Below are 135,054 nucleotides of genomic sequence, written 5' to 3'. Positions count from 1 at the left end.
GAACAGAGTAAGGACTCGTGCAAAAGCTACACAAGATTATCCTCAGAGTGTATTCGCTTGCTTACCAAGGAGATGCGTCCCCTATCTTATAATGATTAACTTACCTTATACGTATTTGGTAAGTTAGCCCGACAAGGGCTATTGTTTCTCCTAGGATCATGCTTCCTTGTCGTTGGTCCCATTCAATCAGCTGCTGAGTTGACCTTCTATATCAAGGATGATTGCTATATATGTGGCGTATATTACGCTTTTGGTCATGGATGATCGGCATCTTTCCCGATTAACTAGCATGTGGAGCCCCATCCGGGTCAGACCCGGTCGGGTAGAAATCTTCCGTATCATAAGCCCCCTATCCCGGACGTTGTTTACATCATGCGGGATAGCAAGGAAGATTAAAAAATGTGCAAGTCCTTATGGAAGGTGCAAGATGAATGGGATTGACCCAATTCAAATTATTACCTTAAAAAAGGTGTTACCTTAAAAAAGGTGCAAATCCTTATGGAAGGCGCAAGATGAATGGGATTGACCCAATTCAAATTATTACCTTAAAAAAGGTGTAAGTCCTTATGGAAGGCGCAAGATGAATGGGATTGACCTGATTCAAATTATTACCTTAAAAAAGGTGTTACCTTAAAGAAGGTGCAAGTCCTTATGGAAGGCGCAAGATGAATGGGATTGACCCGATTCAAATTATTACCTTAAAAAAGGTGTAAGTCCTTATGGAAGGCGCAAGATGAATGGGATTGACCCGATTCAAATAATTACCTTAAAAAAGGTGCAAGTCCTTATGGAAGGCGCAAGATGAATGGGATTGCCCCAATTCAAATAATTACCTTAAAAAAGGTGTTACCTTAAAAAATGTGCAAGTCCTTATGGAAGGCGCAAGATGAATGGGATTGGCCCGATTCAAATAATTACCTTAAAAAAGGTGCAAGTCCTTATGGAAGGCGCAAGATGAATGGGATTGCCCCAATTCAAATAATTACCTTAAAAAAGGTGTTACCTTAAAAAAGGTATAAGTCCTTATGGAAGGCGCAAGATGAATGGGATTGACCCAATTCAAATTATTACCTTAAAAAAGGTGTAAGTCCTTATGGAAGGCGCAAGATGAATGGGATTGACCCGATTCAAATAATTACCTTAAAAAAGGTGTAAGTCCTTATGGAAGGCGCAAGATGAATGGGATTGCCCCAATTCAAATAATTACCTTAAAAAAGGTGTTACCTTAAAAAATGTGCAAGTCCTTATGAAAGGCGCAAGATGAATGGGATTGCCCCAATTCAAATAATTACCTTAAAAAAGGTGTAAGTCCTTATGGAAGGCGCAAGATGAATGGGATTGACCGGAGTCAAATAATTACCTTAAAAAAGGTGCAAGTCCTTATGGAAGCCGCAAGATGAATGGGATTGCCCCAATTCAAATAATTACCTTAAAAAAGGTGTAAGTCCTTATGGAAGGCGCAAGATGAATGGGATTGACCCGATTCAAATTATACCTTAAAAAAGGTGTTACCTTAAAAAAGGTGTAAGTCCTTATTGAAGGCGCAAGATGAATGGGATTGACCCGATTCAAATTAGTACCTTAAAAAAGGTGTAAGTCCTTATGGAAGGCGCAAGTTGAATGGGATTGACCCGATTCAAATTAGTACCTTAAAAAAGGTGAAAGTCCTTATGGAAGGCGCAAGTTGACCGGGGTGGACCCGATTCAAATTATTACCTTAAAAAAGGTGTAAGATGACCGGGATTGTAGAAGGATCCACACGGGTTTCAAACCGATGTCTTTGATCATTGTAAATTCTCGATCCTCTCGATCATTGTAAATTCTAGATCATCTCGATCATTGTAAATTCTCGATCATCTCGATCATTGTAAATTCTTGATCATCTCGATCATTGTAAATTCTCGATCATCTCGATCATTATCACGAGCAACACGATCGTTATCACGAGCAACACGATCATTATCACGAGCAACACGATCATTATCACGATCTTAGTCTTTTTTCCGCTCCCGATGATGATCTTGATCACGAACATCGCGATCTCTGTTGTATTCTTTCTTAATTTTTTAAGTTGTACAAATTCGCCACGGGGGATGCATCACCATCATTGTAGAATATCTTCTGAAGCTTTGAGGTCTCTTAACCTCACTTGCTACTAGTTTGCTCGCGTTCGAACTTTCAAACTTGGCTTTGATTGCTCTGATTTTTCTTGTCCTCTTCTTATGTTTGAGAGAACATGATATAGACGGGCTCATCAGAGGCCATTAGATTCAATTCCAGCAAACTAGTTGCAGAAATATTGAATGCATTGTAATTGTAGAGAAGCTCTTGCACCAGAAACTTCTTGTTTGAGGTGTTGAACATCCTCCAGAATTATCTCCTCAATCTGGGCAAGATTTTGCCGTTTGTGCTATGCACGCCCACCTGGTATCAGCGTGGCTCCCAGCAGTGGTGGAAGATGCATTGATCAATTTCGATCTTACCTATGATGCTGCTACCCACCTTGAATGTAATTAGTTGGTCGAGATGAACATGGACCAAACACTGGTTTAAGGCCAAGTGTTTAGATGCCATCTTGACCCTAGATCCTGTTCAACTCGGGTTGAGTGGACTCCATCGTCTTGATGTGTTTGATCTTCGGGAATCTGATTCCCGCCAACATTTTCTATTCGGGAACGTCCATTATTTCCTCCTCGTCTTGGCATGACTTGAAGATTTTGTCGTTCCCACAGACGGCGCCAAACTAATGCGGATCAATTATGCTTCTGGATCCGATTGAGCCTCCTCTCGTATCCGGGACGATGAGTCCTGCAAGAAAGGTTAGATGCGGGCCGGCTTGTGTACCGGGCAGCCGCCTCCGATGGCAAAGTCAGATAATGAACAGAGTAAGGACTCGTGCAAAAGCTACACAAGATTATCCTCAGAGTGTATTCGCTTGCTTGCCAAGGAGATGCGTCCCCTATCTTATAATGATTAACTTACCTTATACGTATTTGGTAAGTTAGCCCGACAAGGGCTATTGTTTCTCCTAGGATCATGCTTCCTTGTCGTTGGTCCCATTCAATCAGCTGCTGAGTTGACCTTCTATATCAAGGATGATTGCTATATATGTGGCGTATGTTACGCTTTTGGTTATGGATGATCGGCATCTTTCCCGATTAACTAGCATGTGGAGCCCCATCCGAGTCAGACCCGGTCGAGTAGAAATCTTCCGTATCAGAGCAACATCATAAACAATAGCTTTACCTCCCTTTCGTGCAAAGTCACACACAAGCATAGTATGATAAAATAGAAATTACAACAATTTATATTTAACAAAAGAAATTAAAATATCAACAATTAATTAAATATAACATGGTTAGTTATTCCTCACCTTTTACATTGATCCTTTCTCCAAAGTCCTAAAATTCACTCCCACAGTTTGATGACTAAAGATACATAAACTTATTCATGCAAGATAATTAATAATCACAAATTAGAGTCAATTTGGGTTTCAAAGGATATCTCAAAATCTTCCCACGAAAACAGAATCCTGACCACTAGTTTAAAAAGGGTAGTTCTCAACTTCACTAGTGAATGGTCTCCATTTCACCACTGATTTGAAGTTTAATTGAAATGAAACTTTGGAAAAGTCTAATTGGCAGCAAAAGGATCCTATGGGTTCTTTCAATTTTATCTAATTTAATTTAGATAAAAAAAAGCCCCAAATTTGGCTCTCCTAAATCACCCGTGGGCGACTTAAATAATCAAAAAGTAAAATCTTTCGCAAGGGGATGCACCATTACTCTTATATTAGAAAGGAAAATTAAAACAAGGAATCAAGGGTAACAATAACCCTAACATGCTCCCACAACCACGATTCCACGAATAAAGAGAAGAGAAGATCCTACAAAACTATCTAAAGAGAACGGTTTAAGAATTCTAACATTTCCTAATGTTCCCGCAATGATCTAAGTCGTAGAGCACCTTTGATTGGATGGGATCTCCTCTTCTCCTTGGTTTCTTCTCTTCCCAAAGCCTCTGACTCGTTCTAGCATAAAAAAATGTGTTTTCGGCTGAGTTATAACCTAAAATAGGGTTTAAAAACCCGAAATCACTGTCACAGGTTGCTTGGCTTCAATACCCCTGCCGAAAAGGTGATGGCATGACATAGGTTTCTAGCCATGCATCTAGACACATAGATAGTATGCACAATAGATGATCTAATGGAGTGCAAGGTATCAAGAGCAATTGGCAAACACACAACTCCGAGTTTAATATACATACATGCATATTTCTCTGATAAGTTAATTTTAGTAATTTATACTTGAGATAGCTTGATTCAAGAGTATCTTCTCTTTGTTTTAGTATTAATTCTCATTAAATTTTGTTTTAGTGAGTCTTAGTGTTTTAAATCTTGTAAAGTTTTTTATGACATTCATGCATGAATTTCTCTTGAATTAATGGATGGAATTGATTAGCCAGCCCTCTTTTTTCTTGGCATTGTAGAAAAAGAACCATAAATGATGAAGATATGACATGAAACATAGAAGAGGAATAAAGAACAAGTCTTCTCAGTTTGCTGTAAAGATGCTCAGCATTGCAGTAGTATGATTTTCCTAGATTGAACACATGTGGCGTCACCTAGTGAAATTATTGAAAAGGGATAACTAATTAGACATTTATCTTGTCATTATGTGAATGATCGCAGCCCTTGATATCAGAAGGAAGGTTCTAATCTTACAATCCATTTCTCCCATTCTTATCATATCATGATCATCATAATTGTAATTGAAAGTAAATAACAAGAAATAAGTAGAATATAAACTCATGTTGCTACCTATGCATGTATGTTGTTCGTGAAATAAAAGTAACCACAAGCACACGGTATCGTGTAGCTAATGGGTCAATCTCAGGGAGATATACCACTTTAGAATTTAACCTCTTAATGGTAACGCGAGATGGCAATGATTCAAAAACTTTAATTAATTAATTTAATTTAATTAGCAGATCTAAATGAGCGGTCCTAACACATACATCTAATGTGATCGAATTGAGAATAAAAATAAAATGGACATAATCTATCCACTCATCATCTAATAAATAAATAAAATGCATAATAAAAAGCAGAAATAAAAGATGCGAATAATAAATAAATAAACAATTAAAGGGGAAGTGATCCGCTTGTCAGCTCTGGATCAAGGGAAGGGGAGTATAACTAAGATGACTTTGGCCACGGACCCTTTACTGTAGCTTACAGTTCCACGATCAGGGGAACGGATATTAAAGAAAAAGAAAATGTAGAAAATAAATAACAGACCAATAACAAAGCAATAAATAAAAAGAGAAACATTAACCAAAGAGATGAACGACTGTAGACATCTTTGATCAATGACCCAAGGGAAAAGGAAAACAATAAATAAATACTAAAAAGTAAATCATAAGTTAAGAATAAGGAGGGGTAGACAGAAGCAGGAATGGAGGGGGGGGGGAAGAAGATTGTTGACGAAGGCTACTTACTTGCATCCTTGAATCTTGAATATTAAAAACACCCTTGAACGATTTGTTCGAATCTCAACCAACCCTAACAATCAGATCTGGAATGATCCAAATCTGCAATTCCTAGACCTAGAGAAAAACAAATACTCTTCGAAATTGAAACTTGAAACTTGAAGCTCGAACTCAAAATTAAAATTGAAATTGCATTGATCGAAAAAAAAAAGAAATTACACTTGCATAAATGAAACTAAAAACTTGAATAATCATTGCATTACATAGGAAAAATTAAACATAAACACTGAAATTAAAAAAACTGGAACCCCATAAAGCAATCAAGAACTATAGAAAACCTAAACAAACTAAAGAGAAAAAATTGTAACCTAAGTCTAAGAGGAAATGATGAATGGGGGTAGAAATAAGAAAAGAAATAATAATAAATAAGAATAATAATGATAATTGAATAAGTAGATAAATAGGAGTTAAAAGAATGAAGGAAAGAAAAACAAACAAATAAAGAAAGAAAAATATTCGTTTGAGAAAAGAATAAATAATAAAATAAATAAATATGGTAATGTAGAAACGTGGATAAGGAATAAGGGGGAAGGAGAGAGAAAAAAATATTTAAAGTTTAACAAAAAAAAAAAAAAAAAGTGGGTTTATTAAGGAAATAATAAAGTAAAAGAAATAGAAAGTGGAGAGCAAGAAAAAAATAATTAGAGAAATAAATAAAATCTAATAAAATAAAATCTTCTTGAAAATCTATGGAAGAAAAAAAAAAGTCCTAATTTTTGACTACTTTTAGGCCCCATACATTTTTCAATTATAATAAAGTAAAATAAATAAAAAAAAATTCAAACTAATCTCAGCCATATATCAAAATGGACTTCTTTATTTCTAAGATATTCTTGGAGTTGACCATGATCGCATCTCTAGCCCATCATGCTCTAAATCAGGCCCTTTTTGCACTTGAGAATTTGAATGGACCTCTTGACATGTAAAAATTGCATGTTTCATATCCAAAACTCAAAATATTTGTTCAAATCCTGAAAAATCCTAAAATTTACAAAAACAACACAAAACCCATGGTAGCTCCACTCTAAGTGTGTAAAATGAATGCTTTATGACTTAAGATTTCACACATAAATGTGATCATCATATGCCCTATAACAAAGTCGCACAATCATACACGAGCATAATAAAACATGAATTTAAACACATGATTATATAAGATTGTCTCCTTCATCTGACTTGATGTTAGTAATCTCCAAGAGAACCAAGAATATGCAATTTAGAAAGCCAAACCATCAACCAAAACCTAGAAAAATTATGAAGAATAACTTGATTACAAATTTGAACAAAATCGGACTGAAATCAAACTCCAAACAAGGTCACATAGGGCCAGGTGGTCAAAGTCGGTTTGCCACCAGTCGACCACCCACTGGCTCTAAACCGAAAATGACCTCTTTTACTCTATCTAAAAAATCCAATCCTTTGGGGACTTTTGTGGCTTCAATAGAACATCTATATCCCAAAAACACCTTCTAAACATTTCAATTAGTCTCCAACACAAAAACCCCAATTTGGTTCTTAAAGAGTCTCCTGCAGGTATCTTAAAGAGGGTCAACTAATCTCAAATGGGTGAAATAAAACCAACCAACACTCAATAGGACAAGGGAACATGCAATGAAGCTTCAACAAACATTCAATAGCATTCAACAACTTATAAACCAACAATCTCCACCATAAATGCAAACCGCCAACTTAAATAATCCATAGAAAATCAAGAAAGAGAGTTTTCTTACCTCCACAAGTTATAATCATCGCAATGCGCACTTCGGCACACCTCAAATCCCAATGATTTGACCCAATAATTCACCTTTCTCTTCTCCCAAGCTCCCAGCCTCCAAAATAACATAAATAATTCGTTTGTGAGCCATATGAGCAATAAAATAGGGCCTCTAAAGCTAAAATCTCGAAATTACCCTTTTCTGGGTAGGGGGTAGGCAGTCAAATTGAATAACTGCCCCTATAACTTCTTCATACGATCGCAATTTCTGGCGAGCTTCGAAGGGTAGAAACCTCTAAACATGCTTGACTCAATGGTATAATTTATTTTGGCATTGGAGGATTCTTGCATTGGTTTATGTGTGTGCCAAAATGAGTTTTTTTAAGCCTTTTAGAGTGACTTTTTGTCTCTTCTTGAAATTTAGAATGGTAGTCCAATCATCTCTTTCATTATTTATGTCTATGGGTTCAATTTTTGAACCCACAACCTTAACTTGGATGGCCGACAACTATCTTCTACTAGTGCTCCGGGTTCGTGGACCTAAAATGAAGGTATATAAGGTTTATCGGGTTAGGATTCTAGGGGATTTCATTGTTTCAATTGACTAAACATTAAAAACTATTTTACAAGCACCATCCATTGTACATGATTCCCATTGTTTGATCAAATCGCTTGTATTATTAATATTTGTTGCTAGTGCTCTTGTGTGGGATTTGTTGTCTTATAGGGAATCTTGGATCACCAGATCCAAGAATTAAAATAAGCTTATTATGAAAATTGTTGATTTATTATTTTGTTCATTATTTAACCATGTTATTTGCTTTTTGTCTTTTCTATTTGTTAAGTGTGTTGATATTTCTTCATTTTATTTCAATAATTCAGGTTGCTCTTTTATCAGTTCAATTTATTGTTTGTTTTTGCATTTTTCCTTGGTAGTTTTGTCAAATATTTCCTTTATTTCACTACCATTTGCTGTTAGTTTTGATATCTTCTTTCTAGTTTTAGTTTTGATATCTTCTTTCTAGTTTCAACATTTTATTAGCCTTTTTCTCATGTGAATCTATGTATTCCATTTTAGGCTTGGTATCTTAATTGTTGTTCATCAATTCATCTTCCTCCCTCCCCCCTTACCCAATTGGAGGTTCATATGGAAACCAAGCAACCCCTCACCTACATGAATAAAGTTAAAGGGCAATTTAGATTTCTCAAACCTCTTTCAGTTGAATCAAGTGGTATTGCTATTTGATAGAATTCTATTATCGATTTGCAAATACATTCTTTCTCCCCAAATCTTATTGATATGTATACATAACCTACCCTCTGACTTCTAATTTGAGGTGCACATTTGTTTTTGGTGAACCTTGTGTGGAAAGAAGACCCCAACTTTGGAAGGACCACTTAAGAATGAGAGTGTTTAATTTAGGCCCGTGGCCTATTCTAGGCGATTTTGTTGAGATACCGGAAGTAAATGAGAAGTTAGGAGGTGCCCCAAAAGACCTAAAGTAAATGAGGAATTTTAAGGAAGCAATTGACATATGCAATTTGAAGGAGCTTAAATTCACATGAGTAGGGTATTTTTGATCATACAAAAGGAAGGGTTAAGAGCTGATTTTGTAGAAAGTATTGATAAAGTTTTTGGTAATACTGAGTTCTTATGTGATTTTAGTGAATCTATTATACACCGAAAAGTCTTGATTGCTTCTGACCACAGTCCTTTAGCTATCTTTTTTAAGAAGCTTAGGTCTTTCTGACTTAAGGAAAACTAAGGGGCTAGGAATTATTTGGTTCACCATCTTCTTTATCTCTAGTGAAACCCTAGCCCTTGTTTTTGTGAAAGGGCTCCTTGTCTTCATAATATTTTGTTTGTTATTTATTTTTTATTCTTCAACCTTAATGTCTGCTGAAACTATTTATGTTTCCATAAGCACATTTTATCAAATGCCTGTAAAAAAATTTCTACTTCCAAAAACATTCAGAATTAGTTTTGATGTTTTTTCACAATAGAAACACTTAGTGGGTTATCAAACAGGTCATAATCTATCACAAACTTGAAAGATGTTGAGCCTTTCTATGGGGGAAAAAAAAAGAAAAAGGAAAGAAAGAAAAATATGTTTGACATCTCCCTTCCCTAGTTTGGATCCAAGGGTGATATTACATGTGGCTAAATCCTATAATTCATTGGGAGCTCATTGAGAGATTCTCTCAAAGAAGAGGAGCTAAATACTCTTTTACCCTACATGATGTGTACACACTATTATTCTCCTCCTCCTTCACACTCCCCTTGGCCGCCCTTACTTGAATTAGAACCTCAACTAGAGAGAGGGGGTATCTTGAGCCATGGAGGAAAGAAAGAAATTCAAGGATATATGGGTCTAGAAACATGGATAAATTAGATTACAAAATTATCCGAAACAAACGGTTGAATTCATTCTTATTGTGGTCATGCTTCTAGTACAGTGGGGACAATGTTTTATGTAGAGAGTAAGAGTAAGACTAAAGAGGTCGTAAGCTTAGACCTCCATTCCTACACATCTTTCCACACCCCCTCCTCTCCCCTAGCCCGTGGGCCTTTAGTCCTTATGCTTGGGCTGATAATGACTAAAAAAAGAAAAGTTCTTGAGTTTTTTTACCGGTGACCCACTAAAGTGAGGGTGAAACTCCAAGAACCCCCCTCCCCTTAAGTGAAAAAAATTATTGGTAACCCAATTTGAACCAATTCCAAAATTGTTGTTACCCACTGTTAGAGAATAGCCTTCTTTTTGTTAATTACTTCAATAGTTGAAATTGGAATGACCATTTTGCCCTTACGTGTAGTATTATGACCATAATGCCCCCATCATTCTGTCATTTCATGCCCAACCATTAGATGGGTCCATCTTCTTTTTAGACCTTACTAGACACTGACCCCACCTTCCCTTGCGGGCCACTGCCGCCCCTAGCAATAGAACAAAAATTGATGTCTATTCATCTACTACCAATCCACCCTAAACTATATTGACCATGCTCCTTGGTCTGAAAAGCTTACCTTAAAGGCAATAGGTAATTTAATAACCAAAAACAAGACTTCTCATCTCAATCGATGGCTAGTAGATCACTTGTAAGAGAAGAAGGAGACAAATTCAAAAAAAGCACATGACCTATTACAACAACCACCTCTTTATTAGTATTCCCTTAATTTCAAAAGGAAATTTGGTTTATCTCACATTAGACTGTCAAATCATCAAAAAATGCAAGAGATGAAAAAACAAGCTGCATCTAAAGCCATAACCACCTTAGGACCACAAGCATAAAAAAGGGGTTGCGCAAAAATCATTTTCCCTTGAGCAAGTATATCATCACAAACAATATAAAAGAGAGTAAACCCTAAAAAAAGGGAGCTTACAAACAGAGCAAAATGCGGGAGCACCGTAAAGGTTCGTCTTCCCTTTATTTGTTTCCTCTCTTTGTGTGGTCACCTCCTCTTTTGTCTTAAGAGTATGTTCGTCATCTGAAGCTTCCACACAAGAAGTTGAAGATGAAAGAGTTCTCCCTCGATTGGTGATTTTGAAATTTTGGGAGTTCATTAGTGGGTTTGGTCCGATCGATTAGGTTGGGTTGGGTTCGAGGCAATTGAACCACTTAGATAGCAATCTCATCTGGTTCTTCTTCACTTAAATGGTTTTAAATCCCACATGTTGAAAGTGAGCAATTAGGATTTAAGCAAAAGACATGGCACACATTTCTTCATCCGTTGCACGGTGTTGTACATTAATTACACAACATCAAAGCAACTCAAATTTGGTGTAACCAAACCAGTATTCAAACTCAATCTCATGACAACCAAATGCCCTCTACCTATACCGTATCTACCTTATACAAACCCATTTGATATTGAACCCTCATCCTATACCAAAGCAAGCAAGGATCCCACGCAAAAAAAAAAAAAAAAAAAGACCCCAAGTTTGGAAGGGCCACTCAAGGATTAAAATATTTTATTTAGGCCCCATGGCTTGTTCTAGGTGATTTTAATGAGATACTAGAAGCAAATGAGAAGTTGGGAGGTGCCCCCAAAGGACTTAAATCAAATGAGGTATTTTAAGGAAGCAATTGACATATACTATTTGATAGAGCTTAAATTCACGTGAAGTATTCTTGGTCCAACAAAAGGAAGGGTAAGGAGCTAATTTAGAAGGTATTGATAAAGTCTTAGGTGATCCTCTTATGCTTGAAGCTTAGTAATACGAGAGGCACTCTCACAGGCCAAAGAGCGGGGGGTGAGCCAATTGAGGATCCACATTGATTCCTTGAAGCTAGCTAACCTTGTCACACCCCACCCACCGGTATTGGTCCCGCCCGACAACTTGTGGGTGCGATCCACACTCACAAGATCCATAGTTTAGCCATCAATGATAATAAATACACATAATAATAAATCAAGAGCAACAATATTCAATAATTAAATAAAAAGGAAATACATATGTCTAACGTCCAAAAAGGAATGAATAAAGTAATCATGTCCAAAAAGGAATCTCAGCGGAAGCAGATGAAAATCAAAGTTTAAGTGTTCTTTTGTTCTTTCTCAAGGGCGACACATTTTTCCTCAAATTTCTTGATGAATGGTGTCACACCCCACCCAGCCGGATCCGGCCATACCCGAATACCTGTGGGGGTGATACACCGCAGGACCTAGGTTCAGTGACAATTACATACAACACAGGATATAGCAAAATTAAAAGGACAAGAATAAATCAAGTTCTAATAATAAATTATTAAATATGGATTATCAAAAGGTTACAATCATCCATTATCTAAAGTTAATCAAAATGGACATCAGAGTTTGAAGGAAGCATAGATTGTCATATCGGAATTTAAACTAAACTGACCTCATAAGAATAGTCTTTGCACGGGCATGAAGCTCCATGCAAGTCTACATCTTCTTCAGTCACTCCTTCAAGAACGCCTGCCGGCGACAAATCCTCCACTTGGAAGGAGTCCTCATAACCTGCAGAATATTCTAATAGAAACATACATATAAAAAGGAATGAGTTCAACAGAACTCAGTGAGGTCAACTCAACATCTTACCATACATTCGTTGTAACATCCAACCCAAACCTAGCTCGGACACCCTATTTATTTTGGGATAAAGAAAGATTTGTTCAATGTTAGAACTTAAAAGTTGGACCTTAATTTCAATATTATTATCTTTGAAAACCTTAGGAAGCCATGTCAGACTTTTCCCTTAGGGTAGATCTGTAATGTCTGGCCTTATCCTAACCTTGACCCGGCCCGGGACCTGTTATCTTTGTAGGTCCGAAAACCCGAAGTGGGGGAAAAGATACTTGTGGACCCTTTTGGTTGATGATTTGGTGTCGTAACCCAAGCCCTTGGACATTGACGATGATGCCCCTCACTTGAGAGCATTGTCAGTGTTAGTTTTGAATCTGCGCACCAAAGAGGGGTGAATTAGTTGAAATACCAAATGAACTCCTGTGATAAATCCGAATATAATTCCTGAAACTAGACTTCTTGATGGACTTGTAGGAGAAAACCCCACTGCATTTGACCCCATATAGCCCTCCAAATCCCTATCCGAAGTTGCTGAACTATGTCTGGCAAATCCTGCTTGCGCATAGAAGAAGGTGAGCTTATTTGGTAGACCTAATGACCTCACATGCTTGATCCAAAGGTATTTCTGGAAACTAGACTTCTTGATTGACTTTTAGGAGAAAACCTCACTCAATTTGACCTTGTATAGCCCTCCGAATCTCTGTTCGAAGTTGCTGAACTATTTCTGGATTTTCTGCTGAAACCTGGTTACTGTTTTGGTCGATCCTTTTGGTCGATCCTTTTGGTCGATGCCATCAACCAAGGACCATCGACCAAAGTTGCCCAGAATCGAGAAAAATATGCTTTTTGGATATTCCTTCCTCTATTTAAGTGAAACCTCGAACCTAGAATGATATTTTACTCATTTCAACACCTGAGAACGTGGGAAGGCTCCTCTTATGCTCCTCTTTGGCTTGGGTGATGATCTTCTACAAAAACCATTGTCTCTTTTCTCCAACTATCATCTTCCAAGGTATGATTCCTTCTCTTGCTCTCTATCCTACCCACTTCTCTTCTTCTTTTTACTGATGAGACCATGGCCAAGGTGATGCAACCTTGCAAACACCTTGCCATGAACGTCTCTTCCCATTTATACTTGCTTTTCCTTCATTTTTGCTATGCCTCACTTGCATCTTGATCCTTACATATACATTACCATGATTCCTTGCTTAACAACTTGATTTCTTATACTAAACTGAGATGTGGAGTATGATTAGTCTAATCTCTGGCTTGCAAATGATTGTAATCATGTTCCTAACCTATTCCCCAACTAATTCTCTAGCTTCCCTTTCAATTACATCAATTTCTCATGAATGCTAGGATTCTTGTCTTTAGAATATAGGACCTCAATTTGGGGGTTTTCATTTGGACCATTGGATTGTGATAATACTTGCTAGGTAGTGTTCTTACATTGTTATTAATCATCCCTCCAAGTTTCGGATCGATCCGAACCCCGGAAGACCCATTTTGGACCAAAATCCACTATTCTGTCACGAAGACAATTTTTGTCGATCCTTTTGGTCGATACCATCGACCAAGACCATCGACCAAAGTTGTTGCTGACAGCAACCTTGGCCAATTTTGATCCAATTAGCATCCGATCTTCCCGACTTCTTCTCTAACTTATTATTGATGTTTGTTTAGGGTCTTAACAATTCTTTTGGACTAATTCTTGGTATTCTCAATTCGTCATCAACTCAACCTAAGGTAAGGATGGTTATCTCCATAAACATATAAGTCATCAAATATTGAATTGTGTTTTATTTAAAGAATGAAATCTCTTGATTTTCTTTCAATCATTATGAGACTGTTACATATGTGTTAGAACAGTAGCATTTAAAATCTTTATACTCTTGTTGTGTTACTTTATCATTTTGATTTGCTTATGTTTATAATGATTCGTTTCAATATCGTGATTTGATTACTATTATGGATATGCATTGGATGCATGAGAAATGATGAGATTGGATATGTGATTGCTTACGTATGACTTGGGATTGGGGGGTGTCCTCTCGACACTTCGTCCTTGGGCACCGGAGGGAATAGTATGGGATGTTCTCCGAAGGTGCCTATCGACTCTTTCCCGGGTTATTGGATGACATACATAGGGCTGTCTAGTTGGGTGGCTAGGTTTATCCTTGTCGTGTCAGACCCGAATCGGAAGGGCATTGAGATCGAACAACCCGTGGTAGTGTATGGTTGGATGGGCGCTCTAGGCCGGTAACCAATCCGATAGGGGACATAAACCATGCTACGGATACCTGAAAGGGGCCATTTATTGGTAGAGTTGCATATGGATAGACTTGGGCTCACGAGCGCTCAAGACCGGTAACCAATCCGTGAGAGGACGTGAGAGCTTCCCGTTTACTATATGTGGATGACCAATAGGGTTGATGAGTCCGAAATCCAGGATTTCGCTAACTCTAGTGTGAAGGATATCGGAAAGGATCGCCGGGGGCGAGGAATGGACGTATCTGAATCTGACTTGACCAACTGAGTAGATGACTTGCATCGGGCTAGGCTTTACTGTGACATGCACAAGTACTTGACCAAATGGTGATGTGAGAGAGTGGTGACCGATCCCCTTACCACGGCTTTTTTTTTTATGACTTTACCGATCTTCCCCGGGCATTCCCAAGATATGGAAATGGGAGAGTGACTGACGACCCAGAGAAGTACGGTGCTATGACTTAAAGCATGTCTACCTTAGAGACCAACATTCATAGAGTTAGAACCATACTTGCATCATGTGTTCCATATCATATTGCATCATATTATGGCTTGTATCATATGGTTTATATTTTTATGGAATGACTACCTTGCTGAGTTCTTTTGAACTCACTCCTTTTTGCAACAATTTTTGTTAGACTTTTCTCCAGTACTACTACCACCGTTGATTGTGGCGATCAACCCTCCGGAGGCCGAGTTGAAGACTTGTATCATACTGGTGGCGATGAACCAGTTGATAAAGACGAGTAGACCGAGATCGGGACTTGTTTGTAGCAGTTCAGTTTTATATTTGTGTGTTAGGGATGGGATGTCGCCTCATTCCCTTTTTAACCTTTTATTTGAATTGTCGGGACTATAGCTTAGTTGTTTCACTTGTTATTTGGTGAATCGGTTGTAACCTTTACTTTTAGTCGTTTCATCTTCCACTAATATTATAGGACGGGTTTTCCCCTCCTTTTCACACTTTGAATATTTGTCCTATTTGTATCATTTCCACACTCTGATGTTATTTGTGAATCCTTCCAAGGTACTTTCTCGACTTTTATTATTAAATTATTTGGATACAAGGAATTGTTCTTGCTTTTGATTATATTATTGTGCTAAGTGACTATGATCGTTCCTAAACTTGATCGGTGGGACTGTAATTCACTCCCGGGTAATTCAGATAGGGTATCCCCTTGGTGGATTTAGGGTGGGATGTGACATTCGTCCACAAGATTCCACATTATATCATGCATTCGTATACAAGATTCCATATCATATCATGCATTCGTACACAAAATCCCACACCACACACATAGCTTGAGTATCGATAATGTAATTAATGATAGTGATATGATGTATGAATGATTATGATATTATGCTCCTAACTCTATCATGAGGTCTCTATGGTAGACATGCATTAAGTTTGTACACCAATCTCCTTTGGGCGGTCTTAGTCACTCTCCCTCAACAAGAGACGTCTATTGGGTTCTCCGCGGTTGTTGGGTAAAGTCCTATCAAGCCATGGTTGGGGTATAGGTCACCACTCTCTCACATCACCATTTGGTATGAGATTGGCGCATGTCAAGGATAATCTTAGCCTAGTGCAAAGTAATACGGTCTCGTACTACATATGGTTCGGATATCTCCCCTCATGCCTAGTGCCCTTTTGGTTCAATACATTTCCACCAATGAATGGAATCCTCAACGGGAAGCATCTATTGGATCCCATTCCTTAACCCAGTGGTCATCCACATATAATGGACAGGATGCTCTCCATGTCCTCTCACGGATCATTTCACCGGTCTTGAGCGCCCAAGAGCCCTTATCTATTATATGCAACCCTACCTCTCTATGATAGTGGGCCTGTTTGATGCTCAGGACCCAGCCACTAACATCACGAGTTAACCGGCTTCAATACCCATGCCGGAAGGGTAGTAGTACTCATGAGGTTACCTAGCCAAACACTTCTAGACACTTAGCATTCATGTACTTAAGTCTAGATGCATACTCATGTAAGTTCACTAGAGTAATGGGCAAACCCACAACCCTAGTTTGAAACATAAAATAAAAAGAGCAATTTAATTCAACATCATCCATATATCTTCATATCAATAATTTAGAATTTGAAAATAAAAGAAAACACTCAATCCATTCAATCTCATCCATCTCATATTGTTTTCAAAGAATATTGAAAATAGAAGCAAAGATACTTGCTTACCTTTCATTTGTGCAAAGTCCCACACATAATCACAAAATAATAAATATTAAAGCAAGACAATATATCAATAATGATATTTAATTACATAATTAAACATGCAAGATAAGGTTGAGTATATTCCTCACCTTTTTAGTTAGCATAAGCTCTCCAAAGTTCCACAAAGTCACACTTACGAGTTGGTGATTATAATCAAAATAAATCTAACCATGTAAGAGGATCATTAGACATAAATTAGAAGTCAATTGGGTTTTAATAAAGTTCCCAAAATCACCCAACAAAAGCCTAATCTGCCAACTAGTTTCGAACCAACCTTTCTCAACCTAGTTTCAGCGAAAATCAAATTTCACCATCGATTCAAAGTCGAATCGAAACGAAACTTTGGGAATGTCTAATTGGCAGCAATAGGGTCCTAAGTATACTTTCAATTTGATCTAATTCCATCTCAATCAAAAAGCCCCAATTTTGGGCTCTCGCAAGTGCTCTCACTGGGTTTGAGAGCCAAAATGCAAAATCGTTTTGCAACGACTCACACAAATCACTTACAAACCAAAGGGAAACATAAATGAAACTATTTGCAAGCATTCAAAACACCTATCATGTTACAACTACTCAAATCCAACATTTATTGCGAAGAACTACTCCTAAAACTAAGCCCAAAGAAGAGGGTTTGATGATTCTTACCTTTCCTAACGTTTCCGCAATGATCGGGGTGTTGGCACTTGTCCAAATGGTTAGGAACCTTCCTCTCCCTTGGTTTCACCTCCTCCTTGAGCCTCAGCCTCGTACTAGCAACATAAAATGCGAGTATGAGGGAAAGAGAGCTTCAAAATAGGGTTTTAAAGGGTAAAACCCGATTCTGCCCCGAACTGGGCTGGGGGCGGTCGACTGGCCCTGGTTGAGGGGCCAAATGAAGTCCAAATTGGGAGATCTTTGGCTTGTTGGAAAGGTCTTTCGACGCTCTTCATTTTGATACCTTATTTGTGTCAATCGGATTCTCCATCACCGATCTATGGCCGTTCCAAGATCACCATTTTTACACCATCATGATTAATCTTCTCTCTTCAATTAAACTTTAGGAGAGTTGATGAGTCATCACAAGGGTCATCCACCAACATTGGTTCCATTTCCAACCCTTCGGGCTCCACTTGAATGTCCCACATTTTCCGTCAACTCGAGGCCCGATTTTCTCGGTTTTGAAGCCACGGGCTAAAGGGGTAGAATCCGGGGGATTTCACAAATGGAGTCATCCAACATTCCTTCATCAATTTATCGAAAGGGCGGGTCACTTGGATTCTTTTACCATAAATGGGAGCTATAAGCACAATCCATGCAGCCTTAGGTGGCCTCGTGTTGTGCAACACAATCTCCCACTGATGCCTCTAGAGTTTCTTTGCGAGGAGTCCTCCCAATCATACGGAATTCTCCCGATCCAATCTCGCCATTTGAATAATTTAATAATAATCCACAAAAAGGATGACTTATGATGAACTCAATAAGGCAACATATCTCATATACATATCAACATTATATCATGGTAAGTAACATATGTGAAAGATGATATGCATAAGTATGAATGCATCTAGTAGCTAACTATGCAAGTCTCTAGAATGACAAACATGCTTTAAAGTATAACACCAGCCCTCCTCTGGGTAGGTCTAATCATTCTAATCCCTCACAGACTGGTTACCTTTGTTGGGATCTTAGGCAAGGGGTATAGTCCTCGTCAAACAACCATGGCTAGGGTTTAAGTCCACACTCTCTTACCACAACTATTGGCATGAGTATTAGCGCAAGTCAAGGATTCTAACCTAACGCAAGGTCATACAGTAACATACTACATGTGGTCCAAATACTTCCCCTATGCACCAACCAACTCGGTTTAGTATCCTTCTCCACCTAGGAATGAGAATCCTCATGGACTGGCTACTTCTGTTAGACTCCATTCCCTAACCCTATGGTCATTTTTATATTGCTGGGGTGGATGCTCTCATGTCCTCTCACGACTTCCAAGCTGCTTATTAGATGCCCATGATCCCAACCTTAACATATGAACTCTACCATTGCATGATCAACAGTGGACTACTAAGTCCACACAAATTGAAACAAAGTCACATCACCGTTATTATGGGTCATTTGGCTTTAATACCCCAGCTGAAAGGGTAGTAACATCTAACCATGCAATCTAGACCTCCTAGGTATGTAATCCATCAACCATAATAGTGATGAGGGCATCAGAGAATAGTTTCACATACCACAGTTCCTGATATCCCAAGCTAAGGATACATATAAAGGGACCCTCAATCATAGCTACACCAACTCATCATGCAATATCACATAACAAGTCATTCAACATCACATAGTAAGTTGTGTACAACTAATCATCATTCACAACATATTATAATCAATGAATTATTTAAACTTATGTAACAAGAAGTTATAAAATCACTTATGCATTTGAAGTTATACACAAAGCTACTGCAAGTGCAATCAAACTTGACAAATAGCAAGTCCAGCAAACCTCAATGATTACCTAGATTAGGGTTAAAAGGATTTATTGAGAACAAAAGTCAAAATAGAGCAAAACTCAGACTAACAGGCCACTTTGACTTAGCCGGTTGCTTATGGCAGTTGGTTGGGCCAATCAACCGCCCCTCTTTCAAGCAGACTCTCGAGTCCCAAATTCCCACTTTTGATCATCCATCTTCGATAATTTTGGGATGATCCAAATCTGAATTTCATCCTTAATATGCTAGAGAGTCTAATTCAATCCAAAAACCACAAAGAAGAATGGTTTAGAATTCACTTCATCTCCTTCGACTAAATCAACCCTTGATCCGGATATGAGAATCCATCTTCAGGTATGATCAAACTCATTGTCTATAGAATCATGGAGAAAAGTAAGAACACATTAATAGTCAAGAGAGACAAGTATGAAGAGCACGTGATCAACTAACCTCCAATCGATTCGCATGACGAATCAAGAAATCGAAGCCTCACTGTGAATCGAGCGTTCTTCACCACCGAACATGTGTACACTGCCTCCTAACCGTCCACAGTAACCTCTACGAATAAAATAATACAAAATTAAGTCGTGGATGGTTATTTATAGAGGGTCGGAGCAAATTAGGGTTTAACCCCGCATTTTACCTGGCCGATTGTTTGGGGCGATTTGTAGGATCAATCAACTACCTTAAGCAACTACCTCTAGTACTTTTCAGTACTTGGGTGCTTTACTCAACCGATTGATCTCCAACACTAACTTATCTTAAACCAATAGTGAGGGGATTCTTACCTTGATCATAGACATCTTCAAACTCAACTTGACTCAAGCTAGAGATCCACCTTCCTAGTCCATCAGGGTTTCTACTGGATCTCCTTTGGGATCTCAGTATGGTAGGTTCTTCATTGGTAGAATCCAGATCCATGGGCTTAGAGTATGGATCATGGGCTTTAATCCGAATAGTCCACAACTTTTTTCGACTGGAACTTCGGGTACTCAAACCTACAATATGGATCCTGGGTTAGAATTACGGGGGTTGTTACAAACCTGATCAACACCAATTCTTAGTTAGGTCCATTTGAGGTGGAACTTGCCACTTTTGATATTCAGGTGTTGTCCTCCCTTTTTGTGGATTGTGGGTTAGTGTTCTATCATAGAGAAGAGAATTGTCGTGCTTATTCTCTAGCTTGTAAGGTCTTGTTTGTTACTGATAGGACAACTTGACTGTTATCTTAGGGTGTCGGGTGTTTGTAATCCCACTTTTGGGTGTTCTCTTTTTGAAGAATGAAAACCAATTTACTAGAAATAAAATAAAAGAAAAGAAAAGAAAAAAAACGAGAGATAAAGTCTTAGGTAATGCTTGGCTCTTATGTGATTTTAGTGAATCTACTATACACCAAAAAGCCATGATTGCTTACAACCACACTCCTTTAACTCTATTCTTTAAGAAGCCCAACAGAAAGCTAAGGGTTTATCAATTTGAGGGAAAATGAGGGGCTAGGAACATTTGGTTCTTCATCTTTTCTATCTCCAGTGACCAAAGTTTTTCTTCATCTTGTCTATCTCTGGTGAAACCCTAGCTCGTGTCTTTATGAGAGGGACCCCTATCTTCATATTGTTTTGTTTGTTGTTTGCTTTTGATTCTTCAACCCTAATATCTATTGTTACTGATTCTATCTCCGGAAGTAAGTTTTATCAAATGCTTATAAAAAAACATGTCTTGGTTGTTGTTCAAAGTAGAAACACTTAGTGGGTTATCAAAAAGGTCCTAGTCGAAAATTTATCCAGTCCATTTCCTTATAGATATATGATATGTGTCCCAACATTACATCAAATGATTGAAATCTATTTATAAGTCATATTAAAAGTTGTGATAAAATTTAAAAACAAAAATGATGTGACTTGTAAATGGACCTCAACCTTTTGATGTGATGTTGTGACCTGTGACACATGTCACACATCTACAAGAAAATGGATGATAGTCTGGTCTTAGTCTACCACAAACTTGAAGAGGATGTACATGAACAAGTTGGATTAATTTGCTGTATTTAATTGTTTTCTACTAAATTATCAAACAAGATTTACTGCATAACATTAATTGTTGGATACCAAATACGGAGAAGCGCCTCTTGGCATGGTGTTGTTTGTACTAAAGCATTGGCCTAAGTTTAAACATAGGTCAGATATTTGATTTTCCTCCTCGGATTTGGATCCAAGGGTCATCTTTCACGTGGTTGAATCATATTACTCATTGGGTATCATTGGGAGATTCCCTCCAAGAAGAGTCAAATATCCCCATCCCCCACACGATATGTACATGCTATTCTTTTCCTGTTCCTCCTCACTCCCCTTGGCCACCCTTCCTTGAATTAGAACCTCAATTGAAGATAGGGGGTACCTCAAGCCTTGGAGGGAAGGAAGAATTTCATGGGTATATGGGTTTAGAAACATAGATAAATAAGATTACAAAATTATCAAAAATAAAAGTGTTGAATTCCTTCTTATTGTAATGGTGCTTCTAGTATGGTGATGTCAACGTTTGATGTAGAGATAATAAAAGGAGACCTTAGGTTTGGGCCTCTATTTTGTCCTATCTTTACATGCCCCCATCCTCTCCCCTAAACCTTTTTTTTTTTGGGTAGAAAACTAGATTAAGTAGAAGGAGACACAAGCTCTAGTTGAGGAACATTCTCCTTCAGCCAGACAGTGGAATTATGTCAAACCAAGTCTGTCTCAAGCACTAGGGCTTCCTGAGCCAAGGAATGAGCCACAGAGTTGGCTTCTCTTGGAGTAAAAGAAAAAACACAAGACAAGGTAGCCCTTGCCAGATGTTTGATATCAGAGAATACATTTTGTAGCTAAATTGGGACCGAAAGAGCTGGATTGGGCCTCTAATCCTCTCCCCTAAAACCTATGGGCCTCTAATCCTGATGATTGGGCTGGAAAAAAGGAATTTCTTTCTTATCCATCAATATTTTTAGACGCTTTTTTTTTTTTTTTTTTTTTTTTTTTTTTTTCTGGGTTTGTTTTTGGACCCTTGTACTATGGTTCTAGTAGATCTACCATGAAACCGGTTTAACCATACGAGAAAGTGTCCCTTCGTTTCATAGGTTGATATGGTATCATCATCTTCTAACCGTCGATTCGACATGCCGTCTCATGTGAGTCCAAAAGCATGTAATCACAGCTCTTGTTATCACTAATTCACTAGGGTTTCTTCGCAACCTCGCTATATGAAAGGCAGCGAGCCAACTTTAACATTTTAGTCGGTTCAGGTCACTTCAGAGAGATTCCCAGTGCGGCGAAGCCTCTCTTTGCAGAAGTTGCAGGAATGGCTACTTTTAGGGTTAGCATCTCACCGATTTGTGAAACTTTGTAGTTTTTATCCTCTTATTGTTATGATTCATCTTCTTGAAGAATTTTTTTGGTATCTGTAAATGCATGAAATCGAGTTAGCATGTGATTCAGTTCTCTGCAGACTCAAACTTCTGATCGTGTATGAGTCTTCTGAAATGGTGTTAATTACGTTGGGTTTTTTCTTTTTCTTCAGTTTCACCAGTATCAGGTGGTGGGAAGGGGTCTCCCTTCTGAGACAGACGAGCATCCTAAGATCTATAGGATGAAACTATGGGCAACGAACGAGGTTCGTGCCAAGTCGAAGTTCTGGTAAGCTAAAATTTAAAGTCCTAGATATTTTAATGAAATTATAAATGGGTGAAAAATTGTTAGTTTGATGTTATTGTTATAGTTTATGAATCTCTTTGGTTATTGAATTGTTCGTTCTTCTTAATGTGTAGGTATTTCTTGAGGAAGCTGAAAAAGGTCAAGAAGAGCAATGGACAAGTGCTGGCCATCAACGAGGTAAATGCCTTCGCTGACCTTTTCATTTACCCAACCACTGCTGGGAGCTGTTACTTCATTTAGATGTTGCTTTTGGTTTGTTACGAAGAGACGTGGGCTTCCTAGTGATGTGATTTTTTCCTAATTGAATGGTATGAACTAGTTGTAACTTATCAATGCGCAGAGGTTTTTTTCAGTGGTGATTTCCATGGCATGAAATTTACACCCTGGTCCTAAACCTCTGAAATTTTATTAACATGGGTCTTAAGGGCACTTGAAGGAATGCGCAACTACTAAAATCCGTGATTTTATGTATTCTTTTATTAGATTTTAGGTTTGATCACTAAAGTGGCAAGTTCGAAGCCTGCCATTTGCTCCTGTAGAGGTTTTGCTTTGACTGATCCAATGGGTCTTGCAAGCAAATTGTGTGTGAATACTCAATTTCACCCAGCCTAGACTTCATGTGGCAGCCTCAAGGTTTGACGTGTTTTATTATGTTTTAATTCAGGGATCTGTCCTAAATTCTTGACATAGACACCCCCCCCCCCCAAAAAAAAAAAAAAAAAAGAAAAGAAAAGGTCGAATGTTACTGAAGATGGATGTTCTTCCTTGTTTTTTATTTTTTTGGTCAGCAGAGTCTTATAAATCGCTGGAATAGCTATTCCAGTGCTGAGTTTTTATGATGTTTTAGCTTCTCGATGGATTCTCTTGCATTGCTGGGAATGAGTGGTTTTGTTGTGGAATTAATAGTGCTTTTTGAAATACTTGCCAGAAATATCTTTTAATGGCAAATATACTAATTACTTTAGTAATGACAATGGAAATGATATTAAATTCTATTTATTTGTTATCTATGTCACACCAGTTCTATGGATACAAACAATTTAGATATATATTCTGGACCATGAGAACTCTTTGTTGTGATCTCTATCTTTCTTCTTGTAATAGGTATTGGTATTTATCCAGATTCTGTTCTCTCAGTATTAGTTGATAAGGTCGATGCTATTTTATCTAATTTCTTTTATAACTTAGTAGTTTTAAAGATAGTTTCCATCAATTAGATGGAAATAAGAATAAAAAAATACTGGCATTTTAAACGTTGTAAAATTAAAAAAAGTTTCATAAACAGTGAATACTCTATATAGCTACTTGTTGTCACTGAAGTCTGCGCCTCCCCCCCCTCCTTTTCTGTTTTAACCATACGTTGTGCTGGTAATATTCCAGACTTCCTGAGTCTTTTTTACTTTATTGTAAAAATTATATTTGTAGTTATCTTATGTTACTTTCATTCTCTTATTGCTTTGGGTTTGTTGCAATTTGCAAAGAGACTTGGAGTTCTTAGTGATGCGGTTTTTCTTTAAAATTTAATGGTATGAAGGAAACCTGAACTTAGTGGTTATGTGTTATCAATGCACCCAGGTACCTTTCCAGTGATGCTTTTCTTGACATGAAGCATCCACCCTAGTCTTAAACCTCTGAAAGTTTATTGACATGTGTCTTAAGGGCAGTTGAAGGAACCTGAAGTACAAAATTCTGATTTATGTAGTCTTTGATTACTAAAGGCACAAGTTCTAAGCCTGCCATTTGCTCCTGTAGAGGTGTTGCTGTGGCTGATCCAATGGGTCTTGCAAGCATTTGTGTGCAAGCACTCAATTTCACCCAGCCTAGACTTGATGTGGCAGCCTCAAGGTTTTGACATGTTTTATCATGTTTTAATTCAGGGAACTGCCTTAAATATTTGGCATAGGCAAAATAATTAACCAAATGGTACAAAAGATAAATGTTCTTTCTCATTTTGTGTTTTTTGACTCCTGTAAATCTGCATTTTGCTTTTGAGGATACTCTATATAGCTATTAGTTATCGTTGACTCTTGTTTAGTTTATCAAAAAATTATTTTTGTATTTATTATTTGTTAAATTTTCATAATCTCTTTATCCATCTAGATTGAAAATGTCCTTGGATCCCTGGAACACAAAATCACAGCATTATTTTGCAATCATGCTAATTTCAATAAATTTTGGTAAACTATTTTCAATTGCTATATACATGTATTGATTTATTTTTTTGGGCTTTCATGATATTCAATTTTAGATCTTTGTTGAAAAATTAGAAATTTGGAAGTGATCAGTGCAATGATCCGGGGAGGACGGTGTTTTGTATGCTTGCAAATTTTTGTAATTTATATCCATTTGATATTGTTTTATTCCTCTAGAATTAGTGTCTTAGTGATAAGATTAACTCTTCCAGTACTGGAGTGCTTCAATTTAGAGCTTGGCATGGACATCTGGCTTTGGAAGATTTACTAGATTACAGTGGTTGATAAGTTACCTTAACTGATTCAGTACAAATAGAAAAGTGAACAGCTAATTATGGTTCCCACCCGCCGCGGGGGAGAGGTGGGGGGGGGGAGAGTTTTGTTTGTTTTGGGTCTGAGGTGTCCAACTTTGGCCTGTGATGTTGTGTGTTACAATTAGAAGTTTCTCATCCTTCATGGATTTGTGTGGTGGATTGAGTGTGTGTGTGTGTGTAAGTACTTCTCTGGATGCGACTTGCCATTTTTGCCTTCCTGTAAGCATATGCTTCACTTTTCTGTTGCCTTTGAACTCAGTCTCATTTACGGGGATTTTTTTGGAGTTGGGTTGTTTGATTTGATTTCTCTCACAAATTTTTTTTCATGCGCGTCTGCTCACAGCAGGTTTTAAATCATGTGGTTGCCACTTCTGGTTCAATTTGGAACTTAATCTGCTTGAATTTGTTCAAGAAACTCTCGAACTGGCAGATCTGAGGAATATTCTAACTATTCTGGTGTTTTAACTATGGGTCAGAAGTCGGGATTGATGACCCCCTGTTCTATCCTGAATTGTGCATTTCCTTATTGATTTTTGAAACCCGTGATCAAAGTGTCTATGGCATTGTAATGGTTGTTTTGCATCGTTTCCAACTGCAGATCTTTGAGAAGAACCCAACCAAGATCAAGAATTATGGAATTTGGTTGCGGTACCAAAGCAGAACTGGGTATCACAATATGTACAAGGAATACCGTGACACCACACTTAATGGTGCTGTTGAGGCTATGTACACTGAGATGGCTTCCAGGCACAGGGTGAGGTTTCCATGCATCCAAATTATCAAAACTGCTACCGTCCCAGCGAGTCTTTGCAAGAGAGACAGCACAAAACAGTTTCACAACGCCAAAATCAAGTTCCCGTTGGTCTTCAGGAAGGTTAGGCCACCAACCAGGAAGCTCAAGACCACATACAAGGCTACCAAGCCCAACTTGTTTATGTAATTGAATGAGTCCTTGCACTCCTAAATTTTGGTATTGGTATTTGCATTTGAAATTTTATTATTTAGCAGTTTTTAACTGTTAACTTGTGTTGGACAAAAGTGTTTTTGAGTTTACAAGACTCCATAATTTTCCATTATGTATCTTTTCGTGGGTGCAACAGCTAGTGGCCACTTGTGTTTTACTTTTCCTCTTTGAGATCTTCACGGTGGTAAAGCATATAGATTTATGATGAAGATGCCAACGTTATTTTGAATTTGGTCCATGTGGTTTAGACTTGCTTTTGGTGCAGTGGAAACAGCTTCCTCTACTGAGGTAGTAGGGATTAATATTATTTCTTTGTAGATCTTTGACATGTGTCCCAACATCACATTAAAATGTTGAGATTCATTTATAAGTTATATTATTTTTTTAAAAATTTTATCACAAGTTTTTTATGTGACTTATAAATGGATTTTAACCATTTGATGTGATGTTGGGACATATGTCATATATCTACAAGAAAATGGATGGTCCATTTTCAAGATAGTAATGCATCGTTCATTTTCTTTTCATTTTCATCCCTTTAATAGTCGGGGTTTTATTCTTTGTGATGGGTTTGATGATGACTTCAAAAATAATTTTTGGTTGTAGTGATGATCAAAGGTTTCAATGCATGACCCACCTCCAGGCCTCAACAGATTTAAAAAAATATATAAAGAAGTATCGGAAACAAAGTTGATTACAAGGGTCACAGTATTCAATGTGAGCTGAAAATTGTATTCTTGTTATAATCACAAGGTTAACCGTATTCATTTCATCTATCACAAATACTGGATTCATGGTTATTTCTTTTATCAACAACTGACAAATTTAGGGCTAAGTTAGCTGGAAAGTATTGTCAAAATTAAGAATGACTAATACTTCAATCTAGATGGTGGAAATTACCAATTTGCCCAAGGTTTATTTTTTTTTTCTAGCGACTTTTGAATGCAGCACTGCCGACCAAAGCTATAGTCTCTAAATGGGCAGGAGCAGATCCAACTTGTAAATTCTGCAATAACAATGAGGAATCTCTATGGCGCATTTTTCTATCCTATAGCTGGAAGAAGAGAATTCGGGCAGTAGGAGCATTGACTGCGAATTGATAAATAATAATTCTCTCATTAACTTGTGCAATTTCTTTCTAATTCGACATGACATTGACAAAGAGACTAAAACATGGTTTTTCCACCCTATATCTATAATAACATGCTATTATATCTAGATAGAAAGAAACTCTAAGGTCTATAATAACAAAAGCCCAAATCCACTAAAGTTACTTGCTAATATCAATCAAGGTGCGATTTTTCTTTCCAGTTCCCCGGTTCGCTACCTAGAGAATCGGGCGAACTAGTGAAATCTAACCGAAATTTCAGCGAGATTTTGACCCCATTTCAGGGGCTATTTTTGGTCATTTTGGGCCAAATTTAGAGTCTACCCTAATTTGATATCAATATTTAGTAAATTTGAATTATTTCTTATGAATTCTTCCATTTACATTCTCCTTCTTAGCCACATTTAACATGTTACATTCTGAGGCCTAAATCATTCGAACATAATTGGAAAGCTTACTCGTTAACCTTATAGAATCCCCTCATAATTTAAATTGTTTCCATAAATTCCTCCATGTATATATTCTTTCTTAACCACATTTGGCACGTTAACTTTTAAGGCCTAAATCACTTTAATATAATTGGTAAGATTGCTCATTAATCTTGAAGATTTTGCTATAAAATGTCTTCCTAATTTGAATTATTTCCAAGAATTATTCTATGTAGATTCTCCTTCCTAACCAGATTAGGCACATTGCCTTTTGAGGCTTGAATCATTGGGACAGAATTGGTAAGATTCTCCATTGACCTCGAATATTATGCTAAAGAATCGCAAGAGAACTTGCGAGAAATCTCTAAAATATAAAAAATTGGAAGATATATTGCGAAATTCGGAGATATACCGTTTATTTCGCTGAAATTCATCAAAATATCGTCGAAATTTTGGCGAATTTTGGACCATCTCTGTTTCGCCCCCAATATCATTTCGCACATCATCGAGATGGTCGAAATTCGCCAAAATGTTGCACCATGATATTAAAGGTGGATTGAATAATTACAGCTTTAGCCTCAAAATAGAATGAGAATCAACAACATGGAAGGAACACAATCATCACCCCCCCCCCCTTTAAATGCTTAAACACATCAAATAATTTTGGGTACTTACCAATTCTTATGTGTGCAGGCTTATATGATGAACTAGACGGAGACAAATGGAGTGTGGCAATGTTGTGGGAAGAGAAGATTCAAGACATTTAAAAAGGAATAGCTCTCAAAGGACAACTTTTGGAAAACCAAAAACACAAGCCATTTGGAAAGCAATACAGTCAACACAACTGAAGCAAATACAACTCCAACAAATCTGGTGTGATGAAAGCATGACATCATATCTGATCCAGGGAAACTGAGTCAAAATATATCCCCTTCTCTATTTCCTATTTTGGCAAAAATTCTACCTATAGCTACCAAACTTAAAGCCTGTAATCAAAGCAAGGAGCTGACAAAACTATAGCTACTTAATTTAACAAATCATCACATAGGACTCCCTTATTCAAAGACTATGATTCATGATGGATGTAACAACAAAACTTTTACCTAATTGAAGTTATCTTTTTTATTTAAATTAAAAAAAAAATTGTGACTAGACTGACTGACTTGGAATTTATCATCGTAGATCATATGCCACTTTTGAGCCTTGAATTTCATGCACTGCTTGAGTTAAGAAAGGCTGTTGAAACGTGAGTGCAACCTACTATCATAGATAGGTTTTGGATAAGACTTAGGGTCCTCGGTACCTTGTTGACTCTGATCCAAATCAACTGCGAATAGATCCCAAAAATCATTAAGAACTAACAAGCGTGTTGAATGAACTAGAATTAGACCTGGCAATACGAAATTTGAGTGGGTTTAATTGATGGGTTATGCTATTGTTCCCAATGAAGTCTGAGATTTTGCCATGTAAAGTATACTCGTTCAAGGGTTAAGATAAAATTTTCCTTTTTACCTAAATGAAATCACAAAAATCAAGTAGAAGCCAAACTCGACTTGGGTTTCCATTTCCCCTCTCTGTCTAACATGTTGGAGCCTACAAGAGTGAAGCCAACCCTCAAAAGAGGAAAAGTGGACTTTCATAATTGTGTATCATCAAGAAAGAAACATGAAGGTCTATTTAATCTCCTCTGCATTCGTTCCTTATTCGTTTCCAATGGCATGCCCAAAAAAAGAAAAAGAAGAAAAACAGATTTTTGAGTCATTTCTGATTAGTATCAGTGGTCAACCTGGGATGAGGAGGGATGGAGGTTTAGACTCAAGAATTTTTTGGACTTACTCCCCTTCCACAGAAGGCTGCCACTACTATGCTAGAAGCACACTCACTATTAAACATGTTCTAAGTGTATCGCTCCCTCCTTCTTCTTCTTTTTTTTTGGGGGGGGGGGGTTTGTTGAGAAAAAAAGAAAATTTGCGAGGCTTGAGACCCACAATTTCTTTTTTTTTTGGTAAACCACAATTCATTCAATAGAAGCAACAAGAGAAATATCCGAGTTACAAAGCCTAGTAATCCAAGTAGTGGAAATAGGCCAGTCAAACCTCCTTGGTAAGGAGACAACCTTCCATGCCAGAGAGTTAGCTACGATGTTAGTCTGTCTTGGAGAAAAAAGAAATTTGCAACCTACAAATTTCCCAGCCAAGTACTTAATATCCCAAATCACACTATCCACTCAAAAAGGAGTTTGAATCTTGTCTTCATTAGCATTGTATAGCTGCAAACAATCGATCTCAGCTTCAATCACCTCAAAACCCTTAGCCAAACAATGAAGTAATCCCTCTCTTAGTGCTAGCGCTTCTCCTTCAAGCACCTTCATGAAGCTAGTTAAAATAGACGCTGCCACTAGAGGCATTCCTCTAGAATCTCGAACAATCAACCCTAGCCCGCCTTTTGATCCCACCTTAGCTACATCAGAATTCAGTTTAACCGCAATACCTGAAGGCTTAGTCCACTTCACTTCCTTCTTCTTTCCTCTCCCATCACCCAATATTGAAGGCTTAACTGAGAGAAGCTGGTAGCTACAAAGATCTTCAAATTGACCAAGAGCCTTCTTGAACACCTGGGATGGTGTCGAATCCACTCCTTTGAAGATTAGGTCATTATGAGAAAGCCAAAAATTCTAGCAGATTAGTGCCGCTAAATGTGCTTGATGCCCCTTCTTTTGACATATGCTATCCAATTTCAACCAATTTGACACAAATTTAGTAAACTCAAGATTCGAGGATGGAGGGATATAGGAGAAATTCGACCCAAACCAAACAACTCTTGCAAATGCACAATCCATGTTTCTTCAGATAAGCCGCATCTTGGACATGTTATATCCTTCACCGTTTGTCTCTTCCCTAAGTTAACTCTCGTGCTCAATGCCTTAATACAGGTCCTCAAAATAAATTATGCACCACTGGGGGAGCATTACAACTCCAAACATTTTTCCATATCCGGTCTGACAACTGAGAGGTTTGATTACCTTGATTCAAATGGTGTTTGATATTAACGGTGATAAACACTCTAGGTAGTGAAGATCCCACTTCTAGCAGAACCCCAAATAAGTCCATCTTCCAAAAATGACCGAACTATATTTTCAAGATTTCTTTTGCATCATCAACATGGAGGGTTTGAAGAACTTACTGAGACTTCAATTTTTTTAGTCATCTTGATCAATCAATTCCCCAACCTTAGTTAGATTTGAGCTTGCTTGAAATTCCTGATGTTGAACCTTGAAATTCCATGTAGAACTCAACAAAGAGTCTTTCCAAATGTGAATATGCTCACCTAAACCAACCTTCCACATTAGCCATTTTCTTAAACTTCTCTCCCAACCAAAATGCTTCTCCAAACCCAAGATGGTTTTGAACCTAAAGAAGCTTCTAAGAAGTCACAGTGAGGGAAATAAAGAACTTTAAAAAGTTATGACCAATAGCCCTCTGGATTGGACCAAATCCTCCAAGCTAACCTTCCCAACATAGCGGTATTATGGAGAGATGGGTCTTTGAACCCCAATCCCCTTTTATCCTTTGCCCTACACATTTGATCCCATGAAACCCAACACCTTGCTGCCTTATCTACCCTTTTTTTTTTATACTAATATATGTGCCGCCAGATGGGTGCGAACTCGAGACCTCCCCATGAGAGGTTGGGTTGTTAACCGCTTGACTATCCTACCTTTTCCCCAAATAGAATTGAGAGATTGCCTTATTTAATTTCTTATGGTGAGCTTTTGGCAACTTGAAATGCGTTGTGGCATAATTTTGCATAGATAGAGCCACTAATTTAATTATCACGTTCTTTCCTGCCTTAGATAATAATAATCTCTTCCTCCACCTTTGAAGTTTATTATCCACCCTTCCATTGATTTCTTAAATAATTCCACCTTTGAAATCCCAAATTCTATGGGTAGACCTACATTCTTTTTAGGACCAGCGGAGAGGGGAATCCTCAGAATTTTCACAAATCATCTTCTGAACTTTTTTAGAGTGTTAGTAGAAAAAGTGATTCCAGACTTCTGAAAGTTAACACTTTGATCACTTACCTTGCAATACAACTCTAAACATGATTTAAGATTATGCACCTCTTTTAGCTTTATCTCCGTGAAATTAATACTATCATCTGCTTCAAATAGATGAGAAATAGGATTAGTTCTCTTTCTTATCTTCATGCCACAGATAATTCCTAAATCTCTAGTCTCCATCAACATGGTATTCAAGACTTGGAAGCATAAGACAAACAAAGCAAGAGAGAGAGGATCTCCTTGTCTTATGCCCCTAGTGGGAGTAATTGGTTCCTGAGGGGTTCCATTCACCAAAATCTAATATGAGACAGAAGTGAGACATGACATAATCATACCAATCCACTTTTTTGAAAACCTAAAAACCCCTACTGCTTTCTCAATGAACTTTCATTCCATCTGATCATAAGTTTTTTGCATGTCTGATTTAATAGCCATAAATAATCTCTCCCCCTTCTTCTTGTGAGAGATATAACGAAGTGCTTCATGAACGTTATCAAAAGATAAGTCTACTTGCGATGAATGTAATGTTTAAGCCTATTTGCCATAATCTTACAAATCACTTTGCTAGAGATATTACAAAGGCTAATTGGTCTATAATGATCAACTTTTTCAGGTTGATTCACTTTAGGCAGTAGACAAATGTATGTGATATTAGCATGACATGGCATGTGACCAGTTTGAAAAAATTCTTGAACAAAACTGCATAGATCCTTACCCACAAGAGACCACATTCTTTGATAAAATGCCGGTGGCAAGCCATTTGGACCACGAGCCTTCATAGGAACCATAACCCACAAAGCTTCTTTGTTCTCCTTCTCAACAAGTTTAGCACATAAGTTGTTGATAGGTTCATCAAAAGCCGAGGTTGGTATGGCTAATAATGAAGTATTTAATGCCTCTTCACCCACTCCTATTGCAAATATTGTGGAATACCTTTCTTGAATCTCCTTTGTCACCTCCCCAAAATTTTCAATCCATTTCCCATCATCTCTTCTTAGCTTGATAATACGGTTGTGTCTTCTTCTCTAAATTATAGAATGGTGAAAATAACTTGTGTTGTGGTGTCCTTCAATTGCACAATGTTGTTTAGCTCTTTGCATCCAATATACTTCCTCCTTTTTAAACAAATCTCCCAACTTCAATTGAATCTCATCTTCCCTTATTTGATTCAAGGCCGAAGGAAGACAGTCCTGCAACTCCTCAAGCTCTTCTAATAAACCTTTTATAGTATTTTGAATATTTCCGAATGTTACTTGGTTCCATTTACTGAACACTTTTGACAGTTTAAAGACTTCCACTACAAGACCTCTGCTGCATTACCACTTGTCTGAATTTACCATGCTGTTGTTGCCACATTCCCAAACCCAAGATGATCCAACCACATCAATTCAAATTTAAATGGACGTCTCCCCCTTGCTGTAAATAGTGGCAGAGCCACATTGAGGCCAAGGGGCCATGGCCCCCCGGATTTTTTTAAAATTTGATTAATCATGTGGTTTTTCCTTATTTTTCTCAATACACATGTGAAATACCACTATTTCGCCCCGTCCCCCGAAAAAAATAATAATAATAAATAGAAGTTTAAGATAAAGATGATGGGTATAGATGTCATTCTTAATCATTATTTGATGGTTACCATTAAACCCTATTTTTAAGGAATAAAAAGTCAAATCCTAATTAAAAACTAAATCACGATCCATGAATTTCTCCCTATTTATTCTCCCATATTTTCATTCCTATTTTTTGTCTCCTGAATCTCCTCTTTTATTCCCTATTTTTTCTCTATTTATTGTATCACACCTCTCACAAAACATTAGAGTAGTTAGTAGACATTGGAGTTTTCCTAAATTTTCTCCACAATTACCATGTGTTCACTTTCTCTTTCTCAAATTATTTTTCTCTCCCACTCATGATTTTTCTAGTATTCTTTTCAAAAAACATAATTGAATTTTAATTTTATTTTATTCCGTTGTTCTCTTTCCCTTAAAGCAATTTAAATTTCATTGTAATTCAGCCATTGATTTTATCAGATCTAATCATAATCATTGATTTTTTTTAATTCCTCTTTCTCCCAAAATTTCAATTCCTATTAATAAAATTTTAAATTGCGTTTAGAATTTCAGCCATTAATTTTAACAGATCTAATCATAATCATTTTATTTTATTTTTGAATACCTAAACTTCCTATTCCTACTAATAGCTATTTAAATTTAAATTTCATCATTTCAATTTTTAGAATTTTAGCCATTAATATTATTAGATCTAATCATAATCATTGAATTTTTTTACTTAATTCATGGAAGTTGACTATTTTTCCCATATTTAATAAATTGACTTCAAATTTATTTTTTTCCTCTACAATTTCTCCCACAATTTCTTTCCCACCTATTTCTTTCGTGATTTTTTAAAGTGTTTTTCCACAATTTTAGCCCCTATGCTTTATTTCAATATATTTTTTCTAATTTACTTATAATTGTGTTATCTATATTTTAGTACTCTTATTAATTTACCTAAAATTTTAATGTAGACCCCACATCCAAATATAATAAAATAATTCAAAGGTGGGTAGGTCACACATTGATCCACATAATATGTATGGTGAAAAGACATTAGTGCTTGTCCGACGAAGAGGTGATCCAAATTCATTATTCAGCCCCCCAATATTCAATCCTGGCTCAACCCCTGGGTGTAAATCCTTTTATATCCAACCATATGGGTAACTGGTTTGAACCCAGACTAACATTTACCTTCATAATTGAATCAGGAAAGGTGGACTCCCATTTTAGATTGAAAAAGACTCTATCAAGTCAAACTTTGATGTTGTCCCTATCCTTTCTTTGACTAGACCAAGTGAAACCAAGACCATGGGAAGCCGCCTCCAACAATTCACAATCATCTAACATGTTTCTGAAATCCTCCATATCCCCTTCTAACCTTATCATTACCACCACTTTTTTCTCTTCATGACAAATGAGAGTTAAAATCTCCGAGGTAAGCCCATTCTCCATTTCGATCTCTCCCAATTGCATTTAGTTGCTCCCACACACCTCTTCTCTCATGTTTCACCGGATCCCTATAAAGTAAGAAATACAACTTTCTCATTCAAAATGCTCACTTTAGAATCAATGATATGCTTGTTAGCCAAAAGAATCTCCACATTCAATGTATCAGTCCAAAAGATTGCCAACCCCCCCGCTTTCCCTTCAGGCTCCACAGAAAAACAATTGAAAATTTTCAATCTTCTACCAATTTTCTCTTACTCTTCTATTAGAACTCTTAGTCTCCATTAAAAGCAAGATGTCAGGCTTGTCCTTGTTGGGCAGGAATTTTAGAGATTGGAATGTCAGGCTCCTTCCTAGGCCTTGAACATTCCAACTGAGGCACCTTATAATTCCCCTTGGGACTGATATCCCCCAACTGCCAAGAGGTCCAAAGATAAAATATGATCCTTGATTTGGTGTGAGTCGTGCTCCATCATACTGTTCTCATGCTCATCTTATGTAACTTCGCTTCTCAATCTTTTACTTCTTTCTTTAACTCCCTTCATTGGAATGTGTTGGTGAAGGGCTACGGTGCTCCCTATTGACAATGGGCTTAGGATTAATGAAAGTACTTGGGTTATTAGGTGGAGAAGCCTCAATGGTAAGTGGGGATGATGGGTTCCTTGGGATTAGTGGGTTGATGGTAAGGGATTGGGTTAATAGCTATTGGATTTGGGCTTGGATTTAAAATCATTTGTTGGTTATTTTGGGTTAAAGGGGTAAACAAGGGGTTGATATTTGGGTCTGGTTCAATCAGGTCGGTTCTGATCTGATTTGGGAGAAGCTAGTTTAGAGAGAACATAGATAAAAGTGGGAGAGCGGTCACCGCATTGGGAAGGTGCCTGTAGTTGGTTCTGCAAAGTCATTTTGCCCAAGTAAGGAGAGAAGTGGATTGATGGGCGGCTAATTTTCTTGGGCTCGATGTGGTGCTGGTTGAAATTGCGTTTTGAGTAACGACACCTGTAGCGCCAAAAGCTGGTGGAAAATCCTACATAATCGGTGACAAAACCCGGTTTTCTTGCGTACGTGGCGGGGTAGCCAACACCCTAGTTTTGCCACATGTTGCCTGCAACTATGGTTAGCCAAAATCTTGTTCCCTACCTCTTTCTCTTCCCACTTCAGTATGCTTCATTCTCCTCCGACGAATCTCTGCCACTGCATTTGACGAAGGAATAACTACCTCTGTGGATCCTGCCACCATATAACTAGCTTCATCAATAAATCTTTGGAAAAGAACCAATCCTCTTAATATTGACTGGAAAATTGAATGGGGTCGTGCTGGATAGGTTTCTATGATGCAGTTACCATGTGTTTCTAGATGGTTTTCTTGCACCTCAAAGAACCTTCGACACTTACGAACTTCATGTCCAATACAAGCACAGAAAGAGCAGAAAATAGGCAATCTCTCGTACTGAACTCTCACCCTTCACGTCTTTGGATTGTAACTTCGTGTTTTAGTGGCATCCTAATGTCCATCTTAATTCGACATCTAAGATAAGCACGTTTATTTGCTCTGACATCTCCTTCAATTAGCATCGCCTTACTGGGTGTCCCTATCATGTTTGATATCTGTAACCCCAATTCCACCTTCAAGATCTTGGATGGTTTATCGTGAAACTGAGCCCAAAAATCCGTGAAAATAAACTGTCAATCCTCCTCTGGACTTTAGCACTCCAACACGATAAGATAGCCTCCCGCCGTCCAAGGGATCCCCTCAAGAATAGTTATCAAGTCAAGTTTGTGTGTGAACTAAAAAGTAAAACAATGATCGATATTCTCCTTAGGTGCCACAATGACATCCTCCAGCAAATGCCACGCCAAGACCAGACCTTCGGAAACCGCTTGTTTTCAAAAAGGACAGCTATCCATCACTTTACCAACAAGAATAAGTTCCTCCCTCTATTCCAAACAGTCCTCCTCCTCATCATCTAGGAAAAACGTACTCCCCTGGGTGTCCAGTGGAAGATCTAGAACCGCTCTGCTTCGACTACCATATGACTCTCCTTCCCCTTGTCTCCTTTGCATTCTCATCAAAACAAATCATATGAGAAACCAACGCACCAAACAAATCCACAACACTCCAACCATGCTTCAAACAATGGACCTAAACACGCTCACAAGCATACCTATTTCTACCCACAAATTTCTATAAGCCAGTGAATAAAGTTTGGCCAAATCATCTTTTCTGTAATGGACGAGGCCTTGTGAACCGGATGGTCAATTACTCTATCACCACTTCTGAAAATGTATGAAAATTCACAATCTATAAAGTGAGATTATAACTCTCAAATATGAAACAACACTTCACTAATGATTGAAGGAGTCTTCTTGAACGAAAGAATACGAGTGTATCTTTCTCTTATAATAAAACAAGATATCTAATTTGAGCCAATTTGAGCCAACTCATGGCACATATAAGTCACTTGAAAATATCGACGTCGAAAACGTCTTTTTCTTTTTTCTTTTTTTCTTTTTCCAGTAACAACTGCCAAATGCTTTATAGCAACATCCGAAACGATTAATAACCATTAAGAAGTAGAAGGTGAACCAACCATTTGGCATAGAGAAAGATTGTGTTGGCGTTGCCTTTTGAAGTTTTATGGACTCTAAGGACTTTAAGAGCTTTAATTTCTTTTCTTTCTTTGGGTACAAAGGCACTTTTTATATATAGGGATAGGGATATTACATATGCCGCCAGTAGGAGTTGAACCCATGACCTCTCCACTGAGAAGTCAGGTTCCTAACCATCCTACTACTCCTCCATTGACTAGTTTTGCTTCCTCAATGGATCCGCTGTAATAGTATAGTTCTTTCATAGCTCATCAATGCTCTTGTTCTAGATATTGCTCATAGTGTCATTTATGCCTCTACTGCTCATGAGGTTTGGGACGACCTTGAGGCTCGTTATTCTCAATAAAATGCACCCTGCATCTTTGAAATTCGTTGTGCCATTTCCACCCATCAACAAGGCACATCTTCATTGGCTTCTTATTATACAGTTCTCAAAGGGCTCTAGGATGAGCTTTCTTCGTATAATGATCTACCACCTTGCACATGTGGTATTCTAAAGAAGCATTCTGATCTTGTTCATAGAGATCAGCTTATTGAATTTTATATGAGAATTAATAATTCCTAAGGCTCACTTCGTAGCCAATTACTTTTGATGGACCCTTTGCCAATGGTGAATCGTGCTTATTCTCTCTTACTTCAAGAGGAGCGTCATCGTACAATTCATGAGGCCATTACTCTCGCTCTCACGCACTTTGCCTTTGTTGCCACATCTCCTTATTATAGTTCCAAAAATGGTACCAAGAAACACTATCATTGTGACTTTTCTGGCTTGGATGGTCATTCAGAATCCCGTTGTTTTAAGAAACATAAGTATCCTCTCAAATGTGCTACAAAGTCCATTGCACCGCCATCTCCAACAGTTCACTCTCTTATTGCAATTGTGGTGCCTTTTGCTGTTGCACCATCTTTCACCACAAACCATTACCATACACTCCTATATTTGTTGGAATCTGGTAACATTACACCCTTGGCAAATGTTGAAGGTAAAGTATCTTCTTTTTGGGTTACTGATTCTGGCACCAGTCTTCATATGGTTTCAGATTTGTCTTTATTTCATTCGGATAGTCTTGTTCCCCACACCCAACCCATTCATCTTTCAATTGGTGGTTTTGCTCCTGTTACACATATTGGGAATTGTAGCCCCATACCCACTTTACCTCTCATGGACGTCTTACATGTTCCTTCATTTAGTTTTAATTTGTTATCTGTTATCCAACTTACCCAATAACTTCATTGTTTCCTAACTTTCTATCATGATCATTGTGTGATACAGGACCTATGCACGAAGTAGAGGATTGGGACTGGGTAAGGCGTACAATGGACTTTATTATTTGGAGTTGGATCATCCTGTTGTTGTGAACCCAGTCTTTCACGAGCGCACCAAGCACATCGAGATTAATTGTCATGTGGTTCGCAATCAGGTTCGCCATGGTCGCATTCAACCCACCTCCACCACTAGTGCTGCCCAAGTTGCTGACATTTTCACCAATGCCCTTGAAAAATAATTGTTTCTCAATCATAGAGGCAAGTTGGGAGTTCTTTACATTCACTCTTTAACTTGAGGGGGAGAATTAGGTGTGATAAGGATGATTTCTCATCATTTCCCTAATTGTCTTTAATTTGAATTATTTCCATATTATTTGTTTTTCTCATTTGAATTATTTTCATACCATCTCATCCTTCCATTTCAATAGTATCCTAATTTGGCTTGATTGGTTTCTTTATTAAATCATTTTCATACATTGTATTTCCATACAAACATTTCCATGTATTGTATTTCCATGTTTCATATCTTTCTTTTATTGTTCATATTTTATTGTTCATAGTTACCTAACAGCATGGATGTATACTACCTATATATTTGAAGTTCTCTCATATGAAATCATTCCACCATTTTTCTTATTGAGGTTGTGTCTTAATATATAGCACATGCTAGCTATTAGCTCCAAATCCATCAAACGTCTTTTAATAATGTCTTGCCACTTATTTCTATACTAGGTTTTGGGCCGGTTGAAACCTTTTAGAACTTCCATTCATAACAATGCTCGCTTTGCAGGGATGGAGTGGGCAACATGTGGTATTCCCGTTTATGTGGATGGGGTATCACTAAACACGTTATGCACACTCAGGACTCAGGCTGATGTTTCAACGGTAGAAGAAGAGTTAAATCCTTCAATGATAGAACTTGTGTACAGATGGGGAAACGAAGTTGAGTCATGAGTGGGTGACGAATATAATACTTCTACAAAGAATGATGATGTCAAGGAATCTTTATGCTCTCCCATGCACAGCATCCAAACCCCCCACGAAAACAGGAAACTTTGGTAGGTTCCTCTAGATGTCTCAAAATCAAATACAACTTAACGTACACTCATGTGTGAAGACTCAAGACTCAAAAAGTTCTATTTGATGTCTCCTCTTATAAGATGAACCTCTGCTGCAAAACATGCATAGTTGGGACTTGGGACACTTAGAATATCTTGATCATTTGAAAGCTCGGTCTCTCCACCATCAACCTGGAAGCTGTTTACGTATCGACATCCAATTCCGAGCTCGGACTTCTTTTCCAGCGAGGGAACAGCATGTGGCATCAGCTATCAAATCTTGGTCTGATCTCCATTGTTCCTGGGATCATTCATAGTTTGATTCCTGAGATGCCCGCCGTTTTGCCGTTTGCTGCCCCTCTGAAAGCAAATGAGTCTTCATTACACTTGGGATTATACAGGAGGAAAACTCAGAACTCAGGTATGTGTATGGCACTGTCAAATAGGATGAGGACATTAGTGTCCAGAAAATGGTGGTTAATGATGAACTGATGAAGTATGGTATACATGGAAAATGCCCTTTTACATTTAATATTTTCAAACATAGCTATTCTAAAATGCTACATGTAAATGACCTAGTCTTTTATTACATTTTCTAAATAAAATAGCATTCGAACCCATACCTCACCAGCAATTAATTTCTATTGCTGGAAGCTTTTGGGAAGTAACATAGGTTAGACAAACCTTTACCTTTCTTTACTAAATGTTACCTAAAACTGCACATTTTCTCTTGGTTAACGATCAGCACGAACAGTTGAACACTGAGTTGCTGAAACAGTTCGTTTTGTGGGCTACTTTCCTGACGCCCAAGTTATAGGATGCCCTTGCAATGTGGGGAGGTATGTGGGTTCTGTCCATCATGTTGATTTTGGGGGCCTCAAGAATTGCCCTTGGCACAGATAATGCCCACTGCATGCCCCAAATAGCTAGAGGCCTCATATATATCAAGGAACGATAGTGTCCACCAGTCGTCCAGCCTTCTGGAGTTTGGAACCAGTATCTGTACAACCAATAACACATAAGAACATCCCCCCCAAGAAAAGGAAAAACTTCTAATAAGTACAGGCAAGTAATAGTAACAAGCATAAGTATTCATCCCAAAAAAAGAAATAGTAACAAGCATAAGTAATTTTATCACACTAAAGATACTAATATATTTTGCAGTGGAAAAATAACTAGATTGGGAGGTGTAAGTAAATTGACTTAAAGATCCATTTTACGTGGGTTCAGATCACAAAGTGACTACCCGTTTTGTTCTAATCTTAAGCTTGAGATCAAAGAGGAGCTCGATGCTAGACAGCCATCCATGAATATTCCAATTGAGCAGGCCTACTGATTGGAATTGGATTAGAACAATAGGATTTCCATCCACAAGGAAATACAATTCTCAATCAGCAGAGTTATCCTCAAAAGAACCTTGGATGCTGAATGGTATCGAGATCCATCTCTGCTGCACCTAAAGGAAGCAGCCTTCCCAGTTCACACCTACGTCTCGAAAAGGCAAAGGATCTTCTAGTAGATCATTCTGAGGGCACCAACAAAGTTATATGTCAGCTTATCATGCCTTACCCATAACCTTGACACCAGCACTGAGGAAGATTAGTGAGATCATGCTGAAGAAATGCCTAAAGAAGGGGCCAGCAATGGAAAAGCTCAAGAACCAGAAGAAGTGGCATCTGATGAGAGGTGAATATTCATGAACCATTAGTCTACGGATAACAGGTGAAGAACCAATATAACTCCATGGTCAACCCAAATCAGGAGATAAGAATTTTAAGGTTATTCTAGACAGCAGCAACTGTATGAACGTGGTTGCTCAGGTCACCATTCCATGGATCTTACCAGAGCCTAGTCAATATCCAAATAAGTCCAGCACAGATGTTCATCACAGGTATCAGGAACTTAATAAAGGAGGCATGGTACAGTGAGAATCCGGCCTGAGCAGCTTCAAAAGGGTACATGGAGAGTTTCTAACAGAACTCAGCACCAATCCCCACCATTTGGAGTTATCAAACTCACTTCTATTGTTGATTATCTTCTGCCTTATAAAGGATCAACCACCATCCACCCAGACCACAACGGCACATCATTCTCTAGCAGTCCAATTCCTAATTTAGGCCAGACCTAATAATTCTTCTTTTTTACATATTTTAGTACATAACTACATTTACCATTACCACATTTACCAGCTTTGCCAAGAAGGAAAAAGAGCAATAAGACACGACTAGTGTGTACACACACAGGGGCATATCATAAATTTCTTGTAAAGTGGACTGACAGAACTAGTATCAAATGCACATGGATCCCTGAGGATGACCTACAGTACCTTCATCTAGGTTTGCTGGCGAAATAGTAGATCAACAGAGGTGAGTTCTTTCCCTTCAGTTGAACTGATAAGGACATCACTCAGGGATTCAGGAGATAATCAAAGAAACACAGACATATACAGCCACAGATCACTTCAAGGTGTGGTTAGATGTCCTTTATTAACTTGCGTGGAGACATATCTTACTTATTGTGTTGATTGTTTTATTTTGTTCCATTTATTCATTTCCATCCAACGAATAGGAAATAATGTTGGACTGCAAAATTATATATGTAGTAGTAGTACTTTGAAAGTAGTTATTGCTACAACTTATTCTTTGTTAATCTACGGACTTAGATTTTGGACTTCAAGAGAATTATGTACTTCAGAATGGAAGGTTAATGGACATACAGTGGAAGTTGTGAAAATTTCCCTCTGTCCTCTGCAGCATAAGTCACTCCCCACAAACTTGTAAATCCAAGTCGGTATAAAGCCAAGACCCTACCTGTTCCCTAATTATACTCTAATTTGCTATTGCTCTCCCCCCCCCCCCCCTCTTTTCTCCTTTTTCCCCCTCTTGCTCTTCTAATTCTTTTTCTCTTGGATCCTATTGTTGTTTGATGTGGATTTCCAGACCTGTGTCACCAATTTTTTTAACTAAAAAAAGTTCAACAATGTCACAAGCCTAAACTTGATTTTCATCAATCATACCAGTCCCAAATTTTCCCTCCTTTGTCTTGAATTACTACTTGAGCACATGGACATTTGTATTCATCAATTAACAACCAGGAGACACTGAGGACATATTCTCGGAGTCCAATAGTGACCTAGCACTTGATCACACCACTCCCAACTCACAGGTGAAAAAGGGAAAGCACTGATCTATATTTTATCCTTTATTAAATTTCCACTAATCCTCAGAAGAAATTTTTAGCACTTGTATTTGAAATTAGACCTTATTTTTGCACGTTATATTGGGAATTTGTGTAAATAATTTAATATACCACTAGATTTTGGAGCCGAAACTTCCAATGGGGATATTTCCATTTGAATTTTCCAATGGTAATGTCTGAACCAGACTAGCTTGTTCTAAACTTCTATGCCAACCAACTAGTAACACTGGTGGTAACAGCTTAATCCAAAGCTAATACCAGTTCAGCCTGTTTTAAGAAAACTCCTACCACCCCAATCACCACAGTTGTCATGGCACAATAGCTGATCCAAGCCTTCTGAGAGCACTCAATACAAAAGCGACACCACCAAGGCTACCAAGGAGTATAATGTAACCAAAGCACCTGAGCCTCACCTTGGCTGATGTCCTGACAACTCTGACCTTCACACCACTTGATGTTCTTAATCTACATAATTCTCAATTTCTTGCAGTTCTTAATGAAAAGACTTAAAGACGACTACACTAGGCCAAAATTTTCCTCTAAACATAGGTGATATCCTTTAGATGACTGTCATCATCCCTGATTCTCTTGGTAGCCAAGGAAGCATGCAATTTTGGCGAAAACATACAAAATGTCATGGATCATTAATTAATTTTGTCATGCAAAATCGCTGTTTAGCATGACTCGTTTGAATGCACACGGCTTCCATAATGGCCAAGAACATAATATATAAGCAAATTAGTCAAGCATTCAGGAAAACATAGCTAGTCATCTAGAGGAAGCAATTTCAGTGAATAGGAGATACAAAAACATGCAGCATGGCACGTGTTGTATATATTAACTTAAATGAATAATTTAGATGATTAAGAAATCTATCCTTTGTGCTATTTTTATTTTAGCGATAATGACTGTTGCCCCCTTGTACTAAAACGGAATTAATACCTTATCCTCACTTCCCCAGCACTATTTTAAATTACTAATAAAATCTTTACTTTGCCTACTATGATTATTGCCCCCTTGCTGTTAACAGGTGTCTGTTAACTGCTAACGTGGCATATGAGTTTTTCTTATAATGTCCAAACTAGCCTTTACTCATACAAATTCTGTATATCATTACTAGTCTACCCTTGAAGCTAAATTACTTTTTCGCCTTCCCCATCCTCTTCTTCTTCCCCTTCTTCTACCTGCAAACCTTTCCTCAAACCACACTAGGATTCCCATCTCATGACCACTGCCTACCTTTATAAACCCTTCTCTCCAGACTTGCAGCCCAGTCTTGATCAACCTAACCCAACTGACCTTAGGGATTCGGTTCGTGGAGTAATCACCTTGACCTCCAGTTGCTAAAAGACATGATACGCTTCAATTTTCCATTCATTTTCTTTTCTTGTGCATCATGCAGGGTCTTATCCTCGAAAGTTTGCCTATATTGATTGGTATCTGTCTGTATGACTGTATATTTGCTCAGTTTTTATTTGTTCTCTCTGATATGTATACCTTAGCTAATTAATGTGTGCGTTAACGACTACCTCTTGACTTATGACTGTCTAAGAAGTCATTCCATCCTTTATTGGGTCATGGACATCTCAATATCATCCAGAATGCCAATGCCATAGCTTCAATCTCGTCACTAATCCTAGAAACACTAATCATGGACAAAATCAAAAAAACTTTAACCTAAATAAATTTATGCTAAATGGGTTTCATAGTTTTTCAGCTGGTATTTTGTTCTCTGAACTTGAAAAAACATATAGCTGTTGCCACTTTAAGTTCTTTATGTGAATAACGGGAATTTCATCATCATCTTCTTTCACTCCTAGAAATGTAGATGACAGAGACCCAGATGAATGTTGCCTGATTCTGTAGATGGGAATGGGATCGCTGATAGCGAATAATCTAAAAAGTAGACCTTCACCAAAAGTTAGCATGTCATTTTACTTCTTTCTTTTTTCTTCTAATCTCTGTCTGTCTGTTCAACTCCAGAGAAGTCACAGAGAGTCCCATCCACATAAAGTGAGGAATTTCAGATTCAGACATAACAACTCCAAATATTTCATCCTTGCCAAATGATTGGTAATCTAAGAAGTATCGAGTTTGCAAAATTCAAACGTTCCTAGATGAGAATTTTAGAGGACAATAAAGGAAAATGACGCAAAAAGGGAAAACTCTGGCCCAGAAATGCAAGGAAAGGAGAAACAGATGAATGGAAGATAAACAGCAGAATTGGAATGAAAGGCCAACCAGAAACAGAGATTTGAAAATGCCGATTTTCTAATCTAATATTCTTGTTTCTTACCCACAACTGGGAACTGATAGAAAATCAATCAAATCACAAGTGTGAGAATGTGATTAATGTCGCTGCAACTAGTGATGGAATGTGAAAGATGGGTGAACCAGGTACGTCTTCACCCATCTCTTAAATCAAATGGGTTATTATATTTTGAAGGGGAATTTTTAATTTGAAGTTCTAGTAATTAGAACGAAGGGTATAATAGACATTCTACATAACAACCTAACAGACACCTAACACTATTTAAAGTGAAGGGACAACAGTAATTTCATAAAGTGTAAGGTGTCATAATGATGCTATAGTATAGGGGGACATCAGTAATTATCCCTTTATTTTATTTATTTCATCGACTGCATAAACGGTGGTTGCATGGTACATTACATGTTAAAACATGATGAAGTCCAGAGGATGCAATAAATTAGACAAAGGAAATACACATCCAGTAACAACATAAGCAGCCAAAGAATGTAAAAGGCAGAGAAATGTACCCATATCCCTCTTCTGACCATCCAGCAGTGAAAATGCCCTCAGCTGTTGTGAATGCTTGTTCCTCCATGCCAGCAAAAATCATTGTCGCAGCCACACCATAGGTGACACCTGTCCAGATTTCACGTGACTGCATGCAAGTATCATCTACCTTTCCATTTGGATGCATTCCATTTACAGCACCTATCCTCCCTCCTCTAATTTTCATAACATTGAAATCATATATTTTATGGAGGGTGCTTTTGATTTTGTAATCATCGAAAAGCGGAGGCAAACCAGAAGAGGCTGTATACCAATGCCCTGCAAGTTGATCAGCCTGTATAGATTTACTGTTACTACTTGACCCACTATCATAGTCAAAATATGATCCGTTCCACAGTTTTGCTTCAAACACAGTTTTGGCCTTTGAAAAAATCCTTTTGCACTTGTCAGCAAAAGGCCTATCACCAAGACGAACAGCCATTGCAGCAGCAGCTTGGAGTGCTGCAAGCCACAAGCAACCACAATAAGCACTAATTCCGTGAACTGTCCAAGTATCGTAAGTTTGATCAGGGAATCCATCATTCTCAATTAGACCATCACCGTCCCTGTCAAACTGTTCCATGTACTCCATAGCAGCACAAACAGCTGGCCATACATCCACTCCAAATGACAAGTCATCTGTTGCAGCAAAATCTCTGTACACTTGAAGAACAAACTTTGGATTGAGGTCCTTCCACTTACTTGTATCATGAATATTATATGCATTCATTTCATTCCATGGGTCATGTGTTCCCAAATCATGGGGAACAGCTCCTCTCACCTTACGAATTCCCCAATTGCCCTCTGCCAGAAACCTAACTTTCCTTCCATCCTCAGATAAGACCGCTTTTGCAAACTCACGTTGTATACTGAGCTCAATTTTAGGAAACAGTGCTAGGAGGGCAAAAGATGCATAGAAATGGACATCGTATGTACACCACATGATATACTCTACTCCCTCCAAGTACAGGAATCTACCTACATCGTCATTATCTGGATTGTTTTTAAAATGCATAAAGCCATTTTCCCTCTTCAAAGGAGCAACTGGCATATCTTGACATGAAGATCTCTCATCTGTTCTCTCCTTGCGTAATTCGAAAGCACTATCATTACCATTAATACCACTATGTGCAACAGCAGCAGCTTCAGCGCAGTTTAAATTGGCTACAGTTCCTCTCTCATCAGCCTGATCTGTTTTTGTGGCTCTGCAGTGATTACCACCTGAGCGCATGCTATCATCTGAAGCTCGTGATGGTGGTGAATCTGTATTGATAAATCAACAGGTCATTGCTACTATCTGAAGCAGTATTTAATAAGAAATTTTCATAGTTTAGATTAATCATGGATACATTCCTAATCTGAAGAAATGAGACTATATCATTGTGTTGTTGCCTACTGTTTTTGAACTAATGTTTTGTTTTGGCTTGGTGCCTAGGGAAAAAGCTAGGGCTCCCCTTTAGCTTTGTTGTATGGCTTTGTACCCACTTTTGAGCATTTGTTTCCTTCTTTGGTTTTGGCTGGGCTTTGCCCTTAGTTCTCCTTGTATTCTCCCGTCCCTTTTTCTTCCCTTTGATTAAGGAATTATTTATTCATCTAAACACAAAAAAGGAGAGACTATCATCTAATCTCTTAATGAAGGTGCATACTGAAGTTCTAGCACTTGCAGCTTCTCTTTTTCCTAAGGGAGTCCAGAATATGGTCACTTCAGATAATCAAATATTCCAACTTCATATATCACCAAAAACTGAGAAATTCTCATGTTGCTTAGTTAGTATAGACAAATACCAATCCAAACTGTCCCTCCAGCAACCAGAAAGTAGAGCTCGTTAAACAATGTAAATTTGTACCTGCAACAATAGGACAAATCATTATTATGTAACATGTATCACTTGAGATAGGAGCAGGTACATTCAATTTCATTTAGTAATGCCTTCAAAAAACATACACATCAGAAGCCAGATGATGTAGACATGTAACAAGGGCTTTCTTTAGTGGGAAAAGGCTTTGGGTTGGGTAATATTATACACGCAATGGTCCTTCGATCAGATGAGTTTACTTTGTAAGTAGCCAATTTAATGGATCAATAATATGGGTAGAAGGTAGGAAAATGGGATTTTTTTCTCTCTTAGCCTGTTAGAGCCCTATTTGTAGTCGATTTCCTTTATGATTGGGTTAGGCCTTTCCTTTTCACGGTAGCAGCCTAATCTTGAGTTTTTTAATATAAGGTGTCACAGGGTCAAGTATTGAATAAACTTAGGCTTATGAAATTTGCTTTCCAGGCTGGCTGTTGCCTTCTTCCTCCCTTATGGGGGCTCAGTTTAGTATGTAATACAAACACAATAGGATTGGTGTGCAAATCTAGTCAACTCCTTGACGTTGTGAATCCCAGAGGTTCATTTGGTGGGATTGGTTGGACCAATCACCTCCTAAATGGCGTGAAGCCTGCCAGGTTCAAATGGAAGCTTCTGCTTCAACCACGTAGAAGATTTATTACATTATCAGGTTTAGACTCAACAACCTACTTCGCCGAAGGACAGCAACTACACATCCAAATTTTTTATTCATTCCACAAAGCCATTTGCCTGGAATTACCCCTTTATCCTTCAGTCCTATTTCTACTAGGATTCCAACATAACTTCAGAATTCAACGTGATTTAGTTGCAGCTTCCAACAAATATTCTACCCTCCATCAACTTGACATAACCTTCACCATCAACCCTAAGTCAGGCCCGCAAGTGAACCTTACACTTATTCTTGCCTACTTAAAAGTTGGCTAGTTCTTTGAGAATCCTGATTAATTGGTTCCTAGTTAACCCTTTCAGTTCAAGGCCACATCACCTGAACCCTGCGCTAAATCACCCATGTATTCTCAAAACTAACACTTAGTAATCCTACTTGGGGTGACAAATAGCTAGCAAACAATACTGACAACCTCTCTCTCTCTCTCTCTCCAATCCATTTTGATGGATATAATCCTGTTGTAATCCTACTTGGGGTGACAAATAGCTAGCAAACAATACTGACAACCTCTCTCTCTCTTCAATCCATTTTGATGGATATTCGATGTCTTTTGACCTCTATTATATCATTGTTTAGAATTTAAATCTTTATATATGGTCATACATACTCCACATCTATTACTATGAAACCAAAGAGAAAAGTAAAAAGTCATCCAACAACTTAGCTTTTTCGCTCTTCCATCTTGTCTCTCAGACATGGTTCAAGATCTCCCTCTCGACACCCATCTTGCCCCCTCAAAAAAGAGAGATCTCGCTTGAGATCCTGTATTTTTTCTTGGCCAACTGGAGTGAACTTGAGGACCCATCTTGGGGGGTTTTAAGGTCAGGTTGGGCTAAAAATTGGTATCTAGTCTATTTTAGGCATTATAAACACAATGATGGCTTTAGATTTGTGAGAAGACAACCCTAAAGATGAATTCTAACTCGACCCTAAGTTTGAACTCAAAATGCTGCAAGAATGAACATGCAAGGTTATAAAACATGAAATATAGAACCATTAGGACATATAAATGAAAAGCAAGTGATAAAATACATCAAATAACTTAAAAAGCAGAACAATTCCATCCATAAGAGTACGATACAACATCACATTCTCGACTATCAAGAGTACAATAATACAATCATCATAAGTTCATAATAGAAGTTAGGTATGACCCATGCTTTTGTTGCCGACAACCTTCCCCCCAACTCATACAGTGGAGGTTGTTGGGGGAAGCTCCCCCGGGCCTATAGAGGCCTTATATGATTTTGGGCCTCCGGATTTCCTTTGCAGTTTGGGCTTGGGCTCATGAATAGTTGTTGCAGCCTTGGTTGAAGAACTTCTTCAAATGGCCTTATTTGATCTTCCTTTCTTGATGTAGATGTGCTAAACCTTGCTGCAGGTCAAGATCCGACATCAATCCGACAAAAAGTAAGGCAAAATGGAGGTTTGAAAGGTTTCGGCGAGTTGGGAGGCAAGAGAGAGAGAGCAAGACAGATCAAGATCTCAACCTGTCTTGCTTGAAATATGAAATTTTTAAAGAGGCTAAGTGGACCAAGATCTTGGTCCAAACCGAGATCTTGACTCGACTGAGATCTCAAATCTCAGTCGAGATTTACTAAAAAGGAGATCTTGCATGAGATCTCAACTCGCTGTCTCAAAATAGTGAGATCTCGGCGAGATCTCAAACCATGCTCTCAGATACATAAAGACATATATCCTTTGTCTCTTTATAACAACCTACCAAATCCATGCTGAAGGATCCAGTGTTCCAGAAAACTAATCTGATGCTCCAGGGCTGATATATTTTCTCTCACCTTTCTACTTAGATGCAAGAAGGTTTGATAACTTCAACCCATCCAACCCCACCCCCGTTCCTCCTTGGTAGTGCATGTAATGATGTGGTACCAAAAGGTCCAGAACAAGACACCTAGTTCCCAAGTCAGTTCATGAATATAAATCAGCCTCTTGAAATTGTCTATATAACATATCACAATAATAACAGTCCAGAAAAACCCATAAAATGGCATGGATAAACTCATAACCAACATAATTTTTTATCTGCTATTTCATTTTTAGGAGGAATCATATTATGATTGCAGACATTTGAATACCATTCTGGAAGCTTGTCATCTCTGAGAATAGGATTCTGCCAGTTCTCTATCTCTTCCTCCCACCACTTATAATCTGAAAGAAATTCACATTGAAGTCAGTTTCCTGTAGTCAAGTCAAACCACAAACTCGTGCACACTTTGGTACCCAGAAGAGGACTAGAAATTGAGTATATAACTAGAGTCCAAGTGGTGAAGCATTTTTATGTGATTCCCAAGGCTCCATAATTCAACAATAAGTCTTAAAAATAAAATTCAGTGTAACATGGGTATTTTCACTCACTAATTAACGCATCATGCACAATATCACGAGCAGCCCTTTCAGAAGTGCCATAGTATTTGGTGTACCTCCTGCAACAGAATGAACTAATAAAGAATAATTCCAAATGAAACTTAGTTTTAATTGGCATGCTAAATTTCTGACAGAAATGTCCTCCTTTCCTTTTAACTCCTTGTCCATAAATCTAATGGCTTACTACTCACTATGAGCCTTTGAACACTGTAGTGTGTCTTCGGTTGGCATCAGAAGAAACAAAAAGAAAAGAAAATTATCAAAACAAGGATGGTTCTCTTGCCCCTGAGAATTTTCTCCCTGTTTGATTATTTATTATGAGATAGAAGAGTCTACTATTAAAATGATATTTACATCAATCTTTACCCAGTTTTCTACTGCCACCAAATAATAATTCTTGCATGAAGTTAAGCAAACTCTCAAGTTGTCAAGAAATTTGGAATAAAACAATTATCATCTGCAGGAACTGATGAATCAGGTATGCATTTTGGCACAAGTTGAGATGAATATATGGTAGAAGCTTAGGTAGATTGAGGAATTGAGGGGCCTCGAAATAATGTTCGTTTGCAACACTTGAGCAACCAGAATCCTCTGCCAGCAACTGTCTCGAAAAAATAAAATAAAATAAAATCAGAAACCTCTATCTCCATAATTTGTTTGTATGCTTTGTTGTTAATGGAAAATGTGTAGCTTCAGCACCAAAAAGAAAAAGGCTAATGTGTAGCTTGTTTTTTTTATGATTTGACTGTGTCTTATCTATTTACTTATTTTAGCACTGGAGAGCTTAAAAACTTATCTATCAGAGAATCATTTCCTATGATGGGACAAAGAAGCCATCATGAAGAGAAAGCCAAGGGATGAATTGCAAGGGTATTGCAAGCCCTAGCAAAGAAGATGATGATGTGAACCAGATCCAGGGCCATTTCAGTACAGGAACACGGGCTGAAACAGGGCCTAGGTTGATGCCCAGCACCCATGGCCCTAAAGGATATTGCACTAAGCGGCATTTTGGTAATTTGGACTATTCTAAATAAGTCCAATTAGGATTGGTTGGATTCAGCATGTTAGTAGGAGTCCTACTCTATTATTTTGGTATTTGGTTTAGTTTTGGTCAAGTTATGTCAGAGTCCAAATCTAGTTAGAAGTCTTTACAAAAAGATTCCTTCAGTTGTAATCCAATTTCTACTGGGAAACGACTCCTGTTCCTGTTTGTAACTTGAATCATCCTAGATTGAGATAAGTTAGAGTTCTTAGTAGAATGGGAGTCATAAGTAAAGTAGAAGTCCTAATTTGATTTGTTTTTTAATTTTCAGTCCTAGTAAGCCTTCAATGTAACTATGTAAGGCTACAAATATAGCCCCACAGTCGTACACAAGGCAGCTTACGAATTATTGAACAAGCATTGTTGAAGCTGGGCTGAGTGGAGTCGTCGGTTTCCAGGGAAGGAAGCCTGCGTCTGCTGGTGTTTTCATATTTTCTGCAATTCTGCAATTTCCTCTCCTCTACAAGTATTTAAAACCCCCACCCCTGCCCCTACCCCCCTCTCCCCCCCCCCTGTTGCAGACATCTTTGCCCCCTCCCCTAGCATGTGGTAGCCTTTCCCCTCATCCCCTAACCCTACTTTCCCATCCTCCCCACCCCCCACCCCCACCCCAAAAAAAAAAAAATTCCCCCATCACAGCCCCCTTTCTTCCCCCATTTCCCTTCCTCATCTCTTGCGGCAGCCTTATTGTCTCCCCAAACTTCTGAATCCTCTCCCATTCCCTCACCCAAACTCCAACCCCTTTGAGCACAAATACCCCACCCCTTCCCTAATTTTAAATCCCCATCTCCAAGCCTAATTTCTTCTCAAAACCCTGAAACTCCGCTACATCTTCTCCAAAACCCTAGCTCCTATCACCTAGATCTTTAAAACCCATCACCCGAATTAAATTCCCTTTTGGATTCATCATCCCCTTCCCTCCTCTACCTTCAACCCTAACCCTAACCCCGCCAACCCCCTAAAAACCCTAGAATTAGAAACCCTAATTTCTGGATCCCCAAAACCCTAGGAAGTTGAATCTGCATTTTAAAATAACCCAATTCAGAATCAATTTCCATAAACCCTAGCTCCTAAACCTTAGCCGAACCTTCCTTTTTCAAACCTTAGATCCATGAAAAAGCCCTTATACCATAACCACATGGTTCAAGGAAGCCTAATTTACAGCTGAATTCAATTTAATTGACCCTGAAGACCGGGCTTCAACTTGGGAGTTACGTCTGAAGTGAGTTATTTTGAGTCCTTTCTGGTGTTTGATAGTATAATGCATACGGTATAAGCTCCGTTTGATTAATGTCTCTTCCAGAAATGAATTTTACTGAATTTGATCAAGTAGGAGGCAGACTTCTAAGATCTAACAGAACCAGCTAGCATGAGGCCTGATTTGCTGTTTTACCAATCTAATAGACTTGTGGCTTTGACCAAATGATGGGCAAGGTTAGTGGAGGGATTGTTGAGTTTGGGGAAGTTTGGATGAGTCCTACTTTTTAGGAGCGAATCGAAGAAGTTACGGAAAGGTGCCAATGGCATTGAGGAGTTACAGTTATTTAGTACTGAAACTTGAGAGGGAATGTAAGGGAAATGGTAGCGATGATTTCGTCCAACAGAGATGTGGTTTTGATGTGGAAGCGTGAAGTTATATGAAATTGCAAGTTTTGACATTTTAATGGAGGTTGTGATAATGATCGAATGGTTTTATCAGCCAGCAAAGGAATTTGAGAGTGGGGAATGATATATGGGGCAATGTTGATTTAGGATGGGTTCTAATGTTAAATCTAGGCTGCCGGTAGGTTTTACTAGGCTAGGGATTCCAAAAACGAAAAAAGAAAGGGGAAAAGGAGAAGATGATGGAGTTTAGTTAATCTGGATATTAATTACCAGATAATGGTAAAATTAGGAGACTACTCATCTAGTGGCCTTGGATATTACTCACCAAGAAACCTAACAGAAACTTGATTATGACTCGCCAAGAACCTCCAACTTGGATGTTACTCCCACGTCTCAGCCTGGATATGATTTGCCAGACCAGTCCAACGAATGGAAGAATAAAAACAGCAGCAAATTTCAATAATCAACTCTTATTTATTCTTCCACTGATGGTGTATATATAGGGGCTTACAAAATAGGTCCTAAAACTAGTAGGACCTGACTAGGAATTAAAAACAGAAACAGTAACACCCCTAATATGGTTAGAACTTGATTCACATTTGGAATTAGAAATTAAATCAGAAAATAGACTTCTAACTTAGGACAGCTTCCATAACTGTCTAACTGACTATAAAACAGATTAGAATTTCCTGACTAACTAATTTATTTCAGCTCAAAACTAATTGAAGACAGTGGATATAAAACACTAGTATTTGAGTTCAGTACAAAATTAGGTAGCTAATTAATTTATATCAACTGAACTCAAATACCAGTGTTTTACATCCACTAAGTTGGCCGACTACATTGGTAACCCATGGAATGGAGGTCCAACCCACATATATCAACCTTAGGTTTTTTACTAACAAAAGCAGGCCTCGTTGGTGCTGCATTTGCATCAATTTCTTTACTTCTCTTTGGCATCTATTACCAAACAACAGGTTTTAATTTTTATTCCCTTTAAATTCTTTTGTAGTTTTCACTAACCTCCTCTCCCCCCCCCCCCCCTTTTTTTTTCTTTCCAAAATCCTATCCAAACAAACACAGCCTCAGATTTCAGATGAAAACCTTAAATTTCAGAGATCTGTAGGCTACCAACTGATTTGAAAAGTGGTTGCATGGTTTAACAGAGAATGGTGAAGGACAACCATCTCCAAGTGGAAAAAAAATGTCTAAAATCATCAGGGAAGCAATCATCACAGTTCAAGGCAACACAAATTATTTTTCCAGCAAGGTAGAATTCGGAATACAACAATATCATACAACAGTCACATCAACCCTTCTCCACTCTCACCCCCACTCAAAAAAAAAATCGCTTGGAACTTGAGGTCCATCTAGCCTTGTATATCAAAACACCAGATTTTAATACAGAAAAAGACAGAGCAACATTACCTGTAGTAGGAACAACCTTTCAAAAACTTCACTTTTGGAGATGACCACGCTACAGCAAATGCAATAGTGCACTTTCCATGAGGTTCTACCCACGCAGATGCTGAAACTGCAGCACAAGGTGTCTCTCCAGGTGATGATGGTCTGCTGGGTCCAGCATCAAAATTTTCCCGATCAAAATGCCCATCCTTCAGACAAAAGCATTCAGTTTTCATATTGTTTATTTCTAGTCTAAGCAATTCTGGGTACAACAATATTTAAAATATTGTGCACTATTGTACTGGAAGGATTACCGAACAAAACTTTCCAACATTATTTTCAAAGATGAGACATGTGGTATTAAGTGGACAGATAAATTGCCACAGGACAGGACATTAGGTTAGATAGAAAAACATATGGCTTCCCATATTAGCAAGACAGTCACAATCCATTTTCCAGTCCCCTCTAGGGAGGGGAATCTGAACCTAAACATATGACCTTTATAGTTGTGCAGCTACCAAAGGTTAGCAAACTATATTGAAATAAATGAAATGTAGAAGCAGCATACGGCAGAAGAAACAACCATTACCTGTACCATTTTATCCCACATATCTTTGGCTGTGACTTCACTAGCATCAGATAGTCCAAAACATGGCAAAACTGTCACATCCACATTCTGAGTTTCACAAGCTGCTATAGCAAAAGTGACTGGAGGAGTATCTTTTGGGGTCCTGCATTGTTATATCAAACTTGTAAATACTTTTACTCCATAATATTTACAAAATAAAAATAAAATGATAGTTGTAATAAATCAATAAACAATTGTCAAAGAAAAAAGGGCCAAGGGGTCAAGAGTCAAACAATATCTTTGAAATTCCACAAGATGAAACCACAAATAGATTTTAGAAGTTCAAAGGTAAAGACCAAAAGAAACAACAATAGAACCCATCTGTAGGTCAACTTAGTCGTCATGGTGCCATTAGATGAGAAAAAGACTCTACAAGATCACATAAAGTCATTGGGAAATCCGCAAGCAGTTCATCATAAAAGACCCAGGAGGAGAGCTTCAGTTGTGACAAGATGTCATCAAATGAGCAAAGGACATAAAAGGATCGCCCAAAAGAGAGAGAAGGGGGGGGGGACTTAAGGAAATCTGGATGCAGTTCCTCATAAGCTGGGCACAGGTCCTGCCAGCATTAGAAACAACCTACGGAAATCTGCTAACCAATCTTCATAATAGAGCTATCAAGGATTGACCACTTGCTTGTGATGAAGAAGCACACCAGAAACTCCATCTTTTCCTCTGTCAACAAGAAAGAAGCCAAAAAAAAAATCAACTTCAGAACATAATAGAGCTAGATATTGATGACCAACCAACAAAAGATAGCACAATTAAACGTAGATGACCAACAAATACGGAATGCACTAACATGAAAGGTTCGTTCACATGATCTCCTGACAGGTGTGAGATTCCTCCAATTGAATTCTGTCAAACAGAGACATGATGAATGAACTCCTTGTAGCAGAAGACTGGTAGAGCATTATACAACACACAAATCAGTATAACTGGATAAGACAATAGCTGTCAAGATGTATACTCACTGCCCAGCTTAAGAGAAGGCTGACTTTTGCCCTTTCTTTCCCAGTGTTCACCAACTACAGAGGAAAACACACGCCAGAGATTAAAAATCAATATTCAGTGCTGCAACTTAACACCATAAATGAATAGAAATGGAAGTTTACTGACACAACTTAGTATATATGTTAAAAACTAGATCATTCTTATGAAGAAGAACCAGTTTAGAATGTTTTTCATGCAGAGTAGAAATGAATCCACATTGGTTCAGTGACTTGTAGGAAGTTAATTCTTTAGATTCAACAAGAGACAATTGAGTGTATCTTGATTACCTCAGTTATAAATCAGTGTCTAGTTGTTATTATTTTTATTTTACTTAGACAGATATGTGTATCCATGCTATAGACAGAAAAGTGCACTTTTAGATTGACAGAGGTTCTAGCACCTCCAGCTAAAAGATAATCATTATCTGCAGTCTGAGATGTACTAAAGGATTGAGATCTCAGTAAATTCCATTTTTCTCCTCTCCCACCTCTCCATCTTGGGAATATTTCTTTCTATTGGCTATATATCTGTATTGGACCTGGTTTTAGTCAAGCCCAAAAACGAGACAATTCTGGTTTCAAGGATTTGACCCTGATTGGTTTGCTTTGACCAGGCCTGATGCCAAGATAACTTGAAGATTTTCCATGGACATACCAAGTGCATCCAGTATTCATATTCTCTAAATTTTTGTATTTCTTACATCATTACCAGAGCTATAAATTACAACCAGAGCAACCTCAATTTGATTTGAAAGATTTACAATTTAGATGCTTCACCAGGAAGGTATCAATAATAAACAATATCTTTTCTTGGATGAATAAAAAACTCATTAACCAAAGGAAGAGGAGAAAGGGGAACAATTACAACAAGATAGCTAAGGGCAGAGCCCTACTGGGGCCACAAGGCTGTAAAGTGAAACGCCAGAAAACCAAGGCCAGAGACTGTAAACAACACAAGGAGTGAAGTTAAGATTACTACTTTTCGTCTTCTTCTTCTTCCCAGAAAAATTGAGCTCGACAATGAAGTCTACATCGTGGTGGTGGCGCCCTTTGGTAGACTGACTACTTTTCCTGTAACCGCAAAGTGGAGGACACGGGTATGGGAGTTGGAAAAATCCCCAGGCTCAAGGATGGAAAGGTCTAGGGGAGAGAGATGGGGCTGGGAAAGACCAAGGCTGGAGGGCATGGGAGGGATAGCAAGTGATGGACCTGAGGGAAAGGTTAAGAGAAAAGGAAGGCAAGGAGGTTGGGAGAAGGAGGGGTGGGCTCAAACTAGGTGGGCCGAAAGGGAAGAAGAATTGGTAGGGTGAAGGGAGCAAATGGGTAGGGTCGAGGGGGTGGGCCAAGTGAGAAGGATTAGGGGGCGGGATAGGGAGAGGTCTAGGTTAAGTGAGGCAGGTGAAGAGCTAAGGGAGGGAAGGACGGCAGGGTTTGGGTTGGGTTGATGGTGTGGGCTAAGAGAAAAGGGACAGGGCTGGATAATGGTCACGAGAATGGGCCAAGAATGACATTAGAGAGGGTGAGGGTAAAAAAGGAGGAAGATCCGAGGACCCATAAGAGAGAGGGAGCTAGGGCGAGAAAGAGGAGTGAGAGAAAAGGAGGTGAGAGGGGCTGAAATCACAGAAACTCGTGACATAGAAAGGGAAGAAGGAGAAGAGCTAGAAGAGGGAAAGATGCAGGTGGGAGGGCACCCAGTTGTAGAAAACTGTGACAATGCCAGCGGTATCAAGGGTAGGGCTTAAGGCGCCAGATCCAACGGCCAAAGCAAAGAAAGGGGCAGCATTCTTGGGATTCATAGGATCCACATGAGAGAGACACACAGTAGAGGATGAAAAAGGGTTAGAAATAGCAGTGACAGGAGAGACAGACAGAGAGGAGAGAATCAAGGGTTTCCTCAGTGGTCACATCTAAGAATCAGTTCTGACTAGCGAGAGGGTTCTGCTGAGGATTACAAGATTTCCAGTGGTATAGTTGCAGAGGTCTTCCTTGATCACAAGCAAGGGAGGCTTAACCGCAATGGCAAGACGGGTCAAACAAACTAGTAGTTCAGTAAAAGAGGGTTGATGATAAGTAGGAGGTGTTTAGACCTTTACACAAGAGAGGTGGCCCAATGTTTTACAGGACAAACAATGAGGAGGCACCCAATTGTATTTGTACCTCACATCTTTGTTTGAAGCAGTACTCATTTTCCTCCTTGATGAAATTAAGGGAGAGGAGTCTCAACTGAGATTTCAATACATACGCAAGCAAAGGAAAGCCAGTCTTTGAATTTGGTTTTTGCAGAAAAAAAGAGGGGGGGGGCAGAGTGGAGTCGACTAAACTCATCCCCTCAATGTACCAATAGTGAAGAGGTAAGCCCAGGATTGGAACCCAGAGAGGAAGGGTAAAGTGGTTCTCTCAAGTTAGTTGAAGCTTCTGATGCCATTTCCTGAGGAAAAACGATCTTTTCTGACCATCCATGGCCCTCCTTAAATGGCCTACTGCAAATCTTCATCATCAGAAAATTTGAAAAAATCGAGCAGGAGGGTTTCTAAAGAACCTACGGTCTTCCATTGCTTGCCTGGTAAGATTGTACAATGTGGAAAGGAGGGCGAGAACATAAGAAGTGTTCCATGGGATACTTACTCCAGTTGAAGGCTTCTTCGTCAAGAAAACCAACAGGACAGAAGGCTGATCAGGCTGTCAGCAATAGTCGAGGGGATCAATCACAGTGAGAACCCATTTCTAGGGGTCTGAGCAGGAAAGAGAGGGCCAGAAGGTGGAGAGGAGGCCAGAAAGGAGGTCTCCAGAGGTAGAAGAGGAGGAAGGGTAGGGGGTAGCAACACACTTCCTCCAAGTGTAACTTTTGTAGGTTATGATAAAGAAACACTATTTTTAGGTCATAACCAACACTTGCAGGAAAAAGAAAGAAAAAGAAGTTGTGCAAAGACATGATGTTTTGTGCATCAGTTTAGTTTTGTTAACCCCATTTACAATCTTGAGACACAGCAGCTGATTCAAGTTTTCAAGGGATGAATCAAGCGAAGCTGACGAAAATACCACTTGAAGATACAGTATCATTGGGTAGTCTCCCACATGCAACACTTTATAGTTTCAGAAAATGAACAACAATATCTGGATGTTTATTGAGGAAACAACTCTAGAAATAGTTCCTTACATACCGTGTAGACAAACACAGCAGTAGGAAGACTGCTCTCTCGATAGTTATGCGGTATGAAAGGTGATATTTGACGACAGGATATCTTCAATTCTGGATCTGGTTCACCTGGATATAAGATTACCACCATCAAAGAACTTCTCTCAAGCTGGATTCCAATACTATTAAGTCTCAAGAAAATAGAAAAATATGGTTTATAAAAATTACCATCATATATTGTCCATGCCCTGGGAAATAGAGCATGATATGTAGAATGTTGACCGCTCAAGTTCCAACCCCATGATGAAATACCCTTATCACAATATTTCCTAAAAGAAGATGAAAACAAAAATTTTATGTATCGAATCACCACATAGTTGACCCATAAATTGAAAATGTGTAATACATGAATGCACATATTTGTCTAAAAGTTTAACTGTACATTCAAAATTTAAGACAAGTAGCGGCAGGCCTTTGCACAACGGTTGGTAGACCAAGTTGTAGCCCCAAGGTCAAGGGATCGACAGACGTGGAAAGCTTTGGCACCGAGTTAGCGCTTTTACTCAAAATTTAAGACCATACTAGAAACATTTTAACAGAGTATGACATTCAGATGCATCCACTTACAAATAAATGGTGTACGCATATAGCAAGCACCATTGTAATGGAGTATGACAATCAGGATCGACACAACAAAGAAAATGTGAAATAAGCTTGTATGTATCATGAATGTTAATATGCACATGCTAAGAGAATGCATGTTAGATAGAAGAAACATAGAGATACATTAATGATTAAAAGAGGCCAATCAACTTTTCCTATGGTAATCATTGCACAAGGCTGGAGCAACTGAATCGTCTGCGGAGGTCATAATGTACACAGCTTTACCCTTGCTTTCGCATAGCAGCTGTTTCCACAAAAACCTGTGACCACTTGGCAATAATGAAGCAACCTTTGCAGTTAGACCAAGGCCATCTCTCATCTATGATTTAAAATTTAAATTGGCAGGCCCATCCCTAACTATGGGCATACTGGTGGTGCCACTTCTGTGTGTTTGTCTGTGTGTTTTGGCGAGAAGGGAAATGTTGAGGTGCATGGGTATGTAAAAGCTCAATAAGAGCCTGATATAACAATAGTTCCTATTGCACAGTACATAGAATGAATCGTCCAATTATTTTGTGGGTCCCAAATTGGGCATTATGTTGCCTACATGTCAGACAAGCATTTCTATGAAAGGCCTTCTTTCCTGTTTATACCTTTAAGAGAATCATCACTCTCCATCTTTAATAACATCAATAATTCCGGTTAATTGGAATAATTATGCAACTTAGGACCCCTATATGATAACTCACCAAGTGTTTCTGCTTCAAGAAACACCAGAAACGGCTCTAAGTGTTTCAGGAAGCAGAAACACTTTTTCAGGCATTTGATAGAACTTGCTTCTCGAAGTAGAAACAACACCCGTAAGCATTAAAATCTGTTTCTTGAAACAAATTTGGAAATTGTAATAAAATTTATGAAATTTGCATTGTTATGTTTAGAGTGCCAAATTCCAAAAAATCCCTTCTAAAACTGTTTCACTTAAACCCAACTCGCATCCAATTTTTGCTTCAAGAAACAAAGTTGTTGCATCGAAAGTGTTTCTCAAATAAAAGTTTTTCTTAAAATTTCAATTTATGTTACAAAAATCATGCGAAACAAAACAGTTTTCGGCCGATTTTTCTGCTTCTCGAAGCAAGGAATACCAGAAACATCAGTGTTTGTTTCTTGCCTCTTTTCTTTTTTCCTCCTTCATTTTCTTAGCATGTATGGTATTATGATATTATTCACAAACCAAGAAAGATCCAACAGTTCGGATTAGCCAAGTGAAACAAACAAATGCCTCAAATATATTACCAATGCTGCCAACCCAAGCAACACACTGATCTAAATAGTCATTAACAAGTCATATAAGAAATTTCGATAATGAACAAATACAAGGCAAGAAAAAAAAACCTGAATAAAACAAGAAGGAGATGATCAAGGGAGGAGAGAGAAGGATATGCAGCTCTCAGCAGGCAAGAGCTTACAACTATAAAAATATTTCATACAAATCTGTCCAAAGAGTTGTAAACATGTGTTTAAAAGTTATTCAATTCTTCTTACCCATTGGATCCGATGTTTTGAGGACTAAATTTTAATCGTGTATTTCCTTCACGGAATCTGAATGGTTTGTCACATTCAAAAGTTATTCAATTTTCTTATCCATTGGATCCGATGTTCGAGGACCAAATTTTATCATACGTTTCCTTCACGGAATCTGAATGGCTGTCACATTCCCCTTTAGTTTCTGATACTAGTAGTTTTATTTTCTCATATGGACCTTATAAAGCACTGGAAACTGATGTTTTCAGCTCACTTTTATCAAAGGTACCGGGATTTGACTGAATCTGGTGTAGTTTCCTTTGTTGATGATTTCTTCTCCTCTAATGGAACTTTACCAAATGGTCTAAACCATACTTTGATTTGTCTCATCCTTAAATTAGAGAAGCTAAACCAGGTTATTGAGTGCAGAAAAATCAACTTGTGCAAATTGTCCTATAAAGTTTTTGCTAAAGTTTTGGTAAACCAGTTGAAATCCTTTCTACTTCATTTTAACTCTCCCTAGGAAGGGGCTTCTATCTTGGGGAGACTATTTTTATATAATATTACCATTGTGCATGAAACTTTTCATTTTTACGAGGAAAAAGAAAAATGGACAGCTAGGTTTTGTTGCTATCAAGCTTGACTCTTCTAAAGCCTACAACCGGGTAAACTCTTAGGGTTTGGGGATAGTTGGGTTTCTCTGACCTTGAAGCTTATTCCCACAAGTTCTTCCTTAATCAAACTTGAGGGCAGCCTGTATGATTTTTTTACTGTCTCGGGCTATTTGTCAGGGTTGTCCACTTGGTCCCTGTTAGTTTCGGTGTAATGGAAGCTTTGGCCTGACTACTTGGAGCTTACCACAATTTAGACGGTTTCAGGGGAATAAAATTTGCCCATCATGCTCCAATAATATTCACCCATTCTTCGCAGAGGATGCACTTGTTCTTTGCCAGACCACACAGAACACTATTAAAGCTACAGTGGATCTCTTTCTTTGATTTATCAGGGCAAGATATTAATTTTGATAAAAGTGGTCTATATTTTATAAATCTCAAATGTCCCTCATATTCGTAAATCTATCTCACAAGTAATGGGCATCTCAGAAATGTTGATTTCCAGCAAGTTTTAAGGTACTCATCTGTTTCCTCCAAAAATATTGAGGAGTGAGGACTAGAGAATATCTATTTATCATAGATAAAGTTTCTTCCAGGCCTGAAAGACTAATTGTTTATCTTTTGCAGGATGACAGGTCTTGATTAAATCTATTCTCCCTTCTATTCCTTCTTTCTACATCAGCTGTTTTAACCTGCCTCTTAACGTGTGACATTTCTTGGATTCATCATCTATGAGATATTGGAATGGTAATGTTGTGAAAAAAGAAATACTTCTATCATCTGTTAGCATAAACTGTGGATTCCTACTCAATTAGGATGGCTTAGGTATTGAAAACCCTAGGATCACAATAAGCCCTACTATGCAAACAGGCATAGCATTCACTAAACAAACCTAGTTCAATCTGAGCTAGGGTTTCAAAGGGAATGTCTTGCTATAAATAAAGAATTTCATTACCAAAAGCCTCAAAAGGGAAAGTATTACCATAATACTAGACCTTTTTACCCAAAAACGATGGCCAAACGAGATTTTGAAGACCTGTTGCTTTCAAAAAGTTGGCTTGGAAGTTGTACTTTTCTGTGGCATGACCCGTGCGTCCCCCTGCCTTTGTTTCTCATTTTCTTTGTAATCATTTGACTTCTAATTTTACTAACCCTCTAATCTCTGATTTGAAAAATCCTAACGTTTGGAATAGTAAAGGGGTCGATCAGCTATTACCTTTCCCTCTACTGCACAGAATTGGTCTTATTAGTATCTACTAATGTCCTATTCTTGGTGGTTTTTCTCATCGTGGGATGGTAAGTTTCCACTAAAAACCTTGTTCCATTCCTTAATACTGCTACCACTGAAAAAAAGGAGGTCAAGCATTGGGGGAGTTGTCTCTGGAAGATAAAAAAATTTACCCAGATTTAGAATCTTTCTTCTTTGGCCTTTGTTCGTTTTGGGATTGACAGTTTGAGTTAGACTGGGGCTCTGGAAGAACAGGAGTTGTTATGTCCTTATTGTTCTGAAGCAGAGGAAACTTCTCGCACCTCTTCTCATCATGTGATTGAGCTAAATGTATTTGGGCTTCAAGCTCCTTGAACCTCCTTACTGAGTTTCTCAAGGCCAATTCTCTGCTTGGAGTGTGTACATCCTTTTGTATACATTAAAACATTTGGAAACGGGCATGCTTCCTTGGGTCTCTACAGCTTTTATTCAACTATTATTATGTTTAGTATTGATGTAATAAATTCCTGCTCGGTAGATTCAAGCCTAATCCAGAATCCGTTTTACATACTGTTGGATTTTGCCTAACCCAACTTCAGGTTAAACCACCAACTGCTTCTTGTAGTCTTATCACAGGATTTGTATCGTCTACGTCCAACCTTCTTCTTTTTCCTATGATCCTATCCTTCCGGCCGCTGGATGAAGGCCACATGAACTGTTTAAAACCACACATCCAATTCCGCACATGCATAAAACCACAACCTGAAGTCTTTAAATCCACATCCTTGGAGTTTAAGTTGTGCTTCTATGCATGTGCAAAATCTGATGGTGTGGATTTAAATAGTCCACATGGCCTTCATCAAGCGGCTGGAATGACGAGGAGGACTGGAAGGCTGAACATAGAAAATTTGAATCCCTTATCACAGCTTAGTCCAGATTGAAGGATGCCATTCTCCCCTCACACTTTGGTGGTTGCGGGGATTTCTACGAAGGCTGTGAATCAGGCGGCCTGGTCCTTTTGCTTAGTAGAGAAAGGATTTTGTCACCAACAGTCTGGTATGACACTATCAACAATCTGCTAGGAGCTACTTCACAAAAGTTAAGTGAAGAACTCCTCATGGCAAAGATCCAATGATGGTGGGTGAAAAGATTTGGACAACTAAATTGATGTAACCAGGGGCAAATTGGTCACTTTGCCTTCCTTTTTGGAGTCCAAGTGAGTCTAGTTGAATGTCGAGTAATTTTAGGGATCCAAATCTACTTTTACTTTATTATTTGAGTCCCTGTTTGGGGTTCTAGTTTGAGTAGAAAAATAAAGATGGGATCCTATTTCAAATTGGATTCTTTCTTCAGTTAGGAGTCCTTACAACATAATTCTTCTCTAATTAGTTTCCTGGTTGAATCATAGTCTGAGTGTGAGTTCTATTCCAAATAGAACTTCAAGTTTGTTGAGTCCTATTAGGAAATCCTTCACGTAAAGGCTATAAATAGAGCCACACACTAGTAAACAAACCAAATTTGATGATTAATGAAAATTGTGATTAAAGGATATTCAAGAGAGTGGGAAAGTCAGCAATTGTGTGTGTGCTCATTAATTTCTGCAAAACTCAAACTCTTCAAGCCCCCATCATCACCTACAGCAAGTAAGTTAAACCCTACCCCTGCCCTACCCTTCTTCCCACCTTCCCATCGCGGCCTCAGCTCCCCATCCCCTAACCCTAGATTATGCAGATCTCAACCCCATTCCCCTTTGCAAGCCCCTCTCCCTTCCCCCAATCCTTGCAGCACCCTTCCCTACCCTATTCTCCAATCCTTATCCCTATGGGAAAACCCCTTTCCCAATCCCAGCAATAGTCCTATCCATCCTACCTTGGAGGACTGGATCCCTCCTTCCCCGATACCCTAAGCCCCATATCCTTTTATTTTTCTAATTATCAGGAATTTTCGGTTTCTTCCAAGACCTAAAATTCACGGTCAGATCTACAGTAACCTACCCATTAGATCTGTCCCAAACTTTAGGAACATCATTCCCCTAACCCTAGTGACCTTCCCTCATAGTTTTAGCCCAATCGGATTCCTTTTCTGCCGTAAATATCCAAAAACCCTAGAAACCCTAACCATAACTTTCAAACCCTTCATGCCAAACCTAATTCCTTTTAGGATTACCCTCCCCAACCACTACTTGACCTTCGACTATAACCCTTGCCCTAGCCATTGCCCTAAAAACCCTAAGTTTCAACACCTTAAACACAAAAATGCAGTTCTGAAATTAACTTTACAGCAAGGTTTAGAATTGAATCTCATCAAACCCTAAGTCCCAGTCCTACCCGAACCCTAGCCAACCATTCTAAAACGCTAGAACTTTCAAATCAGCCTTAATCCTTCAACCACAGGGTATAAAACCCTAGATTTACTGCTGTTTGACTTGAATAAGATCCTAAGGGTGAACCCTAGATTTAGGGCTTGCATCAGCTACTAACCCTAGATCTTTGGTCGACATCATAACTTGGATGTGAAGTTTTTGCTACCAGTCCCACTTAGGCCATAGGCCTACTTTTTTGGTACCTACATCATTCTAGGATGTTTAGGGTCTTTTCCATATGATACTCTAATCACTGCAGTGAACACTTCGTACAAAAGCACGCTCTCTTGGCTATACAACAAGAGGATGAAACTGATTATAATCCAAGACAACAACGTGATGGCTCTTGTTTCTAGTAATATCTTCTTTCATTGTTCCCCAAAAAAACAACTACAACAGGAGGGGGGGGGGAGAAGAAAGAAAATCAAATCTATTCAGACTCTAAAATTGGAAAAGGACTGAACTAGAAACTACCTCCATTTGCTGACGACTCTAAAGAGATAAATACAAAAAGGACAGAAAACACAAATATTTTCAATTATCCCTATTCCTAACTGCATCAAGATGTCTCCATGCAGCTGGAGATAGACTGTATTCAATCCATGTTGTAAAACTGAACAGTGGCAATTGGACCTTGAAGCAAGAGCATGCCACTCATGGAAACTCACGTAGCCTTTCACGTTACTGATGACAACAAATACCTTGAAGATCAGTAATAAAACTGGCCTACTTCTACGGGGTGCCGGGATAAAAATGTTCGCCAATTGCTTTGCATATGCCATGGAAAGAAGTAGAGAACTGATTTCATTGCCAGGTGTGAGAACCATACAAGCTACAGGAAAGGTATATATGTCTTTTATTAGCTCTAGAAGGTGTAGGTGTACGGCAGTCGCTGCAATGAGCTGATGCAGAACTGAACGCAAGTGTTACTGACACGGATAAGTGGAAAAGCAAGAAAAGATAAGATCAGAATGATGTATGGATTCTTTTTTCTTTACAGTAGATAATGACGTATTGGATTCAATGGTGGCAGAAACAGTTAATATGACAAGGAAAAATATGGAGATGGAACACTAAATAAATTAAGCGAAACAAGAAGGCTCTAAATGGGCAGGGAAAAGGCAAAAAACACTTGAGGTACTTGGCAAAGCCTTACAGCAAGCAATCATAAGATGATAACCCAAACAATGGATCACAGTCTGCAGACAAGAGGACCATGTCAACAGCAGTAGTTTTCAAGGTAGCTCGAGGCCTTGATATACTTATTCACTTACAAAAATTTGGCCAAAATGGTACAAGATTCATAATTTTGCAATTGCATTGCATGCCATCAATTGTATTAGAATCTATTCGGCTCAATATCTAGAACCATTGATCATCATCTCATCAAGAGGAAAAAATAAATCAAATAGCATTAACTGAAAAAACACAAGATGATCACAAGCAGGTCAATAAGATTTTAGTAAGGTAATGAAACCTTCATGACAAATTGAAATGTGCCTCTTACCCTAGCCCTTCATGCTGTCCAGGTGCTAAAACTGATGCATAGGTTTTATTTCCTCGATCACGGGATATGAAGATCTGCACTACCACAAAGATGCACCATATCACGAAAAGCACTAAAATCTAATTAAATGGTCCAGTAACTTATCCAACAGCCAAACAACAAAGCATGAGATTTTGGAGAAGCACGACAGAAGGTGAGGGTTCTCCACCACTGCAGCAATCCAGGCAGCTGATGCCATTGCCACCACTAGTGCTGATATCACTGTCCCCATTGCCACTTAGCCGGTGCTGCTGTAGCGGTGGCCACTGATGCCAGCAATAGTGTCTTCAATCATTGACCCATCTTGGGCGGCACTGACTTGGTGCTTCAGCTAAAACTTTTGCTATTATTATATATTTTGTACCACCATTATCTTGTCCTACTAGGTGCATAATGTCATATGTATCGAGCCAATACAGACAACACATATTAAGACTTCATATCATACTACACATACCTCATTTTTTCCAAGACAGGGATCTGCATTTTGAATTTTATTTCTATTCAACAAGTAACAATAATTCTGAGCAACAGACACATCATATTTATGTGTATTTTCTTAGGGCAGAGAAGAAGCACAATGCCAACATTTCTCCCAAATTGTATACTGGAACCCCATGACAATGATCACCATAGCAGCCCTCCTCTAAAATGGCCAATCTGTCCCCTCCCCCCAAAAGCAATGAAGTGATATTGGTAGGAAAATTAAAATTAAAACAATATAAAAATATAATATAATGAAGAAGGATATTCACCGAGAACTGATTAGCCATGACAGGAGATGCTTCACGTAGACCAGGAATAATTTGCCATTGCTGGAACTCCCCTCTAAAACCTCTTGATATGCTACCACTCCTGTAACAAGGTATAGGTCCCCACTCAAACCGATAGCACAGATAAAGGTTGACTAAAAGATATCATGTCCCATTCACTAGTTACATACCCCATACCACCAAGCGGAACCCCAAGGGATGCAGAGGGCTTGCAACTTCCCCGTGTGAATGGATCAATAGGTGCTTTCTGCGAAGAGTAAATTCAGCATCATATTTCATAAAAACATGAGTTCCGGAGTTCCTAGTTAGGTCAGACCATTTATCCACCCGTAAACATCTTATGGGTGGAGTTAATCCGACCAGACATAAGGAAAAAAAGTGTTTCATAGAACATATCAACCAAGAACAATGGAGTTACCCTTCCCTGAGAAGCCTCTTCTCTGACATAGGACCAAAGACGAATGCCGAGCCGTACCTGAAATTTTGGTTGCAAAGAGGAGAGGACTAAGGTGGTGAGAACAAGACAGAAGCGACTCACCACAAATTTCAAGATATGCATAATTTTTCCCTCATCACTTAAAATAAGGTGAGGATTAAAAGAAAAAAGAATATCTCACCATCTTTATAGCCTCCACAAATGTGACACTGAATTCCTTGAGTATGTTAGCATGGCTGTTTAGTCTCCTCCTCCATGCTTGTTGTGGTGGGGCAGCACTGTCAAAGTCCAACTAGGACCATAGATAAGCAGAGATTAGTTAAAACAAAGCAAACACACACACAGGGGTATGACCAAACCAAACCCATATTCATTGAGGTCTAGGGTCAGCTTAAACTCAGGGACCAAAATAAACCCTAACTAACTGTTATTAACTGAAATAGATCTCATTTGGAGATCAAAACGTGCTATACAGCTTTTATGGCTTATACTTTAGCGTGAAATGACAAGGAGCAATGTTTAAACCAAATTTACCAGGAGGATGCAATGTTGGTCTTGAATGAGAAGCAGCAACTCTTTGCAAACCAAAAGTCTTAAGGCAGTCAGGATAAAACAAAAGGGGTTTCAATTCTCCTCAAGTTCTGAGCAGCAAGGCTTTTGTGGTTAAAATTGATATTGGCTTCTGCTCCCCCCTCCCCTCCCCCCTCCCCCTTAGTAGCTTCTTAGAGAGTATCCGAAAATTTTAACTACACGAGAACCAAATAAAATTGCCTAACAAATTCATCCCAAAAGAAAAAATGCCTAACAAAGGCACCTCTGTTGACAACAATAGTCCCACAAAGGGATGTCTGAAAAGCATCCCCTAATTGACCAGAAAAGAAACCATGAAATGAAGGGTCTTATGATAAAAAAGTAAATGCATCATTGCATAAGAATGTCAGTTCATAAATACAAGAAGCAGGAAGAGGGGGTAGGGGAATTGAAGCTTCATATCATTGAAATGAAGTTCACAGAGATAACTTTCAGAATGCAAACTTTTTCTGGATTTCGAAGTAGCAGGAAGCCAGAACTTCCTGAACTACTGATGGGTTACTGTGTTTTACGGGTGCATTATCTAATTAATAAACTAAGACCATCCACCAGTGCATTTCAGGGAAACTCTTTCCATCAGTAGTAATTTTTGGATGGTTGGTAGACATCCATACTTCCATCTCCTAGTAATTTTGCTTCAGTCTCTTTTAATCCACCTTAATTTTTGAAAGAATGATGATAACAACGATAAAACGGCTATTTAACTACATCATACAGATGTTATAAGCCAATAACAGAAGAACGCCAATAAATCAGATGACACATGTTAAATTCAGAAAATTTAAACCCAGTGAAGAGCTCACCAATTGTAAGGTCGACTTGCTGACATACTCTTCGGGAGGCCATGAATGCTTTCTACAGCTGAAGATGTTTGCGGTAACCATGGTGAATCAATTCTATCCCACCGAGAGTACCCAAACAAAACTCCGAAACTTCTTCAACTGAAAGTTCTGACGATCATAAATTAAAAAAGCCCCCTCGTGGAAAGATGAGAACAAACTTCACATGAACCCAAAACAGATAATACAAGATCCCACTTTTACAAGATTCCACAAGTTTGCTTCACTTCTAAACCAACATATAGATATCCGACAACTTCAAATCAGCTTTACTTCAGATTATAGATCTTTACTTTCTAAACCTCCCAAAAGGAACACGCTTCCCTCCGATTCCGAAATTCAATAACGTCCAAAACCGTAGAAAAAACAAAGAACCTAACAGAACAAGGAAAAAAGGCTCCTCCGATAATCCAAATCAACAAATGAATCCTTCGTCACTAAAAAAACCAGGACCAAAGCAATTTTTCAACAACTCCAACTCCTCCATAACTCAATCGAAATGCATCCTCTAACTCAAACCAAACCGAATAACGTACGGTCCAATCGAACCTTAATAACCAAAAACCTCCCCCAAATTTTTTTGTAACAGATCACAAGACGCCAAATTTAAACTGATCAGAAGGAGAAGAATGGAAAACAAGACAGACAACAAATCTCTCGAGAACCGAAACATGAACAAAAGTAGTCTTTACGGATAAGAAAATCGGTGAGTTCTTCGAGACTTGCGTGGCGAATTCCAGCTCCGACGCTTGTACAGAAGAAACGGCAGAGCGATCTCTGCAATCGCCATATGTATCTGCAAATCGTCTTGAATTAATTGCTTAATAGTTATGAATTTGAGAAGACAAATTCTTATTCTTTTCGGTTCCTTTCTTTCTAGAAACGATGAGATGACATGAAAAGAAAAGAAATGAAAAGAAAAACCCCTACGTTTATATTATAAACACTATTTATACGAGTGAGGTGCGAGGTGAGTCTGAGCAGCAACAGCAAAAAGAGCAATTTTTGAGTTGTGATGATCCTATCACTGTTAATTATTACGGAATGCAGACACCAAGAGACGCCGTGCGCGTAATGGCGCTACGCTGTTCATGCCAACGTGTGAAACCTGAACTGTGTCTACCAAAAAAAAGGGAAAAAAAACCTGAACTGTGGCGTCCGTTGGCCTAATGGGCTTCTAGTACACTTTTGACTCTACTGTGAGTTTACTATAATACCCTTCTCTTTCAGGATGATTGGATTTACTGGAATACCCTCTACTGCTATAAGCTTGGATTTTCTTTTTATTATTATTTTTTAAAGGGATAATTACTGTATTTTAGTATAAATATTATTTTATTTCATGATACCGCTATGATTTATTTAAAAACTTCAAAATAATTCTATAATTTTATATTACAATACAATAATAAGTCTTGTTCCAACTAAATGGGGTCGGCTACATGAATTCTTGCCTTCCAATTAGTTATATTCTAGACCATGCTAGATAAAAGGCATAAGCTATAAATATCATTTCTCTAAACTTCTTCTAAGGTTATCTTAGGTCTACCCTTAACTTTTTTAGTTCTTTCAATATGGATTATATCACTTCTCCGTACAGGGCATTTATAAATCTCCATTGAACATGGTCGTGCCACCTCAAATGACTTTTTCGAAACTTATCACTTATGGGAGCAACTCCCAGACCAACTCTAATATGATCATTTTTTATCTTATCCATCCTAATTTTGCCACTCATCCATCTTAGCATCTTCATTTAAGTTACACTGAGTTTATCTATGATTTTATATTATTTTAATATTTTTACGCTTTATTTTAAATTACAATTACCATTCTTAGCAATTAAAGAAAGATTTAAAACTAAACTTAAAGTGCTAAACCGTTTTCTTCTCTTGTCAAAATAAAAGGAAAAAAAATTAAATCAATATGCTGCGTGTTGAGTTATTGTAAGGGGAAGAGGCCGATAAGTATGTTGTTTCCCTCTTGCTAGTCTCCCCATCATTTTATTTTCTTCGACTGTCTTTCTCCTCTCTCTTCATTTTTTTTAGGGGAATTGGGGGGTAATGCATATATATAATTTTTTTTTCTTTCAAAATGAGAACAACATCATCTTTTGGCTTCTTAATAATATAAGAGCAAACTAGATATTAAACATCAAATCATAATGATCAATTAACACTGTTGGAAGTGAGGGCAATAGTAATTTTATGAAGAATATGATTTAGTAATTAAATTGTAATTTAAAAAGCAATGGTAATGAAGAAAATAAGATGATGGGGGAGCCTGGCGAGAGACAATACACTTAATAGCCTCTTCCACTTACAATAACTCAATATACAACATACTTAAAAGTTGGTTTAATTTTTTTCTTTTACCTTGATAAGGGTAGGGGTGTAAATGGATCGGATTCGGATCAGATAGTGGTGATACCATAACCGCATTCTATTATATTTGGATGAATTCGGATAATATCCTATCGATTTTCGGACAGATTCAGTTGGATTTCGGATGATAATCAGATAGTTATTTTCTTAAATAGATTCTTCTAAATAGGCATGAATATAGATCAAATACAAGTTTTCGACTTCCAATTTACATTTTCACCATTTTATTTGTGAAGCTATGTTTGAAATTTTAAGAATTTAGCAACTTTGGTAGCTATTTTGATAGAAAATCTAGAAAAAAAATATGTAGTCACATATCATAGATAAAAAAAGTTATAAAAATAAGAAAAATAAAATTAAATAAATAACTTTATCGGATGGATCATAATCGGTAAAAAAGGGATATACCATATCCGCATCTTATTAGTAATCGGACAGATACTCTTAAACGGATGCGGAAACAGATTTCAGCTATCCATTTATACCCCTACATAAGGGAAGAAGATAGGTTTTGCATTTTAGGTTTAGGGTTATTTTTTCTTAATTGCTAAGGATAATAATGTAATTTAAATAAAGCATAAAAAGCACTATAAAATCATAAAGTTATTTTGACTTTTTTGAATAAATCAACGATTGCCACATCATCACTCAGTTAATGGAACTTAATGGTGGAATGCATTAGTAATTACAAGCAATATACAAGATTAGATTAGTAATTTTCAAATCAAGAAAGTATAAAGAATCAAATAATAATTATGCTATATTATAAGGTAACAGTAATTATCTCTTGTAGCAGTCGAGGGTACTCCAGTAAATACAGTCATTCACAAAAAGATGAATGTCGGTTTTCGGTCCAACGGTTTTAAATTTTTATGATGAGATCCTGGATCTACGGTCTTGAATACATCGTTTGACGACTCCAATGGTGCAGATCGTTTTGAACGTCACACCGTTAACTTGTGAAGACTCCAAAGTATTCGGGAATGGCTTCAAATGATTCCGTTATATGATAAAGATCCCAAATTGATGGTCGTGAACTCAGATTTTAATTTAGCATATCATTGATGAGTGATTGGGTCATTCTACACCGTCCTTTTTGTCCATTTTGGGCAGCCAACGGCATCTACCGACTGAGACCACAAATCCAAAAGTGCACCCCACTTTCCTAGTCAGCTATGCTGTCCTTACCTTAGAAGGTGACACATAAATGTAGGAGTGGTCCTTTGTAATTATCTTTTGAATTTTATATATGCAAAGTGTAATAAAAAATAATGGATTTTTATTCAAGAAATAAACAAATAAATAAATAAAATCAATGGATCCAAATAAACACCTCTTCATGCGGAAGACTATTCCCAACGAGCCTAGTATGTCTTTGGACCTACTTTTTATTTTTTGTGGGCCATATGTGGATTAATATTCAGTTAATTTTCTTGTAGATGTGTGACATGTGTCCCAACATCACATCAAATGGTTGAGATCCATTTGCAAATTACATCACTTTCTTTTTAATATAATTTTAATTATTTAATGTGACTTATAAATAGATTTCAACTATTTGATGTGATGTTAGGACACATGTCATACATCTACACTCCTTGTTAGAAATGGACTGAATAAGTATTTTGGCCATATGTACTCATAATGAGTTTATACATTTAGAGTAGGAGAGATCGTCAGAGAAAATGATACAAATAAATGTAAAGAAAGTGATAGTTGAATTAAAAAAAAAAAAAAAAAAAGAGTAAAGCCATTAAATATATTTTTTAGGGGTAGTAAGTTTATGTAATTGGTTTCTAAAGGTGTCACTCAGAATAGGATTTACATATTAAGACCAGGAGATATAAATTTATTTTTCTCATAAAAAAACTTTAGGAATTGCACTGATAATAAAAAAAATAAGGTGAAAAAGACTACCCTAAATGATGATAAACAAACACCCAAAGAACAAAAAAAAAGACGGAATAAAAGAAAGACAAACAAACAAATAAACAACAAACAACAAGAATGAAAATGAAAGAAAAAAAAGAATTAGTGGCACTAAGAAAATTGAGATTAGCTACATCCAGGGAGGGATTTCACTATTTTAATCTTAAAATAGAAAGATGAGGGATACAATGTTACCCAAGGACAAACCCCAAAGCTCAGAAACCACAAGCGAAAAAACCAAAAGCCAAGCCAAGGAGCAAGGAGAAGAACAAAGAGAGAAGAAATCGAAAAAAAGAAGAAGAAGACAAAAGAAGGGACAAAAACACAGAAGTCCAGAAAACTCAACCCAAGCCCAAGAACAAACACCAAGAAACACAAGGACCAAAATTCAAAATTTGAATTCAAATAAAAGATAAAGTATTTTACACTAAACCAAAACACGATGGAAGTTTACTTGAATATATTTCTTGAAACCAAGAGAAGATAGACTCAATAACTTCTCCTGGACAACGGAAGCATACGACATCTCATTGTAACTTAACAATGGATCCTGCTTCAATGACTTCTCGAATGTAATGATATTGTACCAATATATGCTTGTCTCTTGTGATGTACGGGTTCTGGCCAAGTAAAGACCATATATCACAAAACAAATGCATACCGACAATGCCAACCACCCACAAACCGAAGCACACGCTCTAAAGGGGGATGTATCGCTGGTAGTTGATAATGCCACCGGTTGAAGCTTAGACATCCAACTTATTGGACCATTTCCATATTTGAAAACATAACCCATGTAGAGCCCTTATCACGATCATCACAATAACTAGCATCCACATAGCCTTGAATTTGTCTCACCTTGCTAAATGTGATAGAGTAATCACTTGTGCCTCTCAAATATCTAAGCACCCATTTGCCGCCTCCAATGCTCTCCGGGACTGCCATAAATCTACCAACACACCAACCGCAGAGCAATATCCGGCCTAGTGCACACCATAGAAACATCAAGCTCCCAACTAAACTGCATAAGGGTATCTAGACATCTTGGTCTTTTCATCTTCCGTATTTGGGCTATCATTGGAAGATAATTTGAAATGTGATCCCAATGGAGTTGAAACGCCTTTTCTTTACACTTGCCAAACTCTCAAGAATTTTCTCACAAAAGACTTTTGTGAAAGTGATAAAGTCCCATTCATTCTATCTCTTTGAATCTCAACTCCAAGAATTTGTTTGGCTGACCAAGATCCTTCATTCAAACCTCGCCAAACACCTGAGCTCTTCAATTTAGCTTTATCCTTGGACACCAAGAGCATGTCATCCACATATAAAACTAATATCACATATGATCCATCATCAAAGAACTTAATGTATAAACAATGATCATATTCACTTCTTTTGTAACCAAGACTTAAAATGAAGGAGTCAAAAGTTTTGTACCATTGTCTTGAAGCTTGTTTAAGTCCATATAAGGACTCCAACGACAGAGCCCCTGCCTCCAACAAACCTCCGGTGCCCAGACACCTCTCAAGAAGATCACCATGTAAAAAGCTGTTACATCCATGTCAAGCTCCAAGTCATGTATAGCAACAAGTCCAAGCACCAATCTAATAGTCACCAACACAACCGGGAAAAGACTTCAAAGAAATCTATACCTTCTGGCAAAGCCTGGGCAACAAGCCGCCCTATACCCCACCGCCATCCACCCCTCTTTGAGTTTGTACACCCAACAACCAATGGCTTCTCCTGGCAATTCCACCAAATCCCATGTCTGTCTTGAAGTGCGAAACTCTTCATTCATTGCATCCTCCAATGCTGCATCATCCACATTGATGGCGCAAGAAATGTACTTGGTTCTCATTTAAAGCCACCAAAGCTCTAAGAGTATTTGGATCAACACAACCTTGTACCTCCGGCAAACGAGTTTGTCTAGGCCTTCCTCCCAAAGGTAAAATTTCTCTCAACACCAACCGGTGTCTCTCTTGAATTTCTCCTTGACATCTGATTATCAAGATCTATAACATCTTCATCATGAGCATCCCATTGAAGAACTTATAGGTTGCATGTGAAATTCATGGGTATCCTCAACAATTGATTTTTCTTCATCACATTTCTTTTCCACCCCCTTAATCAACATAGATGATTCATCAAAATGTACATCACGACTTATGATGATCTTATGGGTACTTGGATCCCATAATCGATACCCCTTCACATTCTTAGCATATCCTACAAAAATGCACTTCTTGGATTTTGGATCAAGTTTGCTCCTTTGACAACTTGGAATCAAAGCATATGCATCACATCCAAAAATTTTCAAATCCGAATAATCACAAGGAGTTCCATGCCATACCTCATTTGGAGTCTTTCCACCCAAAGTCATTGAAGGAGACCTATTCACAAGATAGCATGCCGCAACACCGCCGGCCCACAATTCTTTCTCCAAGTTTGCATGCTAAGCATAGCCCGAACCCTCTCCATCAATGTTCTATTCATGCGTTCCGCCACTCCATTTGTTGTGGAGTATGCACAACCGTATGATGCCATACAATTCCTACTTCCTTGCAAAAATTACCAAATTCATTCTTTGCATATTCCATTCCATTATCCGTCCTCAAAACTTTGATGCTTCTACCGGTTGTTTTCTCCACCTCAACCTTGAAGTTCTTGAATGCCATTAACACATCACTCTTTGACTTGAGAATTGTCACCCATACTTTCCTTGAAAAATCATCAATGAAAGTAACAAAGTAGAGCACCACCATAAGACATATCCGGTGATGGACCCCAAACATCCGAGTGAATATAATCAACAATCCCTTTACTTGTGTGCATACCCGCTTTAAAAGCCCTTCTATGATGCTTCCCATAGACACAATGCTCACAAAATTCCTTCTCTAAAAATTCAGATTTGGGATAAGTTTCTTTTCCATCAAAACTTTCATACCTTTTTCACTCATGTGCCCAAGTCTTGATGCCACAACCTAAGAGAAACATCTCCTTTGTCAACCGCCACATTTGCAACATCATCAACAATGGAACTACCCAACAACTTGTACAAGAGACCAACCCGGATTCCCTTCATGATAACAAGAGCACCTCTTGAAACTTTGAGTACTCCATCTCCTCCGGAAAATTTACAACCTTCCTTCTCCAAAGTAGATAAAGAAATCAAACCTTTTGTCATATCCGGAACATGTCTAACATTTTCAAGTGTGCGAACAATACCATCAAACATCTTCAAGTGTACGATCCAATGCCAAGTGTTCTACTAGATGAGTTATTCCCCATTTTCACCAATCCTCCTTCACATGGCTCATATGTGCTAAACCAAGATTTGTGTGGGCACATATGATGTGTAGCACCGGTGTCAAGAACCAATTTTGGTGAAATTCAATTGCAACCCACTATCAACACTTCATCTTCGATAACACTAGATGTGGTAGCCACAACTTGATTTGCCTCCTTAGAATGTTCACCAACAATCTCTTTACCTGTTTCATTTCCGAATTAAAACCATTTTCTTTCTTTTGAAACAATTCTTTTTAAGATGTCCACTCTCTCCACAAAACCAACAATTGTACTTGCCATCATGCCCCTTGGATTTAGAACAATGTCTTGACTTGCTTCTTGAAGAACCCTTTGAAGAATCATGCGTCTTTGCTCTACCTCTTGTCATATTAGCTCGAACCCACCTCCATAGAACTTCCCAAAGAAGCCTTTGGAGTTCATCGGCAAGTAATGTACTACAAACCGAATCAAAATCAAGAGAATCCCCCTACTACAACATAGGGTGTTACTAAATGATCATAAGATTCGGTAGAGTGCAAAGTAAAATCACCGCCTTGTCTTCATCCTTCATCTTTTCTTCAACACTTTCCAATTGACAAAGTATATTGTTGAACTCATTCAAATGATTAGAAATATTTGAACCATCCTTCATTCTACAAGAAAATAATTTCTCTTCAAGAAAATTCTATTTGTGAGAGACTTTGTTTGGTAGATGCTTCCAACTTTGACCACAAACCCGCCGATTTTCATGTGCAATATTAAACAAAACCATTGACAAGCTCAACCGAATAGTAGACATGGCTTGAGATCATCTCTTCCCAATCATCATCTCATTCCCTCCGGTTTATCCTTTCCCAACAATGCTTTGTGACAACCATTTTGAATTAACAAATCTTTCATCTTCATTTTCCATAATTCAAAATTTGATTTCCATCAAATGGCTCCACCCTAAATGATAGCACCATTGTCTTCAAAATAAATGCACAAAACCATGCCGATGCCAAGAGAAGACAAAACCAAATCCAGAACCGGATGATTAAACAAATCACCCAAATGAACAAAATAAACCAAGATCTTGTGCAATATAAATTGAAAGACAATCACAAAGCAAATAAACAACAAACCACCACAAGAATGAAAATGAAATGCAAACAACACACAAGAATACGGTCACTAATCCAAAATTCGAGATAGCTACATCCACGGAGGATTACTATTTTAATCTCAAAATAGACAAGATTAGGATACAATACCTCAACCACAAACCCTCAAAGCTCCAAACACCCTCCACCTTAAGCTCTTAATAAAACCCTCAACCAAGCCAAGCTCAAGGAGTTCAATGAAAGAACACAAGAGAGAAGAAACCTTCTCAAAACCACAAGAAAAAACCTCAAACTAATCCCGTTTTGCAAAACCACTTTAAATCCTAAAACATTCAACCCCCAAAATTACCAAACACCTACCCATTAAACACTATACCCACCAAATTAAAATTTAATTCAAACAAAGATAAAGTGATTTTCATCACTAAACCCAACATTTTAATTATTAAAATCCCCAAAGGAGAAAAAAAAAAGGGGGGAAAATCTGGGGGGGGGGTTTATAAAGGAAAAAAAAAGAGAAAGTTTTTTTTTTATAAAAAAAAAAAAAAAAAAAATTTAATTAATTTTTTTTCTCCCGCCGCGGGTTGGTGAAAAAAGGGAGGGAAAATAATTTATTTTTAAAAAAAAAAAAATGGTGGGGTTTGTGTGTGGTTTGTTGTGGATAAAAAAAAAAAAAAAAAAAAAAAAAAAAAAAAAAAAAAAAAAAAAAAAAAAAAAAAACTCCTTATGTTTTCATGGTTTATGTGAAATAGACATGATTTTATATCTGAGTAGCAACTTTATTTTAATTACCAGATTGGTAACTTTTCTTGCATTAGTCATCTCAGTGGGATAAGAGACGTTATATTCTTGCTATCTTCTAAAGATGGGATGTTTTCCATCTACTTTGGCATAGGAGGAGTTAGTGAAGGAGTCGACAACACTTTTTTGATGGAATTGAATAATTGACATTGTGGAGGGTCATATGCAATAAGCTCAAAATTTCCTATCGCATTTGCTGCATGTTTCCTTTGGTTGGTGTGTCACAAACGGCTGGTGACTAATGTCAGGAAAAGGAGGTTGTACCTTGTTGATACAGAATCTTACTCGTCCTTCTCTGTCACGAATCCTGCTTGTCCTTCCCTGTCACGTTCCTGCAACATACGAGCTCGACCTTGTGTGGTCGAGGTACGTCTCCGACGAGCAAGTCAGTACCAATGTGATATGATCACAACTACTCTATCCCCCTCATTATGTTTACCTGAGATGTTTATATGGTATAAGATAGTAGAGTTAGATTTGGGATATGACTCTAAAATGAGTTGTTCTAGGAAAGTAACTCTACGAAGAGTTCTTTACCTAACTTGTCTTTCCATCAAGTTGATAGATGATAGGAGTTTACCTTTGTTAGGTCCCCTAAACATGAAGGTCGGATACTCTTGACGTTGTGGTTGGTCCTACCATGAACCATATGGTCGAGCCATATTAAGTAACAAGCCTGGTCGGATCGTGCAATCATGAGTTTAGACCGGAATGTACAGAATGACCAATTTTATTCTTAATATAAGCCCCCCAATCCATTGAGGTCGAGCACAGGGTGTTCGGCTCAATGGATTATGTCATTCTCGTGCTCCAAATATTTGGTCTGTTCGACCATGCGTTTCATTGGAAAATGTAACGTCATTATCATGAGTAGCCATCATTGACGCACGACTCTCAACGCACGTTTTCCAAAATCCTTGCTGGAGTTGCCATGTGTCCCTCCTGGTCGAGCTCTTGAGCTTGCATTTGAAGTTGTTTGGTTGATCCTGTATTGGCTATGCATTATGCTAATCCTTTCATAAATCCTTTAGTCTTCTTCATTGTCTCTTTGGTTATTGAATTTTCATTGATAGTCCTCTTATTTGTTTGAAGATTTTGCCATTTGTCATGGTTACCTTTTCGGCATATGTAGATATATGTTCGACCCCTTCCTCCGAGCATGGTAACTACAGTGCTCGTGACGCATTTGCACACTATCATAAGTATTTATGTTCGATCATATGTTGTGCATGTTTGTCATCCCAGCCATGTTGTTCGGTAAGCGGAGCATCTGGTCGGTACTGCGTAATTAATGCATGCTGGTCGGCTTTGTGAAGAATCCGACCTTTGTCTTTGGAGTAATTTTCAGTGTTCATTGTTTTGGAGTTCAACCGTGTTGTTTTGTCCCGACCATAACACACCTCATGGATCATAAACAGAGCAACTTATGTCTCAATGAACATGGAAAATCTCATGCCTGTGTTGGAGAAATGCTCTACTCTATAGCAAAGGGGTTTAGTACAAATTGGTGCGACATCATTGTCTAGCATGGTTCAGTGTTGACAATATTAAGAGTGGGTGCAAGATAAACCTCGAAATGTGGCCTCAGAAGCTGGTGAGTAAGAAGCATTGACCAGTGATCTTTGTGTGCATCTTATTTTTGCTATGGAAGTGGAGGAACAATGACATGCATGAAGAGGATTAGAGCAAACTAGGGGACGGTTGGATAGTGGTTATGGAGTATGCAGACTCTTTTGTTGAATTTTGGACAGGGTTTTGCTTCGGTCCTGTGCAATTAATGTGTTGGACAGTCTTGTAGTCGTTGGATGGTTGTCACATGGTCGGGTTTAAATCCCAATCACTTGTTGCATTTCTTTTTGCTTAAGTTGTTTTAAGCAACGAGTGGTCAAGATTTAAAACCCGACCACATGGCGACCATCCAATGGCCGCACGACGGTCGTGCGCATTAATTACGCAGGATCGAAGCAATTTAGAAACGTATTCGTCAGTCATAACTCGCTCTTTGAGATGGATGGGGTTGACAAGATGGACACCTCTCTTGAAGGAGTACATGAAGCTTAATATGGATGACGTAATCAATGAGTAAAACACATTCACAGAACTCGGAGGAGCTTTTAGGGACGATTTGCAAAGAGGATGCACATCTACTCGATCTTTGAGGTTGAACTACCTCCTCTCAATGAGGTTTTATTTTTGGTTGTTGAGAAAGGCTTTGGTTCACTCACTAGAGGTTGTAAGGTGCCTCTCCATTGGTGGGGAGCTTCATGGGAAGCCTACGAGGATAGTTGACGACAATAGATTGTTACTAATCTCATTAGGACAATTGAGGTTTGCCATGTCTTGAGAGACGTGAATGTTGTTGTTGATTGGATGTCAAAGGTGCCTTTGGCTATCCGGGGTTCCTTGACAAGCTTTCTAAATCCCTCACCAGAGTTGGAGGAAATCCTCTAGGCAGATTATTCAAGTTGTGCCTCTGTTTAGTTTTCTTCTTTAGCTTGGTTTTTGACTCCATTTATGTACCCCAAAAGATATATATACTCTCCTATTCAAAGATTTTGTTTTTTAATGAATTCAAAATTTTTCATTTCATGTGTCAAACTTTTGTATTATGAAAAGTCTTTCTAGCACAATGATAGTAGCCTCTTAGGTGGAAGAAGCAAGTCCAAGAAGGTAGTTTTGAACCTTCTTCGCTCTACACTTCCCTTTTTCCATCTCGTGGGCCTATGGACCCTAGTTCTTGTGACTAGTTTGATGATAACTTTAAAAGACAGAAAGCAGCAGTTATCAATTGTTATCAATTGCTAAGTCTATCTCCCATGTTAGGCTTGGTCAATTTGGACTTGTTCAAGTGGAAGGGGTCTTTATTTATTTTTCAAACCTAAAGAAAAAAAAAGCCCTTTCTCATAATTGTTGAGGCCCTAAATCTGAGGTCATATATTTGTACCCCTTACACCTGTCCTCTTGATTCACCAAAATAGTTGTACGTTTTTTACTTTGAGTTATTTCCGAATTGAATAAAAAGTCGCCATACATTTTTGACTTGGAGTTATTTGATTTGTATCATATTGACCAAAAAAAAGCCCTATGCATGAGGGATTGTTTCGATCATCACCATTTACGGTGAAATGGATTAAGTTATCTCAGCTAAGGCTTCCCCTAATGGTTTTTTTTATTTTTTTAAGACAATTATTATTGTCCCTTATACTATTGCTTAATTTCTATTTTATTCTTACATTTTTGAAATTACTAATTCAATCTTAAGACTTTTTCTATAATTATTGATGTCCCCTTGCCTTTAAGTTCTGTTAGTTAAGTGATGATGTTTTTGAAAGAAATAAATCTCATTTTCAAAATATAAGGAAAAAAAAAAAAAAAAGATTTTTCTTTATATTTTACCTTTTATTTATTTATATTTTAATTTGACATTATCTTTTTTTTTTTGGGTAATATTTTAATTTGACATTATCAAAACCTTGTGGATGCAAAAAATCCCTCGCTGGGAGACTCACCCACCACAGCCAAATGTGCGACCCGGGTCGAACACCGGATTAGTCAAGGGCAAAGCCTTAGAAAACCGGGGTTAGCAACAAAAAAAAAAAAAAAAAAACTTCTTACTTCCAATCGGTTTTTATCTATTTACTTTCTAATTTGACGTTATCAAATTTAGGATATTCCTATTATTGGTATTTTTTTTTTGTGTGTGAATCCAAAATATTAAGAATACAAGTATAAAATTGGTATTTCCTATAGTTTTTTTTTTCCTTTTATAAATGAGGATATATTGTTTTTTGGTTTTTTAATTCTAGAAGGCCAAAATAGATATTAAACATTCAACTATAACCATCCAAGGTGCAATAGTTCGGCGAATTGGATGAACCGAAATCCACCACCGAAATCGATTTTCAATATGTCGCCGGAATATCTTGATTTTCCGGCGATTTGGCGAAATACGGGCGATTCTCCATTAAAAACAGTTTAAGAAAGATTCATATATTTGCTGCTCAAAATGATCTCATTTGAAGTTGTGATTCACAATAAAAATAGACATAACCGTCACCTTCCTTTAGAACTGTCTCTGATATTAGTTCATCTTTGGGCTTATCGGAATGGAAGAGTATGGAGAGTAAAGAGGGAAGAACATCCATGCTCAGGTTGAAGAGAGAGAAGTGTAGACGCACCAAACTCACAGTGTTTTTGTTTCCGACGATGAGGACAAAGATGAAACTTGCAGGGTGTTTCTACTGCTGCAACTCTGCATTTGTGAGAAGAAATGAGAAAGAAATGAGGAATGAACCTGAACCTCTGAAGTGCGAATGAATAGTTTTTAAAATAACAATAAAAATAAAACAAAAAAACAAAAACAAAACAAAACAGACATCATGTTGAGGTTTGTTGACCACACACGTGGTTGTGTGGTAATTGGTAAAACAATTATAGAGGAGGCGTGAGGTGCTTACTTTACATTAATGGGGAGGACAAGCAATTAATGCTCTTTATTTTTTGGTTTTTGCCTACTCGAGTACTCAGAACGAAATCACAAAAGGCAAGGTTCGGCGAAATCTCAAAGGCAAAGTTTGGTGAAATCTCGCTGAGATTTTGCCGATTCGCCGGTTTCAGCAACCGGTGAAATGCGATGTCTCGGCGAGATGTCGCACCTTGTAACCGTCTCTTAACACCGTAAGAATTGGGGTGGGGGTGGGGAGGCAATAATAATTTATAAAGAATGGAAATTTTTTATTAATTAAGTAATAGTACAATAGGCAGTATTAATTATTCCCTTTTTTTTTTTCTTCCTATTTTAAATTCTTATACAAAAAAAAAAAAAATCATTTGGAAAAAAGAAAGAAACATCTAAAGATGGTAAAATTTTGAGTATTAATGTTAATAGTCTTTTTTTTTTTTGGAATTGAGATATGTCTCAAATAGTTCAGGTGCACCTTAACTACATTTGAAGGGATAACATTATAATTATAACTATTTAAATATATGATGGAACTTCATCTTAACCTATAATCCTTACAGGGCATTGATTTTTGCAATTTTTTTGAGGGTTAAATTTGTGAAATTTTCTTTTGAGCACTAGTAATAGTTGTTGGACATGATGTATGCCAACGAGATCATTTAGGCTCTCAAAGTATTTTGGGAGTGCTTTTATTTTCATTTCATCAACTTTACAAGTAATGCAATACTTCCTTTTTTCCTTTTCATTTATTTTCTTTTAACAATTTTTTCAACTCATGTGATTCTTTAAAGAATAAAACACAAAAGCAATGCAGTTGTAAGCAATTGATGCAAGGATGAGGAGTAAGCACAATAAAATAAAGCATTCTTGATTGCTAAGGAATTAATGAATGCCAATTATGCCATGATTTCCATCATATTTGCTGCCAAAGATTTACTTATCAGAAGTGTATGGTGGCAAGAGAATATTGTTAGTTGCATTAATGCATCTCTCACATTCTCTCATCAAAAAAATTTGATTTTTAAGGTTCATTTTTTAGGAAAGTTTTATAACTCCACATGATTTTTTGTTCGGATATAAATCATTCAACCAAAGTAATCAATCCAAATAAAAAAAATAATTATAAGTCAGAAGCATAATTCTAGGGATTTCTTTGTGTGGTAAAATAATTCTAAGGATTTCTTGTCGTAGAGGACCTAATGGAAGACCATGCTCCGAAGTTATTGCACTGAAAGTTTTGTTTTAAAAACACTTTGAATAAGAAATTTTAGCCAAGGCTAATCTTATATTCGGGTTTAAAAGAGGGAAAAAAAAAATCCTTGTACAAAAAAAATCAATTGAAAAAAAAAGAAGAATATCATAAGATGGTATAATTTTGTCCATAAATTTTTTTTTAATATTAAGGGATAATTACAATTGTCTCCCTGTACATTGATTTTATTACTACTATATTACCTATACTTTTAAAAATTATTAATCCAACCTTTAACTTTGTCTACAATTACTAATGCCCCCTACCAGTTCTGTTAGTTTACTGATGATGTGACACCTTTATATTTTTTTCAAAAACCCCGAGATACCCTTATACTTATCTCTTTACTTATTTACCCTTTTGTCAAGTTACAGTAGTACCCTTAATTAAATGTGGAGAAAAAAGTAACTATAATCCATTTTATTTTAATAAAAACCACTAAATAAAGAAAGAATGATTGAATAAAACTCAAATAAAAACCGAAGAGGAAGGAAAATCGAATTCAACTCAAATTGGAAACTGAAAATCACCTAAAATATTTTGAAAATAAATAAAGTTTAGTGAAGGCGGGAAAGTAAATCGGATTTGGATTTTGCTCATTTCTTTAATTCAAAATAAATGAAGTTTAGGAAGTGGGAAACCAAATTGGATTTGGATTTTGACAATTTCTTTAATTCAAATAAATGAAGTTTAGTGAAGTTGGGAAACCAAATCGGATTTGGATTTTGTCCATTTCTTTAATTCAAAATAAATGAAGTTTAAAGTAAAATTGACATTTAATATGGTTTTTATAAATGGAGTAACAATGTCTTTTGATTTCTTAATTTTAATGAAAGACAAATTAGACATTACATATTCAAACTTAATAGCTACTTAACACCGTTATAAGGAAGGGGGGCAACAATAATTTTATAAAGAATAGAGTTTTATTAGTAATAAAATCAAACTACAGGGGACAACAGTAATTATCTCTAATATTAATAATATTTTTTCCCCTTTTTTGAAATTGAAATCTGTCCCAAGTAGTTCAACTGCACTGGAACTATATTCAAAGGGATAACATTATAATTATAATTATTCAAATATATGATAGAACTTTACCTTTGACCCATAACCCTTATGAGGCGTTGATCTTTTATTTGATTTTTTTGTTAAACTTGTGAATAATATATATATATCTTCTAAAGGAGCACTAATAACAGTTGTTGGACATGACATATGCCAACAAGATCATTTGAGACTCTCAAAAGGAGTTCGGGAGGGCTTTTGTTCTCATTTCATCAATTTTACAAGTAATGCAATACTTTCTGCTTTTCTTTTTTAACAATTTTTTTAACTCATGTGATGCTTTAAAAAAGAATACACAAAAATAATGAAGTCGTAAGCAATTGATGCAAGGATGAGGAGTAAGCACAATAAAGTAAAGCATTCTTGATTGCTAAGGTATTAATGAATGCCAATTATGCCACGATTTCCATCATATTTTCTGCCAAAAGATTCACTTAGAAGTGTCTGGTGGCAAGAGAATATTTTTAGTTGCATTAGTGCATCTCTCATATTCTCTCACCAGAAAAATGTGACTTTTAGGCAAATTTTATAATTCCATATGATTTTTTTGTTCGAATATAAATCACTCGACCAAAGTAATCAATCAAAATAAAAAAGTTATTAAAAGTCAAAATCATAATTCTAGGAATTTCTTTGTTTGGTAAAAATATTTTCAGAGATTTTTCATCTGTAAATGACCTAATAGAAGATCGTGCTCCAAAGCTATTGCATTGAGAGTTTTGTTCTAAGAACACTTTACTGCTCCATGGGTCATCTATTGAGCTATGTGATATGGAGAAATTATGATCGGATAGTGTTCATACCTGGTTCGACCCTCGACCCCAGTCGAGTCAGAGGGAACCGACTTGCTCCCGAGCGAACCGGATCCAGAAGATGGCTTGCTGAGGAAGAAAACCTATTCAGCTACAAGCACGCCCTAATCCAACTTAGGTTAATTACCCTAATGATGGCAGACTCGAATTGACGGCTGCGGCTAATCATTATCGAAGGGATAATCATCGCATAACCTAAAGGTTATCTCAAGAGTCCTCTACTAGTCCAAACTAGTAGAAATCTATTGCTCAACGGATCTAACTGTTAAGATCCAACGACTACCGAAGAAGGCTCAAGTGCATCCAACGAAGGAGATTCGAAGGTACACTCTATATAAACCTCACTGCCATATGAGGTGGGGGGAGATAATAAAAAACACACAATCTGAGACTTAGATTCAGATACATATTGATAGACGTAAACTATCAGCAGCTTACGATCTAGATCACCTTTCCTAGTTCTTTATTCCTTAGCTCTGTGCTTCTAGCAGAGCCGTTTGTGATTAAGTTCATCAAATGACTTAGCCTTCGGAGGTGGACTCCCGACCCCTGCTGTCGGGCCACATCTGACACTTTCGTTTTACAGGTCATCGAGAGGAGATCTAAGGGTTGAGCAGATTTTGGACGCATCACTATGTCTACGTGGAATTGGCAAGATTGAACAATGCATTCTAAAGATATCTTATATATGCAAGGTAAAATTAACAACTGCTATGCATAAATTCGAAATTGAAGAACATAAATTATAGTCAGTTAGCTTTCGCCTATTATGTGTTAGACAAAAATGCTTAGTTTACTGATTGAGTTTATTTGCAGCTTGAACCATTTTTATGGGGCGTACGTAATCAAGCCAATTTCTTGGGAGCGTATGTAATTAGACGAGAAAACCAAAGAGTGAATGTAATTTGCTTAAGAGAAAATTTTCAATTGAATAATCATGTTACAAATCTATCAAAATCAAACTTAGCAAGCTAATCTCTAGTTTATGGGTTTACTACCAAATACTAAATAAAATTAATCCATAGATCATGAGATTAAAACACAAAATCCGGAAGTTGACGGCACTTAGAAATATGAATAGCCTATTAGTCCATAGTCCTCGAAAAATAGACTTATTAGATCCAGTCGAGCCCTACTTGTTGTCTAAAAAACCAAAGTTTGGTCTCATAGTAAACCTCGGCCAATCCCCGTCCAACATCATGTGAGTTTCATCCCTTCCCCACTCTCTTCCTCCATCAACCTAGACCTATAAATAGATAGAGCTGTGTTGGGGAAATATCATGTAAGCATTGCCACATCAGCCTCCATTAACTTTGATGATAACAAACACAAGGTATTAATGGTTATATTGAGTTGCATGTGCCTAGTTTAAGATGAGAACAAATGGACCAAGCCCAACTCAAAATTGATTGTCCAAGCCTAAGTCAAGATGGACATGAAGGCTAAGTCAAGCTAAGCTTGAAGAATGGAGTACAAGAAGACTTAAGAGCAAGAATGAAAATCAATTCAATCCCAAGGAGAAGACTTAATAAACTAGGGTTTAGGACACCTTGCACATATGAATGTAATTGCACTCATTTTCATTGAAATCATGTGCGTCATGTCACTAGATTGACCTAGAACATGGTAGGAAAGTGTGAGCGGATATAGGGTTGGCTAGGAGGACCAAAAAGCCTTTGAAATCCACTTGGTGCTCTAGACGGCACACTCAAGTGACGGAGCACTGTTTAATTATAGAAAATGCACCTTGGCTGTGTGCAATTATAGTGGCTCAGATAGATCAATCCGTCTGAGTTGACGGTGCACCATCTCATGAGACAGCACACCGTTTGAGCACTTGAAGCCTAATGGCTATATTTTAAAGTGAATGCGTCTTAGTTAGAATTTGACTACTAACTCTAGCCATTGGGGGGGGGGGGGGTGTGGTTGGATCAATGACTTGAATGCCATCTTTATAAGTCCAACCACCCCCAATTGAGAGCCTCGTGCATTACATATTAGCTCTCTAATTCATCTCAAGCTATCAAATCATCAAAGATTCACTTGTTATTGCCTCTCACACTCACTAACCCTTGAAGTACATTCCAAGGAAGACAAGCAAGGTTCTTGAAGCTAAGTTAAGGATGTAAAATCTCCTAAAATCCAAACCTGATAACCTATCGTTTTAGGTCCAAGAGCCTAAAGTGCCGGTAGGAGACAACTTTGGACCATTCGAGTTGAGACCAGAAGTTCAAAAATTGAACTATGGACATGGATGAGGTAAGATATGACCCGACCACCATAATTGACTTCAGAAGTAGAGAGGAAGCCAACCCAAAAGGCTTAAGACAATGATTTTGGCATGCATGAAAATCGATGCAAGAAGACCCTAATGCCAAGGTAAAGTATAAAATTAAGTCAAACATATTTAGAAGAGTCTACCCTTCGAAGCCCACCAAAAACCACATCCGGATGAAGAAGTTTTAGGGGCGGTCTCCTGGGGGCAGTTGAAGAAGTTCCATTGAAGACCTAAAAGTCCCTAAAACTTAGAGTTTTGAAATGAGCAAGAAGCTGCCACTTCGGTTTTCAGCCAAGGGGTGGTCGACTAGGGGCGGTTTATCGGTCTTGGTGAGCTTGGACCAACCCCCCTATACGGGTGATGTGCTTTTGATTTGATTGATGCATAGTTCGTTTCCCAACTTAAACCTAATTTATTCTACATGTTTTCTAGGGTTCGTGTAGCTTGTTAGCATTTTGATTTTTGGATTTCTTGGATTCTCGGAGACCATTCTTGTTGTGAAACCCAGCCCTGACCCTAATTCGGAAACTTTGTTATTGTAGGTCCAGTGACCCGAAGTAAGGCAAGAAGTCATCTTTGGGCCATTTCTGTTGAAGACTTGATGGCTGGATTGGAATCCATGAGTGTTGATGCCAGTGTTCCAATGGTGGAAACTGCACCCTGATGAAGATTGGATTAGTTGATGGTCTTGGAGTGGTCTCTGTATTGATTCAAAGGCATTTCTAACTCCTAGGTATGTCACTCTAGGTGTGTGCAAAACCCCTTGATGTTTGGACTTGATCTGAGCCTTCAAATCCACATTTTGAAGTTGCTGTCTTGATTGGTTGACTCATTGGTCGATTGGACCAATCGACCAATCAATCGACCAATTGATTCTGTTTTTGAAATTTGAATCCTGTCTCTTCTATTTAAGTCTAATCTCAGGAATACTCCGCCTCATCTGCCTCCTAAGCCTCTGGAATGAGTTAGAACCCTAATCTAATCCATTCCCTTGCATTCTTTGGTGATCTCTCACAAAGACTTGAAGAATTCTTCATCCTCCTACAACAAATGTATGATTTCACTCACTCTTTCTTCTATCTCTGATTTTCTTTCTTTAATTCTGTTCTTCGTTGAGATCAGGAAGAAGATGATGCACTCTTGCAACCATATATTCCAGGATCTCATCATGTTCTTTAAGATCCATGATCATCATCATGATCTTAATCACAGCCAGTGGAATCTTCAAAACCCTAACCCTAATCCTTTGAAACCCTAACCTGTGTGATCATCTGGAGAACTTTTGGTAACCTCCCTTGTGAAGGAAAACCTCTTGGGTGACATTTGTGTTAACCTAAACTTCATCATTGAATGACCCTTCTTGTTATTTTTGGCTAACAATTTATCTCCCTTCATCCAGAGCTCTCAACTTTTTCCGAAGGGAACCAAAAAGGGTGAAACCCTAATTTTCTGGAATCAAACCAAGAACCCCTAGTTTGATCATGGTAACCCAATCAATGTGTTTTCTTTACTATATCTGTAATCTTCATATCCTAGTTCTTTTATCTTTGATTATAATATTTTTCCCTCATAATCTATGTTTAACCTAGTAGGTTAACCTTTTGTTCATAGGTTACAACTTGGGAACTTGATTTGATTTATGAATTGATATCCTCTATACCCTAGAATACTACCATGATAATTTCCCTCTGATTTGTACCCTTTTGAACCATCAAATTCGGTTCTTGATTCTCAAAATTCAGATTCTTGTAGGCCACTGTCTCCATTGGTCGACTGGTCCAGCAGACCAATCAATCGACCAATGAGTACAACAACCTCATTCTTGGTCTGTTTCGATTGATTTATGATCTTTTCCTTTATGCATCTTTCCTAACATGTTGTATGCACTTGTTTAGGACTGTCTTCTCAGGTTTAGTCAAGATCATACTTGGTTCTTTAAGATCCTATCCAAGTTAGAAGGTAAGGACAGTTAATTCCTTAACTACATAGATTGCTTGTTCTCTGGTTTCTACTTTATGAAACTATGGGATTACCTACTGTTGTTGTACTTTAATTCTGATCTCCTACTGTGGGAACAATAACACTTGTTTATATTGTCTTTTTGTTATTCATGATATATGAATTACTTATTATTGCCTAATCTGATTTTTGCTTTTACATTCTCTTGTATATGATGAACTGCTGGTTGTGTATGTCATGACTGTTCTGAGAATGTGTTTGCTTAAGTTTGGTTTGGGATTGGGGAGTATCCTTTTGATGCTTTTGTCCTTGGACATCGGAGGGAATAGTATGGGATGTTCTCCGAAGATGCCCATCGACGCTTTCCCGAATCATTGGTTGTCATACCTAGGGATGTCTAGCAGTGTTTGGCTAGGATATACCCCTGTTATATCAGATCTGATTCGGAAGGGTATTGAGACTGAACGACCCGTGGTAGCAATGGGGATTCACGGGCGCTCAAGACCGGTGAGTTATATCCATGAGAGGACGGGAATCACATTGTGGGGGCCATTTATTGGAGGGTTGCATATGGCTAGACTTGGGCTCATGGGCGCTCGAGACCGGTGAGTTATATCCGTGAGAGGACATGAGAGCTTCTCGTTTACCGTATGTGGATAACCAATAGGGTTGATGAGTCCGGTGAGTAATATCCGTGACTCTAGTGTGAAGGATACCGGAAAGGATCGCCCGGGGCGAGGAATGGAAGTATCTAGACCTGAGTTGATGTAACTGAGTAGATGATTTGCATTGGGCTAGGCTTTTCCCTGACATGCGCCAGTACTTATGCCAAATGGTTGTGAGAGAGTGTGTTGACTTAACCTGTCACATCCTCCCAGCCGGTACCCTAACTGGCATACCCGAGAGTGTGATCCATAGCCCCGAAGATCAAGTATCGAGGAAATCATCCTCCCACATATACAATAACATAATCATAAACAGGAAATAAATCAAGTTTTAATATTATAAACAAGGTTCAAAACAAAAATGAATAATCAGTATAATCAGAGTGCGGAAAGATACCAGATATCCAATGATATCAAAAAGGAGTAAAGTGATGTGGAAACTCACTTCACCAAAAATAGCGGAACGTAGTACGAAAATCAAAAGGAATTACAACTGAAACAAAAGTACTAAGGAATAAACTAAGATCAAGCGTCTTCAAGTTTATAGATAACGTCTTCATAAGTATGGACTTCGTCAATCCAATGAATTCGTTCTAACTCTATGCAGTTCTCAAAAGTAGTGCGCAGCTTGATCCGCCGGGGAATTATCAAAGTAATCTTGATCGTTGCCAGCACTTTGCGTGTAATACGCTTCATCAACTTGTGCTTCGTTGTACTGCTCGTCATGATAATCTATATCTGCAGGATAATCTAACAAAAAGAAATATACAAAAGGAATGAGTTTCGAAGAAACTCAGTAAGGTAGTTAATCCATAACATCATAGATAACATGTGGCAAAACATAACATGATGCAATGCAGTATGAAACGAGATAAAGTGTGAATGCATCTAACTCTATGTATGTTGGTCTCTATGGCGACATGCTTTAAGTCATAGCACCGTACTTCTTTGGGTAGGTCACGCATACGGCTCCTGTTGGTAGTGGGTCCGGGCATCCCTCTCGGACAAACCATGGTAGGGGGTTAAGTCAACACACTCTCTCACAACCATTTGGCATAAGTACCGGCGCATGTCAGGGAAAAGCCTAGCCCAATGCAAGTCATCTAGTCGGTTACATCAAGTCGGTCCCGGATACTTCCATTCCTCCCCTCTCGGGATCCTTTCCGGTATCCTTCACACTAGAGTCATGGATATTACTCACCGGACTCATCAACCCTATTGGTTATCCACATATGGTAAACGGGAAGCTCTCATGTCCTCTCACGGATATAACTCACCGGTCTTGAGCGCCCATGAGCCCAAGTCCAGCCATATGCAACCCTCCAATAAATGGCCCCCACAATGTGATTCCCGTCCTCTCACGGATATAACTCACCGGTCTTGAGTGCCCGTGAATCCCCATTGCTACCACGGGTCGTTCGGTCTCAATACCCTTCCGAATCGGGTCTGATATAACAGGGGTATATCCTAACCAAACACTGCTAGACATCCCTAGGTATGTCAACCATTGATTCGGGAAAGCGTCGATGGGCAACCCCGGAAACATCCCATACTATTTTGGATAATGTCCAAGGACAGAAGTGTCAAAAGGACACCTCCCAATCCCAAACCAAACTTAAGCAAACACATTCTCAGATCAGTCATGACATACACAACCAACAGTTCATCATATACAAGAGAATGTAAAAGCAAAATCAGATTAGGCAATAATAAGTAATTCTTATAACATGTATAATGAAAAGATAATATAAACAAGTGCTCTTTGTTCCCACGGTAGGAGATTAGAATTAAAATACAATAACAGTAGGTAATCTCATAGTTTCATAAAGTAGAAACTAGAGAACAAGTAATCTATGCAGTTAAGGAATTAACTGTCCTTACCTTCTAACTTGAATAGAAACTTAAAGAATCAAGTATGATCTTGACAAAACCTGAGAAGACAGTCCTAAACAAGTGCACACAACATGTTAGGAAAGATGCATAAAGGAAAAGATCATAAATCAATCGAAACAGACCAAGATTGAGGTTCTTTGTACTCATTGGTCGATTGATTGGTCTAGCTGGACCAGTCGACCAATGAGTCGACCATGCGAGACGATGGCCTGCAAGAATCCGAATTTTGAGAATCTAGAACCGAATTCGATGGTTCAAAAGGATACAAATCGGAGGGGAATTATCATGGTAGTATTCTAGGGTATAGAGGATATCAAATCATAAATCAAAACAAGTTCTCAAGTTACAACCTAGAAATCATGAGGTTAACCTAATTTAGGTTGCAAAAACAAAAACCCCAACAAACCGAGACATCCAAGGAAGAAAGCAAGGAAGAAGAAGGAGAAAACCCTAAAAAAACCAGGGAAGAGAAAGGGGAAAAGGAAGAGAGAAGAAAAAGAAAGGACAGGAGAGGAGAGAGACCAAAGAGGAGAAAGAAGGAAAAGAGAAGAAGACAAGCCAAGGAAGAAAATAAGAAAAGCAGAGAAGAAGGGGGGCGAAGAAGTCCAGAAGACCAAAGTCCAAAACTAGAGGAAATGAGCAAGAAGGCCAGGAGCAAGGGGGGAAGGGGTACGGGGGAGGCACCCCATAGGGGAGGCGATGATGATGCATAGTCGTTTCCCAACTAAACCAAACTACATGCAGGAGAGCAAGACGGACGGAGACCACGTGGAAACCACCCGACCCTAAGAAACGAGTAGGTCCAGACAGTAAGGCAAGAAGCACGCCACATGAAGACGAGGGGATGGAACCAGAGGTTGAGCCGGGTTCCAATGGGGAAACTGCACCACGATGAAGAGGATTAGTTGATGGTCTTGGAGGTCGTATGATCAAAGGCATCTAACTCCTAGGTATGTCACTCTAGGGTGTGCAAAACCCCTGATGTTGGACTGATCCGAGCCTTCAAATCCACATTTTGAAGTTGCCGTCGATGGTGACTCATTGGTCGATTGGACCAATCGACCAATCAATCGACCAATTGATCGTTTTGAAATTTGAATCTGTCTCTTCTATTTAAGTCTAACTCAGAATACTCCGCCTCATCTGCCTCCTAAGCCTCCGGAACGAGTTAGAACCCTAATCTAACCCATTCCCTTGCATTCTTTGGTGATCTCTCACAAAGACTTGAAGAATTCTTCATCCTCCTACAACAAATGTATGATTTCACTCACTCTTTCTTCATCTAGATTTTCTTCTTTAATCTGTTCTCGTTGAGATCGGAAGAAGATGATGCACTCTTGCAACCATATATTCCAGGATCTCATCATGTTCTTTAAGATCCATGATCATCATCATGATCTAATCACAGAATGGAATCTTCAAAACCCTAACCCTAATCCTTTGAAACCCTAACCGTGTGATCATCCGAGAACTTTGGTAACCTCCCTGTGAAGGAAAACCTCTTGGGTGACATTTGTGTTAACCTAAACTTCATCATTGAATGACCCTTCTTGTTATTTTTGCTAACAATTTATCTCCTTCATCCAGAGCTCTCAACTTTTTCCGAAGGGAACCAAAAAGGGTGAAACCTAATTTTCTGGAATCAAACCAAGAACCCCTAGTTTGATCATGGTAACCCAATCAATGTGTTTTCTTTACTATATCTGTAATCTTCATATCCTAGTTCTTTTATCTTTGATTATAATATTTTCCCTCATAATCTATGTTTAACCTAGTAGGTTAACCTTTTGTTCATAGGTTACAACTTGGGAACTTGATTTGATTTATGAATTGATATCCTCTATACCCTAGAATACTACCATGATAATTTCCCTCCGATTTGTACCCTTTTGAACCATCAAATTCGGTTCTTGATTCTCAAAATTCAGATTCTTGTAGGCCACTTGTCTCCATTGGTCGACTGGTCCAGCAGACCAATCAATCGACCAATGAGTACAACAACCTCATTCTTGGCTGTTTCGATTGATTTATGATCTTTTCCTTTATGCATCTTTCCTAACATGTTGTATGCACTTGTTTAGGACTGTCTTCTCAGTTTAGTCAAGATCATACTTGGTTCTTTAAGATCCTATCCAAGTTAGAAGGTAAGGACAGTTAATTCCTTAACTACATAGATTGCTTGTTCTCTGGTTTCTACTTTATGAAACTATGGGATTACCTACTGTTGTTGTACTTTAATCTGATCTCCTACTGTGGGAACAATAACACTTGTTTATATTGTCTTTTTGTTATTCATGATATATGAATTACTTATTATTGCCTAATCTGATTTTTGCTTTTACAATCTCTTGTATATGATGAACTGTTGGTTGTGTATGTCATGACTGTTCGAGAATGTGTTTGCTTAAGTTTGGTTTGGGATTGGGAGTATCCTTTTGATGCTTGTCCTTGGACATCGGAGGGAATAGTATGGGATGTTCTCCGAAGATGCCCATCGACGCTTTCCCAAATCATTGGTTGTCATACCTAGGGATGTCTAGCAGTGTTTGGCTAGGATATACCCCGTTATATCGGACCGATTCGGAAGGGTATTGAGACCGAACGACCCGTGGTAGCAATGGGGATTCACGGGCGCTCAAGACCGGTGAGTTATATCCATGAGAGGACGGGAATCACATTGTGGGGGCCATTTATTGGAGGGTTGCATATGGCTAGACTTGGGCTCATGGGCGCTCGAGACCGGTGAGTTATATCCGTGAGAGGACATGAGAGCTTCCCGTTTACCGTATGTGGATAACCAATAGGGTTGATGAGTCCGGTGAGTAATATCCGTGACTCTAGTGTGAAGGATACCGGAAAGGATCGCCGGGCGAGGAATGGAAGTATCTAGACCGAGTTGATGTAACCGAGTAGATGATTTGCATTGGGCTAGGCTTTTCCCCGACATGCGCCAAGACTTATGCCAAATGGTTGTGAGAGAGTGTGTTGACTAAACTAAAAAAAACACCCCCCCGGTACCCTAACCGGCATACCCGAGAGTGTGATCCATAGCCCCGAAGATCAAGTATCGAGGAAATCATCCTCCCACATATACAATAACATAATCATAAACAGGAAATAAATCAAGTTTTAATATTATAAACAAGGTTCAAAACAAAAATGAATAATCAGTATAATCAGAGTGCGGAAAGATACCAGATATCCAATGATATCAAAAAGGAGTAAAGTGATGTGGAAACTCACTTCACCAAAAATAGCGGAACGTAGTACGAAAATCAAAAGGAATTACAACTGAAACAAAAGTACTAAGGAATAAACTAAGATCAAGCGTCTTCAAGTTTATAGATAACGTCTTCATAAGTATGGACTTCGTCAATCCAATGAATTCGTTCTAACTCTATGCAGTTCTCAAAAGTAGTGCGCAGCTTGATCCGCCGGGGAATTATCAAAGTAATCTTGATCGTTGCCAGCACTTTGCGTGTAATACGCTTCATCAACTTGTGCTTCGCTGTACTGCTCGTCATGATAATCTATATCTGCAGGATAATCTAACAAAAAGAAATATACAAAAGGAATGAGTTTCGAAGAAACTCAGTAAGGTAGTTAATCCATAACATCATAGATAACATGTGGCAAAACATAACATGATGCAATGCAGTATGAAACAGATAAAGTGTGAATGCATCTAACTCTATGTATGTTGGTCTCTATGGCAGACATGCTTTAAGTCATAGCACCGTACTTCTTTGGGTAGGTCACGCATACGGCTCCTGTTGGTAGTGGGTCCGGGCATCTCTCTCGGACAAACCATGGTAGGGGGTTAAGTCAACACACTCTCTCACAACCATTTGGCATAAGTACCGGCGCATGTCAGGGAAAAGCCTAGCCCAATGCAAGTCATCTAGTCAGTTACATCAAGTCAGTTCCAGATACTTCCATTCCTCCCCTCTCGGGATCCTTTCCGGTATCCTTCACACTAGAGTCATGGATATTACTCACCGGACTCATCAACCCTATTGGTTATCCACATATGGTAAACGGGAAGCTCTCATGTCCTCTCATGGATATAACTCACCGGTCTTGAGCGCCCATGAGCCCAAGTCCAGCCATATGCAACCCTCCAATAAATGGCCCCCACAATGTGATTCCCGTCCTCTCACGGATATAACTCACCGGTCTTGAGTGCCCGTGAATCCCCATTGCTACCACGGGTCGTTCGGTCTCAATACCCTTCCGAATCGGGTCTGATATAACAGGGGTATATCCTAACCAAACACTGCTAGACATCCCTAGGTATGTCAACCATTGATTCGGGAAAGCGTCGATGGGCAACCCCGGAAACATCCCATACTATTTTGGATAATGTCCAAGGACAGAAGTGTCAAAAGGACACCTCCCAATCCCAAACCAAACTTAAGCAAACACATTCTCAGATCAGTCATGACATACACAACCAACAGTTCATCATATACAAGAGAATGTAAAAGCAAAATCAGATTAGGCAATAATAAGTAATTCTTATAACATGTATAATGAAAAGATAATATAAACAAGTGCTACTGTTCCCACAGTAGGAGATTAGAATTAAAATACAATAACAGTAGGTAATCTCATAGTTTCATAAAGTAGAAACTAGAGAACAAGTAATCTATGCAGTTAAGGAATTAATTGTCCTTACCTTCTAACTTGAATAGAAACTTAAAGAATCAAGTATGATCTTGACAAAACCTGAGAAGACAGTCCTAAACAAGTGCACACAACATGTTAGGAAAGATGCATAAAGGAAAAGATCATAAATCAATCGAAACAGACCAAGATTGAGGTTGCTGTACTCATTGGTCGATTGATTGGTCTGCTGGACCAGTCGACCAATGAGTCGACCATGCAGACAGTGGCCTGCAAGAATCCGAATTTTGAGAATCTAGAACCGAATTCGATGGTTCAAAAGGATACAAATCAGAGGGGAATTATCATGGTAGTATTCTAGGGTATAGAGGATATCAAATCATAAATCAAAACAAGTTCTCAAGTTACAACCTAGAAATCATGAGGTTAACCTAATTTAGGTTGAACATAGGTTAGGAGGGAAAAATAGAAAAATTAAAGATAATGAACTAGGATATGAAAGAATTCAGATCTAGTAAAGAAAACATAATAATTGGGTTAACATGATCAACAAGGGGGTTCCTGGGTTTGATCCAAGAAAATTAGGGTTTCACCCTTTTTGGTTCCCTCGGAAAATAATTGTGAGATCTGGATGAACAAAGACAAATCAAAACAGGAGAATATAGATGATTAAGTTTTAGGTTAACACAATGTTACCCAAAAAGGATTTCCCTTTCACAAGGTAGGTTACCAAAAGTTCTCCAGACAATCACACAGGTTAGGGTTTCAAAGAATTAGGGTTAGGTTTTCAAGAATTCAACAGGCAGGGTTTAAGATCATGATGATGATCATGAGTCTTAAAGAATATGGTGAGATCAGAGAATTGATGATTACAAGAATGCTTCATCATCTTTCTGATCTCAATGAAGAACATAATAAAAGAAAGAAATCAGAGATAGAAGAGAGAGTGAGTGAAATCATACCTTTGCCGAAAGAAGATGAAGAATTCTTCAAGTCTTTGCGAGAAATCACCAAAGAATGCAAGGGAATGGGTTAGATTAGGGTTCTAACTCGTTCCAGAGGCTTAGGAGGCAGAGGAGGCGGAGTATTCCCGAGATTAGACTTAAATAGAAGAGACAGGATTCAAATTTCAAAAACAGAATCAATTGGTCGATTGATTGGTCGATTGGTCCAATCGACCAATGAGTCAACCAATCAAGACAACAACTTCAAAATAGGGAATTGAAGGCTCAGATCAAGTCCAAACATCAAGGGGTTTTGCACACACCTAGAGTGACATACCTAGGAGTTAGAAATGCCTTTGAATCAATACAAAGACTACTCCAAGACCATCAACTAATCCAATCTTCATCCGGGTGCAGTTTCCACCATTGGGACACTAGCATCAACACTCATGGATTCCAATCCAGCCATCAGGTCTTCAACAGAAATGGCCCAAAGATGACTTCTTGCCTTACTTCGGGTCACTGGACCTACAAATAACAAAGTTTCCGGATTAGGGCCAGGGCTGGGTTTCACATAACCCCCTGCCATGGTTTGTCCTGAGCGATGCCGGACCCACTACCAACAGGAGCCGTATGTGTGAGCTACCCAAAGAAGTACGATGCTATGACTTAAAGCATGTCTACCATAGAGACCATCATACATAGAGTTTAGATGCATTCATACTTTATCTGTTTCATACTGCATTGCATCATGTTATGTTTTGCCACATGTTATCTATGATGTTATGGATTAACTACCTTACTGAGTTTCTTCGAAACTCATTCCTTTTTGTATTATTCTCTATTTAGATTATCCTGCAGGTACAGATTATTATGACGAGCAGTACAGTGAAGCGCAAGCTGATGAAGCGTATTACACGCAAGGTGCTAGCGACGATCAAGATTACTCTGATGATCCCCCGACGGATCAAGCTGCGTACTACTTTTGAAAACAGCATAGAGTTAGAAAGGATTCATTGGGTTGATGAAGTCCACACTTATGAAGACGTTATCTATAAACTAGAAGACGCTTGATCTTAGTTTATTTCTTAATACATTTGTTTCACTTGTATTTCCTTTTAGACTTTCATACTGCGTTCCGCTATATTGGTGGAGTGAGTTTCCGCCTCACTTTACTCTTTTTGATATCATTGGATATCTGGTATCTTTTCCGCACTCTGATTATACTGATTATTCATTATTGTTTTGAACCTTTGTTTATAATATTAAACCTTGATTATTTCCTGTTTATGATTATGTTATTGTATATGTGGGAGGATGATTTCCTCGATACTTGATCTTCGGGGCTGTGGATCACACTCTCGGGTATGCCAATTAGGGTACCGGCTGGGAGGATGTGACACTTGTTGTTGACAGGTGAGGAATACATCATCATATATTTGTGTATTTGACTCATAGTTCTATTTCATTATTTATAATTGTTGTATATAATCTTATGATTAGTATGGTGAGACTTTGCATGCATAGATGGACTATGACTTTATTTGTATATATTATTCATTTTTCCTCTCATTCAAATTTTGATTGCTATTGTGACGTGTTTGGGAATTGGGTGGTAAGGCATTACATGTATATTCATCCAGGAATTGTGGGCCCACCCATTACTCCTAGTACCTTGCATTTCATATAGCTTCTATATGTGCATATACTCTAGGTGTCTAGATGCATGGTTCGAAACTCATATTGTGCCATCACCCTTTCGGCAGGGGTATTAAAGCCAAGGTTCAATATGTCGACCCATGTTGCCGTGTCGGACCTTGGCGACACGGCAACATGGGCGACATATCGCCGAAAGTCGACCGACTTTTGGTAGGGGTTCGATGAAAAATTGAACCCCTGTTTCGATGGGTATTTTAGGTCATTTTGACCTGAAATTTGATGTGTAGCCTAATTTGAGGCCAATAAACACATTGGGAGTGTTATTTTGACCTAAAACATTACCTAAACTAATGTTCTTAATCAACCCATGTCCTACTGTACGCGGACGAAAGCCCCGAAACTAAAAACCTAAAAACTCATAAAAACCAAATCATATAAAGTCTACAATTCATTGTACAAATACTGAAATACATAGAGTCATCCAACCATATAAAATCTGGAACTCTCAGTACCAAGTACTGTGCCTAGGTGGATCGAACTCCGTGTGACTCAGACTGTCTCCAGTGATGCCCCCCCAACAAATTCACATACTCATCACATCTCATACGATATTGAAAATTGTCTAAGTAATCATTAACTGCAGTTCTATAGCGGTCATCTTCCGCCGCCATGAGAACTCCAATTTGAGGGAAGTGAGAATAGGGCCAAGGAACGTTCCGCATGCCATCAGATGCCCTTGTTGGTACGAATGACTCTGATTGTGAAGGAGGGAGAGGGACACCATAGCTCCCATGATACGAAGAACTAGAGGGGACACCATAGCTCCCATGATACGAAGAACTAGAGGGGTTACTAATTCCCATATCATGCTGTCCATGTGAAGGAGGGAGAGAGACACCATAATTACCCGTAGGCCAATAACCTGCTGTGGAGCCTACGAACTCATCCAAGCTCATGGACCCCATTGACGCAATCGCCGCATCCCAAGGATTACCATAATCATAACCACCTCCGTGTTGTTGCTGGCTGTCATGGCCAGCCCCCCTCTGATGGTGGCTCGGCCTCGTATCAGGATATTGATGACCACGCTGATAATCACCACCATGATCATAATCCTGGGTGGCATGATCGAAATGACTCTCCCCAGTGTATCTGGGTGGGGGCTGCTGTGTCTCTGGTAATGGAACATGTAGACGCTCTCCAATGCCTCCACCACCACCACCACCACCACTACCACTACCACCACCACCATCATCATCATCATCATCATCATCTCGACCAGTCTGACTAGGCAGGAGTGTGTCATCGAGATCGTCGTCCTGCCGCTCCTCCGTGCCTGGTGCCATCATCCAATCCTCATCATCAGTGGTAGCTACCTCTGTATGTGCCTAACCCTCTTGAGTGGCCATATACTCATCCACATTAACCCCTGCAGCTTGAGCTAGTTCTGGGTCAGGCCTCCCTCCAGGTTGGTCCAATACCGGCTCACCCTTGTCCAACATCCACTGAGTGAGGGGATCTTGCTCATCTTCGGCCACATCAAATATATCATCGAGATTGATGTATTGCCTATCATTCTAAGCCTGCTCCCTGGCATATTGTAGCTTCAACCTCATATTATAGTGAATAAATACGAGGTCATTTAGACGCTGGCTTCCCAACCGGTTCCTCCTCTTGGAGTGGATCATGCTGAATGTACTCCAATTCCTCTCACATCTAGAGGCAGAGCAAGTCTGAGACAAGATCCTGATTGCCAACCTTCGCAAGTTTGATGCACTGTTGCCATAGAGATACCACCATTCAGTTGCATTATCACAAAAATATTAAGTTGGAAACTCAAAAGTCAAAAGACTCAAAACATTTATGCATCTAAGGATCTAACTATATAAGTATCTAACCTGGATCACTGGTTTCTCTGCCCTGTACAGCAGCAGCTCCACTAAAAGACCCAAATGCATCCCTAAACAATTTGATCTGCAATAATACAATCATTAGTATTGATTGGTTATCTAAATTATTTAAACAATAAATACAACTCACTAATCATTTGAAATTCCCAATGTCTCACCTCATTGTGGCAAAATGATTGGAGCATCTCATCTGGCTCCAACTTCGTTATCACCTGTAGCAGGGCATCCAATAGGTTTGTGTCCAACCCTAAATGTTGACTATATTGATACTTAGGGTTTAGAAAATATGCTACATAATTAGAAAAGCTTAAAATTAGTACCAACTACCGATACCTACAATGCTACAAGCCACAAGTCTACAACTACAAATCAACAACCTAGAATATTTACTTACCGGCCCTATGCAGAGGATGCATCAGATGAGCTGTCCATCGTGCATCGACAATATCTAAGAAAGCCCAATGTCCTCTAGGGTTTGTTGCCTTTATAGCATCCTTTATATGCTCAAGGGATGCATACAAGTGGGGCATAGTGGGTCCCCTCAAGGAAGAGTCCACCATATGCAAGACCTTTACTATAGGATCTATGGTCTGCAACACCACAGTAACACATCTCCAGAAATCATCAGATGATATTGTGTACTGTGCGGCGCGCCCATTGGTCGTGCTGAATTATCACAAACTCATTAAGTCAATAGACAATAGATATCATACAAGATAATCATAAACTCATAATATAAATATAATAATTTATAAGATAAAATAGTAGATAGTTATCTTACTTGGATCCAGCCCAATCAAACCACTCCTGCGATGCAAACATGGATCTGAGGCCCGACTTCTTATCTTGCATGCTGCTCAAGGCGACGAAATTCGTCGCAAATCGTGTCGGACCAGGTCGCACCAACTCACCTCCACATGATCTCCTCATCATTGCCAAAGCAATGTTATGATTGTAGATGAAGTTGGTTACCTGTCTTGCACTCTCAACGGTGTTGTGGACAATGCTAATTTTTCCAATGTCCTTCAGCATTAGGTCAATTGAATGTGCAGCACAAGGTGTCCACAAAATGTTATATTCAGGTGAAGCCATCAACACTTTACCGGCCTTCTTATAGTTGGAGCCATTGTCAGCAACAATACTAATGATTCAAAATAACAGCATTTCCCAGATTTTAGCATTTGCATTATTTATGCTTATGGATAGGATGACAGGCGTTTTGTCTCCTCAGTAATGGATTTTGGATGGCCACAATATTAACTAATGTCGATGAACACAACGATCCATTTTGCAATTATATATGTTGGAATTTATTAATATAATTAATAAATTAGTTACCCAAGGGCAAATCTGGAAACTCACAATTAGGGCGGTTACAGAATATAGGTTATATATTTGTAACCACCGCATTAGTGAGTAAGTGTGTGATTTCATTCGTAAGAGATTTCTTTCAGAAAAGAGGCGGCTCCATCTTTCTCTCTCTCAAAGAATCGCTGGCTTGGAGGTTTTCTTCCTTGCTTTAGATCTTCTTCCATCTTTTATTCCATAGGCATTTGGGTTGTGGATATACTTCACTTTCCTTGTGATTGTGGAATCACCCCAGTAGAGCTTTGGAGGTGGAACAAGAACGTGGATCCAGATTTACTTCCGCTGCGAATACTTCATAAAAGGGAAGCGAATCTAGGTAAGGAATCTTTCCCCATCAATTAATTGAATTGAACTATTTTTGGAGTATTACCAACATTGGTATCAGAGCCATTGGTTCCTATGGTTCTTAGTTCCTCCCCATTGTTTAATTTAATTGTATGAATCCAATGGGAGGATCAAGGGTTTAATACGAAACCCATGGGAGAATCATGATATATCTGTTGTCTTTCATATGACTAGTAGCATCCACTGATTTCAAGAATATAGTCTCCAATCACAGTATACCATGAAGTTGATGATGGACTTTCTCGTCGGGCCGGTCCATCCATCAGACATGATGGTGCATCCATAAGTATCCCAAAAGGGTTTCATACTATCAATATACTCCTGCAGCTCTTGCTTCTCCTCTTGAAGGAGGGTGGTCATCAACTCTGTAGGGTTGGAACCATCATATCCAGGGCCTGCCTTTGCAATAGTATCAATCATATTCGTATAGTATGGACCCTGTGCTGTGTTTGCTGGGATGTGATTGTAATAAATCCACTTTGACATTGCTTTCTTTACCTTCTTTGCCATACCTTTCCATGCTCCATATATCTTGAGCTGCTTGGCCCCTTTTCTCCTGAATGTATCAGGATCCTGCTCCATGATCGAGTCTTGACGGCGTGGATAATCAGATGGTTGCCGTGGCAGTGGCACTGAACGGTTTGAACCTGATGTATGAGGGGCCCGCTGACTCTGTGATCTGCCAAACATGCCAAATACACCACCCCTCCCCCCAGAATCAGAAGGTCTAGCCCCTGTAGGCCTAGAGGGACCAACTCCTGTAGCTCTAGCTCTGGCCATATCCTGCTCCTGATGGTGCAATCGTCTGCTCTCTGCCATGGCCCGCCGCATATCCCTCTCCTCTTGATCTCTGTCCACATCAACAGGATCAACATCCCTATCATCATCTGAATCATCCACATATGATGACGGACCCCGCACTGCATCATCTAGTGCTCTGTTGACTTTCCTCCGATCATCTTTCTTCTTCCCCTCTCGTTTTTGTAAATCCCCGAGTAACTTGATTACATCTGGATGGGCCTCTGTGCATGTAGTCACATCCTTTGAACTCCCAGTGATGTGACCCTTGAACCTACTGATGCCACCTGAGTATATTCTTTTGTGACAAAAATTACACTCTGTTTTATTTTTGTCTCCATCAATAGCCGTACAATATTGCCATGCTGGGTCATTCCTCCCTCCTACTGCTGATCTCTCAGGCTGTCCCTGTACCTGTCCCTGTCCCCGTCCCTGTCCCTGTCCACCCTGGGAAGACCCAGTTCCCTCTTGACTCCCACCAACAGACATAATGACTGTTGCATTTAAATAACATTAACAAATAACAATTAACAACATCATTATAATTGTTTATACACTAATAAATAATCATATAATTGTTTATACACTAATAAAATACTTACATAATTATTCCATAATTTTCAAAACATTTCCCCCCATTTTCCCCTAATTTTTCCATTTTTCATAATTATTGATATTTTTATTAATATTTTAATATTTTTTTGAAAAATAAAATAATTAATTTTTGGGTCAAAAAATATTTCGACTCCGTGAGTCCGTAGATCGGCTCACAGAGTTCCACATATGTTTTTTCTATCATCATATAACCACTGTATCACTTAAAAAGTAATCATACAAGATAATCAAAATATCATTTTTTACCCACAAAAATAAAAAAATAAAATACTTTGCGGAAAAAAATTCCGACTCCGTGAAATCGTAGATCGGCACATGGTATTCAACATATATTAATTTCAAAATCATCCAACATCATATAGCATGCATTTTGTGAAAATTACTAGGAGAAGAATGGTTACCTGTTTGACGAAAAAACTCCTAGATCTGTGCGAAACGGCTACTGATCGACAGAAACAACGTGATATCCGGCAACAAGGAAGCAAGATGTACAAGTAGATATTGAAGATCGGACGAAAATATGGTGAAAAGTGCGAAAAATGAGAAAGAGAAGCTCTGGAGAAGTGAGAGAAGAGAGAGAAAATGCAAAAAAATCGAATGGGAAACTCGGGCAAAATTCGCCCGAATTCCCCATTTTATCGCCAGAAGTCAGCGATATATCGCCGACTTCTCGAGATATATTGCAAACGGTTGAAATTTCGACCGTTAGCGATATATCGCCGAGAAGTCGACGACATATTGGTGTGCTGGGGGCCATATCGGTGTCGCTGGGGGGTGTCGTGTCGCCCCCCAGCGACATAGCGAAATTTCGCCTTGTGTCGGCGATATATCGTCGACACAAGGAACCATGATTACAGCTGAGTGACCCATGAAAGCGGCTAGGTTGTGGTCGCCCAATAGCCTATTGCATTAGGTGAGAGGACACAAATAGACCACGTGTCATTCATGGTAGGGTTGTAGATGGATGAGGGAGGCATAGTCTGAGTTGGTTGGTGCCATAGGATTCAACCTAGCCCATTGTATGTGGATGACCATAGGGTTAAGGGAGACATAGTCCAAGTTGGTTGGTGTCAAAGGATGTGAGCTTTCCTAGATAGGTGAGGATATTGGACAGAGTTGGTTGGTGCCAAAGGATGTGAACTTTCCTTGATAGGTGAGGATATTGGACCGAGTTGGTTGGTGCCATAGGAAGGATATCCAAGCCTAGGATGACATGATGACGTAAATGACTTTTGCATTGGGCTAGACTTATCCTTGACGTGCTAGTACTCCTACCAATGGTGTGGCGAGAGTGTGACGTAATCCCCCGGCCATGGTGTGATGTGACCAAAATCCAATGCCGCGGGATTCCGAAAGAGGTAGCAAGCCTGTGAGGGATTAGAGTGACGAGACTTCCTAGAGGAGGCTGGTGTTATGGCTTAATGCATGTCTACTGCAGAGACTGACACTTGTTAGAGTATAGGGATATACCAACATAATCATACATTATTTCATTTTATATTCACTCATCTAACTATTATATATGATATGTGTGTTGGATGCGCGATATGATTTTGTTGACTTCACTGAGTACTGTGGAACTCATTCCTCAAAATATATTTCTTTTTAGATTTAATTAGAGATTATGAGGACACCATTTACTTGGAGAGTTTGCCACTGGCGGAGTCCTATGAGGAACTGGCAGGAGAGGACGTTGAGGCTCACGGAAAATCGTGTCCTTGCTCAGATTGCTCCTATGGAGTCTAGTCATTCTAAGGCCCCAAGGAATCTTTATGGAAATGTTATTGCCTTAATTTCTATCATGTATACGCTATATTGTTTTATTAGGCAACACCGTTAATACTCTTAAACCTTTCTTGATAACTTTGAGAGTTTTGTTATTTAATATTAATTTGTACTTTAACTCCTATTATAACTTTGGAATCATTTAGGATGATTGAAATAACATTATTATTTTGATACCTCTTATTCCTATGCTCTTTGATTATGCTATTGTGTATCGTGTGGTTATGGATTGGCTGTGAACCTAGATCTTGGTAATGGATGTGAAACCCAGCCCTAACCTTGACCCAGAAACCCTGTTATTTGTAGGTCCGAAGACCCGAAGTAAAGGAAGAAGCCAACTATGGGCCATCTCAGTGGAAGACATGGTGTTTGACCCAGAACCTATGGAAGTTGATGATGGTGTTCCATACTTGGAAGCTTTGACAGATTTGGAAATGAAACTGCACCTTAATGAAGATGAGATTAGTTGATGGACTTAAAGTGTAGTTGGACATGATTTGAAGGCATTCCTCTATACTAGGTAAGTCATATGTTGTGTTGGGAGAAGCTCATTGGATTTGGATTTGGTTTAGGTCCTTATTTCCCTGTTTTGGCCCTGTTGACATGCTTGGTCAACTGGTCGACTGGGCCAGTTGACCAGCCAATCGACATGAAAGAATCTGCCAAGATCCTCTGTTTAGGTCTTTTAGTGCTCTATATAATAGAAGTACGTGTTTCTTAGCCTCCTTTGTTTCTAAAACCCTCAGAGAACGTGGGAAGCCTCTCTTAAAGCCTCTCCTTGATATTTGTGAAGAACTCTTGCAAGATCTCAAGTTCTTCATCTCTTGTTCATCTTTCAAGGTTAGTAATCTCTTATTTTCTTATTGATTTACTCTTGTATGATCTAATCTTTGTACTATGATCATGAAGAAGGTATTGCATACTTGCAAACACCGCTTGTTACAGTATTCAAGGTTGGGAATGAATCTCCATTCATTCCAATGATCTTCATACTTGATCATAGCTATGAATCTTATGATTTCTCCATGAAGCCATGATCATTCTTTTGATTTGATTTCTCTAGCATGTTAGATCTATTTGCATGTTAGTTTCATGTATGATATACTGATTATGTTCTAATAGAATGAGATTTTATCATCTCTAGTTCCTCTCTTGAGTTCATAGCATGTTTTCATTGAAAACTATGATTTTTACCGAATTAGAAAGTCATGTTTCGAAATTAGTTAGTATTGTTTTTGACCATTTTTAGTGTCTAATCTATGCTAGGTAGTCTTAGATTACTGTTCTTAATGATTCTTTGAAATTTCGGAGTGTTTTGAATCCCGGAATATGAGTTTCGGATCAAAATTCAGATTTCTGCTGTGTACTGTTTTAGGTGGTCGATTGCTTAGTCGATTGGACCAAGCTACCACCCAACGTCCAAGGCTGACAGTAGCTGTGTTCTTCATCCGATTTGATTCGTTTGACCTCTGATCTTCTAAGCCTCTTTCCTAATGTTGTATCTATGCTTGTTTAGGGTTTATTTGCTAAGTTGGGAACCATTCTCTTTGATCTTCGGATATTCATCGAAGCTATTTAAGGTAAGGACAGTTGTTTCCATATTAACATAGATTACATGAATCTTAGTTTCTATTTTGGGAATTTCATAGATTCACTACCATTCTTATACTTTCATAGTATGATGCTACTGCCGTAAGTACTTCAAGTATAGTAGTACCTCGCTCATGTATTTCTTTATTACTTGAATCATGTATGACTACTTATCCTTGGCATTTACATATGCAATTGATCATGTTTATATGTATCCTTCTGTATGATGAGATATCGCTTGTGTATGTTATGACTGAATTGGGAATGTGATTGATTAGGTATGATTTGGGATTGGGGAATGTCCTTTTGACATTTTTGTCCTTGGACATCAGTGGAAGTAGTATGGGATATTTCCGATGGTGCCCTTTGAAGCTTTCCTGGATTATTGGTTGTCATACCTAGGGCTTGTCTAGGGTGTTTGGCTAGGATGTCCCTGTTATATCAGACCCGATTCGGAAGGGTATGGAGACCGAGTAACCCGTGGTAGCAATGGGGATTTATGGGCGCTCAAGACCAGTGAGTTATATCCATGAGAGGATATGAATCACATTGTGAGGGTCATTTATTGGTACGGTTGCAAATAGTAGACTTGGGCTCATAGGCGCTCAAGACCGGTAGCCAACCCGTGAGAGGACATGAGAGCTTCCCGTCTATTATTTGTGAATGACCAATAAGGTTGATGAGTCCATAGTCTGGGACTACACTGACTCTAGTGAGAAGGATACCGGAAAGGATCGCTCGGGGTGAGGAATGGACGTATCTAACTCTAACTTGATATAACCAAGCAGATGACTTGCATTTGGCAAGGCTTTACCTTGACATGCGCCAATACTTAAATCAATGGTGATGTGAGAGAGTGGTGACCTAAACCCCAGCCATGGAATGTCCCGAGGGATGCAGGACCCAACTACCACCGGCAGAGCCCAAGATACCTAGATGGTTGAGGGAGAGTGACTTGACCTACCCAAAGAAGTATGGTGCTATGACTTACATCATGTTTGCCTATAGAGACCAGCATACATAAAGTTAGATTCATACATATATTGGCTGTTTCATATCATATTGCATCTGCTATGTTTTGCTATCATGTTATTTATGTTGTTATGTAATAACTTGCCTTGCTGAGTTCTTTTGAACTCACTCCTTTTTGTGCAAATACCTTTGTTAGATTATTCTACAGGTATTGATGAGTATGATGGCCAGTTCTATGAAGCGCAAGCCGATGAAGCATACTACTCTCAAGGTGCTAGTGGTGACGAAGATTACAGTGAAGATCCCCTGTGTGATCATGTTGCGTACCAGGATTAGCCCTACCTTGGAGTGGAAGCGGCCTTGTTTAGTTTCTTTAGTTTATGTTTATGAAGATACACTTTATAAGACCGAAGAGACCTTAGTTTAGTTTGATTATTTCTTTTCTTTCTCTCTTTTGAGAATAAGTTGTAATATTTCCTTTTTAGTTTTCGAGCTACATTTCCGCTGTAAATGTGGAGTGATTTTTCCGTGCACTCTACATTTTGATTATTATATATATTCGTATAATTCTTTCCGCACTCTGATTATATTGTCATTCTCTCTTCTTATCTTGATCTCTTGTTTATATTATTACACATTGCTTTTAACTTGTTCATGATTATGTTATTGTGTATATGGGAGGATGATTTCCTCGATACTTGTTCTTTGGGGCTGTGGATCACACACACTCGGGTATGCCAGGTAGGGTACCGGCTAGGTGGATGTGAAAATGGATCACAACCACAGGTATTCGGGTAGGTCGGATACTGGTTAGGTGGGGTGTGATAGAGGTGATTGAAGGCATTTGGGCAACATACTATTGGTGCATACATTCATCTAGTGGATGCATTCTACATTGCATCACTAACACATGAGAGGTAAAGTGTTACATACGTTGTTAGGTAATATTTTGCCAAACTCTTATATTTGAATTGTTGTTAATTCTAGTTTAGGTTGATTAGAATTGTAAAGTTGTGTTCTTGCCCTTTTGAACATAGATTGTAAGGGTTTGATTTTCTACCCACCATATTGAAAGAGAATCACTAGTGGAATCTCTATTGAGGCCAAGAGATGAGTGGACGTAGACTTGGAAATTTGAAACACTATAAAACTCTTTGTGTTGTGGGTTGATTGCAATTATTAATTTCATCTCAATTTGTCAATTTAATATTGAATTTGAAATTGATCAAAAAATTAGGATAATCGACTAGTTGTAACCTATTCACTCCCCTTTAGGTTAAATTAACAAGTTGGAATCTACCTCCAAATTCATTCAAGGGCCACTAAATGCAGAATTCTTCTTACCAAAAATATTTGTATTTGTCCAATAAGCAATCTAATCCAGATTCGGGTAATCTAAATGCGGAATGTTGTTTGTGCCTAAGAAGCAGTGGATATACTAAGCAGAATGTAACATTACCAAAACTTCCTCAACTTGCCTTTTTAATGGATGAGAGCCCCCTTCTTTTTAGTTGGTTGTTTTTGCAAGGTTTTTGTTTTGGCAAATCTTTCATCTCATTGATCCGTATTTGATGTTGTTTTCCTACCTCGTCGGTCTGCCATGATTTCAATTTTGGCTTACAGAATTGTATCACCCTATGATGCTTTTGAGCCATATGCATCTCTTAACTCCACTTGTACTAGGCATTGCTGCTCTTGTTTGTTGTGTGAAGTCACCTCTCCTCTACTTTTTCCTCCATTTGATGGTTGATGACCTCGTTATCTCATGGACCTGTAGATTGGTGCTTCTTTAAAGCCCTTATCGTAACAACCCCCATAATTCTAACCCGGGATCCATATTGCAGGTCTAAGTACCCGAAGGTCCAGCCGAAACAAGTTGTGGAATATTCGGATTGAAGTCCATGATCCATACCCTAAGCCCATGGATTTGAATTCTGCTGATGAGGAACTTGCCTTACTGGCTAAAGAAGAACCTGTAGAAACCCTGATGGACTGGGAAAGTGGATCATCAGTCGGAGTCATGATGTGATTGAAGACGTTTGGAATCAAGGTAAGGTCTCCCCACATGCTGTATAGGTTTAGGATTGAGTTGAGGATCAACCCTTGAGCAAAGAACCCAAGTATTGAAAAGTACTAGGGGGCGGTTGCTTAAGGTGGTTGATTGACCAATCAATCGCCCCAAGCGACCGCCAGGTTTTCTTGAGATTTTAAACCCTATTTTTCTCCAGGCTTCTATATATAGCCAATCTCGACCTTTTTACTGATTATTATATTTGGGATTACGGCTGTGGACGGTTAGGAGGCAGAGAACACGTGCTGGAAGGTGAGAGAAGCGTGAATTGCGAAGAAGATCCAATCTTTCGTCAGTTTTGGGAATCAATTGGAGGTAAGTTGATCTCACAACCTCTATATTCTTTCCTCATCTCTTTAAATGGTGTGGATGCATCCTCCTTGGATTGGTAGTGAGTTAATTGTGATGGTTCTATTCCCCATCAGTGATGGTTCTATTCCCCATCAGTGATCTTGATTAGATCATGTTCCAAAATAGATCCTTACATCCGAATAAAGGATAGATCGGATTTAAGGAGATGATGAGAATATTGAATTATTAGAATTCTTGGGGTTTAGGTTTGTGCTTGTGTTGTAGGCTCCTTACGGACGAAATTCAGATCTAGATCATCCAAAAATCGGATTAAAATTGGGAGAACAAAAGTCAGAATTTCAAACTTAGATGTAGTTTGCAACTGGGGAGGTCGCTTAGGGCGGTCACTTGCCCAACCAACCGCCCCATGCAACCGACTGGGTCACAGTAACCCAATCAGGTTGGTTGTTGCTCTATTTTGACTACTGTCTTTAATGTAACTTTGCAACCTATCTTTAGGTGATCTCTGAGGTATACTGGGACTGTTGTGAGTGAGGTCTAACTGCACTTTAGTACGCTTTTTACAATTTTATAGGTAAGGACACATTCTTATATATATATATATATATATATGCAAATATATGATGTATGATGAATCTTTGATTATTGCATGCATCATTGTTCTTATAACTTGCTCTAATAGTAAGATGCATTGATTCGTAGTTGAATATATATCGTGGATCATGTTTAGATGTGTTTCAATTACTTTATGATGTTGAAAAACTGTCACATCCACCCAGCCGGTACCCTACCTGGCATACTCGAGTGTGTGATCCACAGCCCTGAAGATCAAGTGTCAAGGAAATCATCCTCCCACATATACAATAACCTAATCATGAACGAGATAAAATTAATGTAACATTATATAAACAAAGAGATCAAGATAAGAAGAAAAGAATTACAATATAATCAGAGTGCGGAAAGAATGATACCAATATAATAATCAAAATGTAGAGTGTGCGGAAGATCACTCCACAACTACAGCTGAAAAGTAGATCGAAAGTAAAAGAAAAGATTAAAACTAGTTCCCAAAAGAAAGGAAAGAAAAGAGTAATCAAAATAAACTAAGGTCTCTTCTGACTTATAAAGAATGTCTTCATAAACATAAACTTTAGAAATCAACACGACCGCTTCCACTCCAAGGTAGGGCTAATCCTGGTACACAACATTATCACACAAGGAATCTTTACCGTAGTCTTCGTAACCGTTAGCACCTTGAGAGTAGTATGCATCATCGGCTTGTGCTTCATAGTACTGGCCGTCATACTTGTCAAGAACTGCAGAATAGTCTAACAAAGATATTTGCACAAAAAGGAGTGAGTTCAAAAGAACTTAGCAAGGCAAGTTATATCCATAGCAACTTAGTAAAACATGATAACACAACATAACATGATGCAAAATGAAATGAGACAAACAATGCATGTATGAATCTAACTCTATGTATGCTGGTTTCTATTGGCAGACATGCTTTAAGTCATAGCACCATACTTCTTTGGGTAGGTCTCAAATCACTCTCCCTCAATCATTCCTGTCACATCCACCCAGCCGGTACCCTATCTAGCATACCTGAGTGTGTGATCCATAGCCCCGAAGATCAATATCGAGGAAATCAACCTCCCACATTCACAATAATATAATCAAGAACAAGACTAAATCAGGGTTATCAATATCATTTAGAAGATCAAAGCAATATAACGAAATAACATCAGAGTGCGAAAATGATACTAATATATATAATCAAAAGGTAGAGTGAGGCGGAATATCACTCCACAGTTACAACGGAAATGTTGCTCAAAACTAAAAGAAAAGATTACAATTGATTCCCAAAAGAAAGGAAAGAAAGAAGTAATCAAACTAAACTATAGTTTCTTCTATTTTATAAAGAATGTCTTCATAAACGTAAACTTCAGAAAGTAAGCACGGCCGCTTCCACTCCAAGGTAGGGCTAATCCTTGTACGCAACATGATCACACGAGGGATCTTCACCGAGATCTTCGTAACTGCTAGCACCTTGAGTGAAGTATGCTTCATCGGTTTGCGCTTCCTCGTACTGGCCGTCATAGTCATCAACACCTGTAGAATAATCTAACAAAAGATATTCGCACGAAAGGAGTGAATTCAATAGAACTCAACAAGGCAAGTTATTCTATAACAACATAAATAACATGATAGCAGAAACATAGCATGATGGAATATGATATGAGACAAACAATGCATGTATGAGTCTAACTCTATGTATGCTAGTCTCTATAGGTAGACATGCTATAAGTCATAGCACCATATTTCTTTGGATAGGTCATTCACTCTCCCTCAACCATCTTGGTATCTTGGGTCTACTGGTGGTAGTTGGGTCCTGCATCCCTCGGGACATTTCATGGCTGGGGTTTAGGTCACCGCTCTCTCACATCACAATTGGTCTAAGTATTGGCGCATGTCAAGGTAAAGCCTAGCCAAATGCAAGTCATCTACTTGATTATGTCAACTTAGATCCAGATCCATCCATTCCTTGCACCGGACGATCCTTTCTGGTATCCTTCACACTAGAGTCAGCGCATCCTATGGCTACAATCAACTCGGACTACAGACTCATTAACCCTATTGGTCATCCACAAATAATAGACAAGAAGCTCTCATGTCCTCTCACGGGTTGGCTACCGATCTTGAGCACCCATGAGCCCAAGTCTACTAATTGCAACCCTACCAATGAATGGCCTTTCACAAGTATCCACAATGTGATTCATGTCCTCTCACAGATATAACTCACCAGTCTTGAGTGCCCATAAATCCCCATTGCTACCATGGGTTACTCGGTCTCAATACCCTTCCGAATCGGGTCTGATATAACAGAGACATCATAGCCAAACACTGCTAGACAAGTCTTAGGTATGATAACCAATAATCCGGGAAAGCATCAAAGCGTACCATTGAAAATATCCCATACTATTCCCACTAATGTCCAAGGACAGAAATGTCAAAAGGACATTCCCCAATCCCAAATCATACCTAATCAATCACAATCCCAATTTAGTCATAACGTACACAGTTGATATCTCATCATATGAAAGAATACAATAAGACAAGATCAATTGAATATGCAACATATATGAGTAAGAGTCTATACATGATCAAGTACATAAAGGAAATATAAAAGTAAGATCCTACTGTACTTACAACAGTCATATCATAATTAGAAACTACAATATCATTAGCAAATCTATGTGTTTCCCAATTTAGAAACTAGGATTCACGCAATCTATGTTAATATGGAAACAACTGTCCTTACCTTAAATAGATTCAAAGATATTCCGGACAAACAAGAGAATGGATCCAAAGTTAGTAAAAAGATCCTGAACAAGCATTAAAGAATCATTAGGAAGCAATCCTAAAAGAATAGACATCAAACGGATCAAGACAGACGAAGAAATCCCTTGCTTTGTCATCTTTGGGAAGGCTGGCTGGGTCGATTGGTCCAGTCGACCCAATGAACAGTACGCATCCAAAAATCTGGATTTGATCCGAAACCTATTCTACAAGATTCGAAATGCTACGAAACTTGGAGGGAAATCTCTAAACAGTAATCTAAGACTAACTAGCATAGATTAGACGTCAAACAACGATCAAAACCAATACTTACTAATTTAGAATCATAACTTTCTAATTTGATAAAATCATAGTTTTTAATGAAAACAAGCTATGAACTCAAGAGAAGAACTAGAGATGATGAGATCTCATTCTAGTAGATTAACACAGTAAATCAAGGATATGAATAATCATGAAGATGCATCTATAATGCTAGAGAAATCAAATCAAGAGTATGATCATAGTTTCATGAAGAAATCACAATAATCATGGTTAAGATCAATATGAAGATCATAGTACTATAAGAATGAATGGAGATTGTAGAAGAGATGATTACAACGATGCAGCATCTTCTTTATAATCTCAGTACAGAGGATAGATCATAGCAAGAGTAAATCAATATCATACAAGAGAGATCACTAACCTTTGATTGAAGGAACAAGAGAGGAAACTTGAGAATTTGCAAGAGTTCTTCACCAACACCAAGGAGAGGCCTTGAGAGGAGTTCTCTAAGAAACACGAAGTTCTATTATATACAGCATCATAAACCTAAACAAAGGATCTTGCACAGATTCTGTTTTTGTGGGTCGATTGGCCCAGTCGACCCAGGTAGTCGACCCAGGTAGTCGAGCCAGGCTGTCAGGAAAGCCTGAAACAGGGAAATGAAGGTCCAACTCTAGTCAAAATCAAATTGGCTTCTCACAACATAAACTATAACTCACCTAGCATGGAGGAATGCCTTCAAATCATCTCCAACCCAGCTCTAAGATCATCAACCATACTTCTCTTCGTCAAGGTGTAGCCTCTTTCCTAATTCCATCAAGGTCTCTAAGTATGGGGCATCATCGTCAATCCTCCATGGGTTCAGAGTCGAACACCATGTCTTCCACTGATATGGCCCATAGTTGACTTCCACTTCTACTTCAGGTCTTCGGACCTACAAACAACAGAGTTTTCGGGTTAAGGTTAGGGTAGGGTTTCACAATTCCGATATCTTGGGTTCTCCGGTGGTAAATGGGTCCTGCATCCCTCAGGACATTCCTTGGCTGGGGTTTAGGTCACCGCTCTCTCACATCACCATTGGTTTAAGTATTGGCTCATGTCAAGGTCAAGCCTAGCCAAATGCAAGTCATCTACTTTGTTATATCAACTTAGGGTTGGATACTTCCATTCCTCGCCCTGGACAATCCTTTCCGGTACCTTCCCCCCTAGAGTCATCGTATCCTATGGCTACAACCAACTCAGACTACGGACTCATCAACCCTATTGGTCATCCACAATTAATAGACGGGAAGTTCTCATGTCCTCTCACGGATTTAACTCACCGGTCTCGAGCGCCCATGAGCCCAAGTCTACTAACCCTACCAATGAATGGCCCCCACAATGTGATCCATGTCCTCTCACGGGTTGGTTACCGGTCTTGAGCACCCATAAACTTACATTGCTACCACGGGTTACTCAGTCTCAATACCCTTCTGAATTGGGTATGATATAACAAGGATATCCTAGCCAAACACCGCTAGACAAGCCCTAGGTATGACATACAATAATCCGGGAAAGCGTCAAAGGGCACTATCGGAAATGTCCCATACCATTTCCACTGATGTCCAAGGACAAAAATGTCAAAAGGACATTCCCCAATCACAAATCATACCTAATCAATCACATGCCCAATTCAGTCATATCATACACAACTAATATCTCATCATATAGAATAATACATAAAGACATGATTAATTGAATAAGTAACATACATGAATAAGTACCCGAATATGATCAAGTAATAAAAGAAATACATGAGTAAGGTCCTACTGTACTTACAACAATAACATCATAATTAGAAAATGCAATAACAGTAGCAAATCCATGAGTTTCCCAAATTAGAAACTAAGATTCACATAATCTAAGTTAATATGGAATCAGCTGTCCTTACCTTAATTAGCTTCTACGAAAATCTAGAGATCAAAGGGAATGGTTCCAAAGTTAGCAAATAAACCCTAAACAAGTATAAATACATCATTAGGAAAAAGGCCTAGAAGATTAGAGGTCAAACGGATCAAATTGGACAAAGAACAAAGCTACTGTCAGCCTTGGTCGATTGGGTGGTAGCTTGGTCCAATCGACCATGCAATTGACCAGATGAACAGTACGCAACATAATTCAGAATTTTGATCTGAAACTCATCTTCCGGGATTCAAAACACTCTGAAATTTCAAAGGAATATTAGGAACAGTAATCTAAGACTAACTAGCATAGATTAGACACCAACAATGGTAAAAAGCAATCTTACTAATTTGGTAAAAATCATAGTTTTCAATGAAAACAAACTATGAACTCAAGAGAGGAACTAGAGATGATAAGATCTCATTCTAGTAGAACATTAATAGTAGATCATACATGAGTCTAACATGAAAACAGATCTAACATGCTAGAGAAATCAAATCAAAGGAATGATCACGGCTTCATGAAGAATTCATGAGAATCATGGTTAAAATCAAGTATGAAGATCATTGGAATGAATGGAGATTCATTCCCAACCTTGGAGATTGTAGAAGAGGTGTTTGCAAGGGTGCAATACCTTCTTCATAATCATAGTAGTAAGAATTTGATCATAGCAAGAGTAAATTCAATAACAAGTATGAGAGAGAGATTACTAACCTTGATTGAGGAGTAAGAGATGAAAAACTTGTGAACTTGCAAGTAGATCTTCTTCAACACCAAGAGAGGCTTTGAGAGGGTTCTCCATGTTCTCTAAGGGTTTTAGAAACAAAAGAGGCTAAGAAACACCTAGTTCTAATATATAGAGCACCAAAAGACCTAAATAGAGGATCTTCAAAGATTTGGTCCCCTGTTGGTCGATTGGCTGGTCGACGGCCCATCAACCAAGCATGACAGCAAGGCCTAAACAGGGATATTAAGGTCCAAACCTCTTCCAAACCCAATGGATTTCTCCCAACTCAATATATAACTTACCTAGTATAGAGGAATGCCTTCAAATCATGTCCAACTAGGCTTTAGGTCCATTAACTAAGCTAATCTTCAACAAGGCGTAGTTTCATTTCCAAATCTGCCAAAGCTTCCAAGTATGGAACACCATCATCAACTTCCATGGGTTCTGGGTCAAACACCATGTCTTCCACTAAGATGGTCCATAGTTGACTTCTTCCATTACTTCGAGTCTTTGGACCTACAAACAACAAGGTTTCCGGGTCAAGGTTAGGGCTGGATTTCACAATAACTGATTATGTAATGGTGAGTTAGGGTATCCATTGCTTGGGATATCAGGGGCTGTGGTATGGGACACGGCTTACTGATGCCCCTAGCACTATCACGGTTGCTGGATGACATACCTAGGAAGTCTAGAATGTATGGCTAGGTACCCGTACATGCTCTACCCTTTCGGTAGGGGAATTGAAGCCGAATGACTCGTGATAATAGTGACGTGACTTTGTTTCATCCTATAGCGATAGCTAGTCCGTGCGGAGATTCAGTGGTCCACTATTGATCATGCATTGGTAGGGTTGTATATGTTAGGGTTTGAGCTCATGGACATCCAAGGAGCGGCCAGGAGTCGTGAGGGGTCATGAGAACATCCGCCCCAACAATATGTGGATGACCATATGATTAGGAAATGGAGTCCAACAACGGTAGCCAGTCCGTGAGGGTTCTCATTCCTAGGTAGGGAAGGATACTGAACTGAGATGGTTGGTGCCATAGGGGAAGTATCTGGACTACATGTAGTATGTTACCATATGACCTTGCATTGGATTAGAAACCCTGACATGCGCCAGTACTCATGCCAATGGTCGTGGTAAGAAAGCGTTGACCTAAACCCCAGCCATGGTTGATTGACAAGGACTGAATCTCTTTACTAGGGATCCCAATAGAGGTAACCAGTCCATGAGGGATCAGAGTGACTAGAGCTACCCAGAGGAGTGCTGGTGTTACATCTTAAAGCATGTCAACCATCTAGAGACTTGCATAGTTAGACTATGGCTGCATTCATATATTTGCATATCATTCTTTACATATGTGCTTACTTGGATAAATTATCGATATGTATATGAGATGTTTTTTCCTTACTGAGTTCGTCAGAACTCATTCCTTTTCTTTATATGTTACATTATATTATACAGATGGGTATATTGGATCAGGAGAAGTTCCAAGCCCTTCTTCGCTAGTAGAATCTTCTTAGTTAGCTCTTTAAGGGAGTTGGCTAACTTTTTATATATATTTTCCTTTTTGAAGTAAACATCTTTCTTTTCCTTTCAATTTTATGTTTAGCTCTCTCTTCTTTTTTTTTTTTTTTAATCAAGTAAATAGAAATTTTCTTTCATACATTGTAATTTTTTATTTCTGTTGAATAAAGTTGTTATTTTCAATTCTTGTTATTCACGTCTCCTCCTCTCTCTCTTGTGAAACTCATATTCTAAATATTATGATCCTAGTGACAAGGATTGGAGTAGTTAGATTAGGCTAAGCGTAGCAATTTTCATGCATTCAATTTACTCTAAGAGCATATCACATCCTCTCTCTCTTGTGAAACTCATATTCTAAATATTATGATCCTAGTGACAAGGATTGGAGTAGTTAGATTAGGCTAAGCGTAGCAATTTTCATGCATTCAATTTACTCTAAGAGCATATCACATCTAGCATCAGTTTATATTATAAGATATTTAAGATCCTATTTTACTAGGGGCAACATAATAAAGTCATAAGAGATTAATGGCAATATAGAAATTATGAAATTATTTAACCATAACGAACGGAATTTGTTAATGGAAATGTATTGTTTTGCAAATTTAAGAGACGTTTTTGGGGATTCATTGCCAATTTGACATAGTTTTGGGGTGTCCATGTTTTTTACAAGTAATCTCGGGGCGTCCTTGAAAATCTCCCTAAAAGAATATTCTTTTCCGTTCAATGGTCTATAGAACCTAAACCCTTGCTAGTCCTCACTTAATTGGACACACTTCCTTGGAGGATGTTATGAGTATGATTGGCATAATTTATAAGGGATGATTGGGATAGGAATGTCATTTTAATACATGGGATTGGCTAGGCATGTTACGGTGAGAATGGTCCAAGGGATAGAATAATAATATGGTAGTCTATATATATAATAGGCAAGGCATTTTTTGTTTTTTTGTTTTTTTTGGTATCTGAGGTTCATCCGGGTTAGCTTGTGCGTACCTTGATTACATTCTCAGGGGGATGCTTGTCGTCCGCAAGGGTCGAACCCATGACTTCTCCACTGAGAAGTATGTATCTTACCACTCTACCAACCCTGCATTGACAATAGGCAAGGCATTTGGAGACATTGAAAATACAATGAATCTCTTCCTATCCCTTTATTTCTAAGAGATCTACTGCCCTCAAAGTAGCTATTTCTTCCTCCTTCCCTATTCTAGAATTGAGGATCGTATCATTTGGTGCTTTCATTAATGGACGATGAGACTCCCCCTAGAAACTTGACTAGTCTATCAAGCTTTTGAATGAAGCCACAGTGAGGCACATTACTCATTTGGACTCCCTACAGTTTCAGTGCTCTCATCCAAACCCTAAGCCCTTTTAGGACCATCTTCCTTCAACTCTAAGATACAATCAACCTAACCCGAGTTCAAACCCTAGAAACCTTAGAACTTTAAAAACCCTAATTTTCAAACCCTAGTTTTGGAATTCAATTATGCTCAAGCATAGGATTACACCTGGATCTAATAACCCTAGCCGAACCTACCCTACCCTGATCCCGAACCAAGAACCCCCTACCCAGCCCAATAACCTCAACTGTAGGGTATACAAACCCTAGATTGCTGCTGATTTTCTTCAAGAGTATCCTGAGAGTGGACCTAGATCCAGGGGTTGCATCAATCAACTAAACCCTAGAATCCTGTGCAAATCAAATACGTTTCTTAGCATTACTCATGTTTGCAGAAAAACCTTGAAGATACAGTTCTTTTGAATAAGGAGGTACCAATTCTCTTGACCGCCACTTGTTTGAAAAAATGCTAGACTAAGTTTATTTCAGCCTTTTGACCTAGTGGGAGACCTTAGCCTGCTATTTCTGACCTTGGAGAGTTCAAAGAAATGCTATGGCAGGATAATTGGTCAATTTCTTTGTTCTTTGAGGACTTCATGGGTTGCCATGGGTTTCACTTGCTAATTAGAACCACCAGCAAATGGTTCTTATTGGCCGTTGCTGTTTATAGTCATAAAAGAATCACAAGCCGGCCCTTCACCTTGGAACATGTAAAGAGTTGGATGCTAGAAGTGGTGTGCGACACATAAAAAATATTAGAGCAATGTGAAGCAACGAGGAGAGGAAAAAAGGAATTTGCGATTAATGTATACAAGGTGCTTCCTAATTTTCCTGCTATCATTGTTTCAAGATCAGCTTTTGGGAATAGCTATGAGCAAGGGAAACTCATCTTCAAATTGCAAAAGCAAATAAGCGGTTGTCCCAAAGATTCTTCAGAGCCTTATCTCCTTGGGTTCAGGTCTATTCCTACAGAGATAAATAGAAAGGGATAGGTACTGGAAAGGAAAACTCATGAATCCTTAAAGAGGGTTATTAAGATTAGCATATAAACCAATGGATACCTGAAATTTTTTTGGGGTTATTCATGTTAGCTCACAAGAATCAAGAAGCCCGTAAAGTCGGAATGACTGCATGACATTTTCTTCTACAGGAAGAACCAAATGCTAATATTTTAACATGGGTTCTTCTACTTCTAGAACAGCAGCAAGCGTAGCAAGTGCAAGCATATCCAGGGATCATTCTTTGTCACAAAGCTATTTCATGCCAACTCCATTTAGATTCAAGGGATTGGTTTCACATTGTAGGGATCCATTTAACCCACAGATGTGGTGTATCAGTGTTGCTGTTGAAGTTATGGTTGGTGGTCTTCCAAGTAGAGAAGGAATGGAAGGAAAGGATGTGTTTCCAAAAAGAAGTTTTCAGCTGCAAGTCTCAAGCCTCAACACTGGGAAAGCATGTAGGTGTTCACTATAGATTGATTGTCCAAAGCCCATATCTGGCCTCAGCTGCAACTTGGATTTACTGGTTAATATAAAGCCTCTCCACGCTGCTTGCTGAAGTAGCAAACGGAATGGTGCTTCCTTTGAGAAGAAAAGTACTGAAAACTAGAGTAAGATTAATGAGCTTTGCATAATTATTTTCTCTTGTTTCAGCGGCAGCTCTTCTCTTAGATATGAAAGGATTGGAGTTCAATATAATCCAACTTTTGAGGGTTCAAAGTAGTGTGCATTGGTTTTATGTGGCTTGTCTGTCATTCAGAGCATATTGTGTTGTCCTAATTGTCAAGGCATTCTCGAAACTATTTATTGTTGTAATTCTTGGTTCAATCACTTGATTGGTTGCTACACTGTCTTGGATGTTTCTGGATTAAACGTAAGACCTTGCAGCCTATGGCAAAAGGAGAAGCAGATGAACTTGAAGACTTGTGTATATTTCATACAGTTCTCATTCGAATTCCCTTGTACAATGAGAGAGAGCTTTATACACTGTCAGTCTTGGGTACACCTCAGTTGGATTCACCAAGAGATCAAGTCTCATTCAGGCCCTAGATGACTCTGATGAAGACAACATGGCACTTCTAAGGGAAATGAACCCAAAGGGATGAAGGTCTTCCAACAGTGGAACGATATTCAGGGCTCCACATTCGGTATTCCCTAGAAATAGGTTTGAGAATCCGGCGAGATTGAAAAGCGGTAAGTTGTAGTGATGGATTTGGAAGAGGAAAGTGGGACGGGTGAAATCTCAAACCGAATCGACGAATTAAGTAATAAAAAGATATATTAGCATTTTCTACCGTTTGATTTTAATATGCCACATGGCACAATATGGCCTATGCACTGTAGTGCACCGCAAGATTCTCGCTCAGCAGACGATTTTTTTTTCCATAAAATTCGTATTGCATTTTCTTTTCTTTTTCTCCCTAAATGATGATAATATTATTATTCGACTTCCTAATTCTAGAAGGACAAAACAGATATTAATTATCCAACCCAACAGTCACTTCACACCATCAACAATGTGAGAGACAATAATTGTTTCATAAAGAATAGGTCCCTTTAGTAATTGAACTATAATAAACGGAGGAAACAAAATTTCCCCCAAAAATATATAGTTTCGCACTCAGTGATTTATATAATTTAAATGTATTACTAAATTTTTTTTAGGGGGAAAGAGAGGAGAAAGAAAGAAAAAAAACACTTGCAAGATCCTTCAATATACAAGAATTTAATTCTTGGATTAATTATCGTCCTCATGTAGGATAAAAAAGAAATTGTCGAAAAAAGGGAAATTTCCAATGCTAGCCCTTAATATTAACGCCATCTCCTTAGTTATCCAATTTATCAATGAGACCCTGTATTGCTAGATAAATATTTTTATACAAGCGAGTGAGATTGTCTTTATTACCTAGAGTAGCATTAGTACCATTAGAGGTGTTGCCTAGGGCGACCAATAGAAGAAGCAAGGCTATAGTTATTATTCTTGTTGCATCCATTGTTGTAAAGGACTGAATGAATTCATATGTGTTTTGTGGCCTTCTTGGTGGGGGAAGATGAAGAATGCTTTCATATTTATAGTAGAGTACTAGCGCAAAAGCTTACACCTAAAAGTAGCAAACAATGTGATAATGAAAAGGAAATAACTGAACTAAGTTAGAGCACCACTCATTCATTTCTCACTTAGACTAAAACAAACGACTCGAGTACATAAAAACATTTCTTGGAGCTCTAACAATAATTGATTTGTTTGAGTTTTCTTTGTCAATTTTCGTTTTTCTTTTTCTTTCTGGAATAAAGCTTTCTCCTCATCAATAACACCTAACTAATAAAACAAGAAGTCATAAACTATTTAAGATTCGAATCCCAAGGAAGAATGTAGTTATATAGGAAGAAATTTTTTTAGAGAATAAAACAATCAATTGATGAAGATTATGAAAAAAGGATACAATTTCACCGTTAAATGGTTACTCAATTGGTAATAATCAACACCTCTTAGTGAAGAATAGATATTATAGCATAATTATTACCTTAATTGTTATATTTTTTGAAAATTTTAATCTAACCTTAGACATTATCTGTAATTATATATTGACGTCCCTACGGTTATACTCTATGAGTTAAGTGATAACATGACATCTTTGATTTATTAGAAAACCTCAAAATAATCTTGAGGTATTATATTGCTTAGTTATAATTTATATTATGTTACCTTACTACCCTAATTAATTAGGGAAAAACTTAATCTTAAAGTGTTAAGTTTGTTTTCCTCTCTTATCAAAATACAAAAATGGAAAGATAAAAAAGAAAAAGAATTGGCTTCTTTTCTTTCTCTTGTTAAAATAAAGGTCTTTCTTCATTTTCCTCTGGACTTTCAATTTTAGGAAGTTCCTACTTCCGATGAGTTTCACTCATTATGAATTGACTTTTCATAATAAAAATGACAAGAACACAAAAATGAAATTCGGAAAAAAAATCCTCTGTTGAACAGGATTAGGCGGTGCACTGCGGTGCATACCTCATAAGATGCCATGTGGAATATTAAGATCCAATGTTAAAAAATATTTGGATAATTTTTGTTCTCCTGTTCATTTTCAGGTTGAGATCTCACCCGCTCCATGGCGGAAGGTGTCGTTTCGATCGATGGCCTCTTGTTTAAGGTCTGAATGTCCCAAATCTAGACTGGTGCCCTATTCTTTTGCTCTTCTTCATCCTTGGCGTCACCTAAACATTTGAGTGTAACCGCAGTGGAGGTGGCGATGAGGTCCAAGTGGATAGTTAATTCAAGTTGCAGAGAAAGAAGGGTTTTGCCGTATGAGGAGACAAATCGATTGAGATTGGATAGAGGAGGTGACGAGAGATCGAGTCTACTATGACTAGAAAGAAAGGGATCTTGTTGGGAGAGACGGTTGCATAATAAAATGAAGAGGGAAGAGGGAGGCGGGAATGGCGTCAATTCAAAGATTTGTAAGTGAAAATTTTAAAACCCATTACCTTCTTGAGCTTGAAGACAAGATTTCAATTATGAAGCACTCTGTAAAAGAGAGTTTCTATCTGATAAGGAACCCACAAACTAAAATTTTGGCGGCTCTGAGTTTTCCGTCAACTCTCCGCCACACAATAGACTCTCCTGTTCACTCATAAGGATTGAAATAACCGTTCGTAATGCCACCAAAATCCCAGAATCTGAACCCAATGGTATGAAGATCTTCCAACAGCGAAATGATAACCAAAACTCCACGTTCGGTATTCCCCATAAATAGGTTTGAGAATCCGGCGAGAGTGAAAAGCGGTAAATTGCAGTGATGGATTTGGAAGAGGAAAGTGGGACAGGTGAAATCTCAACCCGGATTGATGAATTAAGTATTAAAAACTATTTTAGCATTTTCAATTGTTAGATTTTAATATGCCACATGGCACAATATGGTCTACGCATTGTAGTGCACTCCAAGATTCTTGCACAACAGATGATTTTTTTCCATAAAATTTGTATTGCATTTTCTTTAGTTTTTCTCCCTAAATGATGATAATATTATTATTCGACTTCCTAATTCTAGAAGGACAAATCATATATTAATTATCCAACCCCTCACTTAACACCATCAACAATGAGAGACACAATAATAGTTTCATAAAGATTAGGTGCCTTTGGTAATTGAACTATAATATATGGAGGCATCAAAATTTCCCCAAAAATATATAGTTTTGCACCCAGTGATTTATATAATTTAAATGTATTACTAAATTTTTTATCGGAAAAAACAGGAGAAGAAAAAAAACTTGCATGTTCCTTAAATATACAAGAATTTAATTATTTGATTAATTACCGTCCTCATGTAGGATAAAAAAAGAAATTGTCAAAAAAAGGGAAATTTTCAATGCCAGCCCTTAATATTAACGCAATCTCCTACGTGGGAAAAAATCCTTTGCTGTGCACAGCAATGCACCACTAGAAGTTGACACATGGACTACAACAACAACAACAACAACAATAAGCCTTGTCCCAACTAAATGGGGTCGGCTACATGGATTCTTGCCCTCCAATCATTTCTGTTCGAGGCCATGCTAGATACAAGGCCTAAGCTATACATATCCTTTCTCACCACTTCTTCTAAGGTTATCTTAGGTCTACCCCTAGCTCTTCTAGTTCTTTCAATATGGATTATATCACTTCTCCGTACAGGAGCATTTATAGGTCTCCGTTGAACGTGGCCGTGCCACCTCAAACGACTTTCTCTAAGCTTATCACTTATGGGAGCAACTCCTAGACCAACTCTAATATGATCGTTTCTTATCTTATCCATCCTAGTTTTGCCACTCATCCATCTTAGCATCCTCATTTCTGCTACACTGAGTTTATCTATATGATTCTTTTTAACAGCCCAACACTCTGCACCATACATCATAGCTGGTTGACACATGGACTATACCTAATAAATGGTTGAGATCAAACCTTTAATTTTTAAATGATTTAAACCCGGTTGGAATACCCATTTTAGTTATACCCGCCCATTTCTGAACCCGATTAATGAGAACATCTCAGACGATTCTCCTCTTTGTCTGCAACTAGGTTTCTCTTTCATCTCGTGTTTTCCCTCCTCTTCTGGTTTGTGAACCTTGTTTTTATTTTTTTCATCTTCAATTGAATCACTTTCAACACTTTCACAATAACCAAAGGAATCACAACGTTCTCTGTTTGGAACTTCAACAACTGGATTCAAGCAATGGAAGTTAGAATAAAGCAGTAGAAGGCCTTATTATTTACACACCCACTAAGTTCTATACAATTTCGAATGCCTACTGATCAGAAAACAGATGGGAACGGAAAAAACGACTGAAGTGCCACAATCACCACCACCACCACCACCGTCACCACCGCCTCCTTCTCCTCAGATCTATACAATTTCGAACGCATACTGATAAAAAAACAGATGGGAACGGAAGGAGCGACTGCCACAATCACCACCACCACCGTCATCACCGCCTCCTTCTCAACAAAGATCTGATGAGAAATTCTTCATCTCCAACGACTTCTCCCTCTTTCTCTGTCACTAGGTTTCTCTTCCATCTCTTGTTTTCTCTAGTCGCAGAGAAAGAGGGAGAATCGTCTGAGATGTTCTCCGGGTTCAGAAATGGGCGGGTATAACTAAAATAGGTATTCCAGCTGGGTTTAAATCATTTAAAAATTAAAGGTTTGATCTCAACCATTTATTAGGTATAGTCCACGTGTCACCTTCTAGTGGTGCACTACTGTGCACAGCACAGAGATGTGTACAGCAGATGATTTTTCCCCCTCCTACGTTATCCAATTTATCAATCAGGCCCTCTATTGCTAATACCCGTTAGTCTCAATTAGTTAATTTTTTAATTCTAATATTATCGTCAGATTTTAACGGAAGACGATGGCAACTGTGCGAAAATATAAAAATATTTGCGCGACAATATAAATCATGAAGATGCAGGAATAGAATAAGAATGGTTATAGAAAGTAGACGAAGAAGAAGATGAATTGAGCATCAAATTATTCATTGGAAGGTGTTCTTGTTTTTTGGGAAAATTTAACTTCCTTAGATCAGCATTTAACTTCGATTTCCTTATCGCAGAGATCTGATTAATAATATTTACTGCTACATAAATCTAATTGATAAAGCAGATAACTAAAAGGATGCTATTAATTTTAAGGAGTAACTCAGGAGAGTGGGGAAAAATAAAAAAAAACATAAAACATGCGATAAATTTTTGTGCGAAAATGCTACAAAATTGAATTTGAAAAAACTGTCTTCACACATAATAATATTCTTCTTTAGCAACCACCTTCACCCCATGTTCATTCACACATGCTCATCGTGAAACAAATTTCATTGCCTATGAATTGGCCAAATCTCCATCACTATCTAAAGATTGGTTCGTATACCACCATACCCCACCCCCTTTTAACATGGATATTGCACTATGACTCTCTACAATGTGGAATCCACCGTGGTTTTCTCTTGAATAAACAAAGTTCTCTTTTAGACACACAAAAAAAATAAAAAAAAATAAAAAGTAAATAAAAATAAAATAATAATAATAATAATAATAATAATAATAATAATAATAATAATAATAATAATAATAATAATAATAATAATAATAATAATAATAATAATAATAATAATAATAATAATAATAATAATAATAATAATAATAATAATAATAATAATAATAATAATAATAATAATAATAATAATAATAATAATAATAATAATAATAATAATAATAATAATAATAATAATAATAATAATAATAATAATAATAATAATAATAATAATAATAATAATAATAATAATAATCTTCTTTTACGGAAAATTGAAAGGGCCTTTCAAGTATATTCATCTGTAAATGTTTTTGGGGATTTTCTCTTGTGTAGTACACTAAGACTCAAAAGTTTATTCTGATTAACTGATAAAATTTGAAAAAATTAATTTGAACTTGAAGTCTTTCAAGTATTTTATTATTTATTATTTATTCATGGGTAGTTGGCCAGTTACTTCATGAAGAACAAGAATTAAAATTGCAAGATGTGGGAATAGTGACACATTTGTTAGGTTGGCAATTGACGGTATAATTGCAACACATTTCGGCACACGTAGTTTTGTTCTTATTGCAACATCTAAATTTTGCACACTTCTGTATTCCCCACTTTTGTCCACCTTGTCCTTCATTGTAGTAGATCTCACGTTGCATTACTTCAACGGGTACAAATAGTTCTCCTTCTGCTAATTAACGCAAATTTAATAGAAGCATGAATTATGAATAGATAATGTAAGAATATTTAAAGAATGCATTATTTATTATTTATATATTTTTATACAAGCGAGCGAGATTGTCTTTATTACTTGGAGTAGCGTTAGTACCATTAGAGGTGTTGCCTAGGGCGACCAATAGAAGAAGCAAAGCTATAGTTACTATTCTTGTTGCATCCATTGTCGCAGAGGACTGAATGAATTTGTATGTGTCTTTTGGCCTTCTTGGTGGGAGAAGCTGGAAAATGCTTTCATATTTATAGTAGAGTACTAGTGGAAAAGCTTACACCTAAAAGTAGCAAACAATGTGATAATGAAAAGGAAATAACTAAACTAAGTCAAAGCACCACTCATTCATTCCTCACTTAGACTAAAACCAACAACTCGAGTACATAAAAATATTTCATGGAGCTTTAACAATAGTTGATTTGTTTTGGATTTTCTTTGTTAGTTTTCGTTTATCTTTTTCTTTCTCAAATAAAGCTTTCTCCACATCAGTAACACCGAACTAATAAAATAGGAAGTCATAAATTGTTTAAGATCTGAATCACCAGGAAAAATGTAGTTACATAGAAGAAATTTTTTTTTAGACAATAAAACATTGGGATAATTACTATTGGCCCCCTGTACTTTGATTTTATTACTACTGTATCTCCTGTACTTTTAAAAATTACTAATCCAACCTTTAACTTTGTCTATAATTACTATTGCCCCCCTACTGTTAAGTTCCGTTAGTTAACTGATGATGTGGCATCTTTATATTTTCTCAAAAACCCCAAAATATCCTTATACTTATTTACCCTTTTGTCAAGTTATAGTAGTACCCTTAATTAACTGTGGACAAAAAAAATTAACTATAATCCGTTTTATTCTCAAAAAAAAATAAAAATAAAAAAATAAAAAACCACCAAATTAAGAAAGAACGATTGAATAAAACTCAAATAGAAACCGGAGAGGAAAGAAAATCGAATTCAACTCAAATTGGAAACTGAATATCACCTACAATTTTTTCAAAATAAATGAAGTGTAGTGAGGGTGGGAAACCAAATTGGATTTGGATTTTGCTCATTTCTTTAATTTAAAATAGATGAAGTTTTGTGAAGGTGTGAAACCAAATCGGATTTGGATTTTGCCCATTTCATTAATTCAAAATAAACGAAGTTTAGGTTAAAATTGACATTTAATCTGGTTTTATAAATGGGGTAGCATCGTCTTTTGATTTATTAATTTTAATGAAGGGGAAATTAGACATTACATATTTAAACTTAACGGCAACTTAACACCGTTATAAGGAAGGGGGACAACAGTAATTTCGTAAAGAACAGGGTTTCATTAGTAATAAAATCAAACTACAGGGGGGCAACAGTAATTATCCCTAAAACATTCAATCGGCAAAAATTATTAGAAAATGATACAATTTCACCGTCAAATGTTTACTCAATTGGTAATAATCAGTACCTCTTAGTGAAGTATATATATTATAGCATAATTATTACCTTAATTGTTATATTTTTTGTAAATTTTAATCTAGCCTAAGAATTTATCTGTAACATGACCTCTTTGATTTATTATAAATCCTCAAAATAATCTTGAGGTATTATATTGCTTAGTTATACTTTATATTATGTTACGTTACTACCCTTATTAATTAGGGAAAAACTTAATCTTAAAGTGTTAGGTTGTTTCTTCTTATCAAAATACAAAAATGGAAAGAAAAAAAAGAAAAATAATTGTCGTCTTTTCTTTCTCTTGTCAAAGTAAAGGTCGTTCTTCATTTTCCTCTTGCCTTTCAGTTTTAGGAAGTTCCTACTTCCGCTGAGTTTCATCTCATTATGATTTGACTTTTCATAATAAAAAAGACAACAACACAAAAATGAAATTCGGAAAAAAATCGTCTGTTGTACAAGATTAGGCGGTGCACTACAGTGCATACCTCATAATATGCCATGAGGAATATTAAGATCCAATGTTGAAAAATATTTGGATAATTTTTGTTCTTCTGCTCACTTTTAGGATGATATCTCACCCGCTCCATGCCGGAAGGTGTCGTTACCATCGATGGATTTCCTCTTGTCTAAGGTCTGAATGTTCCAAATCTAGATCGGAGAACTATTCTTTTGCTCTTCTTCATCCTTGGCATCACCTAAACATGGGAATATAACCAAATGAATGTGTTAGTAGTAATGGAGGTGGCAATGAGGTCCAAGTGGATATTTTAGTTCAAGTTGCAGAGAAAGAAGGTTTTTGCTGTATGAGGAGACAAATCGATTAAGATTGGATATAGGAGGTGACGAGAGATCGAGTCTACTATGACTAGAAAGAAAGGGATTTTGTTGGGAGAGACGGTTGCTTAATAAAATGAAGAGGGAAGAGAGAGGCGGGAATGTCTTCAATTCAAAGATTTGTAATTTAAAATCTTAAAACCCATTACCATCTTGAGCTTCAAGACAAGATTTCAATTAGGAAGCACTCCGTAAAAGATTGTTGCTATCTGATAAAGGAACTCACAAAGTAAAATTTTTGCGGCTCAGAGTTTTCCGTCAACTCTCCGCCACCCAATAGACTCTCCCGTTCACTCATAATGGTTAAAATAACTTGTCGTAATGCCACAAAAATCGCAGAATCTGAACCCAATGGGATGTAGCTCTTCCAACAGCGGAACGATATACAGAACTCCACCTTCGGTGTTCCCCAGAAATAGGTTTGAGAATCCGGCAATATTGAAAAGCGGAAAGTTGTAGTGATGGATTTGGAAGAGGAAAGTGGGACGGGTGAAATCTCAACCCGAATTGATGAATTAAGTAATAAAAAAACATTTTAGCATTTTCTACTGTTTGATTTTAATATGCCACATGGCACAATATGGCCTACGCATTGTAGTGCACTACAAGATTCTCGCACAGCAGACGATTTTTCCCTTAAAATTCGTATTGCATTTTCTTTTCTTTTTCTCCCTAAATGATGGTAATATTATTATTCGACTTCCTAAATCTAGAAGGACAAAACATATATTAATTATCCAACCCAGCAGTCACTTAACACCATCAACAAGGAGAGAGACAATGATAGTTTCATAAAGAATAGGTCCCTTTAGTAATTGAACTATATAATATACGGTGGCAACAAAATTTCCCCAAAAATATATAGTTTCGCACACAGTGATTTATATAATTTAAATGTATTATTAAATTTTTTAGGGGGAAAACATTAAAGAGAAATAGTTAAAAAAAATAATAAAAAATAAAAAAATAAAAAAATAAAAAGAAGAAGAAGAAGAAGAAGAAGAAGAAGAAAACTTGCATGATCCTTAAATATACAAGAATTTAATTCATGGATTAATTACCATCCTCATGTAGGATAAAAAGAAATTGTCGAAAAATGGGAAATTTTCAATGCCAACCCTTAATATTAACGTCATCTCCTAAGTTATCCAATTTATCAATCAGACCCTCTATTGCTAACACCTGTTAGTCTCAGTTAGTTAATTTTCCAGTTCCAATATTATCGTCACATTTAAAGGGAAGACGATGGCAAATCATAGAAAATATATATATATATATATATATATATATATATATGCGCAACAATATAAATCATGAAGATGCAGGAATAGAATAAGAAAGTTTAAAGACAGTAGATGTAGAAGAAGACGAATTTAGCAACAAAATTTTCATTGGAAGGTGTTCTTGTCTTTTGGGAAGATTTAACTTCCATACATCAGCATTTAACTCCGATTTCCTTATCGCAGATATGTGATTAATAATATTTTCTGTTACCGAATTCTAATTGATAAATCAGTTAACTAAAAGGAGGCCATTAATTTTAAGGAGTAACTCAGGAGTGGCAAAAAAAAAAAAAAAAAAAAAAAAAAACCTGGGATAAATTTTTGTGCAAAGATTCTTCAAAATTTAATTTGTAAAGACTGTCTTCACACACAATAATATTCTTCTTTTAGCGACCACCTTCAGCGCATATTCATTCACACATGCTCATCGTGAAACAAATTTCGTTGCCGATGAATTGGCCAAATCATCAACACTATATCAAGATTGGTTCGTGTACCACCATACCCCACCCCCTTTTAACAAGGATCCAGCACTATGACTCTCTACAATGTAGAATCCCTCGTGGTTTTCTCTTGAATAAATAAAGTTCTCTTTTACACAAAAAAAAAAAAAATAATAATAATAATATTCTTCTTTTACGAAAAATTGAAAGGGCATTTCAAGTAGATCCATCTGTAATTGTTTACGGGCATTTTCACTTGTATAGTACACTGAGACTCAAAAATTTTATTCTAATTAACTGATAAAATCTGAAAAAATTCATTTGCACTTGAAGTCTTCCAAGTGTTTTATTATTTATTATTTATTCATGGGTATTTGGCCAGTTACTTCATGGAGGACAAGAATTACAATTGCAAGATGTGGGAATAGTGACACATCTGTTAACTAGGCAATTAATATAATAATTGCAACACATTTCGGCACACACAGTTTTCTTCTTATTGCAACATCTACATTTTGCACATTTCTGTAATCCCTGCTTTTGTCCACCTCGT

General features: G+C 38.0%; 2 protein-coding genes across 5 annotated transcripts; one reads left to right on the top strand and one right to left on the bottom strand.

Moving 5' to 3' along the window:
* The first annotated feature begins 22,506 nt into the window (after positions 1–22,506).
* LOC149022940 (large ribosomal subunit protein eL20) lies at positions 22,507–26,653 on the top strand. The gene is made up of 4 exons (XM_089150822.1): positions 22,507–22,628; positions 22,833–22,948; positions 23,080–23,143; positions 26,071–26,653. Exons 1-4 carry the CDS (start codon positions 22,614–22,616, stop codon positions 26,410–26,412), a joined length of 537 nt encoding a protein of 178 aa, XP_089006948.1. The 5' UTR covers positions 22,507–22,613; the 3' UTR covers positions 26,413–26,653.
* A 12,975-nt stretch (positions 26,654–39,628) lies between these two features.
* LOC149022939 (Beta-glucosidase, GBA2 type family protein) lies at positions 39,629–71,300 on the bottom strand. 4 transcript variants are annotated; one of them, XR_016172486.1, is made up of 19 exons: positions 70,132–71,091; positions 68,919–69,029; positions 68,720–68,776; positions 68,472–68,548; positions 68,284–68,383; positions 67,490–67,563; positions 59,904–60,004; positions 59,701–59,804; positions 56,522–56,575; positions 56,350–56,405; positions 56,184–56,222; positions 55,509–55,650; positions 54,944–55,128; positions 50,860–50,927; positions 50,580–50,652; positions 47,752–47,813; positions 45,948–47,229; positions 40,662–40,971; positions 39,629–40,331 (listed from the first exon to the last, which is right to left on the bottom strand). XR_016172486.1 is itself a non-coding variant. In XM_089150821.1 (19 exons), exons 2-19 carry the CDS (start codon positions 70,210–70,212, stop codon positions 40,713–40,715), a joined length of 2,925 nt encoding a protein of 974 aa, XP_089006947.1. In that variant the 5' UTR covers positions 70,213–70,963; positions 71,098–71,300; the 3' UTR covers positions 40,343–40,712. The 4 variants fall into 4 exon arrangements, 2 of the variants coding, with proteins under 2 accessions (XP_089006947.1, XP_089006946.1); XR_016172487.1 differs by having other exon boundaries at positions 40,328–40,406; XM_089150821.1 differs by lacking the exon at positions 39,629–40,331 and adding an exon at positions 71,098–71,300 and having other exon boundaries at positions 40,343–40,971; positions 70,132–70,963.
* Between the last annotated feature and the right edge of the window lie 63,754 nt (positions 71,301–135,054).

This window comes from Hakea prostrata, chromosome 3, assembly GCF_041222555.1.
Source record: "Hakea prostrata isolate BN-2017 chromosome 3, UWA_Hpros_2, whole genome shotgun sequence".
In the NCBI taxonomy this organism is placed as follows: Eukaryota; Viridiplantae; Streptophyta; class Magnoliopsida; order Proteales; family Proteaceae; genus Hakea; species Hakea prostrata.
The sequence above is the reverse complement of the archived record's forward strand: the minus strand, read 5'-3'. Positions and strand labels throughout refer to the sequence as shown.

Excerpts from the sequence above, each read along its gene's own strand:
- LOC149022940 (XM_089150822.1), top strand. Across the intron at positions 22,949-23,079 it reads CGTGCCAAGTCGAAGTTCTG|GTATTTCTTGAGGAAGCTGA; the intron begins GTAAGCTAAAAT and ends CTTAATGTGTAG. Across the intron at positions 23,144-26,070 it reads AAGTGCTGGCCATCAACGAG|ATCTTTGAGAAGAACCCAAC; the intron begins GTAAATGCCTTC and ends TTCCAACTGCAG.
- LOC149022939 (XM_089150821.1), bottom strand. The coding sequence starts at position 70,212 with ATGGTTACCGCAAACATCTTCAGCTGTAGAAAGCATTCATGGCCTCCC. Across the intron at positions 68,549-68,719 it reads AAGAGGCTTCTCAGGGAAGG|AAAGCACCTATTGATCCATT; the intron begins GTAACTCCATTG and ends TACTCTTCGCAG. Across the intron at positions 56,406-56,521 it reads GCCTTCTCTTAAGCTGGGCA|AATTCAATTGGAGGAATCTC; the intron begins GTGAGTATACAT and ends TCTGTTTGACAG.